Genomic DNA, 101630 nt, shown 5'->3' with positions numbered 1-101630 from the left:
TGCCACCGCAACCCCGGCTTCTGTTACCTAGTCACGTCATTGTTTCCCAAGTTCATCCTAATAAGCTACCAAACCACACTCAACACGCACCACCACCAAGCTGTCGTTCTCCCGCGAAAGACCCTGACGTTGGAAACACCTCCAAAACCCAGCCCGTCTAATAAACTCAGTACCACTCTCGAAGGACTCCTGACGCAAACCCCAGCGGGAGATCATTCTCGGTGCATAGACCAAGCATCCCGCACGCGACCTTTGCAAAAAGTTCAGACGACTTGAGACTGTTCCCGAGTCCCGGTACACCACCCGTTACGCATTTTGGGGGGCACTTACCCACTTACACCGAAAAGCGAGTCATCGTCCTTCGATAAGGCCTGGACTCTTCCATTTCAGCTACCTATTAACCGGTGGTCATCGCGCCGCTCGCGATTCCTCGCTCTCAACTCTGGAGGACCCTTCCACCTCGGCTGTCTCGATAGTTTGACCCTTTTGGACGACAAGTGACACTAACACTATCAACCTCGTCCAACAACACGGCCATCTGCCATTGGGTTATATCAACGTCGGTCCAACGCTATCGAACCTGGACGGCGACGAAAGTCTACGAGCCCGGTACTACAATTGGCCCAGTCTCACATCGGACGAAAAGGTGGCGAGCTGAGTTAAGCCTGTTCTCCTGAAAGTTCAGCAGCCGGCAGAGAGAAGGAAGAAAAAACTCTTTTTCAGCAAACACACAGTCTAATTATATCGATCACGATGGGCGGTTTAATACCTTTGCTCCTCAAGCCCGTTGCTGCCGGCTCCCGAGGCAGCGTTATCTTCCCCGCGAACAACACCGTTCTCAGCAGCACAACTCCGTCGAGCGCACCCACACCACAGCCCACGGCAACAACACCAAACCTGATGCTGAGCTCCGTTGGACCCTCGAAGTCGCGCATGTCAAGGCGGTCGCTGTCACAGGCGCCGGTGTCCCTCCCGGTCCTGCCGTACACATCTGCCGAGTGGAGCAAGGCCGTCTCCGACGTCAAGAGACAGTATCTCAACCGCAAGTACCGCCCGTGCTCGATGCGATGCTGTGAGATTCTCGACAACCTCAAGGACACCGTAAGTGACAGACATTCGTCTGAACATGGGATGGCGATCAGTCACGCTAACTGCGCTGCCAGGGCAACATTGAGCCTGCGTATCTCATCTACCTGCACTTCTACGCCGCCAGCTCCTTCGAGATGCTCTCCCGTCCCCTGGGCGGCACCTCACCTTACAAGACGAGGCTCCTCCAGCAGGCCCGCGAGCACTACACCAAGGCCTCCGACCTCTCCAGGGCCGCCGACGAGACCATGTCCCGCTCCTCCCGCCCGTCCTCGGCAGCAACCTCCAGCATGCACTCCCCCTCCAGCTCCATCTCCTCCCGCGCCTCCTCCCGCACATGGACGAACTCGACTGCCTTCTCCTCGCCGACGCCCTCTGTCTGCTCCGTCGAGGACGCCGTCAACAAGCTCTCCCAGGCCACCACGCCCCCGCAAAAGAAGCGCGTCACCTTCCTCGACTTCCCCGAGGAGCCCATGATCCGCCCGGACTCGCCCACCCTCGGCTTCGACGACTTCCTCTCCGCGCCCATGGAGCCCGAGCCGCGCTACCTCCCCGTCCTCCCCGAGGAGCCGGAACCCGCCGACGAGCAGCAGCAGCAGCAGCCCGACGAGCAGTTCCCCAAGCCCCCGACGCCGGAGCCCCTGACCGAGGACTGCGACGCCTTCGACTTCCTGCGCGAGCGCTCCGTCCACCGCTACTGCGGCCTCCTCTCCAGCCTGCGCTCCCAGATCTCGATCCACATCGCCGGTGTCGAGGAGCAGCTCGCCGCCCCGCCGCCCCAGGACGCTGCTCCCCCCTCTTCATTGCCCGTCAGGGCCGCCACCCCTGAACTCAACGACGAGCTGCGCAGCATGGACATCAAGGCCCGCATCGAGAAGCTGCGCCAGAACAACTGGCAACGCCGCCGCTTCGACGTCGGCCGCTACGAGGCGCTGCGCGAGAGCGCCCTCGCCGAGCTGGAGTAAACGCCTTTCCGCCTTTATTCATTCCACGTCATGCAATGTTTTCCATTTCTGTCCAAATGATACCACCACCATCCAATCTTTTTTCCAATTTCTATTGATTATTTTCTCCACTGTACCATAATTCTATTTCGAGCGATGTATCATCCATCCAGGTCTCACCCTCAAAAAAGCATCTAGGAAGGAGTCGGGTTTCCGGGAGGGACGGCGGCTTACAAAAAAGGGAAACCAAAAATGGTCGGAGGAACAACATTCTTTTCTTCTCATCCATCTCTACCGGTGTTTGTCTTTTTTTACTCTGGCGTACGTTGCATTGTATAGGCAAGCAAGGATCCGGCGCTGTGGCTAGAATTGCTGCTTCCCTCTCAGCAGTTCCATGCTGTTTTCCCTATATTCTTTCTTCCAGATATCCTTGTACAAACACCATACCGACGACTTGTTACGATCAACCAACCACCATATTACTAGGTAGTCATCAGAGTTGGACCCGAAATTGGGGTTTCTCTGTCTTCAAGCAGTAGCTAGCAATGCGAACTTGCACAGTTAATCTTGAACATCTCGCTGTCCCCCTTGTAATCATGTGAAGTATCATGTCGATGATTGAGCTACCCGAAACGTGCGAGTGCCGTCCAAAAGCTGGAGCTTGGACTCACGGTCAGACGCTGTCATCTAAAGAACTGCATCGGATGCTTTATGCCATGGAATCTTCTGTACAGTTACGGCGTAGAATCTTTGTATAGTTCCGCTGTTAGAAAATCGCAATAAGTAGACTGCTATCAACCAAATGATGTCTCGCTGCTTTTCATGTCCTCCCTGCCTCCTCCAGCAAAGAACGGAAAATCAAAGACGACTCAGATCTGGACTCTGCCCGGCCTGAAATGAACGGTGCGCGCGTACCAAAATAACGCAACAAGACGAAGCAAACAAGAGCCTCGAAGCCGCTGTCGAACCGCCGTCAGACGGCTCGCTGTCTCAACCCACCCCGTGGTATCATCTTGGGCGCTCTACAGACCCATCCTCCTTTGCCCCCAACCAAGGGAAGTGCAGGGGCGGCCGGTGCATCTCAACCCTGGAAACTGCGTCTCCTGTGCTCCTTCTCCGCCTCCTCCTTCACCTTGAGGGTATCCTGCTGCTGCTTCATCTCGCGGACCTTGGCCAAGACAACCTCACGGAAAATGGCAGTCTTGATTGTCCTGGACAAGTTGCGCTTGTCGCCGCCTTCTGTGTGGTGACCCTTGGCCTGATCAGCGGCGCTGACGGCGTCGACCGGGAAATCAGAGTCATCCTTGTCGTCTTCCTGAGTCTTGAGCAACTCAATCCTGTTTGCGAGCTTGACCATCTCGACACCACGACGAAGCCTGGCCTTGGCCATGTAAGCCTTGATCTCAGGCAGCAAGTTGTGGTCGGTGGCGTTCTCTCCGCTGAGCCAGGGGTGACGCAGAGCCTCCTATGTTTCCTGTCAGTTTCTTCCGCCTCTGGGCGAGAGGACTTCAGTTGCCACATACCTCACTGGACCAACGCTTCACTGGCTCGGGCTGCAGCAGATGCAGGATGAAATCCTTGGCATCTTCACTCACGTCTTTCCAGTATCGCTCGTGGAAGACCACTTGGGCGTTGCTGCATTCGTCGATGAGGTCCTGGAGGTTCTCAGACCTGAACGGCGAGTAACCGCAGAGAAGGGTGTATGTGATGACACCCATGGACCACATATCAACAGGCTTGCCATGACCCTTCTTCAGCATGACTTCGGGGGCGGCGTAGCCGAAGGAGCCAGCCATTGTCGTGAGGACTTCGTCCTTGCGGTCGAGCATCTTAGCAATGCCGAAATCGGCAAGAACGAGATCGGACTCAATGTCCCTGGTCAGGTAAAGCAGGTTCTCAGGTTTCAAGTCTGTCTCTTATGTTAGCCCGGCGAATGTCGCATAGTGGAGGAGTAAAGCCTACCTCTGTGAACGACGTTGTTCTGGTGCAGATAGTTGACGGCCTCAAGGACCTGTTTGATGGTCTGCGACGCATCCTTTTCCGTGAACTTTCCCTGCTCGCAAATACGGTCGAAAAGCTCTCCGCCAGTAGCCAATTCGGTTACGATGTAGTACTTGTCCTGCAGGGTATTGTCAGAGTCGAGTGTCCAGTACTGACACAGCGAGGCGCAGGGCTGCTTACACGCGACTCGAACCAGTCGACAAACTTGACGATATGGGGGTGCTTGAGACGCTGGAGCATGTCGAGCTCATCGTACACCATTCTCTCATTGCCCTTGACGTTCTTCTTCAAGATGATCTTGACGGCGCACTTGCCGGTGGGACCGTCTGCCTCACGGACGATACCGTAGGTACCGGCACCAAGGGTGCGGCCGAAGCGATATTTCGCCCTGTAAAGGACGTTAGGATGTGGGTATACGGAGGGAATCGATTGACGGAATCGCACTTCTTATCATAGCTTTCAGGCTGACCCTGGAGTCTACTGAGCATGTTCGAGACTGGTATGCATTCAAAGGTCAGAATCGCTGGTCATTTGGGCCACATGTCTGACGCAATCTGCGTGCGACAATATGTGGGAGAGCAGGCTTGGAGGGGCGCTCAAGGCGATCAGATCGTCCTGTCGCAGCCTGCCTCAAGCGGGCATGGAATAGCAGGACTCACAACTCATCTTGGGCGAAGATTGCGGGCAGGAACGAGTGGGAACAGCGGTCGGTCGGACGAGACGCGGGGACGATAGGAGTGCTTCGAAGATGGCAGAGTTGAGGGGCGAGGAGACGGGTAAAAACAGGCGCTTCTGGGAGAGACCCTCGAGGCTGACAGAAAGCAGGAGGAAAATCGAGCAACCGTCGGATCAGGCTCGAACCCTACGCTGGCCAGAGGAGTAGACGAGATGCTGGATGGAGAACTTGGCTGGAGGGAAGGGGGGGTCAGTCGGGGCGAGGGTGCCGTTGCCTGGTACTGGTGGTGCTGGTAGCTCCTGGGCTGAGGGGTGAAGTGGGGTAGTAGCGCGGGAAGTAAAAAGCAGTGGAGGATGTGATGTGAGCTTCACAGGCCAGAAAAAAACAGCGGTCCTTGGGGGTTCTTTTCACCCTAAGAAACCTGTAGATACTAGGGTACGGGTACGGTAGTTAGGTAGGCAATCCTCGTTGATAAGATAGATACTTCTCTGCTGGGCAGCAAAGGCGTGGGATGATGGTTTCACTGGCTGAGTAGTCAAGCCCGCAGTAAGAACCGAGACATCTCCTTTTGAGTAGGCTCTGGGTCTGGAGGCAGCCATACGGCACTTCAATCACCACATCACACAGGTTCATCGCAAGTGAAGGAGCAATTAGCAGCCAGGGGTCACGGCAAGACGGATGGAGTGAGCCTTGTGGGCTGGTGAGAATTAGAAGGATGCTCAGCCGCACAAAATGAGGGGCAGGAGGAGGGAAGCACGGACATGGCCGTGATGAGCGGATTGCCTACAGGCGACAGGAAACTTGGCCAGGCCAGGCCTGCCTGCACATTTGACGGGGTCCTTGTGGGCCTTCGTATGCTGAACGAGAGTGGCCGGGTCGCCTTGAGGAGTTCGGGGAGAGAAAACCACCACTGTCCACAGAGGGACACTGGATGGTGGTGTACCTTATTGTGGCTGGGGAGGCCGCTCTTCGCCCAATGACATTTCACAGCCACAGCAGTGAAGGACCATCCGACGGAGGAGGTGCCGTATGGGTCGTAAGGCTGGAAGCTAGGCCCATCGAGGCAATAAGAGTAAGATGGACTTTTCAGCAATGACATCTTTGGATGAAGGCAAGCAAGAGTCACCATCGGGCTCCCTCCATGATGTGAATCACACATCCACCAGCTCTGGACTGTGAGCCAGAGCCTACAGTGTCGTCCAAACAACTCCAGCCAGCAAAGCCACACAGCGACCCAGGTATCGCGTCTGATCATGAGGCCGATTCTCCTCCCCGCAGGTTGGCCATGTGTCTGTCGATTTCATCAAGAATGGAAGGCTGCCTAGGTGCCAGGCAAGCTCCCCGTTGCAATCTGCATCTCAATCTGTGTTTCGGCCCCCACACGCGGGAAGTGCTGGCCGCAAAGGTGCTATGCCTCCCATGCCGAGTCATACTTTACCGAAGGCTCTTTCGCAGCTTCGCAGACGTGTGTTGGATACTTCAGCGCAAAGTCAGTCGCCCTTTGGCTTTGCGTCGACGAAGGTGCAAGACAAAACACTTGCTCTGTGCGAAAGGGACGTCCCGCCAGTTTAACTTGACGATGCTGGTTGCTCGCCTCTTCGTCACATGTTTATTTGGCCAAGGTCCCCTGCTTAAGCATGCCCGTGACGTAATAAGACGAATGGACTGAGTCTGTTACAAACATGAGGTATCTCTATGATGGACTCTATCAGTCGTCTGCCATAGCATGCGTGGGTAAATTGTCAGACGGACGGCGGGTCATGAAGCATGTTGCATAGGTATGTAGTTCAGACACTTCGTTCTCTTATGATGAGGGTTCAAAGAACAGAAACGGTCGTTACACGCGAGCGCTTCCGCTCAAATGAATGTTTCGACTCATGGGCACTCGGCGCGGCGATCAGATGCACAGCTCCAGAGTTGGCCCGGTGGTTTGGAGATGTTTGGAACCGAATTGGTTTGGCCACTGACGGAGCAGCACTGTCAACGACTCCACCCGGAGCGTGGGTGTGCACCAGTGCTACCCAGCAATGAATGAAGTGCCCGGGGAGTGGGGTGCTGTCCGCGCATCGGTCGAGATGCATGAACAGTGAGTGATGCAGCCGCCGACCTTCTCCGCTGGCTGGATGGATGTAGCAAACACAAGCAAATAACTTACCAAGGTAAGATAGCCAGCGAATTGACTCTGCCCGCAGCGTCAACAAGCGACTCTCAGACCTCGAGGGCTGCAACAGGTAGCTTACTTACCTACCTTAGGCAGTCTTAGGTAAGTGCCGTCTCCATTTCCTTCTACTCTAAACGCGCCTGCCCTTCCATCCTTGCCGCACTTGGTATGTACATCGGCTGGCGGAACTCGGCCGACCCCAAAGCCTCAGCAATTTAACGTTCTGTGTTAATCCCACTTCACTTCATCCTCTTCCTCTCGCTCGACTGGCTCTGTTGTCGAACTACTTCACACTTGCACTCCTCAAGACGGCTCCGAATCCAGGGCCAGACCTGACCAACCTGTCCCAGTTCGGGTCGGTGCAGCCCGCATTCCCGCGCTCACTTTTTCGGAGGTGCTACCTGGGTCGTCTCTCTTTTTTGCTGTTCTCGGCGGGAAACACCGAAATCGTGGGGTCCAACTGGGCAGCCCCTCCAACAAGCCCCTCCAGCGGCCAGCATCCAACCCGTGTCCGTCGCGCTGTCGACTGCCACTCTTCCGTCGCCTGGCGCCGTCACCTTTTCTCTCTCGGACACTGCTTTGATTCGCCTTCCTTCCTTCGCGACATTCTGGTCTGCCCTGGTTACGTCGGCTTTGCGCTTCAAAATGGCCTCAAGCTTTGCATCCAAGCGACTGGCTAAAGAGCTTTCCAAGGTTGGTTTCCTATTGAAGCACCACCATCGAACCTTGGGCTTCTTTTCAGCTGCTTGCGCCGTGCGAATGAACTCGGTTGACATTTATTACAGCTCAATACCGGTCTACCGCCTGGCATCGACCTCATATCCGCCGACAACTTCGAGGAGTGGCATATGGATATTAGGGTCCTCGACGACAATCCGCTGTATCGCAACGAGGTCTACAGACTCAAGTTTAAATTCTCCCAACAGTATCCTATTGGTATGCGCCCTTCGTGCGCCCTTGCCTTGTTTCAAGGTGGCCTGGCTGACCAACTCCTCAGAACCTCCGGAGGTCACGTTCGTGAAAACAACCGAGCGACCGATCCCAATGCATCCCCACATATATTCCAATGGCATTATCTGCCTGGACCTTCTCGGAAACCAGGGCTGGAGTCCCGTACAAAATGTAGAGAGTGTCTGCATGAGCATACAAAGTATGTTGACCGGAAACGAGAAGAATGAGCGACCTGCTGGTGATGACGAGTTCGTGCGGAGCAACCGCCTCCGACCAAGAGACATTGACTTCTACTACCATGACAACACCGTTTGATGAACGATGGCGTCTTGTGTAGTGGAGTCTTACGGCGTTTGGATTTGGCTTGGGATATCTGGGACGGCTGATTGACTGTACTGGGTCGGTCGTCTGCGCGAAGCAGAAGAAATATACCAGCGTGGTGTTTGGCCTTCTCCAATCTTCATGGAGTGCCATCAGAGCGGGAGAGGGCGAAAGAGAGCGCCCGGAAATATTACTCGCAAAGGCAGAGAGGGAGTAGCACATGGCGCCCGCGATGATATGTCGCGGTATGGACAGCAGGAGGCTAGCCATTCAAGCGGAAATGGGCCTCTACTGTGATTTACACTTGAGATAGCGGGGTTTTCCCCGTAGAGAATAAAGAAGCAACAGGAGAAGCCATACAGGATACAAGCAGGTCTCCTCTGCTTGCTGCGCCTTGTTCAAAATGCAACTGGGGATCTGTGATCGCCGTTGTTTTTGCGTTTCCACTTGAGACGAGGCACTCGACCCCAAGGGCGGGCCGCAAAGGTACCTCAGGCCTTTACCTCGCTGTGGCTGCCCCGCTAGAACATTTCGATAAGGCACTGAACGGGTGCGTCTTGAGACCCGATAGCGCAACATGGGAAATCATGCGCCGCAGTTGCCTCCTGAAGCCCCGCTGACGCAACACGATGAGTTACGTGGATGCCCCGTGCTGCTCAGCCCACGTCCGACCTGTCTATCTAATCTCGTGCCAGTACAGCTCCAGAGCTCGCTACCCGCCTAGCTTCTTCCCCGTCAACACTTCACTCAGCGAGCAGCGGTCAGTCTGCAGCTGCCACCAACAACCAGCTCCCAAACGCATGGAGAGCTCAAAATGGCCCCTCGAGCTAGCTTCAATACGGATCAGATAAAGGACAAAGCTAGAAAGGACCTCCTTTACCTGCTCGAGGCTGTAAGTAAGGCATCTCAGAGCGCTTGATTGCATGCCGTCTCCGAGCTAACCCGCCGACGCAACCAGGTCCGTGGAAAGAAGAACCTCATCCTTGAGCGCAGCTTAGCCGGCCCCATCGGCACTATTGTGAAGGTCGCAACGCTTCAGGAATACGGCGTCGACAAGTTCTTTTTCCTTGAGAACCAGAACGCCGACACCAGTCAGCGAAATGTCATCTTCATAGCTCGCGGCGAATGCGCGCGTCATGCGCAAACGATAGCAGGTTAGCGAATCCCACGCTCCGTTACCATACCATACACAGAAAGTCACTGTATCAAGCACGACATCTCTCGTCGTAGCCGATCAAGGGCCGACCTTCACTTGCCAAACTCATGTCTCGGCTGGCAGTCGCTGCAGTTGTACTGACATCCTGACAGAGCAGATCCGACGTCTACAACGTGAAAGTCAGACTGGCCACGACTTTCACATTTTCTGGGTGCCCCGACGGACGCTCGTATCAGATAAGCTTCTCGAAGAAGCCGGCGTCCTTGGAGATGTCAACATCTCGGAGCTTCCCCTCTACTTCTTCCCGCTGGAGAAAGACGTTCTCTCACTAGAACTAGACGACTCGTTCCGCGATCTCTACCTGTCGAAAGATGTCACCCCATCATTCCTCCTCGCCAAGGCTTTGATGGAAATCCAACAGAATCATGGCTTGTTCCCGCGTATAATTGGTAAAGGCGACAACGCGAAACGAGTAGCCGAGCTCCTCGCTCGCATGCGACAAGAAATCCTCGCCGGCGAAGACGCGAGTGAAGCGACGAGAGCCGGCCTCACACCGAGCACCTTGACCGAAAGCGTTATCATCATCGACCGCGAGGTTGACTTTGTCACTCCTCTCCTCACCCAACTGACATACGAGGGACTCATTGACGAAGTGTTCGGCATTCAAAACAACCAGGCCGAGGTCGATACTACCGTAGTTGGCGCCCCATCGCAGTCATCAACGGCCAGCGCTCAAGCGAGGAAACGTAAAATCCAGCTGGATTCCTCCGACAAGCTCTACGAACAGCTCCGGGACACCAACTTCGCAATTGTTGGAAGCCTGTTGAACAAGGTTGCTCGTCGACTGCAAAACCTGCAAAAGGACTACGAGGGACGAAACAGTCAAAAGTCTATTGCCGAGCTGAAAGACTTCGTCAGCAAACTGCCTGGCTACCAGGCCGAGCAACAGAGCTTGAGGATTCACACGGGCTTAGCAGAGGAAATTATCAAGTACACAAGAACAGACCAGTTCAAAGGCCTGTTGGAGGCCCAACAGAATCTAGCTGCTGGAGCGGATCCATCCACTCAGTTCGAGGCCATAGAAGAGCTTATCGCACGCGACACACCCTTGCCGGAGGTTTTGAGGCTGCTTTGCATCTATTCATGCATATCTGGGGGAATCAAGCCCAAGGAATTCGACCAATTCCGGCGCCTGATTCTGGAAGGATACGGGTATCAGCATATTTTGACCCTAAACAACTTGGAGAAGCTCCAATTGTTCTTGTCACGCTCGTCGCCATTGGCAGAGATGATTCCAATGACTGGAGCGACAGGCAGCAACACAGGAACGAAGACCAACTACGCTTATCTTCGGAAGCTCCTGCGACTCATTGTTGACGAAGTCAAAGAAGACGACCCGAACGATATCGCTTATGTGTACAGCGGGTACGCACCGCTCTCGGTTCGACTCGTCCAATGCGTCCTGCAAAAGCAGTACCTGCTTCAAGTCACCCGAGGAAACGGCGCAAGCGGCGCAACAGGACCATCTGCTGCACAAGGCTGGCATGGGTTCGATGAAGCCGTGAAGCATGTGCGCGGGCAGACGTTTTATGAACTGCAAAAGGGCGAAGAAAAGGCCGTCAAGGCTCGCGCGCTCCTCTCCGGAGGAACCGAGAAGCAGACGGTATTTGTGGTGTTCGTTGGAGGCATCACCTTTACAGAGATCGCTGCTCTGCGGTTCATTGCGAAGCAGGAAGAAGGTATGTGCCATGCCGAGCCCACTCTCCATTTGAGTCGCAAACTAACTTGAGTGTGAACGCAGCACGAAGGAACATCGTCATCTGCACGACATCGATCATTAGCGGAGACCGAATGATGGACGCGGCCATCGAGAAGGAATCGTTTGCTAGAGACAACGTCAAACCTGCCAGTCCGAGCCAGTGAGGCGGACCAGCTACACAGAAGCCCCCAGCCTTTGGGAGTTACAGTCTGAAGCGGGCAACGGCGCTTTATGGCAACACCTGACAGGTGGGAGGTAGCATTGCAAATTAATTAATGAGAAATTTCCATGTGAAGATATGTTGAAGAAGTCCATGAATTTAGACCGCTCCTACTCTTGATGTCATGCAATGACGGGCTCCCGCTTTGTGCATTCACAGGGGCGGGTGGCTCGTGAGGAGCGGGCAGCTGCGACCGAGTCAGGACGGTCACGTGGCTGCCATCGAAACATTGTGGGGCGAACCTCCCAGTCGCTGGCGCTTTACCTCAGTACTCGGGTGCGGGAACCGACACTCTCTCACGCTGCAACTCATGTATCTGACGAGTGCGCCCTCATGCATAAAGCCTTGTCTCCTTCAACAGTGTTGTCTAGAACAATAGATCAGTCCCATGCACCTCACGTGGGAGTCCTACGACTCGACATACCCAGTATCGGGACGAATCAATTCAACATCAGGGACAGTGCGGCCGGGGTGGTGGCGTCTCCGCAGTCAAGGTCGGTACCTCAGATATTGTCTCCTCTTATATCGGCTGCTGGCAGGTATGAGAACTCAAATCAGCTAACAATTTTCAATTAGAACGACTATCCAGGTGCACCTGAGAGACCGTATCATGGTGTCGACTTAGAACTAAACTGTCACATCAACCCCGAACGGGACCACAGGCCGAGCAAGCAATTTCTCATCGCTGACGACTCGCCTCCATTCATACATATCAACTCCTCATCCCCGAGTCCAGCTCGAGTCGACGATCGAAACATGAGAACAAGTTTGCGACCTCGTGTTAAGCAGGAATCTGGATTTGGAAAGGGATCATTGATGGCTTTCTCGAGCCAGGACTCACACATATCAGACTTGCCGCCTTCAAGGGCCAATGCTCCCTTAGATCGTATATCGGCAAAGAACCTTTCAGACTCAACTTCGTCTTCATCAAGCCGTCTATCTTCAGAGGCCGTGTCAGAAATTGCCCCAGAAATCGTAGTTTGGACGGAAGACATGGACCTCGATGACACGAGCCAAGACGAGGCAGAGCCCTCGCCTACGTTCGAGTCCAATCATGAGTAGGTGGATTTTTGTTCTCCTTCTTGACCGACATGCTTAGCGGTGCGTGGTCTGAGTCAACCGTCGGGTCGCTGACGTACAGACAGGACACCAATGGAAGATGATGCCACGTCAGATACCCATCAATTACAACTACCCGACGTCCCTCATGAGTCGTTCGAGTCGCCCACAGAGAATCTCTCGGATAGGCAGTCGGAGCTATCGTCGGCGCCACCGTCCGTTTCTAGTAAGGCAACAACCCCAGTAGACCTCGACGGGCCTCCGGAACAGTCTCTACCATCGACAGAGATCGAAACCCCTCCTGTTCGGGAAATTCCGCGACGGTCGTTCGATGTCAAACCAAGATCGTCTGTGCCATCAAACCTCTCAGCCTATGAATACGCGACCTTGTGCATCGAGGCAGCCGAATCCTCACGGCTAAATCCTTACGCTCTACATGAGGAGGAATATCAGATGCTGCGGCAACATATTAGTCACGTTCAAGTGACAACGTACCTCAACATCAGAAACGGCATTCTTCGACTATGGTACAGTAACCCACGGGTTGCAGTGACGAGGAATGAGGCAGTTGGATGCGCTAGCGCCCGATGGTTTAACGCGGCAAGCGTCTGTTACGACTGGCTTTTGCGACGAGGCTACATCAACTTCGGATGTGTAGAGTTCCCGGAGACGAAAAAAGACGATGAGCAAATGACTGACGCAGAATATCGCCCGAAGAGAAGGAGAATAGTCGTAATTGGGGCTGGCATGTCAGGCTTAGGGTGCGCAAGGCATCTGGATGGCCTCGTCCAACAGTATTCGGAACAATTTGGTGCCCTGGGAGAAGCACCTCCAGAAATCATCGTCCTCGAAGGTCGCGGCCGTATTGGTGGGAGAGTCTATTCGAGGGAGTTCAAGTCCAAACCGAAGACTCCGCTTCCTGATTTCGTTGACAAGAGACATACTGCTGAGATGGGCGGTATGATCATTACAGGATTCCATCGTGGCAATCCAATGAACATTCTTGTACGCGGCCAACTGAGCCTGCCTTACCGTGCCTTGCGATCAGCGACAACCATTTACGACTCGAACGGCAAGCCCGTAGACCATACGAGGGATACTCTAGTTGAGGAGCTGTACAATGACTGTCTAGACCGCGTGAGCGAGTTCAAATGGAAAACGCAACCCTCAAAACGCATCGAGGGCAACCGGGACGCGGTCAATGAGGGGCGGGATGCCAACAGTGATGGACACAGGACCATCGCTCAAGCTGAGGAAGAAGCTGCGGCTCTCCCACACGCCCCTCCCGTGTCTCAGCAGAATGTGCCTGAGAGAGTCAACATGGTGCCCGTATCCTCTGATAAGCTGACTGGGCGCGTCCATACCCAGCCTGGAACACCGGGAATCCTCAAAGCAGGCGAGAAGGCAAAGGCCATGGGGTGGACTCTCAAGAACGGGTTATCAAATGAAGTCAACATCGATCTCGGCAATGCTACTCGCATGCCCGACGCGACGCTTGGCACAATATTTGACGAAGCTGTTGTTCAGTATCGCAACATCATTGATTTGACATCACAGGACCACCGCTTGCTTAATTGGCATGTCGCCAACCTCGAATACAGCAATGCTACGGACATGTACCATCTCAGTCTGGGCGGCTGGGACATTGATGCTGGCAATGAGTTTGAAGGCGATCATACGATGATCGTGGGTGGATATCAGAGCGTTCCCCGGGGCCTCCTGCATTGTCCTACGCCTCTGGACGTTCGTACTAAGTCGCCCGTTGACAAGATTGTCTACAGCCTTGAGGAGAACGGTCGTGCGACTGTTCACTGCGAAGATGGAGAAACCGTGGAGGCTGACTACGTTATCTCGACCATACCTTTGGGTGTCCTAAAGCAGGGCAACGTCACCTTTGAACCGCCTTTGCCAGAATGGAAGAGCGAAGCCATCAATCGCATTGGGTACGGCGTGTTAAACAAAGTGGTCCTGGTTTACGAAGAACCATTCTGGGATACCCAGAGACACATCTTTGGCGTTTTGCGAGATGCAACGAACCGTCACAGCGTCAATCAGCGCGACTACAACTCACAGCGAGGACGCATGTTCCAGTGGTTCAATGTAACCCAGACAACGGGCCTCCCCTGTCTTGTGGCGTTGATGGCGGGCGAGGCTGGCTTTGACACCCAATACAATAGCAATGACAACCTCATTGCTGAGGCGACGGGAGTTCTGCGGAGCATCTTTGGTGCCAAGGTGCCTCACCCCGTCGAAGCCATTGTCACAAGGTGGTCAGCGGATAGGTTTGCCAGAGGAAGCTATTCCTCAGCAGGTCCGGATATGCAACCGGGAGATTACGACGCCATGGCTCGTCCCATAGGCAATTTGTTCTTCGCTGGAGAGCACACAATAGGAACACATCCAGCCACCGTTCACGGAGCCTATTTATCCGGTCTGCGAGCCGCGTCCGAGGCCCTGGAGTCGATGCTTGGGCCAATTGACGTGCCAACGCCCTTGGTTCTTTCCAAGGAAAGCATCTCGAACAAACGAAAGGAGATGGAGAGGCCCAAGGATCCCGAAGAAGCCCACAGAGAAGCCTACGAGCTCGCCACCTGGGAGTACATCAGGTCTCAGATTGGCGAACGGCCGGAGCAACCCCGCAAAGCGGCGGCGAACGCTTATGTGCTCTTTAGCAAGGCCATATTCGAAATTGCGCGGCAAAAGTGCGATGCCGAGCGATCCCACAAGAAGAAGGCTGCTCCGAATGAAGTGCGGACCATGACTTCCAAGATGTGGAAGGCTACTCCCTTTGAGGAGAGAAAGCCATTTGAGGATAAAGCCACTGAAATGAAGGCAGAATACGCAGACGCTGTCAAAGTATACGAGGAGAAGTCGGCGCAGTGGGAAAAGGACTACGTCGAGCACGAGAAGACATATCACGCGGAGCACCCTTTCGTACCATTGCACCAGGCCAATGGAGATGAGTCCAACAGAGAGGGAAGCGCGAATAAGTATCGCCGAACCAAGCATGTCAGCTATGCCGAAAGTGACGGCAGCGATATGGAGTTCTGATTGCGGAGCTGGCGCATTGGCCTGTGTCAAGCAAGGTGCTAGAGGCGAACTGCTCGGGCGGGCTACGGTGCTTTTCTCTTTTCTGTTTTCTGTTTTTTTTTTGCAAAAAGGGCGCATAACAATATGCATCCTGGGGTTCGTGGTTATCCGGCGTTGAGAGGGAAATCATGCATACCCCGTGTTTCTTCACTTTGGCCTACTCCGCATCGAGGGAGACGGGGTTGTTCATACAATAGTAATTAGCCCTTGTAAATTATTCCCCCGTCGTACATAGCAATCAACTGCATCATGAGCACGATCGTGAAACGGGGCGTGAAGTGTTTTTGAAACAGCAGGTGAAAGAATTCCCATCCATGTTCTAGATCAGGATGTATTCGCGAGGATTTGTTACACTGACGAGGGCAATAGCCGCCCTAGGTAGCTTGATACAAAGGGAAGAGAGGTAGGAATCATCTCTATCTGATGTTTTTTTCGCTTCCAACAGTTTACATGTCCGCGGAGGCAGTGGCACCAGTGATAATCTCGACCAGCTCTCCGGTAATGACGGCTTGACGGGTACGGTTGAAGAGAATCTGGTACTTGCTGATCATGTCACCGGCGTTCTTGGAGGCGTTCTGTGTGTAGTGTCAGTGAGCTGCAGGGATGCGATGAGGGGCTGGATATATGACGTACGTCCATGGCGTTGCGACGGGCAGAGATCTCGCAGGCGTGACCCTCAGCCAGAGCCCAGTAGATGGAGTTGGCAAGAGCGTACTCGCGGAGGTTGGGGATGAGCTCCTCGTCGACCTCGAAGGCGGAGAAGTTGGCTACGGGACGGTCAGGTTGCTATTACATCACGGTACTAAGTGGTCGGGAGGCATACGGGAAGAGAGGATGGCCTCCTCGGAAAATGCCTCAACAACGGTGGGCTCGTACGCCGTGGCGTTAAGGAACTTGTTGTAGAGGATCTTGATGGAGGAGTAGTCGCCCTCGAGCTGGACGACCTGGTCGGCGATGGCCTGGGCATCGGCGAAGGTGGGGACGTCCTTGCCAACGCCGGCGAAGCTGAGCTGGATGTCCTTGGAGTTGGTGCGCTGGAGCTGGGACTTGCACTTCTCGCCAAGGATGACGAGGTCGGCAGTGGCACCCTTCTCGAGGAACTCGCGGCGGATGTAGCGGGACAGACCGGAGTGAATACCACCGCAAAGACCCTTGTCGGAGGAGCAGACGATGATGAGCTCCTTCTTGCCGTCACCCTCGAGGGGCTTGGTCTCGGCAGAGTCGAAGACCTGGTTCGAGGTCGATCCGTAGACACGGGAGTCGGTCATGGCCCTCTGAGCGCGGTTGAGCTTGGTGGAGGCGACGATCTTCATGGTCTTGGTAATCTTCTCGATGTTGCGGATGGACTTGAGGCGGCCTTCGATCTCACGCAGGGTCGCGAAGGTGGCAGCGGTGCTGGGCGCGCTGGCCGTGACTCTAGATGAGCGAAACCGCAATCAGCAATTAAACTTTCTCTCTCCATTTTGTTATTTCGCAATCGGGGTATCGGTCGCAAGAATTTCGTTTTCGATGCCGCGTGTCCTCCTCGATCGATGGTTGGTCGTCGTCGAAACCGAAAAAACCACAACCCCTTCGTTTCCCTTCCTCCGATTTTCCGAGCTCAACAAAGTGTGGATTCCGACTTACCGCGAGGGAGCCGCAGCCGCAGCTCGCAGAGCTGGTCTCGCCGCCCGGGAAAGCATTGTGAATGTTGGGAATTAAGGAGATCGAGGCTCTGCCGTTGTGGAGATCAATTGATCACGACCGCTTTCGAGACCAATTGATGTTGCTGGCGGTGCGTCGGGGATGCGAGATTGGTAGTTCGAGCAGTTTTCCTGTCCCGAGCATTCTTCGCACCCGGCTCTCTCCACTCCACAGTTGTTCGGTTGCCGGTTAAACTCTGGCGCCGCTCAGCCACATTGGACTGAGGTGGATTGACTGAAAGTGGAGGTGTCCTGTCCCAGCCGGGTTCCATCTCCCAGCCACATCGTCGGTCTTTCCCTTTTTCCCATACCTTACTTAACTAGGTAGTCGTAAGCAACTAACCAGATCCTTCCTTTTACCGGGTTTTCCAAAACTCTCGCTGGAAGGTGCCGTAGAACCATTCCCACCCTCCAAGTCTCTCTCTTTCCCTCGATCCCTCGTGAAAAACTCGACCTCCCGCGCCTTCCTCAATTGACAGACGTGGGCCATCCCCTGCGTCTTATTTAGCTCGTGGCGGCCATTCATTCCATCCGTCTTTTGCCTCTACATCTACGCGATTCTCCCGCGCGGATCGGCTTCTACAACTTTTTCCGCTCCACAAGGCCCCGGTTTTGGACTTTGCGATTCAGATCTTACTTAACCGTCCATAAACGTCGCGAACCGAGAGCTTTAACTATGAGCAGCTCCGACGACGACATGCCTCTTGCGAGGTCCAAAGGACAAGGTAAGTGCGCTAAGTGATTTAGACTCGTCTTTTTGCGCTTTCGGACGCCTCACCCTTCGCGCCTTGCCGTCCTTTGACGTGTCACTTTTTTTTCACTCGTCGCCTGCCCAGCGCCAGCCTCAGCCTGACTCGTCGCGTCCCCCAACTCGGCTTCGGCAACTCGAGAAACCTTAGCCTTTTTTCTAACTTCATCGTTCACAGTCTCCTCCGCCAAAATCTCAAAAGCCATTGACAGAGACATGGATCGCACCGCATCCAAAGCTAGGGCTGCCCCGCCCGGTCTCTCCATTCGAAATGGTCCCGTCGACGACGAGATGGACGTCGATGGCCCTTCCACCAACGGATCGAAGCGAAAGTCACGGTCGTCATTGCCCAAGATCAATTACAAGGATGAATCGGAAGAAAGCGACGACGATGTTCCCATGGTAGGTTACACATGGCAGGCAACAGGTGGCGGAGTCCGAGGCTGACACCAGATTCAGGCCAAGCGACAAAAGACAAAGCAGAAGCCAGTGGACTCGGATTCCGACGATGAACCTCTCACGGCAAGAAGAGGCAAGAACCTGCCTCCTTCCTACAAGGAGACAGCCTTGCCAGACTCATCCGACGACGACCAGCCCCTAGGTGCCAAGCTTGCGAAGAAGAAGGCCGATATCGAGAAGGCAGCCGCGAAAGAGGCTCGCAACATTCGTGCCAACGAGTCCAAGACAAAGAAGGCAACTCCGAAGAAGGCCATCAAGGATGAGTCTGACGATGAGCCTCTCGCAAAGTCAGCCACGAAGAAGCGTCAATCAAACGGTGCTGCTAAGAAGACCAATGGCATCAAGGCCGAGTCCGATTCCGATGAGCCCATCGCGGCCAAGGGCAAGAAGGCCGCAGCTAAACCGGCGGCCAAGGGCAAGGCTGCTGCACCTGCGAAGGGCAAGGCTGCTGCAAAGGCCAAGCAGGAAAGTGAGGCACCCGAGGACGAGGAGGGAGAGGAGTACGAGTGGTGGAATGCGCCAAAGAAAGAGGATGACAGCCAGAAATGGACGACTCTTGAACACAACGGCGTTCTTTTCCCACCCGAATATCAGGCACTTCCCAAGAACGTCAAGCTGCACTATGACGGCAAGCCAGTCAACCTGCCCATCGAAGCCGAGGAGGTTGCCTGGTATTTCGGTTCTATGCTCTCATCGAAGCACAACGTCGAGAACCCGGTTTTCCAGAAGAACTTTTTCGAAGACTTCAAGCAGGTTCTGAAGGAGTCCGGTAAACCTGCAACGGACAAACAGGGCAACAAGGTCGACATCAAGGACTTCTCCAAGATGGATTTCAACGCGATGTTTCAGTACTCTGAGCAACAAAGTGCGGCTCGGAAAAACCGAACTGCTGCGGAGAAGAAGGCTGCGAAGGCCGAGAAGGACGAATTAGAAGAGCCTTTCATGTACTGCAAGTGGGATGGACGCAAGGAGAAGGTTGGAAACTTCCGTGTCGAACCCCCCAGTCTTTTCCGTGGCCGTGGAGAGCACCCGAAGACCGGAAAGTTCAAGAGGAGAGTGTATCCCGAGCAGGTCACCATCAATATTGGTAAGGATGCCAAGGTCCCGGAAGCTCCCAAGGGCCACAAGTGGAAGGCAGTCGTCCACGACAACAAGGCCACCTGGCTGGCAATGTGGCAGGAAAACATCAACGGCGCGTACAAGTACGTCATGCTTGGTGCTGCCAGCGCCATCAAGGGCCAGAGCGATATGAAAAAATTCGAGAAGGCTCGTGAGCTGAAAAAGCACATCGACAGAATTCGCAGAGACTACACCAGAGACCTGAAGAGCGAGGTAATGGCTGACCGTCAGAGGGCTACGGCCGTTTATCTGATCGACAAGTTTGCTCTCAGAGCAGGTAACGAGAAGGACTCTGAAAATGAGGCCGAGACCGTCGGTTGCTGCTCTCTCAAGTACGAGCACATCACCCTGCGGGAGCCCAATACTGTCATTTTCGATTTCCTCGGAAAGGACAGTATTCGATTCTACGATGAGGTCACGGTCGAGAAGCAAGTCTTCAAGAACCTCAAGCTCTTCAAGAAGGCCCCCAAGGCTGACGGCGACGACATTTTCGACCGCCTGACGACAACTCAGCTCAACAACCACCTGAAGAACTACATGCCCGGTCTCACGGCGAAGGTGTTCCGTACCTACAACGCCTCCTTCACCATGTCAACTCTCTTGAAGAAGCTCAAGGTCGAGAACCTGACGATCCCCGAGAAGGTCAAGCTTTACAACGACTGCAACCGTGAGGTCGCCATTCTTTGCAACCACAAGCGCACCGTTGGTGCTGCTCATGAAGCCCAGATGGAGAAGCTCGGCGATCGCATCAAGGGTCTTCGTTACCAGCAGTGGCGCACGAAGCTGATGATGCTGGATGTCGAGCCCAAGACTAAGAAGAAAAAGGGTGCTGACTTCTTCGCTCGACCCGAGGAGCTGGATGATGAGTGGGTTTTGGAGCACCAGAAGTTCCTGGTGGAAGAGCAGCGCACAAAGATCACCAAGAAATTCCAGAAGGACAACGAGAAGCGAGCTGCTGATGGCGAGAAGCCTTTCCCCGAGAAGGAGCTTAAGGAGCGCCTCAAGGCTGCCGACGAGCTTGCCGCCAAGTTCAAGAAGGAGAACAAGTCGAAGAAGGTTGAGGCTGAGGGCCGCAGTCCTACAGTCGAGAAGCTCGATGAGCAGGTTAAGAAGATCGATGAGAGGATCAAAGCCTTGGAGCTCCAAGCTGCCGACCGCGACGGCAACAAGGAGGTTGCTCTGAGCACCAGTAAAATCGTAAGTTGTTTGCACGACTTGAAGGGAGGTCCAATCGCTAACAGAATGCGCAGAACTACATCGACCCTCGTCTCACGGTGGTCTTCTCCAAGAAGTTCGATGTGCCCATTGAGAAGTTCTTCTCCAAGACGCTTCGTGAGAAGTTCAGCTGGGCCATCAAGTCTGTCGAAGACGAGGACTGGGAGTTCTGATCTTTCTGCCGCGACGCTCAAGTGGGAAATTTTCAACCACCCAAGGCAGAATCTTTTGTATTTGTTTGTACCAAAAGCATTTCATTTTAGCATTTCGACACCGGGCACCAGAGTCCACAAAAGTCCGAAACAGGGCAACAGACGCCACGGATTTCTTTAGGCGTTGGGCTTTCGGGGAGGCAGGAGAGCATATACCGGAGGGATGGCACAGTGATGCAACGCATGCATACAGCGAGAGACGACCGCAAGAGTTATACGGAGCCATTGCTCAAGACACGGTGGCTTGGAGACCGCCGTCCGCTCATTCTTGCTATAGAGCCAGATACACCCACAGCGAGCTAGATTACTCCAGTAGCTAATTAAACTTACCAATTCAATAATGCAGAGTTTCGCTTATGTGGTTGTCGTCTGCTCGGCCTGTATTCAGAAATCCAGCTTTTTATCGTCGAGAAGGTCCCGCCTCGTTTTCTTTTGTTGTTGCAGTCAATTGGTTATGAAACTACTCTCCAACTGAGGACGATAGAAGTGGGTAAAGACGACACCGATGGTAGTGACGAAAGCAAAGTATGGCTACCCTCAAGGCCAATACGACGAGAGCACATGGCAACAGTATTACATTCCCAGCTTCAAGTAGTAGTGAGCGGATTCACATTCGTGAACAGGCCAAAAGTTCTGGCAAACCTATTCATGCCAAAAGGCATCCTGAGATGCAAAAATCAAACTGTAGTCGACGTTGGCCTGATTCGAACAGACGCTCCCGAAGGAACAAGATTTCTAGTCTTGCGCATTAGACCACTCTGCCACAACGCCGCTTGTGAAACTGAGCCAGTAAATGAGGACTAAGAAACTCACGCCGTGCCCCACCATTTGGCACGCCCACCTGCGCTCACAGTTTCCACTGCAGGTTATGGTTTTCACACCCTTGAAGCAGTCGTGGTGGTCTTGTCACCGATTGATTCATTGGTTGTGTATATTACACTGCGTCTATCATCATATGTACATCCAACCTTTTGTTGTATCTCATTTGATCCGTGACCACCCAATGCAAAAACGCCGTAGTATGCGACCTCCGTAGTTGGGCCTTTTGCGCCCGTATTCTAGATATTTATGTCTCCCAAGCCCTCGTGCGTAGGTATCCATTACAGTTCATTAGAAAAAAACAAATGTTCGATGCGCCTCCTGCGGGTGGTGTCATGAGCTTCACCGCCCAATGAGAGCGACAACACCAAGAACAAACGACGCCAACACCATAAGCTGCGGCCGCACCGAGTTACCGGCATCGGGTACGATCTTGCCCTCCGAGGTCATGCGCCATCCGTCGGGGACCGAACCGCCCGTAGGCCTCGCGCTCGCAACCCAAGGCCAACCGGTCTGCGTCAGCGTGGCGGACGCGTCGGCGCCGATGCCGCCAACGGGGATCGTCGGGGAGGAGCCCGTCTCGGCGGCCGCGCTGGCGGTGATTGTGAGGGTGCTGGCGCCGTTCAGGTTCCCGTTGACCTGGCCGTCGACGGCCTGGATGGAGCCCCAGTTGCCCGAGGTGTCGGTGTACTTGTACTCCTTGCCGGTGGAGTAGTCCGTGATGGAGATGTCCTTGACGACCATGTGGAAGGGGCCCTTGGTGAAGTCCGTCGGGCCGCGCGCCCAGTCGATGGTGCCGGCGGCGTTGGCGGGGTCGCCGCCGGACCAGGCGCCGAATTTGACCTGCATAGGCGACTGGGGGTACTGGTTCGTGTCGGCCTCGGCCTCGGTGAGGGTGCGGACGACGGTGCCGTCGACGGTGAAGACGATGCGCTCCGACGTCCAGTCGATGACGTACTTGATGAACTTTTCCTGGTTGTTGTCCGTCTTGTGGAACTGGCCGCGGTTGTAGGTCGTCACGTCGCCCTTGCCGAAGTAGTTGGACTGCACCTCGGTCGGGTCCGCGCCGAGCCACTCCAGGTCGATCTCGTCGAGTGTGTCGGACTGCAGGACGAGCGAGGAGACGATTCCCGCGCCGGTGGCGGCCTTGAGGGTGATTTCGACGCGGCCGAACATGATGTAGAAGAGGGACATGAGCTGGGGTGCTTGTCCGGAGGCGGCGACCGTGAAGGTGACGCCGTCGGAGCCATAGGTCGGGCTTCCGGACGAGGCGAAAGAATTGACGGCCCCTTGTGTGAAGTCGACGTGGATAGCCATGCCGAGGGCCGTATCAGCGGGACATGATGCTTGAGGGAAACGTTAGATTGGGTGACTTTGAGGCGTTTTCTTGTGGGACAACTTGACTTACTTGACTGGAGGGGGTTGCATGACGAGTATGTCTGGGCTGATGTTGTCGCCAGCAGCGCCGTTACGGCTGCTGCTATTCTTCTTGAGAAGAGCATTGTGTAGAAATGTGTGAGGTGTCACAGAACCGCGTCTGTTCCCAGCGAGGAGAGAAGCTTCCTTCGAGGCGAGAAGGAAACAAAGAAGCTCCCTCACTCTGTCACTTGAAGAGATTCTGTCGAGTCGAACCACCGACAGAATGGATGCCCAGCCAAGACGTTAGGAGGAATTGGCGACGTCACAGGGAAGGCGGGCCAGGATCCGTGTAAGCCCGTGACACGTCGGACTCGGTTGGTACGACGGTGAAGACTACGGTACGAATGGACGGGCGGAAAAGCAAGAGGAGCAGCAGCAGCAGCAGCACATGTACGTGTGCATGCCGCGATGGAACGGGCAGCGGTGAATGAGTTATATGGGCGACATGGTCTTCAACATCTGTCCAGCCACTGGCAGGTGCAGTAGCGTCATCGGGCCGTGCAAGGCTCTTTGCTTTTGCGCCCAACCCATGTCGACGTAGCATATGTGTGCCATGGCCGGTGGGGGTGGGATTGTCCGAGATTGAAGGACGCGAAGGGTGAAAAAATCAAGATCTTGGCCAGTTATTCACTCTGGCAGGACGCAGGCCGTTTGAATGGCCTTGTTCCTCGGGGCCCTTGGGGCGCGAGGATGGGTATTGTTTGCGCCCATGTTCGTTGTCTGGTTAACTCGGATTGGCTCCCCGGGGGAGAAAAGTTGCGACGAGGGGGTTGGGAGGGGCGGTGATTGGTTGGATGGGTGGCATAAATCGGGTGGCTGGTGAAGACGGGTGGCTGGGGCCGCGCAAAATCCTTGGCGCTGGACCCGTCGACTCGGTGCGATGGACCCTGCCCTGCCTGCCCTGTTCCAATAGACGGGGACCCGAAGGGATGCCATCGACTTCTGAGATCCTCTTTGCGTCTCGACTGGGTGGTGCCAGCGTCCGGGATTCATGACGCGTGCGTACGTCGATGGAGATGTATCTCGAACAGGAGCACACGCGGCTACTGATAACAGTTCGTCGACAGTGCCGGGAGCCGATGATAGGTATGGTTTTTTGTCAAGATGCCGGCAGGTTGGGTCCTGTGAAACTGACAGCAGCCGCAGGCCCCCTTTGAGATTTGTAAACCTGAGCCGACACGACTTGCGACGAGGCCAAGTGAGGTTGCGCAAACAGATGAGGCCATCACTGTTTTTGGGAATCTCTTCTGTAGCTTTGACCGCCGCCAATTCAAGCGCAAACGTCAAAGCCGCTAGCGCCTCGTTAGTTGACGTTACTCCAGGTTTACAACCTCCGCTTACATAGTATATTCATCAGTCTTCGGATCTGGCTGTCCCTGCCATCAGCTTCAGGTGAGTGGGTGCCGACACAAGCGGTCCGGATGGAGCCCGGCAAGCAAACCTTCAAGCAAGGCCCACCCGGAGCCGAACAGCCGGACATTGACCACCTTTGTCCCCCGGCCTCCACCTCCGGCATCGCCCAATCCTTCCCGCAGAGTTAGTGGTCTCCTCGACCTCTCACGCGCCCAAATGTCCCCAATTAGCAACCCCCTCACAGGCGGGCAGGCGGCGGTCAGGGACCCCTAATTACCTAAAAATTACCGGCGAATAGTAGCACAATGCGGGGGCATGGGTAGCTGCGGGTAGCTGCGGGCTGCCCCACCAACTGTCATCACCCGCTCATTGTTGAGTGTCAGATACGCCTTATGCTCCTTTATCTCGACAGCCACGGATAACACACGACCGTCACACCCTTCTCCTAATCGCGGCATTGATGCTCCTGAGGCATGCCAACGAATCTTGGAACTTACAAACCCTCCATAAACACAATTGCTCGAAATTGAAAAGCACCATGTATTCCAGGGCCGCCCGCCGAGGCCTCAATGGCTCCCTTTCACGGGCCTCACGTCCCTTATCAGTCTGCCCGTCATCTCAACTTACAGACCTCCGGCTCCGGAGCATGGCCCCTGTTGCTGCCCCCGTGACACACGTCTCCTCCTCTCGACGACCCTTCAACTCGAAATCTGGCGATAGATCAGTCGCAGACGCAGTCCCGGTCGAGAGGCAAGCCCATTTTGAGAAGCGTCAGGAGCCTTCGCCCTTCGATGGCGTCCGGGAACGGAGGCGCAAGGCCGGCAAGCTGATAGCAGGCGTCGCCGCGGCTTCGGATAGTGACATGTTCAAGGCACCTGTATGGCAAACCTCCCTTCCCAAGCTCACTTTCAAGCGTAATACTGACCTTATCCGCAGGCGGTGGGCAAACCCAAAGCAAAGAGATGGGATAGTGAGCACTACCTCCCTTGCCCGCAGTGAGCCCCTCACTCACAACCCCTCCAGGTCACCTCTCCGCAGAGTCTCTATCGCGGCATCCCTGCTCTCTGAAGCAGGCGGCCCGCCACCTCAAGAAGCCGGGCCTCATCTCCCTCGGCGGCGGCCTGCCGTCGAGCGCCTACTTCCCCATCGCCGAGCTCTCCCTCCGCGTCCCCACGGCCCCGCACTTCTCCGAGGCGGAGACCATCTCCTCGGGCCAGGTCCTCACCGTCGGCAAGTACGACACCCGCGACCCGGAGAAGGACGCCGAGTACGACCTCTCCATCGCGCTGAACTACACCCAGTCCACCGGCTCCGCGCAGATGATGCGCTTCGTCACCGAGCACACCGAGCTCGTGTACAACCCGCCCTACGCCGACTGGCAGTGCTGCCAGACCGTCGGCAGCACCGGCGCCCTCGAGCAGACGCTGCGCATGTTCTGCGACAAGGACCGCAAGGACAGCGTCCTGACCGAGGAGTACAGCTTCTCCACCGCCCTCGAGACCATCGCCCCGCTCGGCGTCAAGGCCGTCGGCGTGCCCATCGACGCGGAGGGCCTCCTCCCGGAGGCCATGGACGAGATCCTCACGAACTGGGACCCGGCCGCCCGCGACGGCCGCAGGAAACCGCACCTGCTCTACACCGTGCCCTCAGGCCAGAACCCCACCGGCGCGACGCAGTCCGCCGCCCGCCGCAAGGCCATCTACGCCGTCGCCCAGAAGCACGACATCTACATCATCGAGGACGAGCCGTATTACTTCCTCCAGATGCAGCCCTACACCGGCCCCGACGCCCCCGCGGCCCCGCCCCCGGCGTCCGTCGACGAGTTCCTCAAGACCCTCATCCCGTCCCTGCTGAGCATGGACACCGACGGCCGCGTGCTGCGCATGGATTCCTTCTCCAAGGTCCTCGTGCCCGGGTCGCGGCTCGGGTGGGTGACGGCGTCGGCCCAGGTCATCGAGCGCTACATCCGCCACGCCGAGGTCGCGAACCAGGGCCCCGCGGGCCTCTCGCAGATTGCGGTCTGGAAGCTGCTCGACGATACCTGGGGCCACGAGGGATATCTGCAGTGGCTGATGAATCTGCGCATGGAGTACACCAAGCGCCGCGACTGGCTGCTCGCCGCGTGCGAGAAGCACCTGCCAAAGGACGTCGTCAGCTGGACGCCCCCTGCCGCCGGCATGTTTGTGAGTTACATTTCCCCTGCCCCTGTGTGAACATTCGCAGAGAACAAGATGCTGACCCGATCTGTAGTTGTGGCTTACGGTAGACCAATCCCGTCACCCCGACGTCTCCTCGCGCCCTCTCCTTGAGATCGAGGAGGAGATCTTCGACTCGTGCATCGACAAGGGCGTCCTTTGCGCCAGAGGCTCCTGGTTCCGCACCGAGCAGGACACGCCGTTGAAGGACCTCTTCTTCCGTGCCACCTTCGCCTCGGCCAGTGAGGAGGACATGGATAAGGCTATCCAGCGTCTGGGCGCCGCCATCCGGGAGAGTTTCCGTCTTTGAAGCGTTTTATTTCCTCATTGCACTTTGCGATTTGGTTTAGGTTTGGATTTTCAAAGCATACGGCTGAGTAGATGAGCATTTAGGTTTTGCATAGGCACGGACGGGTTATGAACACTGTATCCAAGGGTGTGACGGTCGGCAGTAAAGTCGAGGGCGGGTAGCATGAGACACGTAGATGGTAGCATACTAAGAGAGAATGTTAACGAGAGGACCATTCCCTCGTCAAGCATATATACAACGACCGATTCTTCCGCTATTCCTCTGCGAAGTGCGCGCCGCTCCAAGGAAAATTCCCGCCGTACTAATGCCAAGGCATCCTAATCACAGTACGCTTCCCAACACCTGTTCGAGTAAGGCTGCCTGATATGCAGTCAGCCCATGGAAAGTAGGCCAATCATTATGCCTCCCATATCTCCCCGCGATACCAATCAGGCTACCCAAACGACACCATCCTGTTCGTTTGGTTGCCAAGCACGCTGACCTCTTGGCGGGAGAGCTCTGCTTCACGGCCATGACAGGGCTACGCTTATTTCAACCTCTCACCCATCCTATCCTGGTTCTGCCCTTCTTATTACGCCCGGTAAAGTGGTAGATCGTGAGACCCGTCCTTATCATGAGCTCTCCCGTGCTTCCGATTCATCTACCCATACCTACTCGTCCTTGCCCTTGTAGAAAGCGACCTTGACTCCGTCGCCAGGCTGAAGCACAATCTCCGCCTTCAGTAGGGGCTTCCCGCCATCGATCTCGTCCATGAAGCTCTCCACACGCTCGAATCTCTGGAACAGCCTGCACAGGGTGTACCCCATCTCCGTCAACGCAAACTGCTGCCCGATGCAGATTCTCGGCCCGCCGTTGAAGGGAACGTATGTCCACGGCTTCGGCTGCCAGTGATACCACCGCTCAGGCGAGAACTCGTTCGGGTGCGCAAACTTCTCGGAGACAGGCGGGTACAGGTCCTCGCGTCGCTGCATCAGCAACGTCGAGTATCCGATCGGGGTGTCCTTGCACACGGCCAGCGGCAAGGTACCGTCCGGTCCGCCGCCGACGGGCAGCGTCGTGTCTTTGAGCGCTAGGCGCACGTTGAAGGGGACCACGGGATACAGACGCAGCGTCTCGTTCATGACGTTCTGCAGGTACTTCATGCTCTTCAGGTCGGCGTACGTCGGCTCGCGGTTGAGTCCGACCTGCTCGATGATCTCGGCCCGTAGCTTGCGCACCACCTCCGGATGACGGCCCAGCTCGTAGATTGTCCACGACAACGTTGAGGCAGTGGTGTCGCGCCCGGCGAGCAAGACGGCGACGAGCTGGTCGCGAAGGACGGTGCGGTCGCGGGTGAAGCTGGCGAGTTCGTGGAGGAAGGTGTAGCCCTGGTCGGATTTCGACTTGGAAGCGAGCTCCTCGGGGGAGAGGCGCAGCGCGCGCTCGATGAACTTATTGACGAAGCCGTTGATCACCTTGAGACCCGCGCGGAAGGTGAAGAGGGGGACGAAAGGCTTGAGTTTGGCGGCGCGAGCGAGGATGTTCTGGACTCGCTGGACTTCGTTGAAGGCCTCGGCGAATTCTTGCTTGATGGTCCTGGACTGGTGTTAGTCTTCGGGCAGTCAATAAGCTAATAATGCAGGAACCTACGTGAGAGACTTGACATCCTCGCCCAACAGGAAGTCCGTTGCTACGTCGAGGGTGTAGCGGAAGAACAGTTCCGAGATGTCCATCACCTTTCCATCGGCATCCATGTTGACCACCTGGTCCTCGCCGTCGAGAGCCCCGCCGTTGGCGATGGTCTTGAACAGCGTCTGGATGTGCGCTTCGAAGCATTGCAAGTCGCTAACGCGGTCCTTTACGAACTGCGGGCGGATGAGCTGTCTGCTGGCGTGCCACTGGTCGCCGTCGGTGGTGAAGATGCTGTCGCCCAAGAACTCGTGCCACTCCCGGTGGAACGGCTCGCCCTTGCCGTAGTCGGAGAACTGCGTCGCGAGAATGGCCTTGATGTTCTCCGGCTCGGCGGTGAAGACGATGCGCAAGCCCAGGATTCTCTTCTCACCAGTCCATCCCTTGACCTTGGAGAGCATGTCCAGCCAAAAGTCGACGTTTTTGTGCGACATGGCGCCGCGAACGGCCTTGAAAACGAAGTCGATGCCTGGGAAGTGTCAGTGTCATCGACCTTTTTGTGGCAGGCTGAATGCCATCCTCAACCTTGTATCTCGTTGCTGAACATCCCGAACGGGCGTAATAGAAAAGAGTACCTACCACCGGGGAGATGGGCATTGAGCGACTGTCCGCGTGTGCCGGGCGCCAGACGGCGGAGGCGTATGGACTCATCGAAGCGTTTGACGGCGACCCATAACCACCATGCTACAACGGCAAAGACGATGACGGATTTGACGGTGATGTACTCGAGCACTATCTCGACCAAGCCCATGATGACAGGCGGAAAGTACCAATTCTCTGGGATGTATGGTTTCGCGGCGAACTAGGCTAATATCGAGAAACAGAGTCTCATCTATAGACGAGGTAGGACCGTGTGGTGTCTCGGAAGGAATCAAGCAGCGGCGTCTGTAAGCTGACTGTGAAGAATGGTACGGGAGAAGATGTGCTGCAGTCTGCTCAGCGCTGTGAAAGGCAACAAAAGGATTTAGGCCGCCCGAGTGAATTGAGAATAAGAAAGTTGGGTATATGATATCACGAGGAACGGGAACGGAATCGGGATGAAATTCCAGACCGCATAGGAAGGGGGGGTAGAGACAAAAGGGAAAACGTCTGATATATGGGCGCAAGCTAGGAGGATCAACGGTAGATGCTAAGTGTGTATCGAATAAGCTAAAAAGCTGCAATGCAAGCAGCCCAGCAGGTCCAGAGACTTACCTTATTCGATCCGCGCTTGAGGCCTGGTCCCTGTTCCGCACTTGGAGTTCGGTTGCGTTATCCTCGGAACGCGGGTAGAGACGCTACCAAAGCAGGGCAGGGCAGGGCACTTCTGCAAGGTAAATGAAGGGCAGATTATTGGTCTTTTGTGTTATTGTAGACTTGAAGAATGGGCCCAGAAGAGGACCCAGAAGCAGCTATCCATCGCTCGGCGGGCAGCTAGAGCTACCTTGGAGCAATTGGAAATCGAATCATGGGGTGCCCACCCACCGTCGTTGTCCGTCCGCCGAAACACTTGCCCTTCTGCGTGTTAGCGGCCGTGTGAAGCCACATGGCAGGGTAGGTACCTGGGCCACCACTGCGTCTCTGCTTCTTTTCTCCCTCGCGTCTCGTCTTGCCCATGTTTTCTGCTCCCCTTTGCGCCGACGCTGTGCGCTGAATGTATCACGGGGTGGGTAGAGTTGGTGGTGCGTCCGCTCTGCACGTACATTGCATGGCCTTGCCCTGTCTTGTGCTGATCTGCACGGCATACTTACATGCGAGGCGGTGTACTTTTCCCTGACGCTACCGTAGACCACGCGCGAGACAGCAGTGGTCGCTTAGTTACACAAGGGCTCTGTTTCGTCAGTGAAGATATCACACTGGGCAGTGTGTTCCCGACGTCCGTATCCCTGGGAATGGTCTCAGAGAGGCGGTACTGAGGACGACATCGCGGAGAGGGAAAGGACCCCGGGTAGACGTCAACGCCGTCGGGGACGGAGTTGGAGAGTAATTGGAGGACTGGAGAGCCGCGGGGAGCCGTTCTCCTAGGGCTTGACCTTGTTCGCAACAGGAATCCATCCAATGTGATAACGCATGTCTTGTCGTGTTTGCTCGTGTGGGCGCCAGAATCAAGCGACGCCGGGCCAGCAAACGGGCAAAACGGCCAATGAAGCAGCAGCGAGAAACGCGAGGGGGTTGCAAAGTCTGCAAGGTACATGCCTTTGCCGAGGTGCAACGAGTTGTGTCGACGGGCATGTGGTGGGCTTTACGAACGAACCTTCCAAGCAATTGCAGATGGGATGCTCTTTTGCAACAGAACGAGACAAGTAATTGGACGGAAGGCGAGCTGGAAACCAAAGATCCATTTCGAAGCTTCGGTTCTGGGGGGGCAGAGAGGGACAGTGCGCGTGCTGTTATTCACTACGTCTGGTCAATTCGTTAAAGGCATCTTCCCGCCGACACTGGAGGCTTGGACTGGAGAGGGACAGCGCCCAAGGCATCGCAATGACAAGACTCAGCACTCTCACTAGCGGTATCCACACAGTACGAATAATCTGCCACCTCCACGATCTGAATACCCAGAAAGGGAATTTTGCTGCCGCCCACCCTGGTTCCCCCGCAATTGAAGCTCTCCCTCCCCCGCTAGCTGCTCCGCCACTCCCGGCCGGGTTGACGCCTCCAACCCATCCGCACCTATGCGTGCGCCGCACTGCAGCATATCACTGCCGGACCATGTCGAAACAACTCGTCGTCTAAAACTGTTCGGGGTTGGAGTCAAGAGATTCAGTCCGCCATCTTCATAGCTTGAAGCTTCCTCATCACCGTGCATCGTTCTTCCTGTGGACCCTTTCTTCGGGGCATATACCTTGCTGTCGATCCGCTCGCACGAGACCCTTTTTACATGCACAACTCATGTGTCCAGCGCATCCTCCGAATGCGTTTTGACGGCATCGTTCTTCCGCGCGGCAACGTCCCGCAGGACCTCCGGACGAACCTTTGATCCAACGGGCAACGGGAGACGGGATACGGGAGACGGGGGCGGCGCGAGTCACACTAGAGGGACCGCCTCTACAACGTTCCGCATCGAATGCTGATTAAGACTGCCAATATCTCTGTTCGGTCATGAAAATGTATTATTATTGGCCAGCGGGGTCGTAACGCGGCCTCCACTCTAGGTTCATGTCAAGACTGGGGTCGTGACTGTTGTGCAACTCGTTCGTGGAGTCAGTAAGCATCAGGCTCCAGACCCCTCATGCAATGGTGTAGGCGCATTCCGTTGCGTTTCCTTGAGTGCAGAATGTCATCTGCACCGGTTCCGACCTGACCCCGCGAGCAACCATTCGCTCTCTGAACTCGGCCAGCCTCGGTGCCGCATCGTACTGGCTTCTGTTCTGCCCCGAGGCATCCTGCCGGCCTGACCACAGAACCTCTCCAGCCGCGCTGGCCCTGGGCCATAGAATGCCGTCGATGCTGACGGAATCGATCGACTCGCTCCACGCTGCCACCTCACCACCGAGCACCAACTTGGCCTGCGCTTCCGTCAGGTTTGCTCTGGGATCGTGTGAGTAGGCAAGTCGCCATCCCTTTGCCGGCGTGCACCAGTCGTTGAATGGGTAGAACTGCTCGAAAGCTGCCCCGTTGTCAAAGTTCATCCAGTGGCCTCGCCCGCAGTCAAGATACTGTCAAGGTCAGTCATACGTCCTTCAGTTGGCACTAAGACGGAATGAAACTTACCCAGAGGTTGTAGTTGCTGTCAATCACCTTGTGGCCCTGGCTCGTGAGGTTCTTTACAGCATCATTTCCCAGCCATGACTGGATGACTACGTCGTCGCCCAGAGTGATGTTCCATTCAAGCGCCATCTCCTCCCAAACGAACGGAACGAGGCCGTGCTTGCGAATGCGGGCGTGATTCTTGTCCATGAACTTCTGCAAGAGCGGCTGCAGGATCTCGGTCGAGTTGGATTTGACACCGTCGTCCAGCATTGAATCATTCTTGTTCAACTCATCGCCCCCGGTATGGAAGTAGGCTGAGTACGGGCTTACTCTCGGCAGGAGATCGTCAAACAGCTTGTCCAGGAAATCATCCACACGGGAGTCGTTCATCTTGAAAGCGCCACAAGGCGGCTCCAAGCACCACCACTGGTACGGCTTCTCGTTGTAAGCCACGATGAGCTCCGGGTACGCAAAAGATACTGAGCCAATGTGTCCGGGCATGTCGATCTCGATGATGGGCTCGATTCCGCGGTGAACTGCGTACTCTTGAATCTTCGCCAGGTCCGCGGGGGTATATGAGAGACCCTTTTGGTAAGCACCTTTGGCTGACAGATCAGGCATCGCTGGGATGTCAAGTGGCCACGACTGTGAATCTGTGATGTGGATGTGAATGCGGTTGAGTTTGTTCCACGACATGGCGTCAATGACTCTCAAAACGTCCTCCACAGGATACCAGTTTCGGGCCACATCAATAAGAATTCCACGATGAGAGTAGACCGGTTCATCCTCAACGGAGATTGGCGCCAATGGAGTGTACCATGAAGTCCCGGAAGTGTGCTTGTAGAAAAGCTGCGAAAAGGTCTCGAGACCTCTGAGTACGCCGATCGAAGACTTGGCCTCGAGGGTAGCCGCGCCATCTTCCGTGATGTTGAGTGAGTACGACTCGTCGACCTCGCCGGCGAGAGGCTTGAATGCGCTCGCCTTGTCCTCGCCCGTTTGTGTGATCTTCAACGACGTAACCGCTTTCTTGTCCGCCGCATTGACATCGGGCTCGAATTGGCTATTCTTGGGGTGGAACTTCCATGGAACAAAGTTTTGCTGGAAAATTGCACCCATGGCCCGCGAAACGCCACCTTGGACAACGTCCTTGCTGTTGAAGGTCGAACCTGGGGCTGGGCTGTACCCGTAAGTGTAGGGAAGCTGCATGTTAAACAATTTCTCAGTATCCTGTGCTTTGTCATGGGAAGCAGAATTAGAACAAGGAAGCCAGCGTACAGATCCCCCATTGTATGTGATTTCCAGCGTTTGGCTGATGAACAGGGCATTCGAGCCGGTCGAGAGTTTCTTGGGTGCTGGCCAGACACTGGCGCTGACCTGGCTGAAGGCGAGAGATAAGGATACGAGGACGAGTGGGGGTAACATGATGGGCAGTGAGAATGAAGAGGGCGGGCAGTGGTGGATATTAACGACAGAAAGAACCCCGGATAATCCGTTTATTGACCACCAGACTCTGGGTCAGAGCTGGTGTTTATAAAAACCCGTTGCACGAAGCAAAACTTGGCCCAGACCCTTTGGAGGTACGCTTCTTAGCCACCCACACAGCAGGCTGCGTCTCGTGCAACCTTGAGCTGCAGTGACCAAGAACCAGACGAAAAAGAAGATGGTCTGCGCCTAGTAGCTGGACAGAAATGCAGGCTGAGGCAAGACTGGTGGTTGGGAGCAAAACCAGACGAGCGGTAGCGTACTGTGATAGGCCGATTGGGGTTCACGTCGCAACGTTACGTCAAAGTTCAAGGTCGACTCCGGTCCGCTCGACAACCAGCGCTACTGCTGATGACGGAGGGGCTGAGAGCTTTTGTACGAGATCCTCGAGGATGGGGCCAGTCTGACGGGTGCTGAAAAAAGAAAACCGACAGTTCCTAGCAGGCAGACCAGAGGGTCTTATATCAGGCAAGGGCTGCAATCTGCAGGGCCGGGTAGGACGAATGGTACGATGCAATATGTTGATCTATCCCAGCGTCCGGCCGTGGTGATCCAGGACAGCCGGCTGGGGCGTGATTCGTTGTTTCCTCCGATGTACAAGGGGCATGCCTTCATCAGACTTCGAGGGACAGGGCGAACTGCAAAATCATCGGCTGTGCGTGGACGCCAATGCCACGCCAGGGACTGACCGGTGGAGCAGAAAGCCGAAAAGTGCGAACTGCGGTCTGCGGGCTGGCGGTGGCCGGCGTTGGTTGATGTTCTGCAGGTGCGGAGATGTCAAAGAGCGTGTTTATTTAGTTGCATAGGCTAATCAAAAAGACACGATAAGTGATGAGCAACTAGAGACAATGTGGTAGATAACAGAAAGTAGAGACGGCGGCCTGAGCTCTGGCGTTGGCGGCTTGGTACATGGAGCAGGACTATTGTGAGCAGCCATTGGGATCTTCATCCCATCTCGAAGGGGCGATGCAGGACGACAAGACAGGCAGAGAGGGGAAGAGCAAGGGAGCACCCACGCACCTCCCTCAGCAGTGAGGAGAAGAGAAGGCGGTGTTGGAAAATGGCAGCCAACCAAGAAACCAAGAAACCAACGGGCAAAAGCGCAGCCAGCCGGCGTGGCGGCAGGGGGCGGGGAAACGGCACTACCGCTAGGGGGGCCAATCCAACTCTAATTGCCGGCCAATAAGTAGAAGGCCCGACGTGCAGGAGCTTCCTCCCGGCTCTGAAGAGAGGCAGAGGCAGAGGCAGATGCGGTCATGCATGAGGTGAGGTGAGGTGAGAGTGAAGAGCGACAGACTCGCTTTCGCACCGCTCTCCGACAGTAGTTCTTCGGCACGGTGCTGAAGCTTCCCTCCTCGAAATAAACACTGCAGGCAATGCAATGCAGGCACGCGAATCAGTTCGACGGCGAGGATAAAGTCCGACATTGGTGCTGGGCATTGTGGTCATTCGACACTTCGCAGCAACCATCCAAGAACTCATGATGGGCGGCCAAGCAAGAGGGTGACAGCCTGCATACAGGCATCGAGGATCTGCAACGTAAGACTCTTATCTCTCCTGATAGGTCAGCCTCAACAGTCTGCGCGAGTGTCGTCAGTGTATCCGCAAGATGGCCCTATCTATTTTGCCAGCCAGAGTTGGGACCTCAGCTGCAGCAGGTCTCATCCAGTGCCTGCACTGTAACATTTCATTGACAACGGGGAGGGTTGGCTTCTAGTTCGAGACGCTGGCCAACAATAGCTACAGTTGCTGAACAGGTGAGCTCGAAACTGACACCAGGTAAGACAAAAGACATCTAGACGCAGGTCGCAATTCGGGGCCTCAGGAAATAGCTAGAACGTGCCGACAAAGCATTTCGTGTTCGAAGGTTTTCGCCTGCAGGTCCCAAACACACCGCATATGGATTTGTCCACACCGTAATTACAGTGGTCCCTAGCCCACGCAGAGAAAGGCCCTTCTTTGAGCCCTTAAAACCGCAACTTTCTTGAGTTCCCTGAGGCTGAAAACGGGTCTGTTGAAGCCTGGGAGACCAAGTCTTTGCTTTGAAGAAGGATTTGTGGCTTTGTATGAGAGTCGAGGAACATGCGAGAATGTGGTTGAGCAAAGTGTCATTGCTTGGGAGACTGGCTGAGTGATTCATTCGATGCTTACCTGAGGTACCAGAGGTAGGTACCTGCCTGTGCCTGCCTACGGATACCTCTGGAGCGAACCGTTGGGCTGATTAATGGGAAGTGGATCGCCACTTCACTCCCAGACCTCCGTCACCGCCAAAGGTGATTTATGAGTCACGTGCCTTGTTCTTCGGGTCTGTGCTCCTAACCAGTCAACCGCGAAAAACCTGGACTCTGACTTTGGAGCACCAGTTCACTACCTATCTACAATCATCCATTCTTTTGTTGCGCCCAAAACCCTGCAACAACCTCAACACCTCTGCGGATTGCCGGCCTCTTATATACCCTTACCTCGGGCCTCAAGTTGCACTCGCGATCCCATCGTCCCTGCACCGAACTACCGCCTGGCGCTTCGTTGACGATTCCTCCTGCTTGCCAACAACGCGTCTCTTGCCCTCTCTCGGCAGTCGCCCTTCAGGTTCCCACATCCCAAACCGCGATCGCATTCGAATCTCAACGCGACCCACGCCTCGTCGGCGATTTTCCAAAATGACGGTACAAGTCGTCCTCAACACCCCGCTGGCTGATGCGCTGAGCGCCGCCATCCAACCGAAGCTTGTCGAGGCTGGTTGGGCTTCCGACGACGCTGCGCTGGCCGAGTACATTATCCTCATGCTCGTCAACGGTCGCACGCAGGAGCAGATTGCTCACGAACTCGCGACCGATCTCCTTGGCCTCGATCCCGATGATCCCGCCTGCACCGATTTTGCGAGATGGCTATTTCAACAAGCAGAGTCACTTGACGCACAGCTGAATGGCAACCACACACAACAGGGTGGCGATGCCATGGCTGGCATGGGCGACCAGAATGTCGCGTCCGGCGAGATGGATACCGACATGGGCGCAGGCGATGCTAATGAATTTAACGCGTATGCCTCCCGTTCCCGTCAATTTACCCGACTCCCGTCATTAACAAGATGCAGTCCTACTGGTCCCCGCTCAATGCGCAACGGCCCCAACGCCCGTGGAGGCGGACGCGAAAAGCGTATGCTTGGTCACATGTCAAAGGCCATGGACAGATCAACCGACTCAGTTCTCCACCGGACCCGCGGCAACGACAGAATCAACTCCCATGCTCGTGGCCCCCCTACGGGACCGCGAGGCGGCATGGGACGAGGTGGCCGGAACATGAACGGACGCGGGGTAAACATCCAGGCTGGTCTGAACGCGATGGCGGGAATGAACGGCCAGCAAGTACCACCGGGCATGAATGGCATGAACGGTGCCTGGGGAATGCCTCCTGGTATGCCCGGACAGCAGCCTACCCAGATGGATCTCATGGCGATGATGGAGCAACAAGCACAGATGATGAGCCAGCTTCAACAACAACTCATGAACCAGTCTGGCGGCCGTGGCGGACGTCGTGATCGTGGCGGAAAGTCCCTGTTCGACCGGACCCAGAATCGCAACAACTTCAGGAACCGTCAAGGCAACGATAAGTCAGAGTCGGGAATGGCAGAGGGAGGGGCCGAGGGTGAGGATGTGGAAATGGGACAATCGAAACGCGAGCCGCTCAACCCGGATGAGACGGTGTGCAAGTACAACCTTCACTGCACCAACAGGGAGTGCAAATTCGCACACCAGTCTCCTGCGGCGCCACCTGGTACCACTGTCGACCTTAATGATGTCTGCACCTTTGGCGCTGCATGCAAGAACCGCAAGTGTGTCGGTCGCCATCCTTCACCCGCCACGAAACTTGCGCACCAGGGCGAGCAAGACTGCAAATTCTTCCCCAACTGCACAAACCCAAGGTGTCCTTTCAGGCATCCCGACATGCCTCTCTGCCGAAATGGCGCCGGCTGCACCACTGCGGGTTGCAAATTTACACATGTTAAGATCAAGTGTCGATTCAACCCTTGCAAGAACCCTCACTGCGTCTACACCCACGACGAAGGACAACAAGGGGTCTTCAAGGACAAGGTCTGGACCGCGGAGGGCAACAGCCATGTCAGCGACCGTCAGTTCGTAGATGGCCAGGCTGAGACTGAGGTGATACTTCCCGAATCAGAGAACGCCGTCGGCCAAGAGCAAGGCAACGTTCAGGAGGTCATCAGTTAGAGGCTGTGCGAGGAGAGCCGATTCCGTGGTCCGGAACAGTGGGTAGGATGATTCGAAGCGGGTGGAAGGGAGAGGTCAGTCCCTCGAGACTGGCAAAGCGGGTATCTACAAAATGAGGCCTTGGCTGGCCCGGAAAGGAGCAGCGACTTCTTGTATGATAATTGGACGATGATGTATGGCCAAAGCGGCAGGGCACAATCGGCAATCGGCGTTGCGGGTGCGATTATTCACATGTTCGTGTATAGAGATGGCTTTGGGCAAGCCAAATTACGTTCCAGCGGCCACCAAAATTGTGGTTGCTAGCAGCGGTGGGGCAAGTAATGCATTCGTTATGAGGCCTCACGGTCAGTCTTGAAATGCTTCGTGTGTTGTGTCCATGTCAACGGAGTTCTCTCCGATGTACAGACCTCCTGTTCTTTCGGGTCTCGGGCGGGGCTTCATCTAGCTTTTGCCGTGGACCAACTATTATGGCTGTGCATTTGCGTAGCGACTTCATTTCCTTTGGCCTCGTTTGTATCTTTACTGTACTCGTCCTTTTCGCCTCTACTGGCGATTTCCGCCGCCATATCTAACTATTGTGTCACTCTAAGCGCTAAGTGCCTAATACTTTGAACAGAGGAAATATAGTCTCGTAAACATAAGAAAGGTAGACGGCGCCCTTCAATGAGATCGACAAAACTATAGAATATCCAATCAAGAAACTGACAGGATGCTGGAATCCATTCGTAAGGTGATGTTAAGTGGCGGGTCCATGGAGCCCCTGGAGCTTCCCGGTCCCTAGCTCCGGAGCTGTGCGGTTAGCTGCAAGACCCCTGCCAAAATACTTTCTGTGTCGTGACGCCACTTTGTAACCAACAGTTTCCTCCCGCCAGCACTTTTTGTCTTTCCCTCTCTCATTTATCCGAGCCATTGCCCCCCTCAATGGTCTCCAGAAGAGCCGATAATGCTTTCATGGCTCTGTTAAGATCTTACCATTCGCAGCGCTTCTGCCGAGCGGCGCTCAGCGCCCGCAATGGCATCGCAAGGCCCCCGCGATTCTCGACGAGTGCTCTCCTCTCCGCTGCAAAGCCGGCCGACGCAAAGACGAAGGAGCAAAATACGCCCGCGTATGACGCCCGAAAAGATGTTCGCAAGAGAATGGGTGTCCCGAAGGACGTTGCCATCATCGGCTCTGGAATCACCGGCCTGACGACGGCACATTACCTCGCGAAATGGCTCCCGGAGACATCCCGCATCACCATCTACGACGCGGCGAACCGCACCGGCGGATGGATCAATACACAAACGGTCGACGTCAACGTGGACGGAATCGGGGGCAAGGTGCGCTTCGAGCGTGGCCCGAGAACGCTGCGTGGTATGGGAAGGGACATATGGAAGTTCGACGATCTCGTGTTCTGGGACCTCGTTTGTCACCCTTGCCCTGAGAAGTTGTCGCCAGCGCTGACCATGGCATGAAGCTTAGAGACCTAGAAATGGTTGAGGAATACCGTTCGAAGCCGCCGCTCAGTCGCTACATCTACTACGACGAACGACTGGTCAGCATGAGTCTGCAGGGCTACTGGAACGAGCCAATCTATAACAGTGTCTTTAGCGGCGCCTTCCCAGGCTTTATCGCCGCCATCAAACGACGTCTGAAGGCCCGCAAGGAACCACACCCTTCCGATATGTCTGTCGCCGAATTCGTTAAATTCGCCACGGGCAAGCCGCAGCTGGTGGACAACTTGGTATCAGCCATGATCCACGGCATATGGGGTGGCGACGCTGACAAGATCAGCATGCGCAGCTTCATGCCTGCCCAGTGGTGGAAGTTTTTCTACGAGCCCTCCAAAACCAGTTCGGACGAAAATGATCGTGAAAACCACAACCGCGTGTTGATGCCTCGCCAAGAGATGCATATTTTGCATACATTAGGTGCAGATGAACAGTTGAGGTACTTCGTCGATTACACAAAGAAAGACGCTTTTGTGTATTTCAAGGACGGCTTGAGTAGCTTGCCAGATACGATCGAGAAAAAGCTTAGGTCCAGGAGCAACGTCACTTTCAAGTTGGGCGAGCCGGTCGTTGACCTTCGGTATAATGAAAGGCGTGACAAGGCTGCAGTAAGTGCCTCATCATCCCGACGAACTCCCGCAACAAACCCTCTGACACAGCCAGATCCTTACCAAGAAGTCTGGGGACTTTGCCTTCTACGACAAGGTCATTTCCACGACGACAAGCAACACCCTCTACAACATGACTTCCGGCGCGCTGCCCTCCCTTAAAGACTCGCCAAACGTCTCCATCATGGCCGTGAACCTGTGGTACCCCCAGCCAAGGCTGAACAAAAAACATCGCGGCGTTGGGTACCTGGTCCCCCGCTCCGAGGAAAACAACCCCGAAGGCGTCCTCGGCGTCTTCTTCGACTCGGACGTTCTCGATGCGGCCCCGGCCCCAGGCGAACCCGAAGGCACCAAGCTCTTCGTCCTCCTGGGCGGCCACTACTGGAACGACAAGGCCCCTCCGACGACGCAAGAGGGCATCGAGATGGCCAAGTCCGTCCTCGAACGCCAGCTCGGCATCCCCGCCTCCACGCCCTGCTTCGCCATGGCGCACTTCGCAAAGGACTGCATCCCGCAGCACCACGTCGGTCACTGGCAGCGCATGGACCGCGCGAGCAGCGAGATCGAGTATGCCTTCAACCGCCGCGTCGCCGTCGCCGGCGGCTCGTACGGCCCCATCGGCGTTATGGGCGGCATGCGCGCCGGCTATGATTTGGCGTCGCACATTGCGCGCGTGTCCCTGGACCACGTGGGCGAGACGGGCCTGGGAGCGTACCAGGAACGCAAGCCTGAATTCTTCCTCTTCCACCGGGAGATGCTGCACAGGATCGGTCGCAATATTGCACGCGAAGCTTCGTGGTTTTACAGACAGTTTGGATAGAACCCCCTGTATGCGCATACATAATCTAGTAAGCAGTATTTTGTACTTTAAACAAGGCACTCCCGTCCTTGGGCGTGGCGTTCGACCTGTCCGTAGCTACGGACGTCAGGAGCATCACACCTGGTTGTAAATTATCTTGATAGATTTGGATCAATGGTGGCATGTGTACGTCAAAGTCAATAAGTTTACAAATTTTATTGGAGGTATCGATGCGACCGTCTATTTCGGTCGAGTCCGGCCGGCGTGCTACTCTTGAGGGCACGATAAACCGCTGAATGCCATCACCTTTGCTATCCACGTTGCGTATACCCCAAGCCCCTTGGTATCACGATATGAATGGATGATGACTCTTGAAGAAAAAGAAGTAAGAAAGAAGAAGAAAAGGTATTTGAGACAGCAACCATGACACAGCAAACCCGTGCTGGCGTCCCGTCTTAGTCGAGTACCAACGGCGCTTGCTTACTACCTGAGGTCCTGTTGCTCCCCTGACTGACGCTTGTAGGCTGCGTGCCGAAAGATTGGTTTGCCGAAAAGGTCTGGCTGAATTGGGTCGCGGCGCCATCCGATGATGGTGGCCCATTGCCGCCGGTCGCGGCGTGGGTACGGACTGCGTCGTCAAGTTTTGTAAGCAGATCCATGATGCTCGGCCCAGGCCTGGATGCCGCCGCGGTGGTGAGCCCCCGCCAACCATCGCCGTGGGACTCCCAGATGCCCTTGAGAAGTTTGTTAAACTCCTCGTCGGGACCGAAAGACTCGCCTCCTGTCACCCGCTGAACGTGGAACCACGACTCGTGGCGTCTTATCTTGCTTCTTACGTCAACGGAGAGCACCCGCGACTGCCCTGAAGGGCTTGTAAGTGTGTAGCGGATGGCAACCCAGTCAACGGCTCTTGGGAACACCTCGACGCGGCCTTGATTTGTAGATTCGAGAGCCTCCCACTTGGACTCGATGCTCTCAACCGTTTTCAGCACCGGTAACATTAACGGCATGTAGATAATGAGGGCTTTAAGCCCAGCCTGGGTGTTGACCATCGTTGTGAACAAGTCCAGCATTCGCAAATGCGGATTGCCCCTTTCTAAAGATATCCGGATATCGCTCCGGGCTAGGTCAAGAGTTGCCCGCCAACGGCGAGGCTTTGCTGTCGCATCGCTCTCTCCCGGCATTGCGACATCGCCGTATGTGAAGATGACTTGGCGAAGACTCATTCTCTCGCATTTGAGAGAACCTCTTGCCTTGCTAATGGCTTCGAGGAAGCCAACGAGCCGGTCTATGGATTTGACGTGGCTTGTGAGAATGTCGAGGATAGGGTGTCCGACCGTCTGTCGAATGCGGAAGATAAATTCGCCCTTTCGAGGGCTGAAAGACACGTCCCGATCAATCCGCCCCTTAAGCAGCGTGAACTTAGACCTGTCTTTCACCCTGATTATCGCGTCCACTACGGTGTTGATCTTGCAGTTGTCAATCACATCCACCGGTGAGGCACCCTTGCCATCTTTCCCGAGAGCCGCAGGAACCTGAGGTTGAAGCCCCTTGAACTTGATCTCGACATGGTTCTGGGCCCATGAGGGAGCGTATTTGTCCGATTCATCCGATGCATCGTTGGCGCCGGAATGCCCACCAAGATGGCTGTGGCGTAGAATTTGTGACAGCTTGAGAAGAATTGATGGCATACGGACTTGTTGAGGCAAAGAATAGTTGGTCGACTCCCTCATCACATACTTGATCCTATTAGTATGCAAGTTTTGCAAATCGGTGACGTGGCTAATCGTGCCAGTAACGAAGGTGGTCAGGTTGCTCCAGAATGAGTCGTCCAAGTCGGGTTGTCCATGGTTTAGTCGCAGTCGACAAGAAAACTTGATCGGGCGTGCTGGCGTGTTGCGGTCGCTATTCGAGTTAGCGTTTCACACTTCAAGTACGCGGCGGATCAGACTTACATTTGTATCAACCACCACTCATCACCAGCAAGGCTCAAAGAGGCCATGACGTGCCAGTCCTCGTCCAAACTTTGACGCTGCAAAAAGACTGTCTGGAATGCCTCCCTGGTCCGAATAAGTTGCTTGATATCTTCGTTTGAGAGTGGACTCTTGCAGGTCTTCCATCCAACGCTTCGCCCCCGGCGGTTGAACTCTTCCATGACGTAACCCCACCTGATGCTTTCGAGACAGACCACACCATCTTCTGCTGGATCCTTTTGGCCGTAGTTAAGCCGCGTCTCACCACTGAGTGTGTATTTGGTGTGAGGTTGAATTGCCGCGAAGCCAGTTACTGGTTCTACGACCAAGATAACATTTTCTCGTGGACTCAGTTGCATGCTCAAGAACGATTCCACCGGCTCCCTCTTCGAGACCTTCAATGTCATCGATGATTCCCGGTTCGCGAAACGAGGGTATGACAGCAACTTGGAGTGAATCGATGAGAGAATATGCTCCACGTGCCTGGCGACCGCCGTCTTGAGCAGATCTTCTGCACAGAGGGTGTCGACATCAAACGGTAATAGAACGTCTTTGACCTCTTTGTTGTCCCGGTACCACCGCGCAACTAATCGACTCGACTGTTTCGGATCTAATTGGCCGTTTGTTTTCTTCGCACTGTTGACGGCTACCATGACCCAGCTCTTGGGCCCGTTTGGTCCGTATCTTGTGGTCCAGTACTGCAGGGCCAAAGCTCGGTTCAGGGGTTCCACCATCAAGGTTCCTGTCCACGTGCTTCGGCTCAGTTCGAGTGCCTGTCGCTTGAGCTCATTGATCTTGTGCGTGAGGACGAATTCGTGCAGGAACCTGTAGCAGCCTTCTAAACCGTCCTTGCCAAGGATCTCGTTGACTTGGCCTTCCAGGAATGATACCAGCCCATCAGACAGCTTTTTCGCAGACGGAGAGAAGGCGAACCGAAAGTCGATGAACCAGAATTGCTTGGTGAAGTCCTCATCGGCAATGGTCAAATCTACCTCAAATTCGCCTTTAACCTTGAAAGTCACTCTGCCGGAGTGTATGCTGTAGGTCTTGAACTGATGCGGAATCTTCTCATAGTCATCCAGATTCAGGCGTAAAGAAAGCATGGTGTTCAGATCATCAATCCACTTCAACTGCTCCTCCGGTGTGAGAGGCGGCGGAGGTATGTACCCAGGCTACAAGTTGATGTCAGTGGGAGTACTCGCGTTTATAGTGGAAAGCTTACCTCTGGGACCCACGATGCCTCGCCGGTAGTGAGGACTTGTAAAGCGGTCTTCAAATCAGGATTTGGTAGTCTCGCGCCGTTGAGCCCTCTCTTGAGATCGATGAGCAGGTCTTGTGCATAGTCGTACAGCATCCTCTTAGAATCGATATGCGCCTTGATATCAATGAGCTTGCTGACAGCCTCTGCGTTCCTGCTCCAGTCCGTTATGACAAGAGCCTTGACCCATTTAGCGTGCGCATCTTGCGCAAACTTGAGCATCAACATCTTCTTTCGTTTGTTTCCTTCCGACATGTCGTCCGGTGCTTCGTTGCCGTGGGGTGTGTTTCCGTTGACCGCCGGCGGTGCCCATTTTACGGCCGCCATCTCCATGATAACTTTCTGCAGGTCTTCGTGGGTTCGTTGCGCGAGTCGGGAAACAATCATAGACAGCGGTATGTACCCCTGGGTGATGTGCACGATCTCTTCGGGAAGGTCGTTCATTCTCGATTTTGGCTGCAAAGTTAGACCGGTGTTCATCTGCGATTGCTGCTTGCCTGAGTCGGCTGGCACCCCGTTCGCCAAATTGCTAGAGGCGTCGACGGGCGCCTTGCCCTTGTTCGGCGAGGGCTGACCGTCCATCGTTGTACCGTTGATGCCGTTCATTTTCAGATTCCTATCGTGGTTCGAATGTGTTCCATTCTGCCCTCCATTCTCCATGTTGACAACACCAGGCATCGGGGGAAGGCCTTTCCCTACGTCGCTGGCTGCCTCACGACCGTCCCCCCGAGAGTGGGATGCAGGACGCTTCGTGAACAACGTAGAATAACTTTGGTTCCGGTGGGCAGGTCGCCGCGAACAAGCGACCAAGTGACGTGAAAGACTGATCCCTATCCACGGTGACTGTGAGATGGGACTCAATCATCGGCGCCAGATGCGCAAACAAGCAGCGTGGCGCAATCGCATCAACGAAGGGCACAGGTTCAGTAACCACGACGCGCTTCGAAAGGGAGTTCGATAGGAGACGGAAAGATCGATTCCGTAGAGGCAGGGGTGGTGTCGTGGAAACGCGATGAGGCAGCGTGATCTGGGGGGGAAAGTCCCGGCAGCAATCGACGATCGGGGAGTCGCGGTTTCGGCGTCGCAGTGATGCTTGTGCGGAAGGCTGCGATCAATTCATGGGTCGGATTTCGATGTGTGCGGATGTCGCAAAGCCGTGGTTGTCGGGTGCGCCGAGGAAACCGGCACTTGGTGATCGGCCGGCGGACAAATGGTGAGGGTGGTGCTGCGATGGAAGGAGCGTGCAACCAGCCAGAACAGCAAGGCAGGAGGTCTAGGTGCAGCCGAGCCTTGCTCTTTTTTCTCAGGCAACGCCGACCTGGCCTGGCCCTGGCCAACCAGCCGACCTATGGTCCTTCCCTTTGCCTTACCTTATGTAACGTAGGACCTGACTCAGCAGTCTCCATATCGGGTACGTACCGGCTTTCTCTTTAATCTAGTGGTACCCTTCAAGAGCAAGCTTCCTAGTCTCAGTCTTCGACTCTATTTCCCAGCATGCCACGGGCCACGACCTCATGCGGCCAGCCGTCGCCATGAGCGAAGCGTCAAGAGACGACATGACCGATGCCTTCGACTAGATTCTGTACAATGGGTCGGAGGGTACGTGGACTGGCAACGCCGGATGCATATGCTGCAGAAACCGGCTAAGTTCGTCGAGCTGCCCCAAATAATGACGTTTCTGTTAGCGTTTGGAAGCCCCAATGACTCGCTGGTCTTCCAAACTGGAGCTTCCTTCTCATTGCCCGAGGCGTCAAGTCAAGGAATCACACTGCTATTCGGCGCATTCCTCCCTCACATGGGCTGCGACTCAGCGAACGTCAGCGGTTAAACTTGGGAAACGTAAATCTCATTGATTTTCTATCCTTCCTAACACGGCCAAGCAAAGCGAAGAAATTCCATCTTCCAACCAGTGCCCACCCTTAGGGTGGTCCCTCTGGCTTCCCTTGTTTATGTCTTCTTGGTGAATCTATGCCCTCCCTTCGATGGATATAATACGTTGCGCTCGCGTCATGAGGCGGCGCTGGGGATATCGCGGATGCAGTGGCCGAGGCGTGCGTTCTTTTGGAATTGGTGATAAGATAGGGGTTGCTCAGCTGCTCAAAGACATCATTTAGAATCAATTCTTCTTCTATGTAAATAGCTACGCTAATGCGCGCGACATGACTTACAACTTGTTGGGAGCCTGAGCCGAGGTAGTGGGCCACTGGTAGCCAGCCGCATCACTGAACTTGTAGCCGTAAGAAGAGGTGAAGTCATCCAGCACAGCAGGGCCGCGGGAACCTGCAAGCATATTAGCAACAAAGCCAGGATGTGATGAAAAGCACAAAGACTCACCATAGGGGTACTCCATGGGGATGATCTCCTTGTTGTCGTCAAGGTAGTGCAGAAGAGGAGTGAAGATCCTCCAGCTGGCGTCAAGCTCGTCGTCACGGACGAAGTTGGAGTGGTCGCCCTTGAGGCAGTCCAGGATGAGAGACTCGTAGGCCTCGGGGATCTTCAGGTCGGAGAAACGGCGGCGGTAGGTCAGGTCGAGCTCGGTGACGACAGTCTGCATGCTCAGGCCGGGCAGCTTGGAGTTCATCTTGACGTAGACACTCTCGTTGGGCTGAATGCGCATGACAAGCTCGTTTCTGGGAATGTCCTTAAAGATACCAGAGGTGACGTCCTTGAATTGGATGCGGATCTCGGTCTTCTGCTCGTTGAGGGCCTTTCCGGCCTTCATAATGAAGGGGACACCATCCCAGCGCTCGTTCTTGATGTAGGCAACCATGGCGCAGAAGGTCGGGCATCTAGAGTCCTTGGGGACAGTGTCGTCCTCTTTGTACGAGGGCTTGCTGCCGTCCAGGGACTTTCCGTACTGTCCGATGATGACATTCTTAGGCTCAATCGCGGGCATGGCACGGAGGACGCGGACCTTCTCGTCACGAATGTCCTCAGAGGCGAAAGAAATGGGGCGCTCCATGGCGAGCAGGGTCAGGACCTGGAGCAAGTGGTTCTGCATGACATCGCGGATGATGCCAAACTCGTCAAAGTAACCGCCACGGCCCTCGGTACCGAAGGGCTCCTTGAAGGAGATCTGGACGTTGTCGATGTTCTGTCTGTTCCAGGTAGAGCCAAAGAAAGAGTTACCGAAGCGGAGAATGAGGATGTTCTTGACCATCTCCTTGCCGAGGTAGTGGTCAATGCGGAAGAGCTCATCCTCCTTCCAGTCGGGCTCCAGCGACTTCTGAAGCTCGCGAGAGCTGGCAAGGTCCTTACCGAAGGGCTTCTCGATCTGTTGTGCGCTCGTGTCAGTGAATCTGAGCCCATTGGGAGCACCAATCAACATACAACGACACGGGCAATGCCCTTGGTAGGGTAGCAGCACTTCTTCAAGTGCTGAGAGACAATGGTGAAGACACTGGGGGGCAGAGCCATGTAAAACAGACGGTGAGTCTCGGGCTTGCCAGCCTCGAGCTCCTCAAGGTGTGCGTTCAGGTTCAGGAAAGAGTCATCCCGGTCGTACTGGCCGGAAACATAGGTGCAGAGGCTGCAGAAGTCGTTGAGTTGCTGCTCAATCTCCTTTGTGGGGGTCTTCATGTAGGATCTGATGCGGCGGATGTACTCCTCGTGGTCCATCTTTGTGCGCGCATATCCGACGATCTTGATGTCCTTGGGAAGGAACTGGTTTCGGTACTATTTACGCCAGTCAGTTCGCCGAGCTCGCAGCATCGCAACGCGCGGGTCCGAGAAGCTCATACCAGACCGAACAGAGCAGGATACTGCAGAAATAGTCAGCTAATTTTCACGTCACCAATAAGCTGTGGCTGCGTACGGTCTTCTTCTTCGCCAGATCTCCGGAAGCACCGAGAACAACAATGACGGTGTTCTCCTTCAGCTCCATGGAACTGTGAGCGCCCACGAGTTAGCAAAAAGTCCGAGGTCCGAAAAATCCATGTTGCACCAATTGCGATCATCCGCTCAACGTCGGCGGTGGTATCGAATCCCGCTCGCGATGCCGAGTTCGAGTCCGGAGTCGCCAGAGCGAGAGAGAGCGCAGCTTGGTGGGGTTGGAAGGCGGGGTGACATACGCTGCGGCGGAGCTAAGGTCGGCCATGGTGACGATGTCGGCGGTGAAGCGGCGCGACTGTGTGAAGATTGTGAGAGAGGAGGATAGGAAAGAAGGGTAAGAATAGGTCTCTACAGACGGAAACCAAAGTTAGCAAGCAAAAAGCCAGAAGAGGGAGTTGGGAAGGTTTTGGAAAGAGATACAGAGCGGGATCCGGGACGGATGGATTGGGGTATTTAGTAATGACGAAGCACAGATGAAGGTAGGGGTGCGCCGTGAGAGGTATGGGTACGGGCGTGGATGGGGGAGGAAGGAGGTGTCCAGGGTAGAAGGAAGGTACACCTACAGACAAGACGCGCAGAAAGCTAAAAGATACTTGGCTCGAGGGCAGGTCGAGGTACCGCTTTTAGTGCTTTCAGGCGGGGGCTATCAGCACAAAGCGAGAGCAAGGGGGAGCTTACTCACAGCCGGAGAATGTGTTTTGCTGCTCTTCTAGCGCGCCATGTACTGTACTTGTGTACTTGCTGTAAGTCCCGCACCGCCGCGCTCGCCTTTAGGCACCTCGGGGCGAATCAGTCAGTGGGTAAGCTTCCCTTGATAGGTAAGTGGGTAGGTGGGAGAAAGCAGGTCGTCGATGGTAGCACAGGCTGCTATTTTGCTTTTCTATTTATTTTCCTTGTGCTGCTCTCCTGTATCCGGACACTTCATTCACTGGGCCGGGAGGCTCACATCTGGGCGCACGGTGACTGAGCCTACATCCCGAACCGTGAGCTCTCTGGGGAGTTTTTCCAGTGAATTTCGGCCATTGTTTGCGAGGCCACGCCCATCGTTGCAGTCTCCGGGCCTTTTTACCTAGACTTGGACCTGACACTGGAACTTGGACAGGGTTGATGTCAATGGAGGGGAAAAAAGGAGGGGCAGTCTTCGGTGTTGTCGATAAAATGTTGAGCGCTGCCGGAGATTCTAACTGTCTGTCGGTCTTAAGCCCGCCGCCCATCAGCACCAGATCCAGAGCAGCCCTCAATATCCGTCCCGTCCTGTGCTGTCCTCCAAGTCAAGTCAGAGCTTCCTGGCACAGCTCCAGCTCGCACAGAGTCAGTCAATCCGCATTGATTCGTCCGGCGCTGACGGCATGGGCCTCGGTAGTGGGCAATTGGGTTGGACAAGACAAAGCAACCCTTCGTCACTAACTTGTAATCAGCCTTGTCCGCCGTAAGACCTACACTCCCCGCCGGATCAGATGGAAGCCATGCGGAAGTCGACTGTGCGAATCTCACACATGGCGGTGCGGATGTCTTAGACGGACTGCATCGTCACTTGGGTAAATGGGAGGGAACTCTCACGCAAACGTCGATCAACTCCCACTGCTGTCGCTCACTCGTCCCAAATCCCAACTTACCCATCCGCAGGAGAAAAGCCAATTCATATACTCAAGATGCATGTAGGTATGTACTGTACTTCTGCACCTGCTCAATGGCAGAACAGACCCCGGCCTGGGAACGACACCCAAGCAAGATCGGGTACCTTGACTGAAGAGAAGCTAAGGTGCCTTCATCTGCAAGCTGCAGCAGAATTGTTGGACTAACCTGGCTGTCAGAGCGCGCCTCGGAGCTCCAATGAGAGAAAAAAAAAAAAAAAAACATCAGAGGAAGGGGGGAAACAAAAAATAGAGCTGGAGCCCTGTCGAACATCAGCCCAAGACAAGACACAGGCTCTCAACTGCACACGCAGCCTGCCAGAGACGTGCGGATTCGCGCCCCTGGGACCACGGTCCATGGTCCACGGCAAGCAAACGTGCTTTCCCATATGACCTCAAGGGCCCTCACATTTTCAGGCGGGCGGGTAGCAAGGGCCCAAAAAGGGTCCAACGCCAAAACGCCAACATCAGCAACTCTTCCTTGGCCTGGGCTCCATGCTCCAGTCTCCGGCTCCAGCTGATGCGGCGGTACTCCCAGACTCTCGTCTCCATCTTTCCAAACGCCGGACACCACCGAGCCTCCCGATCGGACTTTGGCTTTGGGAGATGTGATCGGCCTGGGGCCTTGGCCTTGGACCTTCGCTGCTGCGAACTCGCGATGAGAAGCGAGGCAAGCCGTGGGAGCCGTGGGTCTTGGTCTTGGTCTTCAGCCAGCCTGTGTGAAACGGTGCTCCGTAGCAACAGACAGCTTGTCACCCTGACTCCGACCTGGACTGTCGGGCCCAGTTCCATTGGAGTCATATCTGTCGGGTCTGCAGGGCGGATATGCGCCGTCCCCTGTTGCCCTGTGTTGAGGAACATTTCCTTCCCTTCTCTGCTCTACACGTTTCTCCCCCCATCAACTCCGATGTTGTCACCGCGGGGGGCGTTTTGGCAAGGCTCCATGGGATACAAAAAGATCCATCTCATGCCGGTCCGGCCAATGCAACTGTGGCATGAACCTCTGCTGCAGTCTGCTGGAAATCGGCAGAGTTTGTGACCAGAAATTGCCGCAATGCCCACCCGTCGAGGCGTTCCAATCGGTGCAGTCATTGCAGCGAGCGGCAAGCCCAACGGCCATTTGTTCCCACGGCCGCCAACTAAGAGGTAGTACTTCACAACTCCGGAGTCGCTCTTCAAGGGTCCCCACGGATCGGTCCTTCTTCACCCAGGCTCTCAACCCACGTATCCGATGCTTACAAAAGACGTCCGACCATGGACTTTTTTTTATTTTATTTTTTGACGAGATTGACGAAGGGTGGGAAAAGGCCATGAGACATTTCCCAGCCCATTTTCCCTCGCAACCCCCCTCCATCCTCCGCGTCTTGTCGCTTCTTCCAAACAACCCGTTCCTGTTCAGGAAATCCCGCGAGATTTTAGGTCTCTGGTGTCACTTGGGACGCCGGACCGCCAACACAGCCGGCCCTGCAACTGTCTCACAACTCCGCGGGTTGGGTTCGGCGTCCAAGCTCTCTCGGCCACCCTGAAAGATTCTGGAACTCCGGTTCAGCCGCACAAGTGTTTCCGAGTTTGCTGTAAGAGGCGTAGGTAATCTTGATCTTGCTTCAGAGACTCTTGCAACTCTATCACCAAAAAGTTGCAGTTGTTGGTTTGCCAGTGGATGCCATAGGTGAGGCTCAGCGGTCGGCGGCATATCCGCAGGCGAGGTCTCTTGGTAATGATGCAGATATTTGTCATTGACGGACTTTCTATCTGTCGGCCAAGGTGCTTTATCCGCCAGGGGTGCAAAACTTCGGGCGAATAAAGGTGCGAGTGGTGACGGTGTGGGCTTGCTGGCGGCAGACCTGCGCCCACGCGAGGACCAGGCCAGGTCCGGTCGGCAACGCCTCTGACCCCGAAGTGACCGAGACCCTCAAGTCCACGATGGTCGCCGTGTTCGGTGTGGTGGGCGCGGAATCGCGGAACGCGAACAGTGAAAGCACGGCACCTGCATCGGAGGACAAGAACACTAATCCACACCTCAATTCTCAGGTAAGCAGGCGCGGGCACGGGCGCAACTCTCAGCTGTGGAAAGCGCTCCCTGCCCAGCCACATGCGGCGCACCCAGACGGGCCCCCCACCTGCGATAGCGCTGATAAGCTGTGGCTTGCCTCGTCGGCGTCCTGGCCGCCAGTGGATCCTTCCTGGAGTAGGGCTCGCTAAATAGATACGTACCAATCAGAGCCTGGCTGCATTCCTCGAAATTTTCAAAATTATTCGTGTGTGAGCCCACCTGACCGAAACCACCAAACACCATCCGACCATCGACGACGGAGTATTAGTCTTTTCGCCCAAAGACAATCCTCAGCCTTTTCCTTTCTCGAGTCCCTTTTGGTTGGAGCGAGGAAATACTAACACCGTCAAAATGCCTTCGGAAGCCGGTCACAGATGTGAGTTGAATGCCCTCGCCCCTCGTCCCGCACGCTGCTTCCGCGATTTCGATATCGAGCGAACTCGCCATCTGCCTGGGTGACATCGCGACGATGTCGGCCTGGTAGGATCACAGCGCTCGACCGGAGTCGCACTGCCTTTGCGCGTGTTGTTTCTATACGAACCAGTGCTGACTAGAATCTTTGCAGTATACGTCAAGTAAGTTGAATCCCAATCGAAATCCCACATCGCCGACGACACCGACTTCGCAACCATGGACAATGCGACGAGCCGCCAAGCATCTCGAGAGACACCACTCCCACGCGAACCGAAATCATGCTGCGAAGACTTGCAATCTCATGTGAACAGTCGACTAACGATGCCTTCTCAGGGGACGTCACCTCAGCTACCAGCGTAGCAGACACGTCACCCACCCCAAGACGAGTCTGATCAAGATTGAGGGTGTTGACGACACCAATGCCGCCAAGTACGTTCGCCTGCGCCTGCAGTATGCCGCCTCGCAATCAGTCGCTAACGAGGACACAGCTTCTACCTCGGCAAGAAGGTCGCCTACGTCTACAAGGCCTCCAAGGAGATCCGTGGCACCAAGATCCGCGTCATCTGGGGCAAGGTCACCCGCCCTCACGGTAAATACAGATCTGCCCTCGAATCCCCCCTCACAAACGAGCCTCCGGTCTAACACAAGCAAACAGGCAACTCCGGTGTCGTCCGCGCCAAGTTCACCAACCCCCTCCCCACCCGCTCTTTCGGCGCCTCTGTCCGCGTCATGCTTTACCCCTCGTCGATTTAAACGGCCCCCCATCGGATGGAGTTGGTAGTGAGGATGGATTCTGAATTGGTTGCATCGGTCCAGGCAAGGACAAGAGCATAGCACCTTGCTTGCTAAAAAAGGCATCAAATCAAACTCGTCAAACCACCAAAATGAGGCGAAACGCACAACCCGCGGGTCCAAAACCCCCTCGCCCACCCCCCTTTTTTTCGAGACACATGGGAATGATTCTGCGTGACTTGAAAAGCCGGTCAAGGAGAGTCGTGTTTTATTCTTTCGCGGGAAACGATGACGAGTAGCTTCATGTCAGGGGGCTCGAGGACGGGAAAAGAACACAAAAAAATCAAACATACTTGATTTTTGCTTGGCCGGCTACACATACGCGATACGATGAACGGTAGATCGGGCGGCATTAATGTCAGGGTGTTTAAAAAGACATGGCTCAGCGACGGTATTCAATGGTTTTTGAACAATCTCCATTCGACGTTCCCCGGAGTGAGGAGCACGCAGCTCTCCGAAAAACGATAGTCCCATGCTGCGTGCGAATATCCAGCGTTGCCTCTCTCCCGTCCTATCCCAGGCCGTGCTCCGGAAATGCCGCCCGTTCTCGTATGTCACTGTGATGTGAGGATCCGCGTGAGATGTGCTCTATGAGAATCGAGAATCTGCAACTGGAATTTTGATGTGCTTAAATGATCTTAGGGCCTTGCCATGTGGGTTTATATCATGTGTGGTAAATCCGGGGAAGTCTGCCCTTTCCTCAAGGGTGCAACCAACATCACTGCTTCCTTCGCACAAGTAAAACGGACAAGTCCATGCTCGCGAAGCCCCACGTATATCAGCCATCCCACGAGACCGCACATCTCCCTCTTCGGCCCATGGGCTCTCTCAACCTTCAGTCCTTCGCAATGTCTTCCACTAAAGCATATGATAGACGCGCATGAGGAGCGCGCGAGGAGGGCTGGTGACGTCAGGGTTGTACTTATGAAGCGGAGCCCGGAGGCCGGCCCCCTTTCCGGAACGGGATCCCGCCTTGCTCCGCCTCGCTCCGTTGAAGATCATCCAGGTCGGCTTTATCGACCGGGTTTAGAATCTAACCATGCCCTGTTTTGTCTCTGAGATCTCGGGTCGCTGCAGATGGCAGGTGAGCCAAGCATCTATTTGACATACGAAGGCAGACCAACACCACAGGCATTAGGACGGAGGGGAGGAACCTTCGTTGGTCTGAAGGGCTTTTACCACGAAGTCGGCGCGGCAGGTTCTAGATTGACGATGAGCTCATCCAGCGCTTCTACTCCAGCACTCTTGAAAGTTAGGGGCGACTATTCTGATGATAGGCGGCGAATTCCCTGTAGACACCGCGGTGTTGGCGCTCAGCTCATACCCAAGTAAACTACGAGAAACCATACTCACATGTTCTCAAACTCATCCCCATTCTCCGATGGAAATAAACCATTTCTGGACCATATCCTTGACCTTGTCTTCTTGGTCGTCCCAGTGTAGCTTGAAGTGTTTGCTCAAATTCATATCCCTGTGATTCGCAACCTGATCACAGCTCACCGGATTGCGTCTCTTACCAGAATATACCCGATAGCGTACCCAGATCTACGTTATCCTAAACTACTTTTGACATGATCTCATCGACCTTCAGTCATACGCTCGTAAAACGCCAACTAGTGTGGGCTCATGTCACCTTGCAAGGTTTTTCATAACATCGCCGCAAAGACGAGACTACTTCGTCTTTGTGAAAAGTCTAGAGTAACACAGGAGAAACCATGCCGTGGTCGGTGTCTTCCTCCAAGACGTAAGTTATGTCATCTCTTTCCGGTACCATAGACTATATTTTGGTGTTGATGCTTTGAACGTCGTCTTGGGAACTGCTCGTTTCCAGTCAGAAGAGCTTTTTTGAGGGAATCGGCATATTGACCTGTCCTTCTTGGCAATGTCCTGATCTTGTATGCAAAAGCGGACATTTCCCGCCGCGGTTTTCTCAGTTTCAACTTGGTATCCTACGAAAAGACGCATGTTTGTTGGTTACCCGATATACGGGGTCATCAAGGTGCAAGGCATCGGATCCATACCACTTAGGTCTAGCACGATGAGCTATATCCCTTGGATGTCTATTTCACAAGTTCTTTTTTGCCTTTGAAACGAGTATTGAAAAGTTTCTGTTGCTATCTCGGTGACGCTGTGCCTGGGTAGAAGTCCTTCCGCCGCCAGGAGCTTAACGTGAGAGCCCCTGCGCGAGATACTGTCTATTGCTCGCGCCTCCTGATGTATTGTATCGTCGCAGACGAGATCTGATAGTGCCGTCTAAGTGGCGTGATAGGTCATTCAAAGGATAGCAGTATACGTCAGGAATGGTGACAAAATCTGATGGACTCGAAATTCCTAGTGCCGACTCTAACGTCCAACCTAGAACTTGTGGTCTGCTAGCTACTGACCTGTCTGAATCTTGGTCACTTTCAGTCCACAGCATTCACCAAGCTGGCCACTGAGACGGTCTCTTCCACGCTGCGGTATTAGTGTAAATTCACTTGATACAATACCTCCAGACGGACAGTCCACCTTTATGTATGGCTTGACGATGTTGCTTTTGCTTCTTTCCATGGGGGTATTTATGTTAGGCGTTTTATCACAGGCCAAGAGGGTGGAGGTGGATACGTAATCTGACGTGAATTCATCGTGTGTGCAAATGCCAATCTCAATCGAAGTCTTCTGTCATCGCAAACCAACCTTGGCCCAATGATATCACGCTTCCTTAGTTCCTGGATGAAGTAACCGTTCTAACTGCATTACCACGAGGTACTTTGTATAGGAACCGCCTGGCTTTTTACCTGTCTGCGCGACTACGTTTCCTGTATGTACTCAACTGATAGAATTGAGGTTGATGTTAGCATACACATCGATAATGCAGACGACGACGACGATGGTATCAAAGAAGAGTACATATCAGCCCACAGGAGAAGTAGTCGTCCCAGCATAGGAGATATACCTGGTATCTTTGTGCAGACCCTTCCTCCCCACCTCGTCGCGGGGCTCGTATTAACCATGTGGAACGGACGTTTTGTCAAGTACCGGCCTGAATGAACGCTCTGCAGCTGGTGTACGTTTTCTTGTGACTCCAAGTCCTGAGCCAGTCCTGGCCGAGTATTCCACAAACAAACGTGGCATCGTTGCAACCTCTTAGTCTGAGACGGCCGTTCTGAAAACCACCTCCTAGTCACCGATCAAAGAGAGTCTTCGTATGATATTCGACCAAATTCAGATTCTGAATGTCTGCAATAACCATGTTCTGACGGCCACGCCTCACTTCCCCCCTATTTGCTCCCGTGCCTGCCCAGCAAAGGAGACATTCAGTTGCCGGCTTCTCGTAAATATTGTAGATACCACCCAAACGAAAGACCTCCCAATCGGAATTCACGGAGAGGAACGACACGAGCATTTTCTAGGGCATGAAGTCCAACAACAATGATAGCCAGGGTCAAGCAGCCGAGGCTGCCGAAGCATACGCCGCAGTACGATTATCTCGGATAAAACCCACTTCTGGAGAGATCGACAGCTGAAGAGCGAAAAGGGTCCTGTTCCTCGGCATATCGAATTGGCCCAACGGAAGCAAAGGGCGGGACCAGAAGTGGTCATTACAAGTTTGAGCAGACTGGAGCTACAATCAGGCTCCCCATCCTCGTGTGGTTGCCCGGTCTGTCTCTGAAATGTTGAAGCCGGCCATGCGCTTTCATCATGTGCCGCAACGATTGGAAGAATACAGAGACGATGTACACATCAGAACGACATAGATATTATCACTCGGTGACGTGCCCGACGTTGAATCAGCAGTGTCACTGCAGGTTGAGGCAATGAAACGCGAGTCAACATATCTCTATGCCAAATGGTAACAGACAAAGACTCTCTGCATGCGGTTCAACGTTTCAAAGTTGGACAACACAGTAAGCAGACATTGCTCGACAATGGAATTGTCAAATTACCACTATGGATTCCACCATCCGATGGACACACATCACTCCAATAGCTCAATGTCCGCCATACCACCTTGTTCATGGAGCACATGGACGAAAGAACTTCAAGTTGCGGAACACATCCGAGGCAGATTGTAAGCGTCAGCAACAAAAACCTCCAGATCATCACAAAACCGGCGAACAGACACATCAAAGATGGGTCGAATACATCTCGATCCCGGGCCTCTGAAGCTTCACTCGCGATATACTTCTCGGAGGAGTTCGCTTTCGGCTGCAACTCCGAACAATCTGCAACAACCTACATCATCCTTCCCCAGGAACATACCACTACTTTACTCAGTAGTGCGAGAAGACAAAGTCGTCCGACGAACAGCCACAATGATGGTCAAAACTCAGTCTCTAGTCAGGACAAGTTACAGACAGCACCATCAGACCAACTCAATTCATCACCCAAGTGAGAGTCCACGTGAGTTCAGCAAGGCGGAAGTAAGGCGGGCGCAAAACAACCGAGGAACAAAAACAACAGGAGAAAAAAAAAACACCATCAAAAACATATCCCCATGGTACACCCCCGAAAGCCGTTAGTTGAACGCGTCGCGTTCTAAAACACACGTCAACGACAAAAAAAAAAAAAAAAAAAAAAAAAAAAAAAAAAAAGTCCGGCAAGAGGGCAGCGGGAATGGAATTATTCTGAAGGGTTCTGGTGTCAGAGCCCTCGGGGTCAGCGGTCTGAGGACGGACCCGGCTGGTAAGGTTTTCCTGGCCAGAAGCGCCCCAACTGACAAAGTGCTGGGTTTCAGGAAGGCCTCGAGAAGCAGCAGAAAGGGCAGGGGAAGGAAAAAAGATAGGATAAAAAAGGTCCGGCGGGATGTCCTTGGCTGGGAAAGGTCGGACGGGATGCCAAGGTTTTGCTTTCTGGCTCCGTCCGTGGGCGCCCCCCGGTCTGCTCCTGTCCTCCTGTTGCCCCCACCAAACGCGCGACGCAGCCACTAGGTTTTCTCTGGGCTGGGACGGAGGTCAACTACCGCCCGCCACTGGCGCCTGGAGGTATGATCGAGATCGGTCTTTTGCCGGCCGTGCGTGTGGAGGAGCAAGAATCAGGCGAACAGGACGAGGAGTTGCCAAAAGTCAATTCGTGCTCGGTGGTGCAATCGCTGGAGAATCAGCTTGTTAGTACCGCCGGAAGCGCAATGGAAGACCAGCCGTGGAAACGGACGTGACAGGACACAAGTATGAAGATGCGGTTGGGAATTCCTAGCACACGGCGACGGATGGGCGACGGTGCGAGTTGCAGATGGGACAGCAACCAATCGGTGAAGAAACCCGGGGCTAACCTGCAAATAGCGAAGGCGTTGCCAACCACGATGCCCGTGGTGCTCGAAACAGGTTGAGGTGCATCTTCAGGGATGTGGAGGGCAACGGAAGCAGACCCGTCCCGATCTTCTGTGATGGGGTGCAAAAAAGGCCGAACTTGCATCCTCCAAGACCGACGGAATCTTGATAAAGGCTAGCAGAGCTTGCGCGGTGCCTGGCCATTGGTCCCGCGGACGGCGGGAGGGGCAGCTCGCTCGAAGTCCGTCGTCCAGCCTACTGATAGAATGTGCGTCTCTAGAGATGGACGTACTCGTTGTGAGGTCTCTCAGCAATTGCGTGAGCATCTCGTACAGCTCCCAACGTCCTAGTAGCCGGAAGCACCGGCCGTGCCAGCAAGGTAACATGCCATTGGCTCCCGTTTGATAGGCTTGGCACACCCTCACTGCAAACTTATGAAAGACTACCCACCTCAGTGTGGTGGTGCACCTCAGCTTCGTTTGGGCCGGTTGCCTGGCGGAAGCAAGGCTGATGTCGAAAAGACGACCTCGAATATCTGAGCTCGGCTGATTTGGACGTCGGAGAATGTATCGAGGCATCATCAGCGTATTTCGATGGTTGGCAGGTCCCGTTCTATTTTGGTGTCCAGGTTGTCAGGAAAACCTTAGTGGGTTGGGGGTTGGTTGGTGGCAGGGCTGATCAGTGGAAACATGGAGAGAGGATTGACGAGAAGCTCGGGCCTCCAACGCCCTGCTGATGGAGTACTTGCATTGCAACCCAAGTTACCTTACAGAATGACAATGTACATTGCCACTGAAGCTGCTCAGTAGAATATTTCTTCACGTTCTGTTCCTTGCTGGTTGTGAAAGGCTGGTAAGAGAACAAACATGAAAACTGAGAGACGGGAGTGTCACGTCCACAGACGAGATGGCGTTTTGGAGTCCTGCCTTGACTGGCCGCAGGTGCACGACATGACTTGTGTACAGATGGAAGAGGGCCCAGAGAATACTCGTGGAAAGTGCAGAGAAAAAACTTAACATCTGATCTAGACGGCATCGACCCGGGATCCTTGGCTAAGTACTGAGGACCACAGAGCAGATGCAACTGATGTTACGGGCTGGACTTCAGTGTTGTGGAACTGAGGGCACGGATTCGAGAGCGGTGGATAGACGGGCGCGCGGAATACCATGTGGAGGATCTTTGGCTGTACCAGAGTCTCGCAGGTATCTGCTGTACGCGCATCTTCTCGAGTAGGCTTTCGATCCGCGTCATGACTGCAGCACCAATTGAGGCGCAGCCCGACGAGGCAATATGGAACCTGCGGGTGTTGACGACAACTGAACTAACGCTTTATGCGGCGGTCTGGCGGCAGCCAAGTTGAAAATTCGGGCGCGCGGGTGCAGGTGGGACTTGCCAAATCGCCACGCTGTTGTGGCCCAGCCTTCGTATGACTGCTGAACACGAAGCCCACGTCCACGATCTACAGGGGTGGTAGTCGGTATTACCCAAGACTCATTGCCCAGCCTGGTCTAGGGACAGACAACATGAGGAGGAGGAGGAAGAGGCGGTGGGACGGGCATTATCCTCGCAACCCCGAGGCGTCTGATCCAAGTGTTTGCGCGTGTCTCGGGCTAAGGGTCCATTTGGCGCGATGCCGTTCGTTCCTGATGGCATATTGAAGACGGGTATCAGACGAAAGATATTGTCTGAATGTGTTTGGGGCGACATGCCCAAACATGCCAAAGCATGAGTCGCAGATGAAGTCGTGGACGAATATGCAGCCCCGCTGCTGTCGCTGGAGGTCGGGGAAGGATTGTCGTTCTGTTGACTGCCTGCTTGGATGATGCAAAAGCAGTCAAGTTTCAGGCCGAGGTGTTGTACAGTTGTCCCGACGCACATCTCTCATGCGGCTACATCCCACGTACATGGCTGACCAGTCTGCGTGGTCTTTTGGAGAGGGAACCAGGTTGCGAGGTACATGGCTGACACGGGTATCGAAGTAAGATCGAAGTAAAGCCAGAGATCAAGGCGCGGCGGAATGGAAGAGGCGGACGCCCGATCAGCCGGTACTTAGACACGACGGCCAAGTACGCTGTGGCATGTAGCGAATACCCTGAGCTGAGGTTATCTCGCCGTGTCTCGTTTCGCCGTGGCCGATGTCTTGCCCAAACCTCACATCGTGTGGTGGGCAACAGTGGCAGTGGTGGCTGATCGGTTCTTGTCGTCGGCGGGACTAACGCTAAGGTTTCTAGGCGGATGGAACCTCGACCTCGTAAACTGCTGGATTGGTGGGTGGGATGGTCGATGAGGGGCGAAACGCGTAATGGACTGGACGGCTGAGGAATGGAGTTTCCTCCGCCAACAGCTCAAGCTTGGGCTTTTGCGAGTTCCCCTCCCCCTCTTTCCAGCGACTTTGAGCGTGTTTGACGGGCATACGCGCACACAGCCGGCCGCATAGTAGCGCAGGGTAAGTACCTTTGGCTTTTCAGGAACCAGGCACGTTTCCCCAATGGTGTGAACGTCTGTCTGCGTGAGGTGGGAGCCTGTAAGCAAGGCAAGGTTGTGGGAGGGAGGCTTGTTCGAAGGTACGGTTGTTGGGACGGAATGCAAGGCCAGGCCCTTCACTTGCTTTCCCTTGCTTTCCCTTGCTCCAGATGCCTTTAGCTTCCTGCTGGGCCGGCTGTGCAAGTCGGACTGGTGAGCTTCCAGAAATGCCGATGCCCATTGTACATCGTGGATGGGACTTGAGAACATTCGAGTACAGAGCGTCTTCTGATCATGGAGAAGGGGATGAGGGACTTGTGCCCGGTGTGCCGGTGACCTGGCAATCCCCAAGTTCCGTCGGGTTCCGTGACCTGTCATTCGATGGAAGGCCCGGTAATTGAGGCCAGGGTGAGACGAGACTGGTTGGCCAGCTCCATCCAACCTTGGAGTAGATACCTTGGGCGTCGTACGTTGTTGTTAGTTTTAGTCGTGTCAGTATCCTCCCTTGGTTGTTGATGATGGACGGGAAGGGGTGGTGGTCGTGGTTGTGTATTAGCAACCTAAGGCAAGGCCAATCAACCACGGAAAGGAAGGACCTCAGGTCCCCGAATCTCCAAGGGAAGCTAATACCTACCTACCTTAAGTTACCTGGTAAGTATCCCAGGTGGCAGCTGTACTTCGTGCATGCCTATGCCTGCCATGACATGCCATGCCTTAACTGCTTCTGGTGATGCAGTTGTCACCGTCACCACACACACCATCTTCTCTCGCTGTCTGCTCAGCCCTCGACCAGTCGCACATAGTTCGACGTCGCCGGCTGTTCGTTGACTGGTCAGTTTTTCGCAGGCTCGTATAGATACCCAAGGCCTCCCGCCACGTTTTAATGTATCTTTGGGACTCTTTTTATGCTTTCGGCTCTGCTTTACCAGTCGAGGTCTCACATCTCTGCACATACACGCCATTCATTGCAGCCGGTCAGTCACACACTCACACCTTGCCCTCACTTACACCCACCCGCCCTCAGCCACCAGAGCAGCACTCGGAGCAGAGCACGCGGGGCACCTCTGGCAGTGTGCGTCAAAACCACCACAACTCGCTGTTGTGCCGACTGTCCATTTTGCCTTCCTCGCCCTCGTGTGCTTCTGCAGTCTGTTGCTTTTCGTAGCCGCAGTTGCCCGTCTCGTTTCTCTTATCGCCCCTTCATTCGGCCATCGCGACGTGGTCTCGGACACTATTGACGCCGTTGAATTTCCAGAGCGCACCATCATAGAAAACCAATTTAACCAGCAAAGCGTCGCCAGGGCCCGGACTCAGCGAGCCAAAAAGCCAACAACCGATCATCATCGACGGTCGGGATAATAACGTACGTGGAAGGCGACAGGAGAATCGACAGCAGCTAGGGAGAAGAGTTGAATTGGAAATAAGGTGCGCACAGAGGAGGGAATTTCTTTTTGGCTCATTCCCCCGTCATCATCTGCAAGCAAGCTGCGGACGGCGGCAGCACCAGGCCGTGCCACAGTGCCGTGCGCTGCAGCGACAGCGATTCCGACGGCGACGTGGGATGAAAGAGACATTTGATTCAGCTGGTGCATATTGATCCAATGCAAGTCTGGGCTGGTTGCTAACGCTGGGGCTCTTGGGCAGAAGTCCGAATTACCTACCGACTGCAGCAAGGAGCAGCCATCCGATCCATATTATTCTGATTCCGCAATTCCACATCAGACACCACCCACTCGCTCACTCAACCCAAGACCGGTATCAGGACGCCCTACCCTACGCCAAGCGCCGAAAGGGAAGAGGGAGACCACCTGGACATTTGAGTGTGAGGCAAAAGGAAGATTCGGGTTGTCAAATTGTCAGGTCTGAGCGACGGCACGAGAGGCTCTGAAACACGCGACGATTACAGCGGCTTGACGTCAGCCATTCTGGCCATCGACAACCGATTACAGCAGGGGGCGTTTCTGGACATTGAGCCACTCACTCGCCCATTGATTTGCCCATTGCTTTAGCCCGGTGGTCTGCATTGGCATTGTCATTGCCCATCCGCTGGAGCATCGGTTTTCTGGGTCCGCCGCCCACGAATACCTTCCACCACGCACGCCCACCCCAAGCAACCACGCCTGAGAACGCGCGACGTCGCATTCGATCACCGATCACCCCCGGCCATCAAACAGGCTACCCAGTTTACTTGCCCATCATTACAAAACCGACAAACAGCACTGCCGGCCTTCTTCAACGGATCGTCGAAAATAGATTGCAGTGCAGACCAACCTTGACTGGAATCCGGCTCAGGTCCTGCACAGTCATCGGTGAACGGCAGGGAAAAGAAGAAAGACAGCGACTGCTGCTACCAGTGACTGCATCGGCGAATTGCTGCACTGAATCGACGCGGGCAGAAAAAAAAGAACACCAGACGGAGCAGAAACCGGCAAATCGCATCACCAAGACATTCGCGGACAATCAGGAGGCGCCTACCGTCCGGGCAGACCCAGTGAACAGGGCCCAGTTCAGTGTGCGAGCGAGCGCCCCCAGCCTCTCACCCCAATCTCCATCGAAAGGGAAAAAAAAAAGAGGCGGCGCTTAGCCGTTTGCGGACCACGTCCTTCCCTGCAACATCCCCCAAAGGCGGCGCACCCCAGCGCAGCAGGAGCAGCATCCCGGCGTCGCTCGCCCGAAGTTGCCCCCATCAGAATCCATCAGACTCTCAGACTCCCGCCTTTCTGTTGCAGCTTGCAGCATCCCGTCGCCAAACATCGGCCAGTAAATTCCCTACAGGCACAGGTACAGACAGGTACGTATCTCTCACCTAACCCTGCCCACCAACCTCAATCCTCACCCTCCCCGTCGCCGTCACCATTTTCCCACCTCACCGCGCCCACCCACGCGTGTGGGTGTCATCGCACTACCCCGTTGCAGGTCGGTATTGGAGCTTTGCTGGTGGTTGTGGTGGTCGTGGTGGTGGTAGTGTAGGTGGTGGTGGTTGCCCGGCCGTTCGTTCCTGCTCGGCACACCAGTACAGGCTGCTACTTCTGCTTCTGCTTCTGCTTCCCGCGACTAAGAAGGGCCTGTACCTTGCCAACTTTACCTTTGCCAGCTCGCCTCCCCCCAGCCACATACGAGACACTATCTTCCCTGCTTTTCTGCCTCCTTGCGACACCTCTCCGAGAAGAAAAAAAAAAAAAGAGAGGACACACATCTGCACAAATCTTCACAAACACCACGCTTTCTTCCTGCTTCTTGCTCTTGCTCTCCCATCACAATCACATCTCCATCAGTGGAACACTGGAAACAGCCCGGTTCTACGGGTACACTACCTGCTGCTAGTCCTGCATCCACTTTCCCCCCCGGCAGCTTGCCGGAAACACCACACGCACCCCTTCTGCCCCTTCTATCGGTCCACATTGCACTGCTCCATATCACGCCTCCCCCTGGGAACACTACCTTGGCTGCTTCGCTAGCGAGCTCCTGGGAACCGCCCGCCCACTCTTCCCCTTGCTGACCCGCGATAAGGCACGCAATAGCTCCATCAAACGTCCTTGCTCGCCGAGACCCAGGCCCGCTGCCCACTGCCACTGCGCCCACCGCCCGTCACCGAGCGAGACAGATCAATTAAAACTAGCACCCTCCCCCGGCCGCCCGTCATGGCAGAGCATCATCCACTTCCCGCCCTGCCTCCTCAGCAGCAGCAGCAGCATCACCAGCCGAACCAGCAGCAGTACTACTCCCAAGAGCCCGACGAGTATCAAGCACCGTCTCAGTTCCCTCCCTACCAGCAGCAGTACGACCAGCCTCAGCGCCCGCAGCCGCCCCCGATTCCCCAGTCCCAGAGCCATTCTTCTCAGAACCAGCAGAGGCGCTCCCGATCAAGGCCCAGGACTTTCAGCTTTCAGTCCAACAAATCCCACAAGAGCTCTGGAAGCAGCCACAAGATCGACTTTCACGAAACACCCGAAGAGAAGGAAGCAAAGAGATTACATACCAAGGCAGATCCTACCGTCGCTATGAGCGAGGCCGAGCCTTGTAAGTCGCCTCGACATGCGTTGGTCGTTGGTTAACGCGCATACAACTAACACACTATGAACAGCTGCCGTCCAGGCTATGGAACAGACTTCTCTCGCCCCTCTTCGCGCAATACAACACAAGGATGGTCTCGGCAATCCCATTGGTACGTCGTAGCGAAAATTGCAAAATGTCGGTGGTGAGTGTGGGCTGATTCTCTAATGCAGCCGAGCCTGACCGGTCCAACCCTACCCGCAGTCGCTGGGAGCGACCGCTAGACACCATTCGCAGCTTCGAGGCCGCGATTGATGGAGGTTACCGTGACAGGGACCGTCGTAAGTCTTATATTCGTTCAGGCATGTCTACTTCATCCCCCTGGAGACCCGTTGCGTCTAACACTTTTCGCGTAGACACAGAGTCGATCGCGACATGGAACCGCCGAAGCAGCTACTATGCTAGTAAGTCTTGCAATCATCTAACGAAGCAGGCGATATCGCTAACCCCCTACCAGCCAGTGGACCTCGCTACCCCCAGGACAGCTACTATGGCAGTCGCCCTGCATCATACCGACCCGAGAGCAGCCAATTTGGCATGGGCAACAACCGACAGAGCTACTACGATAATTATCAGCATGGAGGAGGCTATCACAACGGAAACGATGTGCCTTATCGCCAGAGAGTACCGCGAACGCAAACAGAACCGCACATGAGTGGCTATGGGAGAGGCGACCAGAATATTTACCCCCTGCCCAACAAGGACCGCTCATACGAAACGGTAACGTCTGCGGCTGGAAGTGGAAGCTCGGGCGAGCACGCGGGATACCACACAGATCCGACCAGCAGCGACAACAGTTCTGTCGAGCGTGTCCCACCCCCTAAGAAAGCGCCCGCGAACGACTACGGAATCGGCTTCAGCCAGCCAATGACATCCGAGCCACCCTCTTTCAACTTCGAGAACGGCGGACCGAGCAACCAGCAGCATCAGCAGCATCAGCAGCAACAACCGATCAATATCAAGACTGGCCCACGAGTGTCCGGAAACTCGAATGTGCTGCGAAGGCCGGTGGCAGCCCCGCAGCAAATGCAGCAACCGCCGAAACAGCAACAGCAGCAGCAGCAGCAACGGCCCGAGCCTGCCAAGAGGAAGAGCTGGTTTTCCCGCAGGTTCAGCAAGTCATCTTGAGGGGCGCGAGGCATGAGATATGAGACGGTTTCAGTTTTTCTTTGTCGATACCCCCATTTTTTCTACCTACCAGGCGGGAGGCGGCATGGCACCTCGGCCGGAGATCAGCGTAGCATACTTTGGGCTGGCCCGGTGACGGCGAATTGCCATTTCGCTTTGAGGCGGTCCTTATGATCATGGATGGGCTGGGTTGCCCGCGGACAGGTTGAACAACCAGGTGACATCTGGTTCTATTCAAAAAGACGGTTTAATATTGTTGGATGACGGTACATGCATACGATTCGTACGATATTGAGAGTATGAAAAACCATCTCAGAAACAGATGGTCGGGTCACGGCACAGTCCCCAGCGGCTACAAACAGCCTACGGTTACGCAGCTGGAGACTTGAGGCCGGTAATCGCTTCTTACTTGTCCCAGTGGGACGGAACGGCTTGCTTGCAGATCCGCAGAAGTAAGAAGGAACCGCAAAATAGATTTGCAATTACTCGCTTGAGAAACATACCGTATCTCGGAACATGTGACTGGCGTAGGCGTAGTGCATCTCGGCATGAAGAGTTGCATTCCATGTGGTCATTTACAAAGTGAGACAACAGCCCATGCAAACGCGGCCTCTAGCGATCCTTTTTCCCCTCCTTCCAGTCGCCAAGCTGATCACTCTGGTCTTCCTTCATAGCAACGATGACATACGTGATCAGGACGACGTTGGCTACGACGGCGGCGAGACCTCCAGCGAAAGTCGAGTTGCCTGAGTTTGTTTGTCAGCATTTCCGACTCTCGTCGGCTCAGTCCATGAATTAGAACCCACCCTTGAAGAGAAAATCGACCGTCGCGAAATAAGTTCCGATGGGCATCACAATCATTGCGAGCGTGAATCCGAGAAGCTTCATGATGACATCCGTCGGCACGGCCGGGGTGATGTTGGACTTCTCGCCGGCGGCAGGGCTGGCGCCAACACGATCATCCTTCTCTAGGATGGTCTTTTCTGAAGCGACGATGCGTCGGGTAGCCATTGTGTTGTCGGAATGCCGGAGCTTGGGGCTGACTGAGTGAACAGCAGATGTGTCCCAATTATTGCACTGATATAACGGTCAGCGTGGTGATCGCAGGAAAAAAAGAAGAGTATGACTCACACTGAAGGTGCTGGACAGAGACGATGAGTATGATGGACAGTCTCGTTATTGATGGACGTTGGAGCTGTCGTCAATCGCAAGTCCCACCTCTTCAAGGTATGTTAGCTCACCAGATTGAGGCGTGAAGTCAAAAGACAGCAGGTACCGTTGGAGTTGACACTGTGCCGCACGGCTTTTTAATTGATGACGCGAGCCACGTGCTTACGCGCTACGGTCTCTTCTGACCGCGTCTCTCCGGTCTGCCGTGTCAACGGACGGGGGGATCTGCCCCAGAAAAATCCCACCTAGGCCCTGCGTCGAACCGCCATCTCCTCAAATCTCGACCGCTCCTGCCAAAAAACGCCAGCAATCCCAAATTGCCAGGCCCGTCGCTCTTTCCTCGCGATCTTTGCCGGCTCAGCTCCAACAGTTTCGCCCACTTTGCGATTATAGAGTCAGTTTTCACATCCAGGAAGCGCCTGTTGAGATCTCTTTATTATTTCCCACGACACCAGCCCCCCGCTTTGTTGATCGGCCATTGTTCTCTTCTTCAACGAACCAATCTCTGTTTTCCTCTGCTGGCCACAGCAGTTTACGCCAGCCATGCCCATTCCTTGGGATCTTAGCTCTTCGCCTTCCGCGGCGGAAGAGTCTACATACAAGCGCTCAGCGCCATCTTCTAAGGCTCAACACCACAGTAGCGATGCCGACGAGCTCGCGGAGACGATTCCCTGCTCCCCCTTTCAGACACAAGCGACACAGATCATCAAGCGCAATTCACAAGCCACGCAACCGACACAACCGTTAGCACTGCAGGACCCGTTCTCGTCTCCCTCGTCGCGATCGGTGATTGAGGTTCCTGCCTCCTCGCCCTTCCAATCGAAGCCTCCGAAGCCGGCCGTTGTATCGAGCTACTTCAATCGCCTCGTGCCTGCTGGGACCCGCTTTCAGTCTCCGGCGACAGCAAAGACCCTCAAGAGACACGCCGAGGAGCCCGTCGTGGTTGATGATTCTTCAGACGAGGAGAGCGATAGCAAGCGCAGGGGAGACATCAGCCGGACTTCCTTCAACAAGCACGTTTCGTCTTTTCAATATGTTCCGGTCGATGAGCTCCAGGATAAGATCGAGCAGGTTGCCAACGTCGTAGGACGTACCCTACCGACATACTGCTTTAAGGAGGCATTGGGTGCTTGTAACAACAGCGTTTCTGATGCCATTGAGTATCTGCTTGATGGCAAGCATCTCAAGAGCAAGCACAACAGCTTTGTGAGCTCTACGAAGCCGAATGTCCCAACCAAGTCCCGACTCCTCGGGCGTCACACGCCGAATCTGCCTACTCCATCACGGAGCACCACCCCTTCGCCACCGAAGCAGAAGCGACGTCGATTGATGCAAGGTCGCCGGCCTGACAGATCTCCTGTCTCGTCCCAACAGACCCCGCAGCGGCCGCGAGACGATAATGACGGCGTGGATGAGCTTGCGGAAGACAGGGTTGACGAGCCGATTGTCATTCCCGACGATGGAGATGACGACGATTTCGACAATGAGGACGACATGAACGATGCGGTCAAGGGTAGCTTGGAGGATAAGGCTCTTCAAGTCATCAACACCAGCACGATGGAGGACTTGTCCGCCATGACGAACATTAAGCAAGACGAGCTCAAGATCATTGAAAGCAAGAGACCTTTCGACAGCATCGGCGAGGTCCAAGCCGTCACCCTCTCCAAGAAAGCAGGGGCCCGGGGTCGCAAGTCGCCCAAGGTTGCTGTCGGAGAGACTCTGGTGGATGCCATCATGGAATTCACACAGAGCGTCAACGCCATTGATGAGGTGGTTGCCGAGTGCGACAAGAAGGCCAACCGGGTGAAGCAGGAGATGAGCTCGTGGGACCTTGATTTCAAAGGACAGAAGCGCAGTATTCAAACTAGTGGCGATCTTCCTCCGACGCCGTCGAGCTTTCGGGGACAGAAGTTTTCGGACCCTCCGATTCCTTCCCAACCAAAGTACATGGACGGACACTGCACTATGCGACCTTTCCAGTTGTTTGGACTCAATTGGATGTCGCTTTTGCACAAGAACGGCTATGGATGTATTCTGGCTGACGAAATGGGCCTTGGGAAGACGTGCCAGGTCATCTCTTTGATATGTCATCTCGTCGAGGACTTCGAAAAGAACGGCAAAGGAGAGAGACCGTGGCCCAATTTGGTTGTTGTGCCGCCTTCCACCTTCTCCAACTGGAAAGTTGAGTTTGAACGCTTCGCACCGGACCTCTCGGTACTCTCCTACCAGGGCTCTCAGGCTCAACGGAGAGAGGCTGCGGTCGAGATGCTTGAAGATCCTGAAGCGTACCACGTTGTCTTGACAACATACACGCAAGTCGGGTCAGAGGAGGACCTGGAGGCTATGCGCGAGCTCGCCCCGGCTACCGCCATCTTTGACGAAGGCCACAAGATGAAGAACCCCAAGACCAAGATCTACAGGGATTTGATCAGGATCAAGGCTGGGTGGCGAATGCTGCTTACCGGCACGCCCGTTCAGAACAACTTGATGGAGATGCTGTCGCTGCTGAACTTCATCGACCCAGAACAGTTCAAGAGCCGCATGGATCAGCTGCAGTATATGTTCAGCCAGAAGGTGACCATCCGCGATGTCAACAATGGCGCCTTCCTCTATGGTGAACGTGTGAGCCGCGCGCGCACGATTCTTGAACCTTTCATCCTGCAACGACGCAAGCAACAAGTCCTTTCCGACATGCCGGCAAAGATTTGCAATGTCGCATACTGCGATTTGGCGCCATCGCAAAAGGAGTTGTACGAGGAGTACGAACGCCTTTTCAAGTCTGGGCCAGTCAAGAAGACAAATGTCGGGCGTCAGAGCGATCAGAACAACAGCTGGATGCAGCTTCGTAAAGCTGCCATTCATCCTCAGCTTTTCCGCCGCTACTTTGATGACAAAAAGGTCGAGAAGATGGCGAATATCTTGATGAAGAAAGTACCGCAATCGGAACTGCAGCAACCCCGGATCGATCATCTGATTGGGGAGTTGCAGAACTGCTCTGACTTTGAGTTGCATCTATGGTGCCGCGACTACGATTGCATCAGCCATCTTGACGTTCCTGAAGGTTCTTGGATGGAGAGTGGCAAGGTCACCAAGATGCTGGAGCTTATACACCAGTACCGGGAAAACGGCGACCGCGTGCTCGTGTTCAGCAAGTTCGCCAAGGTTATAGAGATCTTGCGGGAGGTGCTCGCTACGGACGGCATCCGGCATTGTGTTCTCTACGGCCAGACGGAGGTGGCTGAACGCCAGAGCTTGATCGACGAGTTCAACAACGACACCGACATCACCGCCTTCTTGCTCACCACCGGCGCAGGCGGCACGGGCATCAACCTGACGTCGGCAAACAAGATTATCATTTTTGACCAGTCAGACAACCCGCAAGACGACATTCAGGCGGAGAACCGGGCTCATCGTCTGGGCCAGACCCGTGACGTTGAAGTCATTCGCCTCCTAACCTCTCGCACCATAGAGGAGCTCATTTACAAGGCTTGCCAGAAGAAGATCGAGCTAGCCGAGAAGGTGACGGGTGCCGTGGACGAGGTCGCGGGCAAGGCGGCAGAGGAGAATCTAGAGAAGGAGGTACGCAAGATGATGACGGAGCAGCTCACTCCGTCATGATTGGTATGATTTCTTACGCGTGGCGTTGCCGGTGAGCCTCAAAGCTTTCTGCGCCCACGGATGCCTATGATCAGCCTGTCTATCAAGGACGTGTTTTGACTTTTTGGCGGCGCGATACCACAACATTGAGAGCAAGGAACACTATCTTGTATTAATTCATGAAGAGCGACTACACGAGCATGCGTGCTAGTATTTAAAGGGGACGACGGCATGGTACGGCGGGAGTACTTTGGGAACAAGACAAAAGGAAAGGGTCATCAGCTTTCTTGCATTCTCCGTTGGAAACGGGTCTAGAAGTCCCGCAGTAAGCGGCTGCATATAGAGAATTATCAGACTTAGATGAGGCATCAAACGAGAAGACAAGCCTCAGAGGCATGGTCAATGATCCTATCACCACATACCTCGCTGGTGTGACTTGCTGCCACAGAACTCTGAACAATTGTGTAGTGAGAGGAGAGGTGTCTCCCATCCACATCGATTGAGACGTCTACAAAACCATGTTTTCTGTGCACTTGATGCTCCTAGTTTTGAGGCTTTCTTTGATAGAGGACGACTATAAATTATAGTGATTATATACGACAATGGCGGACGACGGCGACAATAGCGAGCAGACAAGACAATGTAGTCGCTCTAGCACAAGAAAAATAGGCGGCGCCTATCTATTCATGCCAATTAATGTCCAAACACAGAGGTATCGGCGCCATGTGTTCAACCCTGGAGGCGTATTGCAACCATCACATTCACGAGAACCATCAAGGGTCGATAATACGACAACATTTCATTAGGTTTCGATTCGGCGAAGGAAACAAACTCATGGTACAGGTTGTCGAAACAAGCAAACACCGCAAACCCACACCGCATCTCTTCTCTCATCAACCCAGATATGCAGCCAGGGGCCGGTCGTGTTTCTGAATGTCCTCTCTCTAATCCCGTCTATTTAAGCTTCTCCTCGGGAGGCGCCGCGCCTCCGGTCGTCGGAAGACCCATGAAGATCTTGAAGTAGTCCTTTACAACATTGGTCAGTCGCTGGCATCACAAGTTATAAGTTGGACGAAATTTTCGGAAACTCACGTAAATCATCCACTGGAGACCGGTCAGGGTACCAATCATGACGATACGGACGGGCAGGCCGTTCCAGAGGCCGCCGAAGCCAATGTCCTTGTAGATGCGTCCCATGGCGGCGCCAAAGGCCTCGCCCTGCTGGCGGTTCGCGTTGAGCTTGCTGACCATGACGTCGGCCGGGTGCGAGACGATGGCGCAAAGGATTCCGGCGAGGTAGCCGCCAACGAATGAGACGCCCGTCTGGGCGGCCTTGCTGTAGTCCTTCTTCTCGCCGGGCAGGCGGGCGTAGATCATCTCGACGATGGTCTCGAAGGAGGCGAACTTCATCATGGTGTAGGGGATCTGGCGACCCCACAGAGGGTAGAGACTGCATTTGGCCCCCGTACGTTAGTTTCCCAACGTTCTGTTACACATAAGTTAAACAACGATGGGTATGGCTTACCCCTTGTACAGACCACCCCAGCCCTCCTTCGCAGTCACCTTGCTGATGCCGTCGAGGGTGCCCTTGTACGGCGAGGGGATGCCGCCCTGCATGCGGACCTTGACAGCCTCAAAGGGGCAGAGGGCGATGTCGGCGAGGAACTCGGCGGAGGCGGAGGCGGCCAGGTAGACACCGGTCTTGTACTTTGCGGCGTTCTCGGCGCCCACGAGCTCCGAGTATTCGTGCTTGAAGACCTCGTAGAAGCCGTACTTGAACGCCCCCTGCGCCGAGTAGCCCCAGAAGGTCGGGCCCCAGCCGGTCATGATGCCGCGGAAGCCCTCCTTGCGGAAGATCATGCCCCATGCCTGGAAGTTGCCCTTGTACAGCTTGGAGTCGATCTGGCGGCGGACCTTGACGAGGTCCAGCGGCGTCACGGCTGTGTGGGTGAGGCCCTATAAGACTCTTTAGCTTCCGGGTGTTGCTGCTATGGTGGGTCGATTTCACTTACACAAGCCAGCAGTCCGCCCACCGTGCAGGCGGCATAGTACTTGGCAGAGTACAGCTCAATGTGGCCCGCCTTGGCCTGGGCCTTTGCGCTGGCCTTTTCGAACTCGGCCGTCGCCTCGGCACTCAGCTTCTGGGCCTTGCCCTTGACGTCGTCGACGGTGGAGAATGCGCCGTACAGCTCCGGGCGAGCCTGGTAGCGGGTGGGCCTCGCCTTCGGGGCCGAGCCCGGGACTGGCGAGGCAAAGCAGCCCTTGAGGGTATCTTGTCTGGGATAGAGGAACGACATGGCTGTGCGAATTGGGTTTGTATAATCTATCAAAACGTGAGCTTCTGGGTCGTCGCGTAGGTTGTCTAGCTGTGTTGACAACTGTCAAGGCGGCGGGCGGGAGCAATTGACTTGATAGTGGGCTGACTAGAGTGATGGAAGTAGCATCCAGAGGAGATGACGAAATGAGGAAAGGATGACGATACCACCAGCAGCTCCAGGAAAAAAGTCTCAATGAGCGCAGATTGGAGACAGCGGAATCGGTGAACAAGAACAGCGCCGACCACAGCAATGCTAACGCTCTAATCAAAGTAGTCTAAGCTTGCGCAAGCTGCGATGCTCTCGAGATAGAAGCTGAACGACGATGAAGCTTCGTTCATCCCAGACAAGAGAAAGACGTCGTCCGCGTCCCAAAGAAACAAGCGCCAAAGTCACGCGACACGCGACTGCTTGCGGCGACGAGGAAGGAATGCATCGCAAAAGTCAAAAAAGCTACCACTTACACCGATGAAGCCCTCAATAGCTCTGGAATGGAGGGGCGCTATGGCGATAAAGAATGGAAGGAAGGAGAACCGATTGCTCCGAACGAAACACGCATGGAAAGGATGAGGTAAGGCGAGATGAATCCAGAGAGAAGCAGGTTTATTAGATAGCTCGATCGGTTGGTCGCACACACACACACATTACCCGGGGAAGGACATGAAGGGGCAGGATTGGTCGGGTTGAGCCGGCCAAGCCATCTACATGTCGTCGGTACATGGCCTCCTCTCGCTGGGGAAAGCTGTTGCAAGCTTGTAGACGTCTTGCTAGTTTAGCTTGGGTGAGTACCTGAAGGCCTGGTGAGCTGTCAGTCGATCAACGCTGAATTGCTCGGGAGTAGCAGTGACATCACAGCGGGAGAGCTCGGGGGCCCGATAAGGAGCTTGCCTTATCGGTACCCTTCTCAAAGCCCGCTTATTGCCGATAAGGCCGGATATTGCGGGTGAGTACAATCGCGAAGGGCGCGAGATGGAGACACCTGAATCTGCGGTCAATTTCTTCGTGGTCAACTGCTCTTCAGATTCTGCAGCTGAAACCGACTTGCCTGCCCGAACCTATGGTGCTCGCCCGCTGCCACTTCCTCAAAGCGGGCAATTGATTTTTGAAGCTCACCACCCCCGGGCTTGCTGCAACACCACTCTCCATCCCATCATGTCACTGATACTGGGAATCCACAGGCCGTCACCCCGCTGTGGAACCCCCACCTCGGTGAACCAGGCCAGCCTCTGGGCGGTCAGAGACTCAGCGAAACCTTAACAGTGCGCGCGCATGGCGCAGGGGGTCCAAAAAAGCAAGCAAAAAGTCTTACCCCACTGTTCGTAACCGCCGCCGACCGACGTAGTGCCTGAGTTGAAGACACTACACACCTCATCCCTTCGAAATCTTTCAGCCCTGTCGACACCGCCCCTCCAGAACCCCGCGATTGTTTGACAGCCTTACGACAAGCCCGGGACATCTTGGCCTCGTGGAAGAAACCCTCGACAGTTGAATCATCACAATCATGGCCGCCCTGGCTTCCAACCCCGCGGCCGCCGCGCCGACCAGCGAATCTTCCTCTTCCCCATACGTCTCAAAATGGTCCTCCCGCTACCGCGGTGTACGTTTCCTCCCCTCCCCTTCTAAACCCACGATGACTCCGTTTCCGAAATCTCCAGTACTGACACGCCCTGGCCCAACTAGGCAACGGTAGAAGACCTCGATCCCCCGGCCGCCCTCTCCCTGACCCCCAACGACCCCATCTCCGGCGCCCTCCTCGCCGCCTTCGAGCGCGACTACACCCACCTGACCGTCGTCGACGCCCACCGCGCCCTCGTCGGCTACCTCGCCATCCCTCACCTGCAGGCCCTCCTCGACGCCGGCAAGGTCACCCCCGCCGATCCGCTGTCCAAGGCCATGGTCCGCTTCCAGCGCAAGGGCCGCAAGTACCGCGTCATCACGATGCAGACACCCCTCGAGGAGCTCGAGGCCTTCTTCGAGGGCGACGGTGTGGAGGGTCGCAAGAGCCACTTTGCGGTCATCACGGATGAGAAGAGGCGGTTCGTGCTGGGTGTTGCGACGGTGCAGGATCTGGAGGAGTTTGTCAAGAGGAGGCCGGCTTAAAGGGGGACGTCTGGTGTCCTGATGAAGAGAGAGCGTCAGAGAGAGAGCAAGGCGAAATGGGCTACATCGCAGACGGTGTGTTGGCAAGCCTCAGTGTCAGGCTACGATGGTTATGGTAGACGGCGGGCTGCATCAACTCGGGCGTTGGCGGTTCGGCATGAACCGGGGAAAGCATTGGGACCACAGCTGGGAGGCAGACAGACGATTCAACACAGTTCTGTCGTCGCGACGTTGTTTTACACATATATACGATTCAATCACATGCTAAGAACAAAGAAATGTTCAATGACGGGCGTAATCGTTGTTGTATTCATGTTCTCAGGTTTTCTCGTAGGGGTTTCGGCACCCAACGTCTCTGCTGCGTGATCATAATCACCTCTGGCGTGTATTGTCTTCCAATCCCGTCTTGCTATCCATGCGCTCAAACAACTACCAGGATATCCAACGCCCCATTATCCGTATTGCGCGGCACCTAAGGAAGCCAATCGTACACGAGACGGATCTCAACTCTCTTGCCGCCCTTCTGAACGAGGACGTTGCGCGCATAGCGACGCTGGCCGTCGATGGTCTGGAATCCCCAGATCTGAGTGGCGGTCCAGCCGTTGTCGATGCTCTCCACGTGGCTGTAAATGTGGCTCTTGCCGTCAGGGCCGGTGGCCTCGGCCTCACCCTCGAGCCAGGGACCCTTCTTGAGAAATTCGTCCTCAATCTCCTCTGCAGACATCCACTTGCTCTGGCCGCGCACTGAGCCGAACATCCAGTCAGAGTGCTCGCGCCACTCCATGTCAAGGCAACGGTTCTCCGTGGTGCCCTTGAGGCCGGCGGTAGCGAACTGGTCAATGTCGATGTGGGTAACGGGCTCGGTGCCGCTGCCGGGGGGAGACGGGGGAGCCGAATACTGCTTCACGTGGAGGGTGACGGTAGCCATGCCAACGGCCTTACGGACCATCCAGCTGATGCCCTGGAGGGCGAGGGCGGGCTCGGGAGAGTCAGAGAGGGTCTTGTTCTGTTTGCGCGGCGGGTGGTTAGCTGGACATCGCAGATACTAAGATCGTAGAGGCGCAGGGCGACGTACCATGACCCACTTGCCGGAGAGGTCGGCGATGGTCTTGTCCGCGGGGGCCGCCATAGTGTATGCTTGCTGCGCGTGAAGCTGCGGTGAGGTGTGTGGTAGATGATTGTTGGTGATGTTGTAGTGGGGTGAAGACAAGCTGCGGTGAGCTGTCTAAGGTGGTATGGAGTGGGTTTTGTAGAGAGCTCCAAACGGATTTCAGACGGTCTTCGGTGGTAGATATAAGGTCCGCCAAGGTGAATTGACGTCGTGGCCAAGCATTCACCCAAAAGAGTCAAGAGAGAGGTCAGGCGCAAACCTAAGGTAGGTAGGCATAAAACGACATGGAATTTATCTTAAGTCGGGACGGAAAGCGCCACCGGGCTTTATACGCAATGGAGGACAACCAGGTACCGACGCCATTCGGCAGGCACCTCCTTCCCGACGTTCATTGGATTCAGGTACAGGCGGCTCATGACTGGCACTCAAGGGGACGAATGGCAAGCGGGGCGGGGCACCGCTCCGGAGGGGATGGGGTCCTTGCTTGGCTGTCTCTCTCGCTGGGCTGGGCGAGCTGGTGAGCCGACGACCCCTCCACATTCACATGAAGCTTTTCTTCGCGGACAGCCTGCCTCGCCCAGCAAAAGTTGCAACAGCAACACTGGATTGGCCCGAGGTTCGTTTCGCACTCGCACCGCGCCTCGACGCCCACCCCTGGGAACGTTCCATTGCGTTTTTCCATGATCCATGCCCGCGCCCCCAAATTCAGTCCCAAGACCCTGGGTGCAGTGAGATCATGACCGAAAGAATCCGTCTAACTGGCCAATACCTAACGGGCTATCCAATACACGTGTGCGCTGATAGCGTCAGACCGTTCTCTGGTGGGCTCTGGTTTCCTCTCTGATTCGCAACTTGACTCAACAACATAGTTCCAAATTGTCTTCATTATAATGGCGGGCTTGGTTTATGACCTGTCCAGATCTGCGCAAACAAAATAAACCCCATGATCACAGATTACAACCCACAAGTTCGAATTCGGTCGCCCAGCCCGTTGCAAGTTGCGGGGGAACGTCGCAACCCGAAGTCCCCGACAACCATCTAAACCCCCCAAGCGGACGACGCTCGGCTGTGCGCCCATCACAACCTGGACCAACGTTTCCCAAACAGGCAGCCGAGACATGCAGACGATTGGGGAACAGACGTCAAGTTCCGAGGCTGAGGCGGCCGTGCGGACATGCGAAGACCACCAACGGTCGTCTCTTTTCGCTTCTGATGCAGCCAGCAGTCAGACAGGAATCAGAGGACAGGCTACCCGTCAATCTGAAGCAAGGCACGCACGTCGCATCGCATCACTCTTCACCTAAGCTTCTCACTTCTCACTGCACATCTGTAGAGACGCATATGCGCGCACACCCTCATCCTGCCCGTCTTCCAATGACAGACGACCTACCACGAACCTCGCCCCCTCTCCCCGTCCCGTCTCCCTTAGTCTGGCCAGCCAGCGGGAGCTCGGCAAGCCCATCAGCAGAGTTTCCCATCAATCTCGCACGCTGTACGACGGAAAGGTGCAGCGCAGAACACAGACAGATGAAGCAGCTTGGCTTCAATGGGACGGGGCGAGCTGGATGCTTTTTTCAGCTGCGCCTCGGCACATCCCACTCGAGCCTTACCTCGACTACTACTTCCATTCGCCCATCGGGTATATCGAACTAAATAAGCCCGTAGAGACCATCTCGAACTCATTCGTAGCCGCACTTCGCAAGTGCTACGTCTCTGCTCCCCCATCGCCCCTCGCTCATCTGCACAACGTCGAACCGTCCCCTCGCCTCCGCGGTCAGCTTCGTACAACGAAAGAGAGCCTCTTCAAACGGCCCAATGCATCGGTCTAGTTCCACAGCAGACATTGACAGCTCGTACAGCTCCAGCCGGCCTCGTTCGTGTCGCGTAGTAGGCCCAGCCGAGTCGCGCTAGCGAGCTGTCTTGAGTTCGTCACAGGTGACGAATTAGATCGTACCTCGAAAAAGACGTCACAAAGCAAAATACCCGCCTTCAAAAAAAGAGGTGTCAAAGGAAAACCATCAAGACTCGACCGAACCGATCCAGTCCGCCTCCGATCGCCCGCCTTCCCGTCTCCTCCCCCCGTGTATGTGCCTGACTCCGGCGTCCAAAAAGCCGAGGGACGAGCTTCGAGAAGCACAAAGCTTCTTTATTGCAGCGGGGCCAAGCTCCAACTCCAAATAGGTAGGTAGCTGCCAAGGCAGGAGCATCCCAGCTCGAGAAGTCACAGAGGAAGCTGTCTGCAACGCACCAAAGAAAGGCCCTATGGTGAGCTCCAGATGTTTCAAGACGACCCCGGCAGGCATCCCCTGTCTCTGCCCAATCTGGAGCTTCCGCAGCCCAATTATTCTCATACACACTCACACTCTCACCACAGACAGCACCACTTTGGGGTCTCTTGGATTTTTTGGCCTAACTTTATTGAAGATTACGACCCTCAGAAATATGCCAATGTACATGGCCGGAGCAGCAGAAGAGGAATAAAAGGAAAAGGATATCTTGGTGGTACAATGCCCCGGCTCCCCGCCACTGGCTCCGGGATGCTTCTCGCAAACAAAGGAGCTCAAACAAACGATCCAACTGATATCATGACGCTCCGGCGCGCCGCGGCCCTAAATCTTCGAACCCGGTCGCAAGGTTTAACTCACCCGCACGCTTTTTATGCTTCTAGATCGTTCCGTTACGGCCACCAGTTCATCTTTTTGTAGCTCTCAATCACCTCCTCGATCAGCTCCTTGGTAAGTTTCGGCTTCTCGTACTTGAAACCAACGACGTTTTCCAGGCGGCTGCCGTCCATGCTTAGATCCGTGTCCTTAAGAAGCTCCTTCTCCATAAATGGCGTTAGGGGTCCCGGTCGTGCAATGCCCGCCTTCTCGAGCAGCTCGGCCCACGGGCCCATGAGATCGTCGTTGATGTCGTCGACAACGTTGTCCATGTTGAGGCGTGCAAAGGTGCTGATCAGCTGCCCCTGGAATCCCGTCTGAATCTTGAAGACGTCGCCAATGATCTCGGCCATGACACCCTGCGTGGTCACACCCTTATCGACAACGTTAAATGTAGGCACCTTGCCCATAGACTTGTCGTCCCATTTGCTCTTTCCGGCGTCGTACCACGTGGTGATGTCCCAGAGCGCTCGCACAGCGTCCGAAATGTGCACCGTGTTTTGACGGAGGCCCTTGTCCCACAGCCACTTCATTTCGTCCTCAAGGTACTGGTAGACACGAGCCATACACAGCGCTGTAGCGACCCATTGCGAGGCATAGGGACCGTAGACGTGTGCTAACCGAACGATAATCAGGTTCAGACTACAAAAAAGGGGTCGAGTCAGCTTCACGAGACACGGAGACGTATGCCGAGATGGCAAATAATAGCTTCCAAGAGGGGCCGGCAAGGCGGCGTTGAACATACCCTTCCATCTTTGCCAGTTCCTCCTCAGCCTGGAGCTTGTAGACAGCAATCTTGCTCCAGGGCTTGATCTTGTCGCCCTCCTTGCTCGGTGAGGAGTCGGCCTTGTAGACCATGCCGGTGCTGAGCTCAACGAAGGCCTTCACCTTGCGCTTGGCGGCCTCCTTGCCGAGGGCAACAGACAGGCCAAGGGATCGCAACTTGTAAACCTCATCCTCTTGAGAATATCTCGTCTCACCGCCGCAATTGAAGACGTAGTCCCACTGTTTGCCGTCGGGCCGGTCGAATATCTTTGCTAGGGCTTCTGCACGAGGGAAAGGAAAAAAGCAAAAAGTTAGCCAAGAAGCGGAATTACAGTGGGTTCTCTGGGGGTGGCAGCAGATGGAAGGTGTCGGCGAGAGGCGAGAGGAAGACAGTACAAGACAGTCGTAGCATAGAAAGGAGGTGGTCTCTGGGGTTCGGTTCGTGGGATTTGTACGGGTGACTTACGTTCTCTGCTTGCATCTGCCTGCATGAACTTGCTGCCGGCGCAGGCGTCTTGGAACTCCGGGGCGAGCCATGCCAGTTGGGGCAGGGCCTTGTCGACGACGCGGACGTCTGATGCGAGGTTGTTCTCGTGGATGTAGAGGGCCAGGAAGCGGCCAATGTAGCCCAGCCCCCCGATGATCAGGACTGAGGGTTTCTCGGCCATGTTGAGGAGGGGATGCTTTGGCGAGAGGGGGGAATTCGAGGGTGCGTTATTGCGAGAATGTGTCGTCCAGGAGGAAAGGATGTGTCAAGCGCAAGTTGAACCGGTTGGGCAGAGGGGTTCGAGGTAGCGATTGTGGTGGTGCGGTGCACTGGGCACAGAGCGGTAGACCTAACGGGCAGCGGCGGCGGCGGCGGCGGTCGCGGTAGTGGTGGGTTGGGTAGTGAGAGTGGGTGGTGGACGGCGGGGTTGACGTCTGTCCAAGTCCCAAGTTCAGGTCAGGTCGAGTTAGGGGTGATGTGCCCTGGCCCCTGGGAGCAAATGCAGCACCAGGATTGCGCGAGTTTAGTGTAGACTACGGTCCAGTACAGTGCAGTAGCAGAGCGGGATGGACGCGGGCGAAGCTCGGCAGGGGGGGAGGGAACTAGCCGGGACGGAGAGGACGGGTCGAGACGGAGGAGGGGGAGGGCAACGGTGCCTTTAAGTTCGAAATGCTGTGCCGTGCAACGAGAGGTGTTGAAGGGGAGGGGGGAGGGGATGCCGGAAGGGAGAGGAATAAGAAAGATATGCTTGTTGTGGTGGGTGTATGTAATCTATGTACGTATGTATGTATTGTGTGTTGTGTGTTTGGTTTGGATTGTGTGCGTGTACGTGGTGCGTGTGTGTGAGTGGTGTCTTCTAGTGCAAAAGGTTGATGTTTGGTTGGTTCCGTCTGATGATATTAGAAACGACTTAAGTCGAGGTAACGTGCGCACGCAGAAAAGGCGAATAAAAAATTGCTACTTGAGACGACAGGTTGGTTCACCGCACAATTGGCTGGCTCTCACACTCTTCCCCTTTTTCGCCCACTCGTAGGTTAGTATCAGGAAAAGGAGGACCAAATTTTTAAGCGGAAATATGCAGTACGGAGCATCTCGCAGGAGAGAGAAAAAAAAAAAAAAAAAAAAAAAAAAAAAAAAAAAACCGAGGGGGGGAAAAAAAAAAAAGGGACGAAACAGAACGGCCCTCGAGCAAGCGTCTCCTCCAATATGGTGCTGTCATTCAAAACGGGGGGGCCAGATGGATAATGGAGAACGGGGACCGTGGGATGGCTGCAAAGCGGGACGAGAGGGAACGGAGGAGACAAAATAATCTCAGGAGCAAGCACTAATACCACAACCTGTGACTTTGCGGGACGGGATTGTCAGCCACGGCCATGCAACAGCAATGCGCCAGAAGATGGCCGGGTGGAGCTTTATGCACCTCCTTCTTTCTCTTTGACATTGGGATATTGCACACTCGAACTGCCTGCCTCCCATTCTCTTCCAATGTCTCGAATGGGGGGCTAAAACTGTGAGTGAGCTGCGCAATAAGACTGTTTGTCTGTCTGGCTTCAGGTACAGACAGTACGAGTCGAGCGAGGTCGTGTCGACTCTGTTTACACTTTACATAGCTGTACCTATGTTCCCTACCTCAGCTCGGGATAGCTCTCCCACAACCTCCCCTCTACACTAACCAAGACCCCAAAAGTAACCTCTCCAGGAAATGAGAGACGCAGGGGAATGACGGTCACATTTTGCGCTTCCACACCGCCGGTACCAATGACGATGAAGGTTTTCAACCGGACACGCCAATTTGCCTCCTCGCCTCTTTGCCCTCAGGTCTCACCTATCCGTACCGCCGTAACGGAACTCTTTTCACGGAGACTCGACTCCAAAACTCGTGGCCGCCAGGACAGGGAAGGAGCAACCTGAGAGCAGGAGGGGAGGAGCAAGCTGCGGCTGCGGCTGCGGTGGTCCCTACTCCCCCCCAATGAGAAAGGGCACCAAAACAGGTCGTACCTCCTGCTAATAAATTTACAGGGCTCGTGCTCCTTCGAAACCCCACATCGCTGCAGCAGCATCTCTCCCCCGGCCCACTCCTTGGCGTCCAGCCCACGCAAACTCACCAAGGCATTTCCCTTCCTCGACCAGCATCCACCGCCAACTGATCACGGGGCCGGCCACGCTGATCGACGAACAGCCGTGAATCAACGGATGGAACGTGTGCGTCAGGCGCCCAGAGCGCTGACTACCCGACCATGGCCTACCTTCGCCGTACGTACACTACGAATATCCGTACACTGCAACACCTTGGGAAGGGGAGTTGGGGCCAAGGGCCAAGGCCCATGGATGACGGATCGCAAACCCCGTCCGTCTCTTGCCCTTGTCGTTACTTTTCTCCGGCTATTGGCTTTCCATCGAATCCCACAGTGACACAGACAACAGAGACATTGATGCCATTTTCGACAAACGAATGCAAGGTACGCACACGTCTGCCTCTCATACCCTTACTCGGACTCCGTATGTACCATACCTAGCACTCTCAACTGGCAGAGCGAGCCACTCCCTACCCAGGCCAGTTCCAACAATGTCTCTCCCCAGTTCCGGAACACCTCTCATGCCGAACCAGGTCTCTCTCAACACATGCCTGGTTGATTGATTGCCTTCGCGTCCGGTGTCACCCACAGACTCCAACGTGGGGGACAAAAAGAGAGGCCGACAAAGAAAGGCCCCCATCATGGCCGGCTCACCATACCCTTATTCCCGGTCTTGCATTCGCGCTTCCCGGCCGGCATCTCCGTCCTGGCTCCTCAATACCGTTGTGTCACCCGGCCCGGACAGGGAGACGGCAACCAGTTCTCAAGGCCGTGTCACTTCAAATCTTGTCTCACCACCAGCCTCGATTTCGGGTGACACACCCATCATGTCGGGATCAGACTACGAAATGAACTATGCATCCTAAACAACACGGCCGTCGACGGGAGCACGAGCTTTCTCTCCTGTCGTTGCCCTCTCATCCCAAGCCGCCGGCTAGCGCCAGCGGCGCGAGGTGTCCATCCCATGGATCCCGCCCTGTTCCCGCTCAGGGGCCTCCCATGATGAGCTTCCCAGATGCGCGTCTTCTTGTAGGCAAGGACGCCGCCTTTCAACCTAAAAAGGGGGCCGACACACGCGCGCCGGCACGCTCCCACTGGCGGGTTCGGCCTCGGCCTCGGGCTTGCCCTTTTGACTCTCTGTTCTCCCTGCATCCTGCATGCGGGGTCCTGGAGAGACGATCGGCTGCGCGTTCTAGAAGACTTCCGGGATCTGTTCTGCAACGAATCTCGTATGCTTTCTTTTGCCGACTCGGCGACGTGTGCAGTCCATCCCGGTAGTCTTTTTATCTATTGCGACGGACCCTGGGTGATTTTAGAAAAGAGATCGGCGGTTGAGACACAGACAGTGCGCTCACCCCAACTATCAGCCCTCTCGTTTTCACCAAAAATAAAACAGAGACAGAGCCAAAGCCAGCGCCTACACGTTGAAGCTAAGACGCATTCGGCCCAAGATCCAGAGCCGACTGACTATTGATCGAGCAAAATTTCCGATGTCAATCACAACCAAAGACCCACTCAGCCAAACAGATCTGCTCTTCAACTCGCTGCAGCAACCCTCGACTTAATCAACTCTGCGCGGACAGCGGGCGGAATGCCTCGCATGTCCCCGCCTACGATGAACACTTATCAGCCCTCCAACGCCTCAACCGCCAGAGTAGGTAGCATCAAGGTTTGTTGGGCATCAGCTGTTGACTGCAACACAACTGCGACATATTAATCAATATACCCTCCAAGTCGGCTAGTACTATGAGGCCCACCATTGAACTACTTCTTGAGCTTCAGAACAACAAACAGCCGACAGAGGATGATACCTGTTGGTCAGACTTTCCAACAGATCTACAGTTGACTCGGTCATGGCATAAGGTTACCCACATAGTCACCGTTCACGATGTTCCATCGTTTGGTCAACCTTTTCGTTGTAATTCTCGCTTTTGGACATACCAATCCCCGTCTTGGACTCGGCAATCTCGCAATGGCCGCTGTTCTCATCCCAGCCGCGCCTTGAGGATGTGTGCGCGGAATGCATGCGGGATATACCCGAAGCAGGGGGGTTTGGCTCAACCTTACGTATGGCACTTCTGACTTGCGTTGATGATGTGCAGCGGCTCACTAGCCAAGTCTTGCTCCATAAGGAACGAGTAATGGGCAGTTCGGTTGTGCTACGATGAGGCTACCGGGCTATTACAACTCCGTTCTTCCCCTAGAAATCCGCGGTAATATTGACTGTTTTCAGACCAAACAATTTAGGTTAATGACTGTTGCTTCTATAAGTATGCAAGTGCCGCCGCGATGACGTGTTCACACACACGCGCGTGCGAAAACGAGGCTGTCGTCTGAGTTGAAACTTGCGGCGCGCCCAAGTTCAAAAAGTAAACAACCGGTATCCCACAATTTGGGACAATGCGGTTGCGAGGTTTATCTTGATTCGTTCTCTTGCAAGATCAAACCTCTTCGGAAAATTGTCAGTTGAATGAACAAGACGGAAATCTATGCGGACCAGAAAAGGTCTTAGGGCATAGTCAGTTCTCCTACTGGGTATTGCGACAACTTCGTCTGTAGGGATATTGTTCTTATCGAGTACGCAAGTTCCACTTCCAACTTTCAGCGACTCAATTCCGCAGTTCGGCCAGGGCGAGCTTGACTCGGCAACCTGTCCCCTCCCTCTGCAAAGCACAGGGAAAAAGTACTCGTTAGCGAGATGAAGTTGGAACATACATCATTGAGAGAGGAGAGGAACCTCTCGCCTTCCAGATCGGGAAGGTGACGCTACGGGAAGAGCCTCACGGAGAACTGGAGGCCAATCGCTTTGGATCCAGAAAGGACCTCCTCCACTGCGATGGGAAAAGGCCTCCACCACGATTTTTTTAATCTAGCTGGTGGGCATCACACCGCTCTCACCGGGGCCTGGGCCTGGGCCTGGGATAGACGAGAGACCGCGATTCAACGAGTTGCACGACATGTCATTTCCACCTGGCTTTACCTCTTTGAGTTGTCCAAGTTGGATTTTGGTACTTTTTTGACTCAGACTGTGAAAGACGGGAAGGGGAAACAAGTTGCAAGACAAGAAACAAGCTTCCCAGGAACACGGGACGACATCCCAAATTGAAAAGTTACACGGAGTGCTTCTCAGCCACTCGTCAGCTTTGATATTGCCCCTGGCCCAGACGCGCATCCCGCTCTGGTCCTGCGAGGCAATGACGCTCCCTACTCCAAAGAGGATATGGGCCAAGACAAGGCGGGCAAGCCCTCATCTAACTGGGACCCCACGCTCCCGACGCCTCGATGCACGAAGAGATCTGATCTAAGACAAGGGGGGGAGCAGGCGGTTTGAAACAGTACGACCCGATCTCTCGATAATCACCATGTCCAGCCGTAACACCATAATCTTCTTTTTTATCATTCCTCTCTGATAACTTCCGAAACGACGCACATAGCGCAACAATGCTTGCATCTAAGAATCAGATCACCTCTGCATGCTGCCAATGATCTCCCTCTGCGCCGCGCGGTCCCTCGCCCCCTCGCTAAGGCTGCCGATGCTCCGCAAGTCGCCGACGACGTCCTTGGCCTTGCCAAAGTAGACCTCCTGCAGCAGGTTGCGCATCTTGAGTTCCATATCCTCAACCAGGCGGCCGACGTTGGCAATGTGGCTCTCGTCGCCATCAACCGGCAGCTCCTGCTCCACCTGTCTCGTCATGTTGCCGCTCAGGTCCATGTCGCCCAGCGAGGCTGCCGAAGTCGACAGGGAGAGGATCACGGTCGAGGTAAGCTTGTACTGTGTGGTGCGGCCACGCTCGATGGCCTCGAAGACGTGGATTGAGTCCCAGACACCCTCGGCACTGCCACCAGGTGTCGCGGCTATTGCATTGTAAGCGGTTTTTCACGTAGTGTCTTCATGGCAGGGCCTAGCAGGGCAGAGACGTACACTTCTTGAGTAGAACCACGCCGGCAAATCCATCGTCCAGGTTCCAGAAGTAGACACTGCTCACACCGCCCTCGTAGTAGAGATCCCGGTAGACGTCAAACGCCTCGTTGGCCTTGATCTCCATCTTGCGGACACGCTCGCTAGGGATAGCACCCTCACCAGCACCCTCGCTGCCACCGGCACCGACACCACCGACGCCGCTCTCATCCAGAGGCGGGTCGAACTGGTTGCTCCATGGCGAGCGGTAGCTGTCGCCGTCACGGTTGTAGTCGCAAAGGAGGTAGTCGCGGCCCGTCTGCTTGCACCGCTTGACGGTCAGGGGCTGATCGACGGATGACAGTAGGTCCTCGGTCAGATCTGGGGCGAGGGAGATGATGGCATTGAGGTGGTCGGTCGTGTGTTTCGGGTTCAGACGGCGGAGGAGGTCGCTGGAGGCGGGCTCGGGTTAGTGACATTGGAGACGATGGGTTGGGGGCCGGTGCTTACAGCGCCGAGTCGAAAGGGTCGACGGCGGCCATTGTGGCGCTGTGTATGTATATGTCTGGATCGGTGAGGCGAGAGTTTTCAGAAGCTTCGGCGGTGATGGGATGCGTTGTCGATGGATTGGATGTTCGAGGGGTGGGAGTGTTAGCGGAACGGACCCGGCGGGGTAGGGCGGTCATCAGCAGCCCCTGGGGAAGAACCCCACCACTCAATGTGAGCTCTCAAAGCACCGACCAGTTCCTTAGTGTAGTGGTTAGGTACGGAGCTACCATCAAGCGGCACGTCATGGCAGGAGCAACCAAGTCAGAGAGCTCAACACAGCTTGCCAGAGCAACCCGTACCGCAAAGCATGCATGTTGTTCGTGGCACCTCGCATCGTGAATTTTACAATATTTAAAGCGTCCTTTGTATTCATTCGTCCCCAAACAAAAAGCGCTCGTCGATATTCGACTTAGGAAAGAAACATAGACCAAACCATGTAAGCTCTAGGAAACTGCTCGTAGACTCTGTCTCCAGACTGCCATTCTGCTGGCCTTGCGCTCCTTTTCGTCCCCTTTTTTGGACTCAACCTACTAGATCTACTACCTAACATGTTCTTTCCAACCTCACTATTGCGAAAAATCCGTATTCGCCAACGCCTCGCGAAGATAAATAGAGGCCCAACCACACCAAAGTAACCTGTCTCGCACCAGTCGCTCTCTTTCCCGCGCCCCCCCCTATGCGTGGCTCCCTTCAAACCAGCCTTTCTCATGACTCGAAAGGCTGTCCTGGTCATGTTCGAATCGTAACAGCTAAGAGTACTGCAGGGCCCATTGGAGAATGCCGGTTACGCAGTGCTTGCTGGAATAAATATAGCGAGAAGTAAAGTTGGGAACCCCACAGTCGCGTCCAAAAAGAAAATGTTGCCCTCGGTCAGGGCTCAAGAGTTGCCGGGCCGTTCGTAGCCACTTGTTCAGCTGATTTCAACGCTGCAAACGACGCAGAGCAATGGCTCCGTCCACACCTTGTCGCCTTCGGTGACGTTCTCGCGAAGGTCCCTGATCTCAATCTTCGGGGGGTTCATGTCCATCAAAATCTTCGCCTCAAAGAGCCCTTCGTAGGCCTTCGTGTCTGATGCCGCAATTCTCTTCTTCCCGGATCTAGCCTTTCGGGACGCCAAAGGGGCTTCGAGCGCAGAAGGCGTGGCGGGAGTCGTGGGCTGTTGCGAGACACGCTCGTCCTGAATGGCAGGGGTACCCTCGGTGACTGACTGGCCGTTCGGCTCTTCGGGAGCGTCGCTAGGCTTTGCATCGATTGTTTGCTTGACTTCGGCACCGCTTTCCGTGGGGCTCAGGGGAATGTTGACGCCATCGTCCATCTTCTTCTCCTCCTTCACTTCTTTCTCGATGTCGCTCTCCGCAACGGAAGCAGTTCCTTCGGTCGGGGGCTTTGCGGCGAAGTGGGGCTTGTCCCTGCCAAGTCGTTCGTACGTTCGCGTCAGGGCATCCTCCCGAAGGCAATGCTCGTGCAGCCACTTGCCGCACTCCTTGTTGGAGCATCCGATAAGGGTCTTGTCCGGGTTCGCAGGTTGTCGGCATTTGCAGGTACGTTCAACGGACTGCGCAAAGTTAGTTTTGCTGTGATCAGCGCAACGATGCGATCATATACCTACAGAAAGTTGTTGGGTTCGACAGTCAAAGGCCTGGCGCCAGTAAAGGGCCTCCTGTATTTCGTCATCGTTTTCCTCTATCCATTGCTTGACATTCGCAGGGAGCGTCACGCTGACAACGTTGATGATGTCCACTACTTCAAATCAGCACTCACACCACGGCTTCATCCCAATGCATGCGACTTACTGTGATTGGAGGCAATCAACTCGTTGTGACCGTGGTACGGCTGGCGACCACCGGTATACTTCTTTCCCTCCATGGTTCCTTCAGGAAGCTCCTCCGGCCAGTACATCCAGTAAATTCGTGCATAGACGTGGTGCTCGTCGCTGGCGCGAATCTCCAAGATACGTGCCACCCAGTCATCCTCGGACTTTGATCTCTTGAAAGCCTTTTCGGCGTCGCCGTCAGCAGATCCATCTACCGCAGCCTTCTGGCGCTGGACAGTTTGGTCGTTTGCGACGTAGATGAAACCCTCGCTGAAGTACTTTGTCCCATTGACTGCGCCCGTCAGTGTGAGCGCACGACCATCACAGGGAGCGAACGGTGGAAACTTACGAACAAAGCTGTTGTACCTGGTCATTTCCAACCACTTCTTCTGAGGAACAACGTTGTACTCCAGGTCCAGAACGTCATTAGCGCTCTTGCCATTGAAGTCGCCGGACGGGGAGAAGGGAGAGAGTTGCTTCGAGCTCTTCTTGGCGTCATCCTCGTCTGGCTCCTGCTTCCTTCTCTTTTTGGATTTCTTTTGTGCCTTGGTATCGGGTTCGGCGTAGGTGATGCTGAAGGGGCATTCGGCCTTGTTTTCCTCGACCTCGGCGCGAGGACGTTTGCGCGCGGAGGACGACATGGTGCAGGTCCGAGGTCGCAAACCGGACTTGGGTTCAGGTATCGCGCAGAGATGATGACCGGCGTCGGATAGCGTGGTTCGAAGATATTTGAAACGATTGAAACGGTGATAGATGGTCGATGAGTTGTCGCGACGGAAGGGAAGGAGGACGGGGTGGCTGGAAGAAAATGGGTCGCTTGTTGACCGGGGTAGATGAGGCCGAGTGGCAAGCGCGCCGTCCCGGTCGAGCTTGCGAAGACACTATGACAAGTGTACGATGGCTCTGGCAGGCCTGGAGATGATACAGGCCAGGTATCAACGACCAATGATGGCCACGATGCGCAAAGTTGGGAAAATCGCAGGTCGAGAACAGGAGCTGGCGATCCGGGTCGAGGGACGGCGCGTCGAGTAGGTAATCACAGCCACCTGAGATTTTCTGACGGCGCATCACGTGATCTCTTCGGAGTTAGCAGCAGTACCTCACGTAAGCACATACAATTGCAACATGGCATCCGCGCGTGCCACGGGAGCCATTGACAATTCTCCGCTGAATGCGCCGGCAAAAGTCAATGCACCTTCTGGTATTATTTCTCTTACACTTGATTCGCTGTGAGGGCGCAAACAATACAGCACCGCTAACGACAAGGCGACACCATCAAAGGTCATGAAACGCTGTGTTGAATCATATCTACCCTAGACGTATGCACTTTTCTGAACCGCAAGCCAGAAACCGAATGAAGGATAACAAACATGGCTGGCAGCCCTCATAACGCCGTGCTATGCAATGCGCCCGTATGCTACCGTCTGGTCCGATCATGCTCATCTTCCTCTTCATCATCGTATGCGCTGAGAATGGGCCGGTCCTCGCTCTCAGTCTCACTTTCAACTCCTCTGTGCTGGCTCTCAAACCCCTCGATCGTCTCCGCAAGCCTTTCGCCCTCACGCTTGCCTCTCTCCACGTTGACGCTCCAGATGAGGGGCGCCGGAATCGCTACCAGAGCCGCCAAAAACCAGAATGCTGGTCGGATATCTCCCGATCCATCGATGATGGCTCCCACGATCGCCGGCCCAAACACACTCGAGCCCTTGTCCGTGATGGCGTATAAAGCATAGAAAGCCGCTTCGGAACCGGGAGGAATAAGCTCGCCGTAGACTGATCTGCAAAAGCTCGACACGCCTGCTAGCACAAGCCCATACACCGCGGCCAAGGGATACATCTCCCAAGGCTGTTGCAGTCCGCCCACGCCCCAGTTCCGCACAAACGGAATGTAGCCGAGAAGTCCGTAAATCGGAATGAGCTCGAAGAGGCCGATGCAGACCAAAATCGTTTGGTGGGGCTTGAGATTGAGCTTGCGCGAGATGAAGGCCCAACTAAATGCTCCGATGACCCCGAACGTAGTGGATATAACATTGATCATCCCCAATGCCCAAGGCTTCATGTGAAGCTGGGTCTTGGCGAAGAGAATCGCTGTGGACGACGTCGTTGCCACGGCATCTGAGAGGAAGAACCAGGCAACGATGAACAGCATGATGTCCCTGAGGCGTCGAGCAAGCTGAACTGTCCTGAAGAGAGAGCTCCAGGCGTTCTTGGTGTAGCTCAACCAAGCACGAGCGCCTTTACCCGAGCCGGAGTCGATGGGCATTGGTGGGCCCGGTCTCGGGCGCAGCCACATGGCGGCCGGAATAGTAAAGATTGTCCTGTTCGTTGAAAGTCAGCTCCGGTTATACACAGCATATGATCAGTGCCAATAATGCGGACGATAAAGACGACAGAGACGAGGTGTTACATACCACCAGGCACCAACAACAAAAAGCACAACCCTTTGCGACCATGTCGAGTTCTGCATCGCAATCAAAATGACAATAGCGACGCATTGCACAAACAATCCGGCAATGTAACCGGTTCCGATGCCCTTGGAAGATATCTGGGTCGAAAGGTGAAGCTCCACCGAGGTGATTTCCTCATGAGTAGCTTTCCTTACCAGAGGATGACCATGATGAGCATTCTCTCCAAGCAATGCGGTGGTGGAGTCTTCTACATCGCCAACAGCCGAATCTTCATCGATGGGAGTGCCATTTAGAGGCTGTGACTCCATGTCCGAGTTACCGAGATCTGGTGTGTGCACCGTCGCGGACGCCAAAACCTCGGGATGGTATCGCACGAGAAGAGGGAGGAATGAGTTCAGAAGTACGAATGATGCGCCAAAAGATGCGTTTGAAATGATGGCCAGCAATGCGCCGAGTACGTATGTGCTCTTGTTGACGAAGATGTATGCCATAACTGAGAAGCTACCGACCCACGCGAAGGTGAGCAAGAGCTTCTTCCTCGAGTCGCCATGGTCGGCAGCGCTGCTGATACTCACGACCAGGAGAGCCTGGATCAAGACGCTGATTGAGAAGGTGTACATGGCGAAGCTCGCGGTGTTGATTTCCATCCCGAGCACATAGACGATACATTGTCCATCGGCCTTGTTCTTGGAATCGCTCGTGCCACAAGGGGTCGTTCGGTCCGACAATAGGACGCCATTTTCGCGAGCGAGTGTCTCGAGGAGAATCGGGATGAATGAGCCTGTGAATCAGGTCTTGTCAGCACCAGCAACGTCATAGTCAGGTGTTGGATGGGCGCATTGATGTAGACATGTTTCCGTGTTTTCCGTCGGGGAAGCGACAGTGTTATTACGAGCTGGTTTAACATACCGATGGCTGAGAAATGTCAGTTCGCGAACATGGTCAGATGCAAGGCGGGGAAGATAGCTATTGCTTACCACAAATAACATAGGTTTCGGCAGCAAAGGCGTAGGCGTACCAGCCGTTTAGCTCCTTCTGGCTGGTGGGACGGGTATCTTCACCCTGATATCGGCCTTGGCCGTGGAAGAAGCCATCACTGCTGCTTCCAGGACTCATCCTGTCGTAGTCTGAGTTGCTGTCGGAACGTTCGTCGTCAGCCTCGAAATCGGAGGTGAAGGAGCGAAAGGAGCGTTTGGACAAGGTCGAGAGGCGCGACCATAACCTTGGTGCAGGCGGCGGGCGAGCGTGTTCCTCATGCCTGGGAGCCATGGGTGACAAGCAATCAAGCAGCACAGCACAGCACTGACACGGGCGGCTAGGCTTAACTTTACTGGATGGAGCAGCTGACTTGGCGGGCTGTCTCACTCCGGTCGCAGCACGCAACCTCCAGGGCTGAACTTCCGTCCGAGTTTAGGCTGCAGAGGCAACCAGGAACAGCCAAATCTCCAGGTTCCCGCGCCAGGTACCTTGCCAAGGTGGGCAGACAGCGGAATGCACGGCGAGCAATGCGGATAGATTGGGGGTTGGGGTTGGCGAATGCAGGTTGGACTAGGTACCTAGCACTGGGGGCGTCGCAACAGTGCTAGGCACCACCACTTTGAGCTTGACCGATGGACTGCTGTCCTGCTGAGAGGTGTCGAGGGGGGCGCCTTCGCTGCTGTGGGCGGACCACTCGGCGTATTTCCAGTAGCTGCACGGCACCTCACCAGCCAAGTTCTGACTGGAGGCTACCGTCGGGGGAAGCGAGTGCTGCTGAAGATGTTCCAATAGAAGTCGAGGACGAGCGGCAGGTCGGATGTTGTCGTTGTCTTTGCCTTCAGTGGGGTGTCTCGCAAAGGAAGCCTGCCGAAAAGGGCATGTGGACTGGACTGGTTTCGAGGAAAACCGGAGATGGGAGGGTGTTGACTTTGGGAATCGTGCAACGAAGCTGACAGGTGACAGTTAGGTGACAGACCGAAGGTGCGGGTGACGACGACGCAATGAATTCCTTGCGGACAGCAACATGAGGCCACCGCGACTGCGACAATGGATATCTGGATCGAATCCTGCAAGAAGGAGGGAAAACGACAGAAGCAGGAAAAAAAATAGAGAAGGTCGGAGGAAAAGTAGGTCAAGGAGTCGTCGGGCAGGTTGAAGAGACCCGACTGTGGGCCGGCGCGGTTGGTTATATGGCGGCCAAAGGAAGGAACCACACCGCGTGAGGCAAAGGCCAGCTCCAAGGTGACAACGTCAATGTCAATCCATGGTCTTCCCCGGAGTGGACGACCAGACTTCTCCATGCCTTCTCCGACTTTCCAGGCCTGCCGTACGAATACGCTTGCGCTGTTGCAAGTTATTAGCCCAAGCCAACTAGGTGCAGCAGTAAGCTTGAGCCAAGGCCACCACCTCTTTCCTTCCACCTCCACAACCGTCTCTACCTTACTTGTACTGTCCGTCCCATTCATCGCCTTTCCACCTTCCTCCCATCACGCCGTCCTTCCCCGAACCTAGCTGCCCCCTGGTCGCATTGAAAACGCCTTCGCCCAATCTCCTAGATGTGCGACCGCAGATATCATTGTGCTTTCCAATGCATCATCGCCGATGAATGGTGTCCTTCATATTCCTAGCGCCGCTGCCACGCTTCAAGCATGCGGCGCTATGAGGCAATGAGCTCCAGTCATCGTCAGAAGGTGCGCGGTGCCGACGGCCATCGTGAGACGAACCGGGGGCCTCATTCGTCCGATATTCCAAGCCCAGCGTGCGTCGATGGATATGCGTTGCACTCGATTTTGGATTGGGTATTGGCCGCCGCTCGCCTGCATCTACCTGCACCACACTTTCCCATCCATCTCAACCCTGGTTTAGCACTTTACCATTGACACCACCCTCACCGCAAGAGGGCGAACTGATGAACATTGGCCAAACTTTTACTTCCCCTCGTACAGCGTTTTCTCTCATCCCGCAAATCTTTCGTTGTATCTACGCATCAGATAGTAGCTTACCCGCTGTGAAGGCATCGAAAACCCTCTCATGATGAACAAGAAGCCCTGCACAATGGGAATGACCTGTTCTGACATGACCAAGGAGCGGCAAAATCGCAACTGATCAAGTAGTCGTCTCTTGGCAAAGAGCCGCTGCGGCCTTGGGAGGGGCTAGCTTCGCTGCTGATTGGGATGGACCTCTACCTACAGTTATCTGACTTAGTATGACTTTGCTGTTGTTTAAACATTCTCTGATGTTGGTTTGCCCACAGTACCATATTTCACTACATCGAAACCCATGCGATCCAAACTCTGCCTTGCATCCTGCCCTCTAGGCTCTGGCAACACTGCGGCAAAGTTTCGTGACGATCCGAACCGTACTGGGGCCTGCGGGGGTGGACATTCTGCAAGTGCCTTCGCGATCTGCGCGCCCTCTTGACTTCGCTGCCCACCACACTTCAACTCCCGTTGGACCCTGAAGGACGATCACCGGCATGCGAGCTGGTTGGCGTTAAGACTACTTAGCGCAAACCGCGCGCAAATCGCGCGCAAACCAAGAAAACTATTTTGTAATCCCTCGCAGCTTGAACATGGTTTTGCTTGTCACACTACAGTCAGTTCTGAAATACTGCTTATTTGTGCCATGACCTTCTCGTACAATTCCATGTCCGCTCAAAGCCAAAGATGGGACCACTTCCCGGACTTCACCGCCTCAACTTTTAAAGTTACCCGGGGAAGGGTCTGTCGTCGTCAGGACCCAGAAATACCCTGGTGCCTCTCCGCAATGAGACGAAACGGGCCGATGTTGGGTCTGAACTCTGAAGCTTCCATTTCTCTGTTCAATGATGTTGTCGCAGAGACAAAGCCGACATAACGAGCGCTGGCCATGTGCCAAGACAACAGTTTCCAGTTTGTTGGACCGACTAAACTCTAGTTCGCTCGTGAAGTTATAAGCTTGACGGTTTCAACGACGCCGACAGAGTCCGATTCTCTCGCTCTAAGACTTTCATGTTCTGCTAAGCATGACCGGATTACGTCATCAATCGGCTCTGCGGACGTGGATCGGTATGCACGGACCATATCGTCGGCGCCGATGTTCCCCACATCCCGGATATCATCGGAACTCTCAGTGCAGCATTTGCAGGATACACGCAGGAAATCCAAAAGTTGAACGAATTATGAACATAGCAACGCATGGATGTTTTGAAATGAATCTGTAAGCTCTCTTCTAAATTGAAATAAAACGTTTGAGATGCGGCTTGTTACGGCAACATACGTGGGGACCTCAAAGCACGCCGCCGCCACACACGAATACGAAGGATGGCACAACACCACATTCCACCCACCCCTAGGGTATTATTCCACAATAAGATGGATGGAAAGCATGGCGAAGTGTCCGAGTGGTTATGGAGTTTGACTCATTTATATAGAGAATAAGTCTTTTTAAAATGTTAAAGTATAAAGCAATAAATTTCAACTAAAAGGATACTGTAGGCAACGGCACCTAAAAAGACGACGAAGACAAGATTCGAACTTGCGCGGCCGAAGCCAATTGATTTCGAGTCAATCCCCTTTACCACTCGGGCACTTCGCCATATCCACACCACCCTTAGTTTGAACCCATGTCCTTTAGCAAGGTTCTGTTCAATCTGCAATTCGCTGCATATCCATAATTCAACACAGAAATCCAACACGCGGAGCTCTCACGAAATTCGGGTACGTAAACCAGGGTTTATCAGGGCAGGGGCCGGCTGTCATTCGCTGGGCTGCCATCTGAACCGTTGGTCGGTGTCTGTGTGTGGTGCTCAGCACATGTGCAAGTACCGTCCCGCCGCGGGACGCGGTCAGTGAGTGTGCGTGCGTGCCATGCATGGCTGAAGGCTGATGTGCCCGATGGAAAGGATGAAGAAGGGACAGAAACATGGAAACGGTGCCTCCCACTCGCAAAGTGCCAGGGGCCAAGACGCTAAGACATCCCGCAGTCATCTGCAGGCGTGCGCCGCCTCTAGATAACCTTAGCTTGGGGGTCTGGAGTCACTGATAGTAGTAGGTGATCCGATGGAGGTACTTTGTACTCTTTCTCTCAGTCTGTCTCTATCTTATGATGTGACGACGAGCTGCCAGGAACCGATGCCTTATCTATATATAATATTACTGACGTACCTGTTTTCCTCCTGTCCCCCGGTCCAAAGCTTGTGATCCTGCAGAATAAAATATCGAGCCGTCGCTCCAACTTTCTTTTTTAGACAAGATTTCTTCATCCAAAGCACCGCAGACTCGCCTGCCAAGATCAAGTACCCCCGAAAGACAACTATCACACCACATTTATCGCTCTACAACAAACCCATTCACAATGACGGCCGAAGTATCCCACGGACGCGGCGGAGCTGGAAACATCAATCCCGACGACACCCAGTACGTCGATGGCGAAGTCGTGAGGACCGGTCCTGAGGGTTCCCAGGGCCACGGAGCCTACAGCGCAGGCAGAGGAGGTACATTAGACACCCTTTTTCTTATCAGCGTCACCCCCAGCCCCCTGCGGCATCGGCGCGATGAGCTCACGAAGCCGACCCTCACCCCACCGCCTTTGTAATTGCGTCGCAAAGTCGCGCTCTTAAGAAACGCCGCTCATCGACTGACTGTATGCAAATCACAGGTGCCGGCAACATTGGCGACGCAGGCTCTGCGCCCGCCCCGCGCTCCGACAAGGACCTCGTCCCCGAGGAGGCCTACCGCCCCTCGACCGAGAACCAAGACTACCACGGCGGCCGGGGCGGCGCTGGCAACGCGCACAAGTCGATCGACCACGAGAAGAAGGCCGCCGCCCAGGCCCGCGCCGACGGCACTGCTGGCGTCAGCGTCGCCGACAAGCTCAAGGCCAAGATCCTTGCTCCTTTCCACAAGAAGTAAAATTTCATGGCATGGCGTGAGCGGGTGCAGATTGAAAATGATGCGAAAAGAATGCATGGCTGACAGAGTGATGTGGATGTTTAATGTGGTGGCGGGATGCCTGGATTGGCACCAGACTGTTGTTGTGTGCTGTGCGTATGAGTGGCTTTTGGTTGGAAGTTGTTTACATACCCTTCACGATATCCCCATTTTCATAGATATGCTTCCTCTTGAGAACTTTGAATGATATCCTGCCGCTGGCTCAATTTACCGTGGCATCAAATTTCTCAATTGCGGGCTTTTGTAATGAGTCAATCAGCAAAATCCGGGTCAATGTCGCAATTGCTGTTGCGAAAATCATGTTCAACATCAGCAACTGAAACAGTGACCAAGAAAGCGCATACAATTTGTCCTCTAGATCTAATCAGCACATCTCCTTAATATCGAAAACATCCCCCACTTCTTCTTCAATTGGATGAACCGAGTACGACAGAAGGGACAAACATACGAGGAATGATGAAAATCATAGAGGCGATGACGATGATGAAAATGAAGATGAAGACAATAACAACGACAACGGTGGCGACGACGATGAAGACGATGAAGACGATAAAGACGATAAAGAAAACGACAGTAATTTATAGTAAATATCCTCAAGGAATAGTCGCTCTAGCACAGGGGAAAAGTAGGACCTCTCCTGGTTTACCCAGTCTTTCTTGCTCTCTTTTGACCCGGATAAAAAAACACTATCCGAATACAATTTGGTTGTATTGGGTATTCGGGAAGAGAAAAGCACACGTCAAGATACCAGCAGCTGTATTAGCCTCGTCTCACAAGGTCACCGAGAACAGCCACAAAAGCTCAATTCAAGCAACGTAGAAATCCATAGGTAATTTTGTGCACAGGAAGTGTAGCTTTGCAAATAGAGGAATCAGGCGGGCTCAATCGAAAACACAACTGTGCCTGGAGTGTTGCGATACCTGGCGCATATCAGACTTGACGCTCTGCAGGGATTCGCTCTGAAAGAAAGAAGATACGACAGAAGCAGCATCAGACGAACGAACTCTATGTGGGCTCCGTATGTGCTCTCGGTCAAAATCAACACCACACAACATGGCAGATACGCAACGCAAAAAAGGCAAAAAACAAAACATACCGACGAAGACAAGATTCGAACTTGCGCGGCCGAAACCATGTGCTTGCGAACCCTTTGATTTCAGTTGAAGATTTTAGCCTCGATGGAAGGAATTCGATACAATAGCGCAATAGAACACATTCAATCTCCAATGGAAAGAAAATCGTAACTTTAATCAATCATATATCCTATTTCTAATGTTTGGCTAAGTACAGGGACATCCGAATCCACATCACACGTCGTGTCAATAGACAGTCTAAAGGCAACGTCGCAACTATCGAGCTCATGAGAAGTTTCCGTAGAGATTACTCTCCGCTCCGAAATGGGGAGGGCATGGCAAAAGTTCTTGCGTAGTAGTATCCACCGTAGCTCGATGAAACGGGAAGAGCTTGTTGAGTCTTGCTAGAATAAAGTTAGAGAAAGTCGCACTCGATGAGAGGAAAACTCACGTGGATGAAAAGTGGTGCCATATTCGAGAAAATAAACGAGACGGCCAGTGGGGGAGATCTGAGTTGAGTTTGCCGAGGATACTCTTCGTAAATATAGTAAAACGCTTTGCTAAAGAACAGCAAACTTCGATTCGTCGAGAAGAAACGAGTAAGTGATGAAGGTTCGCTGGTTATTTCCACTGAACGCTCGGCAGTAACGACGATCAACTCTCGCGGGACAAGACAGCAGCAATAACATGTCGGTTAACCCGCCGTCGAAAGAGAGCATAGGAGAGGACCGCAATGACGTGTCAGTCAACCGCCGTCGAGAGAGAGTAGAGGAGAGGACCGCAATGACGTGTCAGTCAACCTCCGCCGTTGAGAGAGCAGAGGAGAGGAGAGGACCGCAATGACGTGTCAGTCAACCTCCGCCGTTGAGAGAGCAGAGGAGAGGAGAGGACCGCAATGACGTGTCAGTCAACCCGCCGTCCATAGAAAGAGGAGAGGACCGCAATGACGTGTCAATTTCGATGCTGGCGTCGTGAAGGATTTGATGCCTGTGGGTTGATGAGGAATTGGCACGATGCCCAGCGCCAAGAAGCGCTTTTATGCTTGGTGGCCACAGGGGTCTGTCCTGTTGACCGGTTGAGGTCTTATTCTTCGTATGGCGACTGTGGTGGCTCACGCGTCGATCGCCTTTATGGTAGGTTTACCGAACCAATCTCATTGCCAACACAATCTCAGGAACCTTCAGCCCTGGGCGGTGTCGGAAAGCGATTCGAGAACATCGCCGGTGAGCTCAATTGTACGAGACCTGACCGGGCAAGGCCTTTTCGATCTCAGCAGGGAGCTTGCGGAAGTAGTGGAAGGTCATAGTCGATTGTGTCTGCTCCGGGACGAACGCCTTGATGTCGTTCCTGCCGCACGTCGTCTTTTGTGGGCGCGGGGCCATCCTATAGGTATAGCGACTGTGAGTGGTTCGGAGACGATTACTTTTTCGAGTCTGTACAAGATCTCGCCGTCTGCTTGCAGGACGTGCGTCTAGAAGAAAACATTGACCGCGTTCTTGTGTTACGGAACATTCGCCTCGTTTTTATGGACTTTGATGACGTTCGCCTCGATGACGGAGAGGGTCTCATTCCGGAGCTTTGTCTGATGTCCTCGTCCTGTTCGGCGGAGCCGCAGAGGTGTATCCTTTGGCTCTGGGACGTCACGCTTGATGTGGTTGTACGACAAGCACCGAGACCTCGTACTCTTTCCGCTTCAAGCGCGTCAGCTCGGCAGGGTTGATTGACGCTGGAGGCTCTGGATATTCCAGTAGTGTCGTAACAGCAGGATCTTGGCGACTTAGGAATGTAGTTGACAGTGGCGGCGCAAGCGTGGCGACGGCGATGACGTCTCTCTCCCCGTGGGGTGGCCAGGGTAGCCAGCTTGTCGCTCTTGGTCGTGAGACTGCAGGGTTGAACTCTGGTCAGTACCGGTCAAGAAATCATCAATAGGAGTGGCTTTCTTACTGTCGACCAAAAAGATTCGGTTTTGGAGTAGTGACTTGGACACAAGCCTCGCAATAGTTTGGTGTACCAGGTTTGCAAGAGTGCATACCCTCAAAAGAAGCTGCTTTGCGAAAATCGTTCCTAGATAAGAAGACAATCGCGATCGTGTGTCTATCGGCATTGTCGGTAAGGATAAGGAAGGCTTCTTTGTCGCGTAGGTCAGAAGCTGCCCAGGCATCTATGTCGAGATTGTTAGCGGGTCTCTCAGAACGCAGAGGATATCCTACCGATCTTGTCCATTGTGCATCCCCTCTGTCATGTTCCATCGTCTGTCCCTGTACCCAGAGCTTCCTCATCTTCGCTCCACACTCCTTTTCCCTCTTATCCCACCAGACCTGCTTGTCTCCTTCATTACCCCCTTCCTTGTACTCCTTGACTCATCCCTCCCATATTAGCATCCCAGCATTCATAATCGTTGATGTGTTGTTGATATATTATTGATGTGTTGTTGGTATATTATTGATGTGTTGTTGATATGGTATTAATGTGTCGTTGAAGTCGTTGAAGTCGTTGAAGTCGTTGAAGTCGTTGAAGTCGTTGAAGTGTCGTTGAAGTCGTTGAAGTCGTTGAAGTCGTTGAAGTCGTTAAAGTGTCGTTGAAGTCGTTAAAGTCGTTGAAGTGTCGTTGAAGTGTCGTTGAAGTGTTGTTGAAGTGTTGTTGAAGTGTTGTTGAAGTGTCGTTGAAGTGTCGTTGACTGCTGCTATTGGCTCCAGCTATCATAGACTGGGAAGTTTCGATGTCGTCATGTATGTTGCCTGGATGGAGTTCGGAGTACCCTGGCACGAGTATATGCAATCCTCCTTGTGGCACCGCCTGGTGATGGTCATCATTTCGACCAGGGCAGTGTCAACGCAACCCGTCTTCTCAATCATTTCCGCGACGTAATGAGGCTTCATGGCCGGGCCCAGGAGGTCGTACTCTGGCGACATTGCAGCCATCAGCCAGGCAATGAGGTCGGATTTGGTGACGTTGTGGCTGAGCACCCTTGTCTTTGCCTGCGCAATCTTGCGTAAGGACCGCCTCAAACAGACTATCACCGGTCCTCGTACGTTTTCTCTCCAGCCTTGCGAAAGCATGCGGACTGTGTATTGTACCGCATCTTGCGTGGTGTTGTTGACGTTGCGATCAGAAATGGATATCTTGAATAGCAAAAGAAATAAGGCCTCCCCTTCTACTCCATCTTGCTCTTGTCCCTGGGTCGGCGTCTTGTCTGTCTTGCTTCTTCTTTGTCTGCTTTGTGGCTTCTTCTTCGGCCATCTTTGGAAGTCGGGCCTGGCGACAATAGCAGTGGTGGTGCTCGACCGAATGCGTGTCATTACTGGGCTCTTGCAAGATCTAGTTGAGGGCCACGTGGAGAGAAGGATGCTATCAAGTTGATAGTAATATCTGCCAAAGACTCAGCTGCCTACAGTCAGAAAACCGGCCTCTATCGTGGGAGTCAAAAACTTACGTACCTCACACGTTCGTGCGTAGCAACAGCGAGTTGAAGTCTTTTTGAACACTTTAGGCTGGCCTGGGTGGCAAAGGGCGCGACGTGGGTCTTTGGTTAGTCGAGCCACCTCGAGAGAGGGACCTTGGGCGCTCAGTAAGCAGCGAAGTAGTGAGGGCCGACGGTGGCGGCAAGGACATCGTGAGTCTCCCTAGGCTGTCGGCGAAATGATTGTCGTTCTCGAGATCAGTGGCGTAGTCGAGACGGGACTGCGCGTATACAGGCTCTCAGTTTATCGGCAGAGACATTGAGAAGCGTTTCGGCGCACGCGTCGGCGTCTTTACGCTTGGGAAACAGTGACAGAGAGGGGACGTTGGGCTTGTGGGCACGGCTGCGAGGGCAGGCGTAGGCGTTGCTCGCGACGTCGAAGGCTTGGTATTGATTGACGTCGAGATCATCAGCTTTGGTCTCGATCCTTTGGTGCCACTAGGGCCACTCGGAGGGCTTCCTGAGAGATGCTATGGCTGCAGCGGCAGGGG

The 101630-nt window shown here is 54.6% G+C and overlaps 27 protein-coding genes across 27 annotated transcripts; 13 read left to right on the top strand and 14 right to left on the bottom strand.

Moving 5' to 3' along the window:
• Positions 1 to 753: 753 nt before the first annotated feature.
• On the top strand, positions 754 to 2051 carry CGCS363_v000525 (uncharacterized protein; the record flags this gene model as incomplete). The annotated part of the gene is made up of 2 exons (XM_036632374.1): positions 754 to 1101; positions 1164 to 2051. 2 exons carry the CDS (start codon positions 754 to 756, stop codon positions 2049 to 2051), a joined length of 1236 nt encoding a protein of 411 aa, XP_036500969.1.
• A 1060-nt stretch (positions 2052 to 3111) lies between these two features.
• On the bottom strand, positions 3112 to 4519 carry cmkA (Calcium/calmodulin-dependent protein kinase cmkA; the record flags this gene model as incomplete). The annotated part of the gene is made up of 5 exons (XM_036632373.1): positions 3112 to 3495; positions 3554 to 3939; positions 3993 to 4149; positions 4212 to 4419; positions 4476 to 4519. The coding sequence occupies 5 exons, from the start codon at positions 4517 to 4519 to the stop codon at positions 3112 to 3114; spliced, it is 1179 nt and encodes a 392-aa protein (XP_036500970.1).
• A 2994-nt stretch (positions 4520 to 7513) lies between these two features.
• ube2w (putative ubiquitin-conjugating enzyme E2 W) lies at positions 7514 to 8134 on the top strand (the record flags this gene model as incomplete). Its single annotated transcript, XM_036632372.1, has 3 exons — positions 7514 to 7561; positions 7654 to 7804; positions 7866 to 8134. The coding sequence occupies 3 exons, from the start codon at positions 7514 to 7516 to the stop codon at positions 8132 to 8134; spliced, it is 468 nt and encodes a 155-aa protein (XP_036500975.1).
• Positions 8135 to 8954: 820 nt separating this feature from the next.
• Positions 8955 to 11219, top strand: Vps33a (Vacuolar protein sorting-associated protein 33A; the record flags this gene model as incomplete). Its single annotated transcript, XM_036632371.1, has 4 exons — positions 8955 to 9032; positions 9099 to 9294; positions 9449 to 11035; positions 11098 to 11219. 4 exons carry the CDS (start codon positions 8955 to 8957, stop codon positions 11217 to 11219), a joined length of 1983 nt encoding a protein of 660 aa, XP_036500976.1.
• Positions 11220 to 12268: 1049 nt separating this feature from the next.
• On the top strand, positions 12269 to 15385 carry Kdm1a (Lysine-specific histone demethylase 1A; the record flags this gene model as incomplete). Its single annotated transcript, XM_036632370.1, has 2 exons — positions 12269 to 12333; positions 12421 to 15385. The coding sequence occupies 2 exons, from the start codon at positions 12269 to 12271 to the stop codon at positions 15383 to 15385; spliced, it is 3030 nt and encodes a 1009-aa protein (XP_036500973.1).
• A 485-nt stretch (positions 15386 to 15870) lies between these two features.
• CGCS363_v000520 (ATP synthase subunit gamma) lies at positions 15871 to 17106 on the bottom strand (the record flags this gene model as incomplete). Its single annotated transcript, XM_036632369.1, has 4 exons — positions 15871 to 15999; positions 16058 to 16191; positions 16248 to 16840; positions 17051 to 17106. 4 exons carry the CDS (start codon positions 17104 to 17106, stop codon positions 15871 to 15873), a joined length of 912 nt encoding a protein of 303 aa, XP_036500974.1.
• Positions 17107 to 17782: 676 nt separating this feature from the next.
• On the top strand, positions 17783 to 20820 carry top1 (DNA topoisomerase 1; the record flags this gene model as incomplete). The annotated part of the gene is made up of 4 exons (XM_036632368.1): positions 17783 to 17831; positions 18033 to 18256; positions 18314 to 20629; positions 20683 to 20820. 4 exons carry the CDS (start codon positions 17783 to 17785, stop codon positions 20818 to 20820), a joined length of 2727 nt encoding a protein of 908 aa, XP_036501928.1.
• A 1200-nt stretch (positions 20821 to 22020) lies between these two features.
• On the bottom strand, positions 22021 to 23180 carry CGCS363_v000518 (putative extracellular glycosidase; the record flags this gene model as incomplete). Its single annotated transcript, XM_036632367.1, has 2 exons — positions 22021 to 23024; positions 23087 to 23180. The coding sequence occupies 2 exons, from the start codon at positions 23178 to 23180 to the stop codon at positions 22021 to 22023; spliced, it is 1098 nt and encodes a 365-aa protein (XP_036501927.1).
• Positions 23181 to 25096: 1916 nt separating this feature from the next.
• On the top strand, positions 25097 to 26955 carry CGCS363_v000517 (Aromatic amino acid aminotransferase; the record flags this gene model as incomplete). The annotated part of the gene is made up of 4 exons (XM_036632366.1): positions 25097 to 25327; positions 25387 to 25420; positions 25474 to 26633; positions 26701 to 26955. 4 exons carry the CDS (start codon positions 25097 to 25099, stop codon positions 26953 to 26955), a joined length of 1680 nt encoding a protein of 559 aa, XP_036501936.1.
• A 650-nt stretch (positions 26956 to 27605) lies between these two features.
• Positions 27606 to 29374, bottom strand: CGCS363_v000516 (Cytochrome P450 52A13; the record flags this gene model as incomplete). Its single annotated transcript, XM_036632365.1, has 3 exons — positions 27606 to 28530; positions 28585 to 29092; positions 29203 to 29374. 3 exons carry the CDS (start codon positions 29372 to 29374, stop codon positions 27606 to 27608), a joined length of 1605 nt encoding a protein of 534 aa, XP_036501935.1.
• A 2455-nt stretch (positions 29375 to 31829) lies between these two features.
• Positions 31830 to 33714, bottom strand: CGCS363_v000515 (Beta-hexosaminidase; the record flags this gene model as incomplete). The annotated part of the gene is made up of 3 exons (XM_036632364.1): positions 31830 to 32258; positions 32314 to 33492; positions 33568 to 33714. The coding sequence occupies 3 exons, from the start codon at positions 33712 to 33714 to the stop codon at positions 31830 to 31832; spliced, it is 1755 nt and encodes a 584-aa protein (XP_036501934.1).
• Positions 33715 to 36434: 2720 nt separating this feature from the next.
• NAB2 (Nuclear polyadenylated RNA-binding protein NAB2) lies at positions 36435 to 38003 on the top strand (the record flags this gene model as incomplete). The annotated part of the gene is made up of 2 exons (XM_036632363.1): positions 36435 to 36814; positions 36869 to 38003. 2 exons carry the CDS (start codon positions 36435 to 36437, stop codon positions 38001 to 38003), a joined length of 1515 nt encoding a protein of 504 aa, XP_036501933.1.
• A 951-nt stretch (positions 38004 to 38954) lies between these two features.
• On the top strand, positions 38955 to 40922 carry hem14 (Protoporphyrinogen oxidase; the record flags this gene model as incomplete). Its single annotated transcript, XM_036632362.1, has 3 exons — positions 38955 to 39407; positions 39461 to 40102; positions 40158 to 40922. The coding sequence occupies 3 exons, from the start codon at positions 38955 to 38957 to the stop codon at positions 40920 to 40922; spliced, it is 1860 nt and encodes a 619-aa protein (XP_036501932.1).
• Positions 40923 to 41356: 434 nt separating this feature from the next.
• rgr1 (Mediator of RNA polymerase II transcription subunit 14) lies at positions 41357 to 44792 on the bottom strand (the record flags this gene model as incomplete). The annotated part of the gene is made up of 3 exons (XM_036632361.1): positions 41357 to 42806; positions 42857 to 44046; positions 44097 to 44792. The coding sequence occupies 3 exons, from the start codon at positions 44790 to 44792 to the stop codon at positions 41357 to 41359; spliced, it is 3336 nt and encodes a 1111-aa protein (XP_036501931.1).
• Positions 44793 to 46296: 1504 nt separating this feature from the next.
• gsdA (Glucose-6-phosphate 1-dehydrogenase) lies at positions 46297 to 48228 on the bottom strand (the record flags this gene model as incomplete). Its single annotated transcript, XM_036632360.1, has 6 exons — positions 46297 to 46412; positions 46467 to 47406; positions 47463 to 47807; positions 47873 to 47893; positions 47947 to 48019; positions 48203 to 48228. The coding sequence occupies 6 exons, from the start codon at positions 48226 to 48228 to the stop codon at positions 46297 to 46299; spliced, it is 1521 nt and encodes a 506-aa protein (XP_036501930.1).
• Positions 48229 to 52001: 3773 nt separating this feature from the next.
• rpl35b (60S ribosomal protein L33-A) lies at positions 52002 to 52817 on the top strand (the record flags this gene model as incomplete). Its single annotated transcript, XM_036632359.1, has 5 exons — positions 52002 to 52026; positions 52216 to 52225; positions 52398 to 52493; positions 52553 to 52653; positions 52720 to 52817. The coding sequence occupies 5 exons, from the start codon at positions 52002 to 52004 to the stop codon at positions 52815 to 52817; spliced, it is 330 nt and encodes a 109-aa protein (XP_036501929.1).
• An 11392-nt stretch (positions 52818 to 64209) lies between these two features.
• Positions 64210 to 65749, top strand: CGCS363_v000509 (Uncharacterized protein; the record flags this gene model as incomplete). Its single annotated transcript, XM_036632358.1, has 5 exons — positions 64210 to 64588; positions 64653 to 64733; positions 64795 to 64902; positions 64978 to 65025; positions 65079 to 65749. 5 exons carry the CDS (start codon positions 64210 to 64212, stop codon positions 65747 to 65749), a joined length of 1287 nt encoding a protein of 428 aa, XP_036502923.1.
• A 612-nt stretch (positions 65750 to 66361) lies between these two features.
• vma-21 (Vacuolar ATPase assembly integral membrane protein vma-21) lies at positions 66362 to 66760 on the bottom strand (the record flags this gene model as incomplete). Its single annotated transcript, XM_036632357.1, has 2 exons — positions 66362 to 66495; positions 66556 to 66760. 2 exons carry the CDS (start codon positions 66758 to 66760, stop codon positions 66362 to 66364), a joined length of 339 nt encoding a protein of 112 aa, XP_036502924.1.
• Positions 66761 to 67462: 702 nt separating this feature from the next.
• Positions 67463 to 70537, top strand: fft2 (ATP-dependent helicase fft2; the record flags this gene model as incomplete). The annotated part of the gene is made up of 1 exon (XM_036632356.1): positions 67463 to 70537. The coding sequence occupies one exon, from the start codon at positions 67463 to 67465 to the stop codon at positions 70535 to 70537; it is 3075 nt and encodes a 1024-aa protein (XP_036502929.1).
• Positions 70538 to 71470: 933 nt separating this feature from the next.
• Positions 71471 to 72813, bottom strand: CGCS363_v000506 (Mitochondrial phosphate carrier protein 3; the record flags this gene model as incomplete). Its single annotated transcript, XM_036632355.1, has 4 exons — positions 71471 to 71542; positions 71609 to 71966; positions 72042 to 72472; positions 72529 to 72813. 4 exons carry the CDS (start codon positions 72811 to 72813, stop codon positions 71471 to 71473), a joined length of 1146 nt encoding a protein of 381 aa, XP_036502930.1.
• A 1519-nt stretch (positions 72814 to 74332) lies between these two features.
• Positions 74333 to 74931, top strand: cysB (Cystathionine beta-synthase; the record flags this gene model as incomplete). The annotated part of the gene is made up of 2 exons (XM_036632354.1): positions 74333 to 74428; positions 74512 to 74931. The coding sequence occupies 2 exons, from the start codon at positions 74333 to 74335 to the stop codon at positions 74929 to 74931; spliced, it is 516 nt and encodes a 171-aa protein (XP_036502931.1).
• Positions 74932 to 75403: 472 nt separating this feature from the next.
• CGCS363_v000504 (uncharacterized protein) lies at positions 75404 to 76060 on the bottom strand (the record flags this gene model as incomplete). Its single annotated transcript, XM_036632353.1, has 2 exons — positions 75404 to 75937; positions 76007 to 76060. The coding sequence occupies 2 exons, from the start codon at positions 76058 to 76060 to the stop codon at positions 75404 to 75406; spliced, it is 588 nt and encodes a 195-aa protein (XP_036502932.1).
• A 2659-nt stretch (positions 76061 to 78719) lies between these two features.
• Positions 78720 to 80135, bottom strand: CGCS363_v000503 (uncharacterized protein; the record flags this gene model as incomplete). Its single annotated transcript, XM_036632352.1, has 3 exons — positions 78720 to 79344; positions 79448 to 79748; positions 79934 to 80135. 3 exons carry the CDS (start codon positions 80133 to 80135, stop codon positions 78720 to 78722), a joined length of 1128 nt encoding a protein of 375 aa, XP_036502925.1.
• A 5357-nt stretch (positions 80136 to 85492) lies between these two features.
• CAP2 (F-actin-capping protein subunit beta) lies at positions 85493 to 86469 on the bottom strand (the record flags this gene model as incomplete). The annotated part of the gene is made up of 3 exons (XM_036632351.1): positions 85493 to 85884; positions 85952 to 86379; positions 86438 to 86469. 3 exons carry the CDS (start codon positions 86467 to 86469, stop codon positions 85493 to 85495), a joined length of 852 nt encoding a protein of 283 aa, XP_036502926.1.
• Positions 86470 to 87386: 917 nt separating this feature from the next.
• SHL (Chromatin remodeling protein SHL) lies at positions 87387 to 88930 on the bottom strand (the record flags this gene model as incomplete). The annotated part of the gene is made up of 4 exons (XM_036632350.1): positions 87387 to 88031; positions 88086 to 88216; positions 88270 to 88581; positions 88639 to 88930. The coding sequence occupies 4 exons, from the start codon at positions 88928 to 88930 to the stop codon at positions 87387 to 87389; spliced, it is 1380 nt and encodes a 459-aa protein (XP_036502927.1).
• A 776-nt stretch (positions 88931 to 89706) lies between these two features.
• Positions 89707 to 91966, bottom strand: ATG22 (Autophagy-related protein 22; the record flags this gene model as incomplete). Its single annotated transcript, XM_036632349.1, has 4 exons — positions 89707 to 90607; positions 90701 to 91478; positions 91607 to 91612; positions 91675 to 91966. The coding sequence occupies 4 exons, from the start codon at positions 91964 to 91966 to the stop codon at positions 89707 to 89709; spliced, it is 1977 nt and encodes a 658-aa protein (XP_036502928.1).
• Positions 91967 to 96010: 4044 nt separating this feature from the next.
• CGCS363_v000499 (uncharacterized protein) lies at positions 96011 to 96567 on the top strand (the record flags this gene model as incomplete). The annotated part of the gene is made up of 2 exons (XM_036632348.1): positions 96011 to 96149; positions 96314 to 96567. The coding sequence occupies 2 exons, from the start codon at positions 96011 to 96013 to the stop codon at positions 96565 to 96567; spliced, it is 393 nt and encodes a 130-aa protein (XP_036502005.1).
• Between the last annotated feature and the right edge of the window lie 5063 nt (positions 96568 to 101630).

This window comes from Colletotrichum siamense, assembly GCF_013390195.1.
Source record: "Colletotrichum siamense strain Cg363 chromosome Unknown KSG_Cg363_contig01, whole genome shotgun sequence".
Classification (NCBI taxonomy): Eukaryota; Fungi; Ascomycota; class Sordariomycetes; order Glomerellales; family Glomerellaceae; genus Colletotrichum; species Colletotrichum siamense.
The sequence above is the reverse complement of the archived record's forward strand: the minus strand, read 5'-3'. Positions and strand labels throughout refer to the sequence as shown.